The sequence below is a fragment of the Bos taurus genome, chromosome 8, assembly GCF_002263795.3.
Source record: "Bos taurus isolate L1 Dominette 01449 registration number 42190680 breed Hereford chromosome 8, ARS-UCD2.0, whole genome shotgun sequence".
Taxonomy (NCBI): domain Eukaryota; kingdom Metazoa; phylum Chordata; class Mammalia; order Artiodactyla; family Bovidae; genus Bos; species Bos taurus.
The window spans coordinates 51,119,076-51,263,254 of NC_037335.1; the positions used below are offsets into that span (position 1 = coordinate 51,119,076).

Consider the following 144,179-nt stretch of genomic DNA (forward strand, 5'->3'; position numbering starts at 1 on the left):
ATTCACATCACTAGTGAACAAATTTAATTTTCTTCACAATCAGCAGTTGTTCTCAATTAGGGGTAATTTCTCCTTCCAGGGGATGTTTAGCAATGTCTGAAAGAAGCCTGGTGGGCTGTATAGTCCATGGGGTCACAAAGAGTTGGACATGACCAAGCAACTGAGCATGCATGCATGCAAAGACATTTTTGGTTGTTATAGCTAGGTGTGTGTGTGTGTGTGTGGCATCCAGTGGGGAGCGAGCAGGGATGGTCTTAAACATCCTTCAATGCACAGGACAGCCCCCAACAAAAAAGAAATATCTGGCCCCCAATGCCAAAGGTGCTGAGGTTGAGAAATATTGTCTATCAATTTCTACAAGTTAACATCTACTCTTCTGAAGTTTATCAATAAAATGTCCTAATCAAGAGAAAATAGCAAGTCAAACAAAGATACACACTCCTGGAAACTAGCTAACCCTTGGTGGCTGGGTGGGTTGGCTAGAAAATGCTGAGATAACTCTGAAAGGATATGCAGGAGCCCTTTGGCCTATTTCTTAGTTTTGGAAAATTTTCTTAACAATAATTGACATCATACCTAAAACATGGTAGGTACTAAGTGAAGGTTAGTTATTTCTATAAATTTATAGGCCATTAGATAGAAGTCCGAACACCCATACAGTAAAATAAATACCATACTTTTACATAAGCATTGTCACTGTTAAATATTTTTTTCCTGTTTAGATTGTTTCATCATGGTCACTTTGAAGTTTTAAGAAAGTCCTCCAATACAACCTTCGGACTTACGATGATAGATCTATTAAAAAAGACAAGTTATATTTAAAAAATTTTCCTGAAAGTCTGATTCAAAAAACTGAGCCTCTCCTCCTGCATGGAAAACTTTACTGTCACATTGAGAATATCCAAGATATCCTTAGGGAATCCATTTAAAGTCTGTTACAGAAAGGATGGTAAGGTACAGATCATAAGATTGCAGGCTGTGGCCCTTTTTACTGGTCAAAGTGTGGGGGTTTTTGACATTTACAAATTGAAGTATAATTGACATACAATATTAGATTTAGGTGTATGACACAGTGATTCAATATTTATATACATTGCAAAAATGATAACCATAATAAACCTAGTTACTGTCACCATACGAATTTATTATAATATTACTGACTATATTCCCTATGCTTTACATTACAAAGGCAAAAAAAGGAAAAAAAGCAGCCCCACAGTTGCCCAAATTCATCTTGTATAAGTCAGTTGAATAGTATTAATATATCCACTGGTTGTATCTATCCACTGGGTCCAATAAGGGAAGAAAAACCAGACTAATATGAACAAGAAAAGTTTGATATAAAGAATTTTATAAATTCTTTACATAAAAATCAATGTAATTATTTTAAAAATAATTTATAGAAATTTAATAAAGAATAAATAGAAAATGTACCAAAATGGCTGTAAATAAGTATATAACATATATTTAAATATATATTTATATAAAGCATATGTTTAAAGTATGTAAAATAAAAATGTGTAAGATAAATATATAACACATATAAACAAATTATAATTAAACAATTAATGATAATATTTTATAAATAAAACACCAGCAAGAGATAACATTTTATAAATAAAACACAAGGAAGGCTGCTAAGGAGTAAACAGAACTTTGAAGAAGATAGAGGTAAGGAACACCTAAAACCACTAGGGCTGAGAAGGAACACCAAAGGAAGAGACTTTACCATACGCACTCCCACCCCACCCCACCGCACCCCCCCACCCCACCGCACCCCCCCACCTCCACCCCCACCCCCACCCATCTCCATTACTAATGAGAGCCAGACCTTGCTGGCGAAGGTATTGCCAAGGCTCAGAGTGTCAGGGAAGTAGCTGTGGTGCAATGTTGGCTAAATTTGCTGGCAATCCATTCAATGGCATTTGGGGTAAATCCGCCTCTAGGATGCCATGGAAAAACTGTTCCTCAGGAGATGTCTCAGCAGAGGCACTCATGGACGGAGGAGCCTGGTAGGCTGTAGTCCATGGCGTTGCTAGGAGTCGGACACGACTGAGCGACTTCCCTTTCACTTTCATGCATTGGAGAAGGAAATGGCGACCCACTCCAGTGTTCTTGCCTGGAGAATCCCAGAGACGGGGGAGCCTGGTGGGCTGTCGTCTATGGGGTTGCACAGAGTCGGACACGACTGACGTAACTTAGCAGTAGCAGAGTCACTGCTTAGAGGCTCAGTCGGGTCCGACTCTTTGCGATCCCATGGGCTGTAGCCCACCAGGCTCCTCTGTCCATGGGGATTCACAGGCAAGAATACTGGAGTGGGTTGCCATGCCCGCCTCCAGGGGATCTTTCCAACCCAGGGATCGAACTAACATCGCCCGCATTGCGGATTCTTAACCGTCTGAGCCACCAAGGAAGCCTAATTCAGCGGAAGCTAAAAGCAAAATCTTTCTCCTGCAACGGCTCTCCAGCGCCCCCTATTGACAAAGCTTAACATTGTTCCACTTGACAAGAGAAAATTATTTAGAGGGCCCAGATTCATTTTCACAGAAGAAGCAAAAAAGAGATAATTTGGAGCTAAGAGTGAGTAAAACCAGTAACTGACACAAGAGTTATTCTGTAATACTTTTAAGGGCTGATAGTAGTGATAATTTCAGGTTGATGGTGTCTGAATAACAGCCAGTGTGGGTCCTCCTGGGCCTGCCCGCTGCTATTTGTCAGCTATAGAGCAGTAACTCCACATGATCCCTGGGTCAGCAATATCAACATCATGTGGGAACTTGTTAGAAATGCAGATTTTAGTACACTACCCCTAACCAATGGAACCAGAAACTCTGGGGTTGGGGACCAGCAATCTGGGCTTTTCATAAGCCCTCCAAAGAATTCTGGTACACACTAAGGTTTAAGAACCATTGTTAACAACAGTAAGTTCTAGAAACTTGCTGTTCAGGCACGAAGAAGAGTCAATAAGGATTTATTTGTATGAGTTTAAATCTCAATCTTTATTTTATTTATTTACTTATCTGGCTGTACTGCCCCTCATGTGAGATCTTAGTTCCCTGATCAGGGATCAAACTCAGCACCCCTTGCAGTAGAAGCATGCAGTCTTAATCACTGGACCACCAAGGAAGCCCTAGTCTCATTTTTTAATTTTGAAGAAGACAACCTAACTTCTTTAGGATCTGGAAGCTACCAGGGAGCATGTGATTTTAACCTCTGCTTTCACATTGATGATGTGTTTCTGGACATGTCGGCATGAATGCATCAACTATGCTCACTTTGGTAAGAAATTGTGTTTTTGATGTGCTCTTATATACAGGTCATGCTACCTTGATGAGGGCCCCAAAGTTGCTATTGCAATTTTCATCTGCTTCTATGGGTGCACAGATGTGGAGTGTAATACCTATTCTGCCTTTCCTATATCTGTGCTTTTTCCTAGGTCTCCACCATGGCTTCAGTTGTTGAAGAACAGCTGGAGCCACAAACCTAAGATCAGCAACAGCAGACAGCACCATGGAGCTCACATAAGCTCTCCACTGCACCTTGCCCCTCAGATAACCTCATGAGTTGGCTTGCCTCCTTGACAAGGCTCCAACTGTCCAGAACAGAAAGTTTCCCTTTCCCCTGACACAGCCTTTGCCTTTCCAAGCTCCTTAATTTTCACCTTCCAAAGGAAAGATGGAGAGATGATATACTCTAGCAAGAGATTTTCTGCCATTTTTTGCTTTAAAATGGAAAGTGTGTGTGTGTGTGTGTGTGTGTGTGTGCATGTTTGTATGTTGTAGGAATTATGGCCTGGCCCTGGTTCTGCTAGTAACTAGCTGCATGGGGTTGGGCAGGTCACCAGCTCTGGTTCTAATTTCTACACTCAAATACAGAGCATCAGACCAGCTGAGACTACTCCAACATCTTAAGATTCTATGTACTACACAAGTGTATCCTTAGAAGATAACTTGTTGGGCTTCAATGTCACCCTATAGTATAACAGTCTATGCACAAGGCCCTCTTCTAAACTCCTTCCTCTGGGCTTAACATTTAGCATAACAAAACCTTCCTACAGCAAATTCAACCTAAAGGGATTGAGGTTATTTATGCACAGAAAAGTGAAGTCTTCAGCAGATTTGCTCCTTTTAGCCTTTCTAAACAAATATCAGATCAGATCAGATCAGTCGCTCAGTCATGTCCGACTCTTTGCGACCCCATGAATCGCAGCACGCCAGGCCTCCCTGTCCATCACCAACTCCTGGAGTTCACTCAGACTCACGTCCATCGAATCAGTGATGCCATCCAGCCGTCTCATCCTCTGTCATCCCCTTCTCCTCCTGCCCCCAATCCCTCCCAGCATCAGAGTCTTTTCCAATGAGTCAACTCTTCGCATGAGGTGGCCAAAGTACTGGAGTTTCAGCTTTAGCATCATTCCTTCCAAAGAAATCCCAGGGCTGATCTCCTTCAGAATGGACTGGTTGGATCTCCTTGCAGTCCAAGGGACTCTCAAGAGTCTTCTCCAACACCACAGTTCAAAAGCATCAATTCTTCGGCGCTCAGCCTTCTTCACAGTCCAACTCTCACATCCATACATGACCACAGGAAAAACCATAGCCTTGACTAGACGGACCTTTGTTGGCAAAGTAATGTCTCTGCTTTTGAATATGCTATCTAGGTTGGTCATAACTTTCCTTCCAAGGAGTAAGCGTCTTTTAATTTCATGGCTGCAGTCACCATCTGCAGTAATTTTGGAGCCCAGAAAAATAAAGTCTGACACTGTTTCCACTGTTTCCCCATCTATTTCCCATGAAGTGATGGGACCGGATGCCATGATCTTCATTTTGTGAATGTTGAGCTTTATAGGTTTGGCCAAAAAGTTTGTTCAGATTTTTTTCCATAAGATCTGATGGAAAAACCTAGGGGAGCTTTTTGGCCAATCCAATCCAATACCTCATTAACTGCTTTGATGAGTAACTAAATGTGAAAGCACATAGTGGAAATGAAATACTAGTATTCTTCATTTCAAATTCCCAATTTGTTTCTCATTGAGAGAAGTAAACAAAAACATTTCATTCTTCCCAAAATGATTTGAATGTTTCCATTTTTAATGTCTGTTAGTGTTGCACTGCCCGCCCCCCCCCACCCACCCCGCCCCAGCACACACACCAAGATAAACAGTCTCTCTCTGATCTATTTTCACATGCTGAAATGGGTAAAGTCAAGTGTGATGCTTCTCAATCAACAGTGACAATATTCTCTGTGGGGAAGAGTATTTCAGAAATTTGAGGAAATAAAGTTTGAAAAGTCATATCTAGATTTTGATACTAAAAAAAAGAAAAATCTTGGGACTTCCCTGGTTGCCCAGTGGCTAAGACTCTGCACTCATAATATAGGGGGCCCAGGTTTTGAGCCCTGGTCTGGGAACTAGATCCCACATGTAACAACTAAAGACCCTGTGTGCTGCAATGACAATTTAAGATTCCACATGCTGGAACTAAGACCTGGCATAGTCAAATAAATAAATATTAAAAAAATTTTTGTAACTGTTTGGATAAAACAAATTACATTCATCTAAGCTTGAGAAAATTATAGCCAGAGAAGATAAGCAGAAAAAAAAATGTGGTAATACTTGCAAAATACTTGCAATTGCTTATCTGTTTCCTCCTCCTTCTTTAGTAAAAGTGTTCCGCATCCCCTACCTTTCCTCAACTTGGCAACATCCCCAGGCAGTGATTTGTAACTGGTTAGAATCTGTCCTAACAACTTCTTCCCAGCTTCTTTTGCAGTGAGAGTGGCCATGGGAGCCATGGCTGCTGGGGTCACTGTTGGGTAATTTGGGGAGCCCTATGGCTGTCTGCCTCCCGTACCCAGTTCCTTCCTTGATAGTTGACACTGTGCTGGGAGCTTCTGTGGGGCCTTCCTGTGACCTCCTGGTGATAGCTCCACAGGCCAAGGATGAAAGACTGTGGCTTTTCTATGACACTTTCGAGTTGTTGAATTTCCGAAGAACAAGTCTTAAATATGTAATAGTTAGGACTTGAAAGTTGTTTAGAGTTTATCTGAAATTCAAATTTAACTGTGTGCCTTCTAATTTTGTTTTTTTTTTTTTCCCCCTTAAATCTGACTCTATGTAAAAACCCTAGACTACATGTCTTAAACTTTTGTTATATAAAAAGGATTACCTCAGTAAGTTACTATTAGTCAAATTAACATACTGCTTGCATGTGAACTCATTCCTGATATAGTAGTAATTTATAAAGAGTACCCAGCATTTATTATTTCACTATGTGCTGGACACTGTGCTAGTTAACAGGGAGTATTTGTAATTGAGCCTCAGAGGTAGGTCTTGCCTTCAGGGAGCTTGCAGTCTAGCTGGAGAGACAGCCACTGAATGAGTGATTCTGTAAGTGGCAGAGTAATTACAACTGTGACCAGCACTTTGAAGGAAAAGTAGAGGAACCTTGAGAGCACCTATGAGGGCGGGGTAAGGAGAAGGGAAATCCTTGAGAAGTGGCATCACAAGAGTGAACTGAAGGCGGAGTAGGAGTTAGCGGGCCAGCTGGAGGGAGGGTTGCAGAAGTTTGCTTTAAGCCTCAGGAACAGCACGTGAGGCTGCTGTGACATGGGAAGAGTCCTGGTGAGTTTGAGGAGTGGAGGTTCCAGTGGCTGAGCAGCAGAGAGTTGAGTGATGGGAAATGCAGGCAGAGAGGCACTTAGAAGGTGGATCATGGATGCCATGGGGGCCATGTTAAGGATTTCAAAACTTACCTTACTCTCCACTATACCCACAGTAAGTACTGTTGTTATCCTCACCTTACAAAGAGAAACAAAGACTTAAAAGGGTTTGATCAAAAACATAAAAAGCTATTAAGTGAATGAACTATAATTTTAGCCCAGATTTTTTTTTTTATAGTGTATGTGAGCAAAAAACCCCTAATCATTACTGAGTGCAAGCTAGTTACAAACTTCTAAGTAATGGGAGCTGATTAGATGAGTCTGTAGAGATTATTTAAAGTTAATTTAAGAATATATTTTATAGTTATGTAAAAACTGTGAATGTGAGAAATCTATTATTAATAAATAAGAAGTTGATCAGTAATTTAAATTCCAGTATTGAATGGGGCATCAAGAAATTATACAATTTACAGATTACCTGTTTGTGCTTTCCAATGAAAGGTCCCCTATACTGCATACCACTTAAATCCCTGTGGCTTACTTATGCAATTTTAGACGATCGGTTTGACAAAAACAAAATAAAACATGCACACAAAAATCCTTATTTGTAACAAAGTCTCAATATAAGTGACACAAATGATTCAGCAGTTTTAGATACATATGAGAAACAATTACAGCAGTAACAAGGACAAAACATACAAAAATATACCATTGCAAATTGTTGATTTATTCAATATGATTGCTACTCCTGGTAATCCCATTATTTGCAGGAGGTGGGCATCAGTATGGGATGGTAACAAATATTTTTAAAAAATTAAAAATAGAAAAATATAAAGAGTAAACTGTATGTGAAGTAAATGTTATATGATAATTGATATGATGCATGCAACAAATACAGACACATATGCATACATATATAGACTCATCCACACACACATACACATCAATAGATTACATATATACTGGATTGTGATCTACATCTTATTTTTTACTTTGGGTCCCATTCATAAAAGTTTGAAAATCATTAGTGTAGTGAAATGACTCAGTCTTTGTGAGCTATGCTGTACCTGTGCACTTCTTGGTGTGAGAACAGCATTAGGGTAAATTTCTGTCCATTATCATGGATAGCCACTTACTGTTCCATGCGTTAAAGAAATCATGTGTGACAGAACAAACAAACAAAACAGCAGACTGTCACTGTACCAAAGCGCACAATGTGTCTTGGTTATGGCACTTGAGTAGATTCCTTTGAATTTCCCAGTTCACTCCAGGAAGGTTTCAGTCCCTTCCAACTTTATACTGTCACTTGCACACCTTGGGAACAATGACAAAAAGAAAAGACATTAATGAAGAATTCCAATTGTCATTTTATTACATCTTCACACTAACATTAAGGTGTGTTAAGATTACACAGATTCTGGGACCAGAAATGCTGGTTTTCTGTAAAGAACTAAATTGAGTCCAAATCTCATTCTTTTAATCCTTGTGCTAAATTTAAGCCTATTTTCAGATATCCAGTATTATTTGCAATTGCTATAACGATCCTTGACTCTAAGTAATAATTTGAGAACTAGAAGAATATCACAAAAGGTGGCTGATACAGTAATATTCTTGTTTTAGAATGATATCCTTAGTTTGAAGAAAGAAGTATTCTTACCTTTTTTAAAAGTAAGGACGTCGAGCTGAATATTTAGTGACTTTGGCTTAGAAAGTCAATGATCAGCCTGCCGCATTCTTATCACACATCTCATGCTAGAAAAGCACACATTTTTTTGTAATCTTTGAAGCATGCAAAATATAAAAATGATTATACTCTTTGACTCAGCAAGTGCTACTTCTGAAAATTTTAAATATCATTCAAGAAGAAGAAAACCAGCAACACACACAGATATTTTACAGTACATTATTTGCCAATGTAAAAATCTTTTTAACAATACTAAATATCTAACAGTAGGAAATGGTTCAATAATTTTATGGCAATTATAGTGTTACTTTATAATTGGAAATTATATTTTAAATTCAACATAGAAAAATATCCCCCCAAATTCATTTTATTAAATTTTTATTTTGCAATTTTTATCCCTCTGATTTGACATCTTTCTTCTGCAGGAAGATGTCAATGTCAGGTTTTATAATTTACTTTTACTGAGCAAAACAGAACTCAACCTTGAATCCTTTAACTGGAAGAGCTATTTAGTTTTATTGTTTCATTATATAATGGACTCTACAAAGCTTATTCAACATTAAATATTAATTTAAAAATAAAAGTAAACATGGCAATTAACCATGTAAACCATGTAAGAGAGATTTAAATTCAATCTTTGTTTCTGTTTCATTATTATTGCTGTATCACAATTATGATTCTATATGTTTAGAATAGAAAATTAGTTTATGAGATACTATAAGAAGCCTGAGGTATATTCAACTGAAATATTTGAAGGTGCCCAGAACAGCCTGGTTTAACCTCACTGAGGGTTAAACCAGGCTATGCTAAGGATCCCTCCAGGCTAGCTTTGCCAGGACACTGTGATTGGAAGAACTGGGAAAGGTGATGGGTTACTATAAATAACGCAGTAACTTATTTATACAACAGAAAAAAAAAGAAAAAAAAACGAACATAAATCTTGGAGGTAGGAAGAGCTGATATTCCTTGGATTTTATGTCTCATAATATTTCTATTATTTTTTTCTTTTAAGCTTTATCCAATATCTCAAACGAAGGCAAGATAGTCTTATGAAGGAATACTTCCTTACAAACCTCTAGGATGTAGGTAAGGAAAGAGGAGGGTGTTACAGACATGGAAATGTACTTTCCTGTGGGTTTTCAGCCCCCGTCAAAACATGCCAGCTTTTCTTGGGTCTTGGACCAGATGGCAAAAGCTGGCATTCTGTATGCAATCTGCCTGAGCTACATGATCAAGGCTTGTTTTTATCAGCAGATACAGCATAAGGCCAAACGTCAGCATGTGACTTGGTCATTAAAGGACAACTGGACCCAAGCCTAACCATTATTGAGAGAATGGAAAGGTATAGGTGTTCAACCACTGCAAGTATCAACACCCTGTAAGTACCCTATCAAGGTCAGCAAGGGAGCAAACAGCTCTCAGAGAAGTGGCTCTGGCTCAGGTGCTATCATTTACAAAGGCTGAGCCCCTCCCTTCACTCTACATTCTCTGTATCCACTGATGCTCAGTCTGAGCTTCGTGATGAGGGGCATGCCTTTCATCAGAGTAACAGATGGCAGGGGTGAGCAGGCAAAACTGGCAAGGATTTTAAGTTCCACTTACAGGAAGAAATTTTAGTATGGTCCTGACATTTCTTTAAATAGGTTCATGCCTACATGAAGGGCTGATTCTGAAACTAGGAGTGTGTTAGGATCAATGAGCTGCCTGGCTGGACTCAAACTTCTAGTCAGTTAGGAATTTACTGAGGACACAGGAAATCTAATTCTTTCTGAGAGATGATGACATTTGCACCAGAGGAGTTGCTTCTCACCAAAAGAGCATGTAATATTCTTCACTGCCAAAGTGACTCATACTGTCTTCTCCTGAGCCAGCTGATGACTGCATTTTGTATGTTAGCCATGAAAAGTGTTAGTTCAAACAGTGCCAGTGAAAGATCTACATCTATAGTTTTGTTTCCCCAGCACACTTTGTCATCCTTCTTCTGGTTTCTACCTCCTACTCTGCCTTCCCTTTGGGGGATTTCTCCCCTTAAATCAGGACGCCTTTCCTAAGGTACTCAATTACAAGATGAGTACCTGATCCACTTCTAGCCAACAAAAGTAAGCCATCTCTCAGGCACAGTGATTGGTTTAACCAAAGTCATGTGACCCAAATAGGACCAATCAAAATGTTTCCTGGGACTTTTCAGCTGGGATAATATGGAAAATTGATTTAAAAATGTTTAAAATAAAGAATTTTAAATATATGCAAAACTAGTGAGAATAACATATAGACCCTTCTGTATCCAATACTCAGCTTTATCAACTCATAGACAAGGATATGAGTTGATAAAGGATAAAACTGTCTTTTTACTGGGGCTATTGGATTTAGGAGGATAGTGTTGCCAAAATACTTCATGTCTGTTAGTGGAGAGAGACTGACCTCAAAATATACCCAAACAGAAAATGAGAAATTGAGGCAGAACCATGAGGACCCCATCGGCGCTCCTTAACTCAGTTGAGTCTGAAGCCACTGCCACTCCTGTATTTTTTTTTCTGCTTAAGCCAGATTTAGGAGGATTTCTGTCACTTGCAAAATGTATTGTCTGATATGAAAACCTTAAAGAAATACTCAATAAGTTATTTTTAAAATCTTGTGTTTATTTTGGGAAATAAGTATTTATGAAAAATCTTTGAGGAATAAAGGAGAAAGAGAACTCTATACCTATTAAAACAAGATTATCAGCATTTAATTTCACTCAATTATAACAATAATTTCAGTCCTATTGAAATAACAGCCATCTATTAAAAAATTTGAACTAAGTAACAGAAATATCATTAAGAGAGATAACAAAGGGTGAATATTTTCACCCTCAAAAGAACTCAGAAAAGTAATCAAGTCCCTAGACCCATTAAGAGTCTCTGATTCTGAACTGTCTTCAAAGCAACGAGTGAATGGATACGATCACTCTTACATTAGCATTCTGGTATACCATTCTTGGGGCTTCCCTGGTGGCTCAGTGGTGAAGAACCCGCCTGCCCATGCAGGAGACCTAGGTTCAATCCCTGGGTCAGGAAGATCCCCAGGAGATGGAAATGGCAACCCACTCCAATATTCTTGCTTGGGAAATCCCATGGACAGAGGAGTCTGGTGGGCTGCAGTCCATGGGGTCACAAAAGAGTCAGACATGATTTGGTGACTAAAATAACAACAACATTCACGGGTATGTAATGAAATATTTTTCCTGGTTGGTCCTTCACAATCCACTTTGATTGGACAATACTAACCCTTTTGTTTTGCTAGTTCTTGTATTAGATCTTCATATACTTGTGAAAAGAGGTCTTCCTCAGATTTTGTTCCATCTAGATAAACTGAGAAGGGGAAAAAAGAGTAGTTCAAATGCTAACAGGCTTATTAATATGGGATGCTTACTCTGGCATTTGGCATCTCTTGAGGACACCATTAGTTTAAAGAACCCAGGAACTTAATTTTAAAAGAAATTAATAGCCATTAAAAAGAAAAATATAAAGCCGGGTACAATAGGTAAGAGATTTGGGTTATTACAGAGAAATTCAAACTAGCTGATGTGAAAATTATAAAAACAAAAAAGACACAGAGTTAAGTGGCATTGTGCATACATCACTTTAGGAGCACCAAATAGGTGCTTTCTCAAAACAATCATTTAAGGGAATAGTTCTCAAACTTCTTTATCAGGATAACCTGTGAAGCTTCTTAAACCATGCCGTGTGTGTGTGTGTGTGTGTGTGTGTGTGTGTGTGTGTGTGCGCTGTTGTATGTGTGTGTGATTTCTGTCACGTATGTGCTGAATCTGCATTCTCCAGGCCATGAGATTTAAATTGCCATAGTCAGTTTGGTATAAGAAGTAAGTTATAAGAAAATTCTGTAGGTTAAAGGAAGGAAAGAGCCTTCTAGTCACAATACTCCAGAGGTAGGGGAGGTAGGAGAGAACTGTGCCTGTTAAGAAAAAGATGCTCAGTTTGGAAAGGCTAGAAGGTGGGGAGGCACGAACAGTATAGAAATTAGATTTAAGAGCAAGGCTCTGCCTTAGCCTTTGGAGACCTTGTGATCCTTCCTGGCTGTTTAGATTTTATCCCAAAGGGCTGGAGACTCTTTGGAACCGTTTAAGCAAGGTAGGAGCATGAGATGGCAGAGGCGGGGGGGACAGGCAGTAGTTAGAAGAAGACATCCCTGCAACCAATGGTCTAGGTTGGAAATAATGTGACCAAAAATGTCATGAGAGGCCCTGGGGATGTGGAAGAGGGGGTTGGACTGGACTGAAGAAGGGATCATAAGAGCCTCTAGACCATGGGGAGGTCCCGTGTGCCTTCCGTATTTACCAAACAGGCCATGAAGTCTCTCACAGTAGGGGCAACTCCCTTTATTCTGAAAAGATGTATCCGCTCTGGTTGCTCCGGCTCATCCAAAAGCCTCTGTCTCCAGCCTCCTGCATCTTCTCCATGTTGTACTCTGTATCCCAAGGATCTGTTCTCAGTCCAGCCCCATAGATCCAGGTATTTGTATCTAAATCACTGCTTTAAGTCTCTCAGGCATCTCAACTGCATTACTGGCATGCAAAGCAGACTTGCATTCCTCCTTGCAAATCTGTGAGTCCTTCACTTTTTTCTGTTCTCTGAAATAATACCTGACAATTCCTGAGCTGTTGTCCTTGACACCTCAACTACCTGCACCTTCCATATCTATTCTATCATTCAATTCCTCTGAATACATATGTCCCATTTCGCACCCTACACATCTACCCTTCACAAAGCCACATGGATCTGACTGAAACAAAAACTTTCTATCTACCATATCCTTGTAATAAACCTCTCTGTAGAGGCCTTCCCACTTTCCTTAGGACGATGACCTTTGGCCTTTTAAGGTCTGTACCCTTCCTGTACCACCAACATCACCTGTTGCTTTGTCTTTCTCTACCACAACCTTCTTGCCAGTGCCCGCTGGCCTTTCCATGCACCATACCCACTGTCTGGGGTGACCTTCTATCCCACCCCCACCTTTGTCCAGTTAAATCTATCATAAAGTGGTTTACATGTGGCTTCCTCAAGGAAGCCTTCCCCGGTTGCTAAGCCTGGGACAGTCCCCCTGAAGCTCAGTGTCACAGTACTCAGCATAGTTAGAAAGGACAGCTTGTGCAGCAAGTGTGTTTAACATCTGTTTCCCTGATAGAATGTTGGTGCATAAGACTGGAGACCAAGTCTGTCTTATTTCCCTTGATAACACCAGGGCAGTGCCTTGTTCAGGGAATGCATTCAATCAGTATTTGTTGAATGAATGACCATTTAGAAGTTGCTACACTTTGACAAGAGTCATAGAGAGAGAAACAGAAGCCAGGAGAGCCAATGTGGAAAAGGAGGGTTCTGGCTTAAAATGTCCTTTTACAATCTAATACATGAGAAATATGCCTTCTAAAATCTTGTGTACTCTTGTGTACTTTGAGGCAATGACAGTGAAAAGTCTTCCTTGAAGGGAAAAAGACACTCACCAATTTCCCATGAGACATTCTCCATTTCTTTTCTGTGTTTTAGGTACATGGGCCACACGTGGCCGTCAAAGTATCCTGGGGCGTCTGGAGGCTTGTACACCCTTGTACTGTCAAAATATGTAGGAAACTTCATGTTGACAGAAACACAAAACTGATAAAGTAAAATAATGGTCAGGACAATGGGGAAATTACTCAGAAATTGAGAAGGAATAAGACCATATTTTTTAGACTCAAGGCCAGTTACAAAGACAGCACAGGATAGACTCAGTGCTCTGATCTAAAAATGAACTTTGTAACTCGCTGACTATCATTCTTAATTATCTTTCTCCCCTCAAGTGATTTATAAAAGAATTAACAATATTAATATAAATAATGATAGCAATACTGTTATGTTGTAGTAAGCTTTAAACTAACCAGTGTCCTCAATGGCTATAGCAGAATAAAAGCCAATTAATTTAAAATCATAATCAAAATGAAATTGCTCCATATGAAGATTTAGGAAGGATAAGCCAAACAGCTTGTATTAATACAAGAGCCTTTTCTTAGAAAAGTAATTTGCATTACTCCATGTGGGTGGCCACTTATGGAAAAAGGTCTTGTTCTTTGGGAAGAGTTGAGGCTTCCCTTGCTTGAAAAATAACATATACACATTGTTCAATAATGCTGTTTCCTTGCTTTCCTTAAAGTTTGTCTTTTGGATTACAATCCACAAAGGCATTTTCAAAACTTACCTCCTCCTCCGCTTACATTCTTCATACGGAATTGTCAGAAAATAGCATCTATTCCATATAGTGTCAAGGGGCCTAAAATAACAGCATATTTAGTGCATATTTAGTTTTTTCCCCATTCATTCAGAGTCATTAATAGAGTGGGGAATGCTTACTTATAATGGAAGAGAAGGAAACCTTCAATAATTAAGATGGGAATTTCCTTAATGCTTTCCTCATGTGTTGATGCCAGAGAGTGTGTTGGGTTTTCCATCCAGCAGGAGATGGCGGACATCATTTCCTCCATGTTAAGTGCTTCGAGCACTTCAAACAAACAGACACAAATATGAAATAAATACAACAAAAGTTTTATGCTGTGGCTTTTTATGATGAGGATATCCAGTGACCTATAAACATATGAAATAACACTATTCTATTTTTCCTTCAAAACACCTAATTAACAAACATTTTAGACAAAAAATATAAACTCTAACATTGATAAGGTGGTATGCTTGATATATTTTCATTTTGGAAAAATTTAAACACATACAAAAGTAGAGCGTAGAGTGCAATGAACTCCCATGTCCCCACTTAACCAACTTTGACAATTATAAACTCATTGCTTTATTTATAACTTCTATTCCCCCTTGACTATGTAAGTGTGTAACATTTTTGGATGACAAAATATTTATAAAATAGTTAGAAAGACAGTGACACATTGGGGAAATTACCTGCAATATACTTGGCAAAGAATGGGTATCCTTAATACATAAAGAGCTCTTACAGATAAATAAGAGGAGGTAAATCATTAAAATAATTTACAAAGGATACAAATATATAATACTCAAAACTTAAAAATGTGCATACTTTCAGAGGTTACAGTTGTTAATTCTAGAAAAGTACCCTATAACAGAGATTCTCAAAGCGTGGTACTTCCAGGAGCAGCAGCTGAGAACTTATCAGAAATGCAAATTCTCACTCCTACTTCAGAATAACTGAATTGAACCATCTGTGTGTAGAGATATTTTAGTGGAAGGTTTTAAAATTATGAATTAATCCCTTTAATCGAAATAGAGCTATTAAGCTTTTCTCTTTGTTCTGTTATTTGTTTTGATTAAGTTGCATTTGGTAAGATGGTTAATTTAAGTTTTCAATTTGCATAAAATTGTTCATAATATCCTCATCTTTTTGATATTTGTGGAATTTGTAATGATGTTGACTTTGTTTTTCTCTATTTTTTTCTTGATTAGTTTTGATTAACTTTGAGGGTCACTCAGATTCATCAATCTGTAGGTTTACATCTTAGGCCAAATTTGAGATGTCTTAGACCATTACTAATTTGAATACTTTTCAGCACCACACTGTTTCTCCTCTCCTTCTGAGGCTCTGATGATATAAATGTTAGATCTTTTGTTATTGCCCCATGTTTCTGTTCATTTCTTTTCAGTCTATTTTCTCTCTGCTGTTCAGATTGAATATTAATAATTTCTATTGTTTTGTCTTCAAGTTCACTGATTCTTTCCTTTGTCGTATTTATACTATTATGCTCATCCAGTGATAAAATTTTAGTTATTATATCAGTTTTCAGTTCTAAGATTTCTATTTGGTACTTTTTCAAATGTCCTCTTTATTGAGGCTTTCTAATTTTTCACTTGATTCAAGAATGGTTACAGTTGTTCACTGAAGCCTTTTTATGGATGTCATTTAAAATCCTTGTCAGAATTCCAGCATCTGTGTCATCGTGATGTCGTTATCTGTCTTTTCTTATTCCAAATTGAAAGTTGCCTGGTTCTTAGCATGACAAGTGATTTTCAGTCTCATCCTGGAAATTCTGGGTATTATGTTATAAGGCTCTGGAGCCTATTTAATCTTGTTTTTGCAGGCAGTTACTCTGTTCAGGGGTAGTGTGCAGGTCCAGGTTGGGTGGATGTTCAGCTGTCTGCTGAGCATCACCATACTGAGGTGTGGGGATAGCTGTGGAAGGAGAAAGAGGCATGCAGTAGCATCCAGGTATTGCTTCATTACAGTTCAGTGAGGACAGAAGTTCAGCTCTCCAGTGGGTCCTGCACACAGTAGCTGACACAAGTTGGTTAGGAAAAGTGGAATGCCAACTCACACCACCTCACACTGCCTTATTCTTTTTTTTTTTTTGCTGCCAGTTAGGTGTAGAAGTTCAGCTTTCTTTTTAGCATTACTGATATGATTCCTATGCTAATATGGAAAGCCAATGGACCCTGCTGTGCTGGTGCTGCTGGTCCAAAAGTCTAGAAATGCACTGCGCCCTGTTAACACCATGAGGGGAAGTTGTTTTTCCTTTTGTTTGGCTACAGTAAAGTGGATATTGCCAAAGTAATTTTCTCTTCTGTTACGGCACTGTTTTCCTATTCCTTTGACTAAAGGGAACAGTTTTTTGGGCTCCAAAATCACTGCAGATGGTGACTGCAGCCATGAAATTAAAAGACACTTGCTCCTTGGAAGAAAAGTTATGACCAACCTAGACAGCATAAAAAGCAGAGACATTACTTTGCCAAAAAAGGTCTATCTACTCAAAGTGATGTTTTTTCCAGTGGTCATGTGTGGATGTGAGAGTTGGACTGTGAAGAAAGCTGAGTACCGAAGAAGTGATGCTTTTGAACTGTGGTGTTGGAGAAGACTCTTGAGAGTCCCTTGGACTGCAAGGAGATCCAACCAGTCCATCCTAAAGGAAATCAGTCCTGAATATTCATTGGAAGGACTGATACTGAAGCTGAAACTCCAATACGCTGGCCACCTGATGCAAAGAACTGACTCATTGGAAAAGACCCTGATGCTGAGAAAGATTTAAGGTGGGAGGAGAAGGGGATGACAGAGGATGACATGGTTGGATGGCATCACCAACTTAATGGACATGAGTGTGAGTAAGCTTTGGGAGTTGGTGATGGACAAGGAAGTCTGGTGTGCTGCAGCCCATGGGGTCGCAAAGAGTCAGACATGACTGAGCCACCAAACCGAACTGAACTGAAAGGGAACAGAGTTCTTGGGGGGTTTTAGTTATAGCTATTGATGGTTCCATGTAGCATACTTCTCTACCATCTTTTTCCAGATATATATGACAGGCAAAAAAAAAAAAAAGTGCCCAGGGAACTCACAGCAATGTCATTCCTCAAGATTCAAAGTCCCTAGTCAATATGTTCTCTTCATCTTTCAGAGTCTTTGCTTGTTGTATTCTATCCAGGGTTTTTAGTTTTAAGAGGGAGGAATAGCAAGTGATGCGGCCAAGCCATCTTGGGTAGAACAAGAAGTACCATTAGTTTTAATATATTTTCTTTACATTCAGTTAAAATATTTTCTAATTTTCATTGTGATTTGTTCTTTGACCCAAGGGATATAATGAGGAGTCTTGCTTCAGATAGAATATGATGATGTCTGGGATCTGCTTCAAAATAATACAGAAGGAGAAAGTGGGTGAGGGTACAGATGAAATATAATTGGCCAAGAGTTCATCATTTTAAAAGCAGAATGGTGAATTCATGAGAGTTCATTATACTTTTTTTGCCTCCTTTTGCATCTGCTTAAATTTTTCTATAACAAAAAGTTTTTAAAATCAGAAAAAAAACACTGATTAATTTTCAAACACTTTGGAATTTTCTACTTACTCTTTTGCTATTGATTTCTAATTCAGTTCTCTGTAATTAGAATATATCTCTATATTACTTCAAGACATTGAAATGTATTAAGACTTAAAAAAAATCCAAAGTCTGACAACCTGTTAACATGTTTAGTTGATTTAACTTAATATAGCTGATATATTTGATTTAAAGCTATCATTTTACACCATCTTCTATTTTTCCACCATCTTTTGATATTTTAGTTCTCTATTTTTTACTTCTTTTATATTTATCAGCTATATTATAATGATTCCATCTATTTATAAATGTGATAGCTATATACTTTAAAACTATTCTTTTGGTAGTTATAAAGATCATCATTACCTTGACTTACCTTAAACTTGTACATTTACCTAAAGAGCTCAGAATTCTGCTTAAGATAGATTCCTGGAGGTGGGACACTTGAACACATGGCATGAATATTTTAAGGTCTTTGGGACATATGCTCAACCTCCTTTTCAAAAAAGATTGTACCAATTAATATCCACCTCTAAGTTATTTTGGAGAAGGCAATGGCAACCCACTCCAGTACTCTTGCCTGGAAAATCCCATGGACAGAGAAGCCTGGTAGGCTGCAGTCCATGGGGTTGCACAGAGTCTGACACGACTGAGCAACTTCACTTTCACTTTTCACATTCATGCATTGGAGAAGGAAATGGCAACCCACTCCAGTGTTCTTGCCTGGAGAATCCCAGGGATGGGGGAGTCTGGTGGGCTGCCGTCTATGGGGTCGCACAGAGTCAGACACGACTGAAGAGACTTAGCAGCAGCAGCAGCAGCAGCATAAGTTATTTTAATGGGCCTATGCCATTATTAATTTATTAGTGCTTTAAAAATCTATTCATGAGGTAAGAGGGAAAAAATAAGCTTAATTCTTTAACTACTTTTGAGGTTGACTTTTTATTGTACATTCATTAATCAAGTAACCTTATGCGTCTATGAATAACTTATTCACATTATTGGACAATTTTCATTTGAGATATTAGTGGTTTTCTTATTAGTTTGTAAGAACTCATTTAAATTAGGAATAAATCTTTATCAATTATCAAAAATATTTTTTCCTTGGTTAACTCTTACTGTGTAATAATCTTTCTCACTAACCAATAGAAGGGAAGAGAAGAAAAAAATATACTGGCTCAAGACATAAGAGCAGATAGCCAGTCAAGGATTTTGCCTCTCTTAAAGCTATCATGTTTCTGTAAGAATTGACTACACACACACACACAAAAAGAATTGACTACATAATATTTTCCCTTCCAGGTTATCAAAGTTAAAAATAAGGAACATATCTCACGGCTCTTTAAGAGAGCTAGTTTGCATAAGTACTCAATTATCTTATTAAAAGTTGATAAGACCATTAAATATGGTTTCCTAGCACGATATTTCTTTACAGGTATCAGTTCAGTTCAGTTCAGTCGCTCAGTCATGTCCGACTCTTCGAGACCCCATGAATCACAGCACGCCAGGCCTCCCTGTCCATCACCAACTCCCGGAGTTCACTCGGACTCACATCCATCGAGTCAGTGATGCCATCCAGCCATCTCATCCTCTGTCGTCCCCTTCTCCTCCTGCCCCCAATCCCTCCCAGCATCAGAGTCTTTTCCAATGAGTCAACTCTTCGCATGAGGTGGCCCAAGTACTGGAGTTTCAGCTTCAGCATCATTCCTTCCAAAGAAATCCCAGGGCTGATCTTCTTCAGAATGGACTGGTTGGATCTCCTTGCAGTCCAAGGGACTCGCAAGAGTCTTCTCCAACACCACAGTTCAAAAGCATCAATTCTATGGCGCTCAGCCTTCTTCACAGTCCAACTCTCACATCCATACATGACCACAGGAAAAACCATAGCCTTGACTAGATGGACCTTTGTTGGCAAAGTAATGTCTCTGCTTTTCAATATACTATCTAGGTTGGTCATAACTTTCCTTCCAAGGAGTAAGCATCTTTTAATTTCATGGCTGCAGTCACCATCTGCAGTGATTTTGGAGCCCAAAACAATAAAATCTGACACTGTTTCCACTGTTTCCCCATCTATTTCCCATGAAGTGATGGGACTGGATGCCATGATCTTCATTTTCTGAATGTTGAGCTTTAAGCCAACTTTTTCACTCTCCACTTTCACTTTCATCAAGAGGCTTTTGAGTTCCTCTTCACTTTCTGCCATAAGGGTGGTGTCATCTGCATATCTGAGGTTATTGATATTTCTCCCGGAAATCTTGATTCCAGCTTGTGTTTCTTCCAGGCCAGCGTTTCTCATGATGTACTCTGCATAGAAGTTAAATAAGCAGGGTGATAATATACAGCCTTGACGCACTCCTTTTCCTATTCGGAACCAGTCTGCTGTTCCATGTCCAGTTCTAACTGTTGCTTCCTGACCTGCATACAGATTTCTCAAGAGGCAGGTCAGGTGGTCTGGTATTCCCATCTCTTTCAGAATTTTCCACAGTTGATTGTGATCCACGCAGTCAAAGGCTTTGGCTTTCTGGAACTCTCTTGCTTTTTCCATGATCCAGAAGGTGTTGGCAATTTGATCTGTGGTTCCTCTGCCTTTTCTAAAACCAGCTTGAACATCTGGAAGTTCATGGTTCACGTATTGCTGAAGCCTAGCTCGGAGAATTTTGAGCATTACTTTACTAGCATGTGACATGAGTGCAATTGTGCGGTAGTTTGAGCATTCTTTGGCATTGCCTTTCTTTGGGATTGGAATGAAAACTGACCTTTTCCAGTCCTGTGGCCACTGCTGAGGTTTCCAAATTTGCTGGTATATTGAGCGCAGCACTTTCACAGCATCATCTTTCAGGATTTAAGTAGATGCTTTTCTGATGGACTTTACCCTATTAGCTTCAACTCAGTGTTAGAGTGGGCAAGGGGGTGAAGTGAATCCATCTAAAAAATATTTACTAATCTTTTTTGAGCAGTGACAAGACCCAGTACTTAGGTCACTGGGAAAGTAAGGTCAGGAGGCACATAGTCCTAGAGTTTGACCGAGGCAAGATGGGACACAGATGATCGTCTAGGTAGCTGTGTGCGTGCTATGGAGGGATCAGAACAACAGAGACCTATCTTGCCCCACCTTCAAAAGAAAAATCTATTGTTCCAATGTTTTCAGTTTTAACCATGAAACAGGGGAAAGGGTTTCATTTATTTAAACAGCTAAACATGTATCAAAAACCCTTAAAAAAGCATGCTTAAAGTACAGCAACATATTTAAACTTATTCTTAGACTCTCTTCAGAGATAGCAAAGTTATTTGGGTTTGAAAAAGGAATGAACATTAGCACATGATGTTCTGTAAGCTCATCTACTTACCATCATACTGCAGAAATCCATTTTCATCTGTCTCTATCTCAGACTCTGGCTGGAAAAACAATAAAGTACCCAAAAGAACTTCAGTGCAGAAATAATACAGTCATAGAAGGAAGAGGTGACCAACCTTTAACAAATGCTTTGGTGATGAGGATAAATAAAATCAAAGATTAGCTCCCATAAGTGTGCCATCTGGTGGATAAGTAACACTATTGCATTGAGCCTGTCTTCACTACAAAAGCTCAATCACTTAGCAAAGGCTTTTGGATGTAATTCAAGTAACATTGCTATTATAACTGTTTCTATTTAAATAAATAATTTGAGAAGTTTCATAGATACCTTAAAAAAATCATCCTGAGATAGGACACTGCAGTTTGGAAGGTGTTTCTGCAAATTCTTAGCCAGTGTTGTCTTCCCACCATTTGTCACACTGAACCAAAAAAAAAAAAAAGAGAATACTGAGAAGGAAGATGCATTAAAAGAACATAAAACATTTTAAATTGACCTTACAAAAAGGATATTTCACACAATAGGTAATAACCAAGAAGAATTCTCTCCTTTATAGATAATATTTCTTTGTTTGGCAAAACTATAGGCCCAAGTAGGTCTTATGAAACAGACAGGATGGAGCAGAAAGGTAACTAACTGCTGCGAAAGTGAACTGGGTAATATTAAATACTAAGACTTAAATTACAGCTATTGTATTGGAAGTAAAACAAATTTTTGTCTATGCTGAAACATTTACAGGGTTCACATGGCACTCAGAGAAGGTGAGAAGCACATCTTAGTGCAAGTATATGAAACTGTACATGCTCACTATGATTCCGTCTCAATGTACAGTGAAGAAAAGTGGAGAATATTACAAGCCCACCTATCAAGACTTTTCATCTCCTTGGGGTGCCTCCTTTCCTTCTAATCTCTCTCCACTGGTTGGGCTGGTTGGGAGGTCCATTGTAGCTTATTGCATCCAGTCAGTTACTTGTCTCTTCTGGCTGGACTGTGACATTAAGGAGAATGGGGACCCTGACCACCTCCTCTGCGTATGTATCTAGTTTTCTGGTACTCAGAAATGTGCATAGTGGGTGGAAAGCACTTCTCGATTCAGTAACTCAAACAGATTTTTTTTAACCTGGGGTTGACATAACTCTAAAGAGTCTATGGACAGATTCGAGGTCTTTGTGAACTTGAAATAAATTTACATCTTTATTTTCACTAAATTCTAACAGATTTTAGGCATTTCCTTTCATTATAAATATAAATCAGAAACAACACTATTGTTAATTGTACCTGTGACTTTTTCACCAATAGAAATCACAAATAGATAGTTTCATAACATGTTGCACTTGGGACAGAAATCTTGTATTAATACCATTGATACTCATTATTACTTCAAATTTACTGTAGTTTTTAGACTTACCATTGGACAGTGCTATTTAGTGAGTTAACAAAGAAGCACGTATATCACAATGCTACAAATTTGCTTTTAAAAATATTTTTATAACTGTATTATTATCACAGTTGGTTTCCTTTGCATTCCTCTTTTATTTTGTGCACTTAAAACCACTATTGTAAGAAATCAAGACTTCACCATACCAACAAATGTCTATAGTACAAAAAACTCCTGACTGCACATGTATTTGTAAGAACCCAGTAAGATGAACTGTAATACGTTTATAATCTAGAAAGGGGAAAAGGATCTAATATTTTTTCATCAAAATTGTTTACTAGATATAATTCAGTTATTACCCAAATACCTTATACCTACAAAGTAAAAGAAACTTGATTCACAATTTTCTTGTTGTTGTTGTTTAACCTCAGTTCAGTTCAGTTGAGTCACTCAGTCGTGTCCGACTCTTTGCGACCCCATGAATCACAGCATGCCAGACCTCCCTGTCCATCACCAACTCCCAGAGTTCACTCAAACTCATGTCCATCGAGTTGGTGATGCCATCCAGCCATCTCATCCTCTGTCATCCCCTTCTCCTCCTGCCCCCAATCCCTCCCAGCATCAGGGTCTTTCCCAATGAGTCAACTCTTCACATGAGGTAGCCAAAGTACTGGAGTTTCAGTTTCAGCATCAGTCCTTCCAATGAACACCCAGGACTGATTTCCTTTAGGATGGACTGGTTGGATCTCCTTGCAGTCCAAGGGACTCGCAAGAGTCTTCTCCAACAACACAGTTCAAAAGCATCAATTCTTCAGCGCTCAGCCTTCTTCACAGTCCAACTCTCACATCCATACATGACCAATGGAAAAACCATAGCCTTGACTAGATGGACCTTTGTTGGCAAAGTAATATCTTTGCTTTTCAACATACTACCTAGGCTGGTCATAACTTTCCTGCCAAGGAGTAAGCATCTTTTAATTTCATGGCTGCAATCACCATCTGCAGTGATTTTGGAGCCCAGAAAAATAAAGTCTGACACTATTTCCACTGTTTCCCCATCTATTTCCCATGAAGTGATGGGACCAGATGCCATGATCTTCGTTTTCTGAGTGTTGAGCTTTAAACCAACTTTTTCACTCTCCTCTTTCACTTTCATCAAGAGGCTTTTCAGTTCTTCTTCACTTTCTGTCATAAGGGTGGTGTCATCTGCATATCTGAGGTTATTGATATTTCTCCCGGCAATCTTGATTCCAGCTTGTGTTTCTTCCAGGCCAGTGTTTCTCATGATGTACTCTGCATAGAAGTTAAATAAGCAGGGTGACAATATACACCTTGACGTATTCCTTTTCCTATTTGGAATCAGTCTGTTGTTTCATGTCCAGTTCTAACTGTTGCTTCCTGACCTGCATACAGATTTCTCAAGAGGCAGGTCAGGTGGTCTGGTATTCCCATCTCTTTCAGAATTTTCCACAGTTGATTGTGATCCACACAGTCAAAAGCTTTGGCATAGTCAATAAATCAGAAATAGATGTTTTTCTGGAACTCTCTTGCTTTTTCCATGATCCAGCGGATGTTGGCAATTTGATCTCTGGTTCCTCTGCCTTTCTTCACTGACTTAGCTGGAGCCAATGAAAAATAAGCACCCCATTTTTTTTAGACTCAGAGGAGACGGACCAGCTAGAAGGTAGTCTAGGTCAGAGAGATTTCGGGCAGGGGCAGAGGGGAGAATTTAACCTGTCTGAGCCTAGAACCTATTAGTCTGCAACCATCCTGGTGAGCTGACACCTTAAGACTCAACTCTTCTCCTTCAGTATGCTCATAACCACCTCGCACCAGGAGGCCCACAGCCTCCTGTATGTGCTCTCCAACCCCAGGGCCAGACTGTCCAGATGGAGCAGATTCCATCCTGGGATATGGGGAAGGAAATGGGTGTACTTTTGTTCACAAAACCCAAATAAATGCACAACTTCTAGTCCATTTTTCCAGTGTGACAAAAATTTTTAGTCTGTTTTTCGTGTGACAGGTAACAAGAGAGGTCACTGTATTTAGAACATGGTATCTGGCTAGGGAAATGGCAACCCTTTCTAGTATTCTTGCCTCAAAAATCCCATGGACAGAGGAGCCTGGTGGGCTACAGTCACTGGGGTTGCAAGAGTTGGAAATGACTTAGTGACCACCACCACCATCATCTGGCTAGGGAGGAGTTAAAAAAAGCTGTCTATAATTACTCCAACAAGTGGAGAATCCCTCCTGCAAGAGATAGATATTAAAATTCTCATTGTCCAGTTGAGGAACTAAGGGTTGAAAAGTTGTATGTTCATAAAAACTTGCCTAAGGTAACAACTGGAGATGAGATTAAAGTTCAACTCTAACACCCAGGGAGTTTACATTTTTTAACATCAAGGAACTTCGTGAGAATCTGATGAAAGTTATAAAACCTTTCCTTAGAAAAATGAATATCTTCACACAAGCATTCAGTTTCACAGGGTGCATGGATGCCCCTTGAATCCTTCAGAAATTTTTTTATTCCTTGCAGTCTCAAGTGAATACTTAGTTCAGTTCAGTTGCTCAGTCATGTCCGACTCTTTGTGACCCCATGAACTGCAGCACGCCAGGCCTCCCTGTCCATCACCAACTCCCAGAGTTTACCCAAACACATGTCCATTGAGTCAGTGATGCCATCCAGCCATCTCATCCTGTATTGTCCCCTTCTCCTCCTGCCTTCAATCTTTCTCAACATCAGGGTCTTTTCAAATGAGTCAGTTCTTTGCATCAGGTGGCCAAAATATTGGGAAGAAGGAAATCAGTCCTTCCAAAGAACACCCAGGACTGATTTCCTTTAGGATGGACTGGTTGGATCTCCTTGCTATCCAAGGGACTCTCAAGAGTCTTCTCCAACACCACAGTTCAAAAGCATCAATTCTTCAGCGCTCAGCTTTCTTCACAGTCCAACTCTCATATCCATACATGACTACTGGAAAAACCATAGCCTTGACTAGACGGACTTTTGTTGATAAAGTGATGTCTCTGCTTTTTAATATGCTGTCTAGGTTGGTCATAATTTTCCTTCCAAGGAGTAAGCGTATTTTAATTTCATGGCTGCAATCACCATCTGCAGTGATTTTAGAGCCCAGAAAAATAAAGTCAGCCACTGTTTCCCCAACTATTTGCATGAAGTGATGGGACCGGATGCCATGATCTTAGTATTCTGAATGTTGAGCTTTAAACCAACTTTTTCGCTCTTTCATTTTCATCAAGAGGCTCTTTAGTTCTTCACTTTCTGCCATAAGCGTAGTGTCATCTGCATATCTGAGGTTATTGATATTTCTCCCTGCAATCTTGATTCCAGCTTGTATTTCATCCAGCCCAGCATTTCTCATGATCTACTCTGCATATAAGTTAAATAAGCAGGGGGACAATATACAGCCTTGATGTACTCCTTTTCCTATTTGGAACCAGTCTGTTGTTCCATGTCCAGTTCTAATTGTTGCTTCCTGACCTGCATACAGATTTCTCAAGAGGCAGGTCAGGTGGTCTGGTAATTAGTTCACAGGGCAGCAAATTTTAAGTACAAGAATGGGAAAAACTAGAGATCTCTTCAAGAAAATTAGAGATACCAAGGGGACATTTCATGCAAAGATGGGCTCAATAAAGGACAGAAATGGTATGTACCTAACAGAAGCAGAAGATATTAAGAAGAGGTGGCAAGAATACAAAGAAGAACTGTACAAAAAAGAGCTTCACAACCCAGATAATCACGATGGTGTGATCACTCACCTAGAGCCAGACATCCTGCAATGTGAAGTCAAGTGGGCCTTAGAAAGCATCACTATGAACAAAGCTAGTGGAGGTGATGGAATTCCAGTTGAGCTCTTTCAAATCCTGAAAGATGATCCTGAGAAAGTGCTGCACTCAATATGCCAGCAAATTTGGAAAACTCAGCAGTGACCACAGGACTGGAAAAGGTCAGTTTTCACTCCAATCCCAAAGAAAGGCAATGCCAAAGAATGCTCAAACTACCGCACAATTGCACTCATCTCACATGCTAGTAAAGTAATACTCAAAATTCTCCAAGCCAGGCTTCAGCAATATGTGAGTCGTGAGCTTCCAGATGTTCAAGCTGGTTTTAGAAAAAGCAGAGGAACCACAGATCAAATTGCCAACACCTTCTGGATCATGGAAAAAGCAAGAGAGTTCCAGAAAAATATCTATTTCTGCTTTATTGACTATGCCAAAGCCTTTGACTGTGTGGATCACAATCAACTGTGGAAAATTCTGAAAGAGATGGGAATACCAGACCACCTGACCTGCCTCTTGAGAAATTTGTATGCAGGTCAGGAAGCAACAGTTAGAACTGGACATGGAACAACAGACTGGTTCCAAATAGGATAAGAAGTATGTCAAGGCTGTATGTTGTCACCCTGCTTATTTAACTTCTATGCAGAGTACATCATGAGAAACACTGGCCTGGAAGAAACACAAGCTAGAATCAAGATTGCTGGGAGAAATATCAATAACCTCAGATATGCAGATGACACCACCCTTATGGCAGAAAGTGAAGAAGAACTGAAAAGCCTCTTGATGAAAGTGAAAGTGGAGAGTGAAAAAGTTGGTTTAAAGCTCAACACTCAGAAAACTAAGATCATGGCATCTGGTCCCATCACTTCATGGCAAATAGATGGGGAGACAGTGTCAGACTTTATTTTTGGGGGCTCCAAAATCACTGCAGATGGTGACTGCAGCCATGAAATTAAAAGACGCTTACTCCTTGGAAGGAAAGTTATGACCAACCTAGATAGCATATTCAAAAGCAGAGACATTACTTTGCCAACAAAGGTCCGTCTAGTCAAGGCTATGGTTTTTCCTGTGGTCATGTATGGATGTGAGAGTTGGACTGTGAAGAAGGCTGAGCGCCATAGAATTGATGCTTTTGAACTGTGGTGTTGGAGAAGACTCTTGAGAGTCCCTTGGACTGCAAGGAGATCCAACCAGTCCATTCTGAAGGAGATCAGCCCTGGGATTTCTTTGGAGGGAATGATGCTGAAGCTGAAACTCCAGTACTTTGGTTGCCTCATGCAAAGAGCTGACTCATTGGAAAAGACTCTGATGCTGGGAGGGACTGGGGGCAGGAGGAGAAGGGGATGACAGAGGATGAGATGGCTGGATGGCATCACTGACTCGATGGACATGAATCTGAGTGAACTCCGGGAGTTGGTGATGGACAGGGAGGCCTGGCGTGCTGCGATTCATGAGGTCGCGAAGAGTCAGACACGACTGAGCGACTGAACTGAACTGAGATACAGCACAGTGCATTTGGAGGAAGGCAGGCAGGAACTATAGCTGAGTCTGGCAAGGGCTTTGCAGAAGCAGCAGCAGCAGTAAAACAAAATCCTCGCCCATGCTGAGGAAGAGACAGTGAAGAGAGGCTTTCTTAGGGAGTAATGCACATGACAAGAAAGCATGACCCAGATTTCCACATGGAGGGCTGGAATACTGAGATGAGGGGCGTTTACTCGAACGTATGCGGAATGAAGGTTGGACTGGATCCTGTAGTGGATCTGGTAGTGGCCTCCCCGGGCTCCCCCTCCTGCCACCCTGTTCCCAAGGTCTGGTTTGGAGTGACCCGCTCTCAACTTCAGAGCAGGGCCTCACTGGCCTAAACCAGTCAAGGTTGTCTCCTTGCTTTTGCCTTTGACTGTGACTGTGGGTATGTGACATAGCTGGTCAAGTCTAAGAGACCCTTGACCTAGGGGAAGCAAAGTCCCTGCCCTAGTGCTAGGCTCAGAAGTAGCACGAGGTCCCAGGAACTGCTGGTGGTCTCCTGTGACCAAATAATGCAACCAACTTTAGATGAATTCAAAAGGAGGAAGACACAGAGAGAAATGGAGTCTTTGGTGACACCCCTAAGCTCCTACATCAAATCTTTCCTGTACCCTGCCTGCCCCTGATGCTTATACATTTCATTATTTTGGATGGTCCTCATATATCCAGAAATTCAGACTGCATTTTAAATAATTGGGAACCACTGGATATCATTCATCAGGTGAGAAAATAATCTAAAAATTTTGTATAAAGATTAAACTGGTAGAGGTATGTAGGACAGATTAAGAGGAGGAGACTGGAATCAGGGAATATAAGGGCTTTAATTAGGATGGTGGCAATGAGCATGGAAAGCAAGGGATGGACAAGAGAAGCCAAGGCAGAGAAAAACTGAACTTCGTTCTAATTAGACGGGAGCAAGTCCAGGCAAAGTTCTGGCATTTAATTCACTCAATTTTACTTCTAACTGATGACTCACTATAGTAATGTAATACAATTATATGATGATCTCGCCCAAATCACAAACTTTTAATTTCAATAGTCTTAACTATTTTATTAACTAGACTATACATAATGTGAAAGTACTCAGAAGAAAGATGAATATAATGCACTAGCAAAACAAACAATGTCCTCTTGAGTTGCTGTAGTCTTATTTGAATGCCCACTTCTGGTTACATGGGTAGGGTGACCATATAATTTAGGATAATTTAGGACACTTCTAAGAGTGAGAGGGGTAAATGATTAATAATCATGCCACAGCAATAAGGACTACTTCAAGATAAAAAAGTATGTGGAAAAACGAGTAGAGGTGAAGTGGTTCCTCATTCCACATGTCCAAAACTGAGCATAACTGGAAAGAAACCATAGATTTTCTAAGTCACAGTGGAGGAGCTGTGTGGAGAATGATATATCACCCCAAACCAAAGTAGCATCTGATGAGGCCTTGCCGCTGGTGTCAGCTTCAGAAAATAAAGTCAAGCAGGTAGACTTTGTGTACTGACTCTCCTGTTTCTGTTTACAGGAAACTCTCCCATTTCTCGGCATCTACGTAGCCAATACTTAACTCTTTTAAATTCAATAGTGGCTTGTTCTCTTTTCTCTTTCCTTCTCACTGCTTCTCCTTCTCCTACCACATCCACATGGCAACACCCTTTGGACATCCTGAGTATCTTGACCAGCTATTGGTAGAAAAATTACTCACCCACTGATTCCAATGACAAATGTTTTCATAATTAGCTTTGAAAATCACGTCTTCCTAAAATTAAAAAAAAATCGAAGGCATATCACTTAGGTGTCCAAAGAGATAAAAGAGAGAGTCCTAACTTAGGAGGGCCAGCTGAAGGAGAAGATGCTACTGAACTCTGGGTTACCCTCCTTGGATTACCCACATTCCATAGGAGAGCTTCAAACAGTACCAGCTTCCCTCTGCCATACTCTCGTGCTAAGCGCCAACGGTGGGTAGTACTCAGGGCCCGAGAGCCAAGTCAAGGGAACTAAAAGGGCCCCTATGGCCAAGCACACATCCCTGAGGGTTTGTTTTCAAGGGCAGGGAAGAGCTGCAGAGCCCTGGGGCATATTACAGAGTTTCACGCTCCCCTCAGGCAGATGACTCTTCACCTACATGACTCAATCACCCAAGAATGACCCATTAACCCCAAGGCAAGGAGTTGGCTGAGATGGCCTCTTTCTCCTGAAATGGGGAGAAAGTCACTGCTGGCCAGAGGCTGGAGGGTGCTCCAGGCACTTAAAGGGTGCTCCCTTTAAGGGTGCTATTTCCTCACTCTAGGGCCAGGGTAGAAAAATTTTCAGTAATGGGCCAGCGAGTAAATCTTTGAGGCTTTGTGGGCCAGGAAGCAAAGTCAGGGTTATTATTTAAGAACTTACAAGAGAGAAACCATTTCCACAAACTTTTTGACAGAAGCCAAAACATAATAATAATTGAGTACTTTTTTTTTTTTTTGTAATGCATGTCTACAAATGAGAAGAATGGGATTCCTTTTCTATTGGGATAACATTTCCCTTACTGGATTTCAGAATGAGTGTTTCCTATTACAAAATGTTACAAGTGTTCAGGCAAAGGGCTGGGTTTTAGCTGCAGGCCACTGCTGGCTGACCCCTGGTCTGGGGGATGGAGGGCAGTTTAATACATGGCCCCCTAAGATTTACCAAAGTACTCTTGTGGATATTCCAAGGACCACTGTCATCTCTTTAAGTGAGAAGATGAAGCCCAGCAGCAGGGAACCTTAGCACAATGGTTCTAGAAGGTTGTCTCTGACTGATGCTGCTCTTTATTCCTGACTGTTCTAGCGGAATGATTAGGAATCTAAGCTGTGCCACCCTGGGTACATGGTGGCTAGTCTTGGCTGCCCTCCCAGTTCCTACCCCGACCTGTGTCCAGACTCCCTCTGTGGGGATAGTAGGGAGAGAAATCTGGTAGAGAGAGGGATGGCGTTCCTTGGCTTTTCTTCAGCTCTTCCAGAACACAGTTGGCCCTTGGTGTCTGAGGGCTCCACAGATGCAGATTCAACCAACACTGGTTTGAAAGTATTTTGGGGAAAAAAATTTAGGAAGTTCCAAAGAGCAAAACTTGAATTTGCTGCACCAGCAACTATTTACATAGCATTTGCATTGAATTTACAATTATTTCCACAGCATGTCCATTTTATTAGGGATTACATGTCTAGAAATGATTCAAAGCACGTGAGAGGATGTGCATAAGTTAAATGCAAATACTTTGCCATTTTATGTAAGGGACTTGGGCATCTGCAGATTTTGGCATTCCTGGGTTGGTGGGTATTGTTCTGGAACCAATCCCTACCACCCTTAATACTGGAAACAACGGGTATTTCAAATTGAGTGCAACTGGGTAAGGTGAGGTTCCAATTTCATTTACTAGCCTATGTGAGACAAGAATGTGACTGTGACAGAAATAAAATAATACATCAGGTTGGACATCTGAGTTTTACTGGGAGTTGCATAATATTGAATATATTTATCCCCATCCAAATTGCCAAAGTGTATCAAGGGAACAATTACATATAATGAGTATTATAAAATAAATTTTTACATTGTAATTTTTCTGCTTTTGAATTATATTTTACCCTATTCTTATTTTCAGTATGTCAGTGCAAGCCTGCCAACTATCCTTTTTTAGGATGGGAAAGGCTGCCCTTTATCCTGAGATAGTAGCTTTCTTACATCTTAACATCTTACACTTTTAAAACATGTCCTTTTTCCTACAAAATTATGTTGGCAGTAGGTAATAGTAGATTCATGTCCTTAATTAGCAAAATAAGAACAAAAAAATTCAGACTTTGTTGTTTCTTGCTTCCAGCTCACCTATTTTTGGATAATTTATCACAGCCTAAATTCTCAAGCCTGGAGAGATACAATCTTAAGAGATCACATGGTCCACACTCCTTCATTCTACACAAGTTGAAACTGGCCCAGGCAATGGAGTGACTTGCTCAAGAGCACACATACAGTACATGAAAAACCAGAGGGAATTCCCGGGTGCTCCATGGTTTAGAACTCAGCACTGTCACTGCTGGGGCCTGGGGTTGGATCCTGGTGGGAGAACTAAGATCCTGCAAGCCACACGGTGCAGCCAAAGAACAAAACAAAACTAGAAACAAAACTCAACCAAATGAGTTAACTTCTAATCATCTTTCAAAGCTGCTAAAAAGCACTTTACTACCAGGAGCAGAGAAAGGATGCTGTACGTGTGCTGCCTTAATTGTGAGGCTCTCCTGTATAACAGATGTTACTTTGATTGATTTATTATTGGTGGGGTATTTTCTGTGCCCCATCTGGAAAAATCATAGCTTTGACTAGACAGACCTTTGTTGGCAAAGTAATGTCTCTGCTTTTTAATATGCTGTTTGTCATATGCTTTTAATAGGTTTGTCATAGCTTTTCTTCCAAAGAACAAGCGTCTTTTAATTTCATGGCTGAAGTCATTATCTGATTTTAAAGCCCAAGAAAATAAAAAAATAGTCTGTCACGGTTTCCATTTTTTCCCATCTATTTGCCATTAAGTGATAGGACCGGATGCCTTGATCTGTTTTTTAAATACTGAGTTTTAAGTCAGCCTTTTCAGTCTCCTCTTTCACCTCCATCAAGAGGCTCTTTAGCTCCTCTTCATTTTCTATCATTAAAGGCAGTAGTTATTTCCCCTGGCAATCTTGATTCCAGCTTGTGAGTCATCTAGCCCAGCATTTCTTATGATGTACTCTGCATATAAGTTCCATAAGCAGGGTGGCAATATACAGCCTTCATGGACTCCTTTCCCAATTTGAACCAGTTGTTCCATGTCTGGTTCTAACTGTTGCTTCTTGACCTGCATATAGGTTTCTCAGAGGCAAGTAATGTGGTCTGGTATTTCCATCTCTATATTTAAATTATTTCACTACTAAACAGTGTACATTTTGTATACTAAACTGCAAAACAGTCAGAGGTGGCATGTGTAGAATCAGCAGATTATAAGAAAGCTAGCAACTCCGTAGTTGGAATGGATGATGACAAAACTAAAAAGGTTTTTCAATCAGTTAAAACAGCAGCCTGGTTTTTCTAGAAGAGTGAAATGTTCCAGGACTTCTCACTCAATTTATTTTCTTCAACATTTGATTATTTTCTATGTGACAGGGAAGTCTTTTTCTACTATTTTTTTTTTTTTTTAAACTTTGCTCCCTTTTGGTAAACACCAAGGCTTGCCTGTCCGAATACACAACCCTTGCCCCTTTGTCTTGGAATCACTGTTTCACTTAATTCCTAGTAGACTTCGAAGCTTCATTTTACATAGACTCGCATGCAAGGTTTTTTCTTCTCAATTTTTATTCCTCCCCCCAAATACAAGTGATTTATCATATTGCCTATGCTATTCTAAATTTTCGCCCACTGCGTTTCTTGTCTGTTCTAGCCCCTGCCTCCCAGTGGAGATTCAACCTGCTAGGTCTGGGGTGGGCAAACTTGCTCTGCTAAGTTCTAGACCGTAAATGTTTGGGGTTTCGTGGGCAGCTGCTCAACTCTGCCGTTAGGAAGTGAAAGTGGCCGCAGGCAATTCAGAAGCAAATGAGCGTGGCTGTGTTCTAATAAACTTTATGGACATTGAAATTTGAATTTCATATAATTTCCACGTACCACAAACTCTACTTCTTTTGACTTCTTTTAATCCATCTAAAAAAAAAATGTGAAAATCATTCTTAGGCTGTACAGTAACAGGCAACAACGAGGGGCTCTGTTAGTCACTCTCAACGCTAGAGGAGAAGACTGCCTCCTCCGGTAGGGATCAAGACCTCACCCCTACCCCAGTGACTTCTCCCCAAAACCTGTATGGTCTCCAGAAGACCGACTCCCATTTTAAGGATTATTAGGGGGCGTGAGAGTAGTACCCCATCAGGACAACACTTTCTCCTGGGCAGGCCACTTATCAGTCCATTTAGGGTGGTAGATAGCCTAACAGAGCTTGCAAGACACAGCCGGGCTCAGGCTCCAGCGCAGGAACACTCTGGAAACACCTCCAGGCCCCATCGAGTCTGTGTGGCGGGGAGCGGCGGAGTCAGGTAGGTACTCACCGGGCGCTAGTTCGTTCGACTGCTCCCGAGCAAAGTGGCACAGGCGATCGCTAAGCGCGCGCCTGTCACTAACCCGCCGCAACCCCCGAAGCTCGTTAACCAAGAGGGGCACAGCCTCTTTCCCCGCTCCCCTTCCGGGTCAGAGGCTGCCCAGGGTAGAGAAGGCCAACCTAGGTTCCGTACCACCTGGAGCGGACGCGGCAGCAGGCTCTGGCCGGCGTTGCTGGGGGCGGGCCTCCGGCGTGCGTGGCCCCGCGCCTACGCGCGCACGCGGTCCTACCCTGTCCGGCCCTTTCCCGATCAGGGCGCGCGAGGCCGGCGCGAGCCTGGGGCTTCCCCGTCCGGCTCCGCCTGGTTCTGCCTCCGGGCGCGCAGCCGTGCGCGCCGCCCGCGCTCCTGCTGCGGCGAAGCGGGCAGCCGGGGAGCCAATAAGCGCTCGGCTAGGCGGCGGCTACTTCCTCGTCTACGGGGCCGCGCGCTCCAGACAGCTCGGTCGGCCACGGGGCGGGGCGGGGCGGGGCACTTCGCTGAGCTGCCTTGCCTGCCTCGGCTTGTCCGGCTGCCGAGAGTAGACACAGGTCCCTGAAGGGGCACCGCGGCAAAGCAGACAAAAAGAAACTGAGGCGCTCAGAGTGTCGGCTGGAGGCGCGTTTGGCTGACTTTTCGTGCGTAGTCTTCAGAATCAGCCTCTCCAGGAAGAGAGATGTCGAAGCCGCCACCCAAACCAGTCAAACCAGGTAAGGGAGGTGTTCGGGGGATCCCGGGCCGGCCGCGGTGCCCCGCGCTCCCTCTGCCCCTTGGCAGGGCAGGTCAGGCACGTACCCCGCCCCGAGCCTCGCTTTCGCGACCGACGCACCAGGGTGGGAGTTGTTGCGTTCGCTCCAGGAGACAGATCGCAAGATTTTCGAGGAATTTAAAAATTTTCATTTTTAAAGAGAACTCACCCTCGGTTTTTCAGCGTTGTCATTCGCTGCAACTTTCCCATCGATGTGATGGCTACGTCCCATTGACGCTTTCCTGGAAGACAGGGCCATTGATCTCCCTTAGGGGGAAAAAAAAAAGTCTTGAAATGGTTTTTTCTTCAGCCACTTCCTCTTTTTTTTTTTTTCTTCACTGTGTGTCAGTGTCAAGTTTGAGTTCTTGACCGGCCAAAACGAACGGGAAGTGCGCTGCTTATAGGGTGGGGTGGGTGAGCGAGTCTCCTTTGGGACTTTACAGGGGAGCAGTAAATTGACCTTAAGATCTTGGGAAACGCCTTTAGGAAACTGTAGTTGAGCTCCTGACTAGAAGAATCTAGGCTGCGGCAGGGTAATCTCAGTTATTACTATTCGGAAGTGTCACTTTATAGTGCTATACAAGCCCTTTGCTTTACTCCCTCTGTGAGTTTGTCGAGTTAAACTGGAAAGCGTGAGATTTCCTCAAAGGAGCTCTTTTGGCGAATGTTCCTTGTTCATTTCTTCTTCGATCCCTAGAATATTTTCTGGGACACGGAGAAAGAAGTATTTAAAAGGGACTGACGTATTTCAGTTCGATACTGTAACAAATTCATGCCTTCATTGGGTAGGTGATTACAGAAAACGTAGGAAATGGACGAGAAATGGCTCAGACATACTCTCAGCTTTTTTCTTCCTGGTCTCAGGTAACTTCAGTATATTACAGACTGAAATGTATCTATTTACATCCAGTTTCAAAGTAACCTTGATTAGGAGAGAGTCGTTTCAGTGATTGATTTTTTTTCTTGATTTTTCTAAACTTTTGTCAAGCTGTTCAACTTTTCATCTCATCCAGTTTTCTTTCTTCACGACATCATGCAGTGGTAGTTTCAAGTCATTTTATTTGAAAATTCTGTACACACTCGCATATATGACATAGTCACCCGGGACTTGAATTTTGGTGGACTGGGTGTGACTTTGCTGGCACTTTGGCTCTGGTATGAGCAAAGGTGGGACATGGCTAGGATTGGGCTCTCTGTTTCTTTAGAAATGGAGTCTGATGAGGAATTTGCCTTCTAAGTGCGTTTGTGGGAAATGGCAGCTTTCTAAACTTATGTATAAATCAGGACCTCAAGTAATCAACACAGCAGAGTTATTCTTTGATAACTGAACAGAGTACTTTATTTCAAAGAAGGTCCTGAGAAGCCATTCATGAGGTTTTTCATCTCTAGACATTCAGTGACGTCTGTGCTACAGCTGGAGGGGCACGGACGTGATGTGTTTTTGTGTATTTGCCTGGGTGTGGTTTAGGGATCACTCTGTGACCAGTTGGAAATACACTTTCAGGAACCATTTTTGTTGTCTGACCTTACTGCTTTCTCCTGTTCAGTAAGTCAGAAAGCAAATTATTAAGAAATGACTACTATTCAGACTCCACACTGATTTGTAAATGAGATCCAAACTAAAATAAGATCACCCTAGAAATAATCTGTCAGTGACCTAATTTACAGTGAGAAATACTACTTTTAATCCAACTTGAAACTTTGTGTGGCCTGGCTTAGTTGAAAACAGAAGGGGCCTATTATAGTCCTGGCTCTCGTTTACAGTGTGCCAGGCACTGATCTAAGCACTTTCCGTGTATTATCTCATTTACGTCTCACAATAACCCTGTGAGGTCAGTACCTGCATTGTTCCCATTTCACAGATGCGGAAATGAAGCTAAGTCAAGAAAGGTCAAGTTAAGGAGCCCAAGATTAGCCACTGAGTGGAGAGGAGTGGGCAGAATTAGAACCCAGGTAGTTTGGCCCCAGAGTCTGAGCTCTTAACCTTGATGTTACTATGCTTTACATCAAAGCATACCATTAACTCCTGTCATCATGTGTATTTTAACTTTTTTTACCTTCCTGGTAGGCAGGAAGTGGGAAGGAAAGTGTCTCTGGTCCTCAGTCAGACTTTCTTGTCACAAACGCACCCCTTGGCTGTAGCAACAAGAAGGGTGGTGCTGACATTTACTTTCTTGTCCTGCAGGCAAGATAGATGGGTGAAAATGTCTAAAGCATACTTGGAATTGGACGACATGGTGTATTTAATTCTTAGCTTTTTGGTTTGTTTATACCCCTGCCTCATCCTGAATGAAACTTGAAAAAAAAAAAAAAAAAGATGCAGGAAGTGGGGTCCTATAGAGGGAGGAAAGAATAATAAGAGGAAACTGGAGAGAAAGTTATCTTACAGACATGTATGTTGTAAGGTCCTGCAAAGTTTCTAAAGAAGGCCTGTAGATTTGGCTCTTTGCTTCAAGCAGAGAGAGAGAACAGATCAATTACTAAAATTCGCAGTGTTCATAAAATTAAAATGTATTACTTGCTCTGAGAAGAGTTATTACAGTGGTAGTGAGATCTGAAATGAACTTCTCATGGGTGGGTTCTCTTTAAGTATTGCAGTGGACTGGACATCTCTACAAGAAACACAAGTGGGACATCATAATGCTAGTCTTTAGAGCTTCCTGCAGTGCAAGATCCGGGTGAAGCAGCATGGTTCAATTTCAGAGGCAGTGTGGAAATGAGGGGAGCTAGGTGAAGGAGGACAGAGGACTTACGGGAAGATTTTAGTAGCAGTGGACATGTAGCTATAATGTGGGCTGATGTATATCTGTCAGGGTGATTGGTGTATACTCAGTAGGGGTACCATTTTCCAAAGGAATGTTCTTTCAGAGTCCTGGTCAGCTGCTGGCAGGAGAGCCCTGCCACTTCATTTCCTTTTTTACCTTCCTGAGGTTATACCAGAGTTTGGGTTAGTGGCCATATCCAGAATTCGTTTGCTAAACACTTCTTAATACATGCAGCTTGTATTTTAGGCCCTGTGCCGGACCCTGGGGCTCCAAGGAACAATAAAATAAGATCTTGTCCCTGAAGCTTTTGAAACTAACGGGGGGGATTTAGGTATCTCCAGAAAATATCTTAGATTGTCGCCTATCTACAATTGGATGGCTGACTTATCCATTTTGCTTAAAAAAATCTTACAGCTAAAAAAGGAAGGAATATGTTTTTGTTATAGAAAATTTAGAAGCTATAGTACAGAGAACAATAAATAAATAAACGAAAGTATAAAAATCATCCCTAGCTGTCATCTAGTGATAGCTTTAACTGATTCATTTATTCAGAGAGGAAAAAATTATACAAAACTTCAGATCATTTTAGATGAAAACCTTTTCCCTCTCAAAGATGTTATATAAGCAGCATATGTGTGACATCTTTGAAGATTTGTGATGTTTTTACTGTAAATATGAAAGAACCTAAAACATTGACATTTGCTTCTTCAAAGCCCTTTGAATTTATTTTCCCAAGACAGTGAAATATTTAGACCGCTTTACTTCCATCGCGAAAATCAATAAGCCATTTAAAAGAATTGGTCAAGGTCAGACAGACATCAGGTTTCCAGCCACATGGGAAGGTTATCAGACCTACTTAGAATGAGAGGATTCTAGTCCAAATCTCATTCAACGTCCTTTGGCCTATTTTTACATCTTGGGATGACATTTTCTGATCCCCTTCATCTCATACCTCAAGTCCAGTGAAAACCATTGCCAAATTTGTCTTCACTTGCGTAACGGCCATGGGAAACAAAATACATGGGCTTGGGAAGAGGGAGAGAGACGGGGGACAGACACATCCTTTTAGTGGGCTGATTTGAACTGTTAAGTCAAATTCTCTATTCATTTGTCATTTCATTCATACTTAAATAAAGCTGGGGAACAAACATTATCAAACAAATTAAATGAGCTTGGGAAAATAGTTTCAGATACCAGTATATAGAGAGATTTTTGATTCTTTTGAACAGCTTTCTAGTACTCTGTTGTATTTATTTAACCATACCCATGAACCACGCTTCAGTCATTTCTTCTGTTATAGCAAATAGTGTTAAAACAGCCTTGTTGCTTACATGTGTGAGTATACACACAGGACAGAGTCCCAGCAGTGGGATTGTTGTGCCAGAGGGTATGTATTAATACATTGCCACATTCACACACACTTCCAAAACGCTCTCCCAAAGAGGTAGTTCTAATTTACTTTCCTACCCAAAATGTTTGAGCATGCCTTACACAGAAAAATTGCCACACATGTGATAGGAGGTATTATCAAAGTGTAGTTAGAGGGCTAGAAGTACAAGGCAAGGAGCTTGAAGACGCTGAGATGGTGTTGCTAAAGAGGGAAAATGTAAGCAGGGTCTCCAATGCTGAGTAAGAATTTAGTAGGCAGAAAAGAGGGAAGTCATTTGACATGTGGAGAAATGAAATAACTTGACACGATGGCCTGTCCATGTTTGCTTGACTGCACAGGGCCTGAGCTCCTCTCACAGAAGCCAGGGATATTTGGTGTGGAACTGTGAACTGGAGAAATTTGTCCCAAATTAAAGAGAAAGCCTTCTGCCTAGTGTCGCAGTTTGTGAAAAACATTATTGCTTCACACAGAAAGTGAGCATTTGAATGTCCACATGTGAACCATCTCTCCCGCGTTTATCAATTTGTCAGTTGTTAACAAGAGCTGTGGGTGATTAGTTTGCAGACGTGAGTTAAAGAGGGTCACAGCTTCAGCTCACTCACACAAGTCACTGGTGGGGCTGCTGAGGCCACGTCCTTTTTATTAATTCTTTCCAGTTGTTTCCCACTCAGTGTTTGAGTATCTGTAGAATTTTTAGAAAGTTACAAGGCAAATCCCTCAACTTACTCTTAGGGTAAGAGTTAGGGGAGAGTTCTGTATTTGTGCATTTTGATGAGCATTTTTAAACTTATTAGCTTCCTTAGAATTTGATAAATTGCTTTGGTTTTATATTCTTGGAATCAAAGAAGGTACTCATTCTCACCCCTGTCTCCACCTCCTGCCGCCCTTGTGTGATCTTGAATTTATTAGGGGCGCCAGGTCAGAGGGGTACAAGTTGCAGATTGGGAGAAAGGGGTAGTGGGCCTGGGCAGCCCTGTCAGCCACAGGCCAAGAAGACTGGAGGCCTGAGGGGCCACACCCAGTAGAGCACTGCATCAGCAGGCAAGCAGACAGACTGTTCTTCACTGTGCAAGTGTCAGGGCTGAGGGCATGACCGTAGCTTTGAGAGGAAGTGGAAGAGGTAGGTGCCTGGCTTCAGTGGCTGCTGGGAGGACAGAACAGTGAGGAAGCCCCCATTCAGGCACTTGTGTAAGACAAGCAAGGGGTGGGGATGGTGGCAGCAGCAGCAAGCCACAGAGGGGACCATGGAGTGGTGAGAGCTTGGGGTCCCTGGAGGGGAGGTATGTGGTGGTTCTTTCCTAGTCTAATGTTCCTGTTTCCCAGGGAGCCTTAAAGCCGTTTAAATTCAAATTAAGGGAGACCCTAGAAACTGACTCTAGGGTGTCTAGACCAGGTTTTTTCTCTTGCTGGAGGGTCTGCCTCCAGCCTCTTACAGTGATCTGAAAGCAGCCCTGAGAGCCTTTCTGACATCCCTGACTCAGGGATTTTGCTGGGTTCTGGGAAATTCAGGGCTTCTATGTCAGGATTCTCTTGTCTATGAGGACAGACTTGATTCAACCCACTGGTATGATACTTGTGTGACTTCCACTTGGAGAGTATTCTGGGATGGCTGTATCTTCTAGAAATGTCTTGATCCAATCCATGCTTATGGAGAGGATCCCTCCAAATTCTAGTTCTCTGAGCACGGATGAGAAATGCTAGGCTGAGAGAAGACCCTCCAGGTTTTTTGGGACAGTTGGCAGGTGTCTCCAGACTCCAGATTTGGAAGATTCCACAGAGTCTCATATTTCCTTTCTTGGAAATCAGACTCTCAGGACTTTCTCTAAGTTGTTGTCTATGCAGGTTTACAGGGTTTGGGAGCTGCTTTTGGGGCCTGTTGTTTTGATGAGTTTGTGAAAGTTTGTTGACAGTAGCCCTGTTGTTGTTCATTCGTTCAGTTGTGTCTGACTCTTTGTGACTCCATGGACTGCATCAAACCGGGCTCTTCTGTCCTCTGCTATCTCCTGGAGTTTGTTCAGATTCATGTCCATTGAGTTGGTGATGCCATCCAACCATCCCAGTGGCACCCTTCTCCTGCTGTCCTCAACTTTTCCCAGCATCAGGGTCTTTTCCAAAGAGTCGGTTCTTCACATCAGGTGTCCAAAGTATTGGAGCTTCAGCATCAGTCCTTCCAATGAACATTCAGGGTTGATTTCCCTTAGGATTGACTGGTTGTATCTCCTTGCAGTCCAAGGGACTCTCAAGAGTCTTCTCTGGCTCCACAATTCAAAAGCATCAGTTCTTCAGCATTCAGTCTTCTTTATGGTCCAGCTCTCACATCCATACATGACTATTGGAAAAACCATAGCTTTGACTATATGGGCCTTTGTCAGCAAAGTGATGTCTCTGTTTTTTAATACACTGTTTAGGTTTATCATAGCTTTTCTTCCAAGGAGTAAGTGTCTTTTAATTTCATGGCTGCAGTGATTTTGGAGCCCAAGAAAATAAAATCTGTCCCTGTTTCCAGTATTTACCATGAAGTGTTGGGACCGGCTGCCATGATCTTAGTTTTTTGAATGTTGAGTTTTAAGCCAGCTTTTTCATTCCTTTCACCCTCATCAAGAGGCTGTTTAGTTTCTCTTCATTTTCTACCATTAGAGTGGTATCATCTGCGTATCTGAGGTTGTTGATATTTCTTCTGGCAGTCTTGATTCTAGCTTGTGCTTCATCGGCCCGACATTTTGCATGATGTGCTCTGCATATAAGTTAAATAAGCAGGGTGACAATATACAGCCTTGACATCCTCCTTTCCCAATTGTTAATCAATCCGTTGTTCCATACCTGGTTCTAATGGTTGCTTCTTGACCTGAATACAGGTCAAATAGCCCTGGGAGGACCTAAACTGAAGGTATTCTTACTGGTGTTTCAGACCAGAAAACTGTCTGAGAAACATAGCAACAAACACCAGTCTTTGCAAAGTTAGTTTCTGAATAATATATCACACCCAAGATTGTTTTCAGCCTAGTTTTTCTGCTGAGGACTTTTGTTCCTCAGAACTCAGGTTATAAATCGAAGTCACCTAAGGAGCTGCTAATCACAACCTGGGTGTACATTAAGAAGAGCTGTTGAGTGGGAGTCAGTGCTTATGGTGACTGCCCACTTCCTCTTTCAGGGAGCCTGTCACATCAATAGAGCTGCTTCTAGTTCTTGCCTAATGTCTTCCTACTCAGGAGAGTCCAAGTTTATACCTAAATATTGAGTCTCTAAATGGTCCCTAGGACTTGACACTGACTTAGTAGGAGCTCTGTTCTCCACAGTGGGTTCCTGCTCATTTCCTGATTCTCGGTTGGCACGTATCTCTCTGAAGTTTTGACATCTAACCAGGCACTCTCTTGTTGACTGGCACTGGGATGTATACTGCTTGGTCTGCCCTGAACCCTTGTCTTTAGCTTGCTTGGACACATGTTTCCTGTTATATGGCCCTCTGGCTAACACACTGAGCCTTTCCAGCATGCTGTGACCTTAAGATTGGCGTGGGTCTATGTCTGATCTTAGACAGATTTCCCATTGGGTGTCCATCCTTCTTCAGACCTAACCTTTGGTAGACCTGAGTGCCATAGTCTGTTGTTGTTGGAGCTCTGATTTGGGGACCAAGGCCACGTGGCCAGAGAGCCTTACAGCAATATCTTGCCCAGGCGCATCCTGGTTTTCGTCACTGACATCACCTGGCACTTGTCTTCCTCTTTTCTCAGTTCCATGGGCCTCTGAGAATAAACTCATTGCTTCACATATGATGAGCAGATTTACCTGCGGTGTTAAACAAATCATTGATTTATCAGAATCATCTTCCCCAATGTGCTTACATTAAAAAATAAGCTAAAAAAAAGATTCCTGAGAAATTTCCTTTTTCGGATGAACTAGTTGTTACTGATAGGAATTTAGGCATAAAGATGGGCTAATTAGGGTATTCTAAGACCAAACTCTGATTTGGAGGGGAGAGAGGCAGAATATAGTAATGGGAAATGAATGTTAGCTTTGGAGTGAAATTCTGATCTCAATTTTTTTTTTTTTTTAATTAACTTATTAGGTCACTTTGATAAGTCAGTCCATAGACTACTCGGGACCTCAGTTTTTTTGTTTGATTCTAAATCTGATTCTGAATCTCTATTGCCTTAGACTGACTTTTCAAATAATTCCTCAGATTTCTACATAATTTCATCCTGTGCTTTTTATGAGCCCTGGGACATTTTTGATAGTCCCTTACCCATCTCCCTGCTACTCCCAGTGATCAGTACCATGGTAATGAAAACATGGAAGAGTTAAATACTTTTTAAGGGCAGTTCATAAATTCAGATTTCTATGAGAGAGAGAGGATGGCAAGTGGGCTAGGATGGGGACATAATATATTCTTAATTAGGTCTGGCGTGATTTCACTTAGGTTTCCGGCTACACAGGACAGTGGAGTGTGTTCTTTTTTCCTTGCACCTGCCTAGAAGGCAACATTGGGGTGGTTCTGCAGAAATGTGTCTGGGGTCTGCATGCATGGATGCCAATAAGATGCTCGCAAAATGTGGCCATTGTTGTTGCAGGAAGGGAGACTACTTCCAGGGCCCAAGAGTGGGCTTTTGTCTACACTCAGAAATTAATTGTCCAAGGAGACGCATGTGCTGACAAAGCAAGAGACATTATGGGGAAGGGATGCCAGGGCAGAGAGAGAAGGAAAGAGAGAAGGGCAGGGTAAGGGAATCCAGGAGAACTGCTCTGCCACGTGGCCTGCAGTCTCTGGTTTTATGGTAATGAGGTTAGTTTCCTGTTTGTCTCTGGCCAGTCATTCTAACTCAGATCAGATCAGATCAGTCGCTCAGTCGTGTCCGACTCTTTGCGACCCCATGAATTGCAGCACGCCAGGCCTCCCTGTCCATCACCAACTCCCGGAGTTCACTCAGGCTCATGTCCATCGAGTCGGTGATACCATCCAGCCATCTCATCCTCTGTCGTCCCCTTCTCCTCCTGCCCCCAATCCCTCCCAGCATCAGAGTCTTTTCCAATGAGTCAGCTCTTCACATGAGGTCCTTCCAAATGGCATGTGCATCTCTCAGCCAAGATGGGTTCCAGTGAGAAGGATTCTAGGAGTTTGGTAGGATGTACGGACTGGTGTCTTCTCTCTCCTTTTAACTTTTCCTAAATTATTCTAGTTGGTGATATCTTGTTACTTCTGCATTCCTTAACTAGGACCTCCTGTTGTAAGATAACTCATGCAAGTGGTTACTAGGTGCCTGGCTGGAGGGTGGTTTCAGTTAGTGCTTCCCCTAACAATTCCCCGCTGAGACTTTATACTCAATATACTTCCTGGGAGTTGAGGTAGAGGTCTCTTTTACAAATACTTCCTGTTGAGAGTGGGAATAGTCCTGCCTAGTAGAGTAGAAGTCTCTCACCACCTGGCTTAAATCGAGGTAGTCTTCACCCAAAACCAGCATTCTCCCTCAGAGTAGCATGAGTTTAGTCTGAAACTGTTGGATCCTGTCAGAGGTAAACCTTGTAAGCAGTTGACAAAAACAAGAGCCAAACAGGAGGCCCAACAGGATGGTCATCGCTGGGCCCTGAAAAGGAAGGCAAAATTTGGGGTGGGGGCTGCACGGTGTGTGGCTCTTTTAAGATTGGTTGGTAGTGAGGTAACAGGGCAGTTGCTCCAGGAATCTAGCACTCAGCCTGAAGTTACCATTCCCCACCTGCACGGGGGTCTTATTTCCTGCAGAAGAACTCAAAAGTACTGTTATTCATAGTCCTTGAAGAGGAACTAGGACCTTGCTCTGAGGCTGCACCACTACTTAACTGCTCCTCCCCTGTTTCTGTGTCCCTTCCCTTCCCTGGTTAGCAACTGTTTGAATCTTTCCTTTAGAACTCAGGGAAGGTCATAGAGGCTGAATAAGACTTGTATCCTACAAACAAGAATCGGGGGACACAGAAAGGATTTGTACCCTGGAGCCCCACAGAGCCTGCTCAGTTGCAATTCAAGGAACTGGACGACATTGGCTCTGGCCACTCCCTGCTAAAATTGGGCACAGTCCCTCAATTTGGAGAACAGGCACTGAATTGGACATATTTCTGAGTTCCAGGTCTTGGATCTGAACCTTGTATGATTAAAATCTCAATCCCTTGGCATTCTATTTTGGTGTAAAAGACCCAGTTAGAAGTAGTTGGAGGAGTGACACCTAGAATTTTAATAGACAAAATAAATCTCATTCCCTGAGGAATTTGGGAGTGTAAGCCTGAATGCCAGTCTGTGTACCTTGGGGAGACTTATATGTAGCCAGGTAGCCAATTGTTTGCTTTTATCTAAGTAGATTTTAACTTCAGATGTGCTATTAACATCTATATTACAGGAGCTATTGGTCACTTCAGTTCAGTTCAGTTGCTCAGTCATGTCCAACTCTTTGCGACCCCATGAATCTCAGCACGCCAGGCCTCCCTGTCCATCAGCAACTCCCGGAGTTCACTCAGACTCACGTCCATCGAGTCAGTGATGCCATCCAGCCATCTCATCCTCTGTCGTCCTCTTCTCCTCCTGCCCCGAATCCCTACCAGCATCAGAGTCTTTTCCAATGAGTCAACTCTTCACATGAGGTGGCCAAAGTACTGGAGTTTCAGCTTTAGCATCATTCCCTCCAAAGAAATCCCAGGGCTGATCTCCTTCAGAATGGACTGGTTGGATCTCCTTGCAGTCCAAGGGACTCTCAAGAGTCTTCAACACCACAGTTCAAAAGCATCAATTCTTCGGCGCCCAGCCTTCTTCACAGTCCAACTCTCACATCCATACATGACCACAGGAAAAACCAGCCTTGACTAGATGAACCTTTGTTGGCAAAGTAATGTCTCTGCTTTTGAATATGCTATCTAGGTTGGTCATAACTTTCCTTCCAAGGAGTAAGCGTCTTTTAATTTCATGGCTGCAGTCACCATCTGCAGTGATTTTGGAGCCCCCCCAAAATAAAGTCTGACACTGTTTCCACTGTTTCTCCATCTATTTCCCATGAAGTGATGGGACCGGATGCCATGATCTTTGTTTTCAGAATGTTGAGCTTTAAGCCAACTTTTTCATTCGCCACTTACACTTTCATCAGGAGGCTTTTTAGTTCCTCTTTACTTTCTGCCATAGGGGTGTGTCATCTGCATATCTGAGGTTATTGATATTTCTCCCGACAATCTTGGTTCCAGCTTGTGTTTCTTCCAGTCCAGCATTTCTCATGCTGTACTCTGCATATAAGTTAAATAAGCAGGGTGACAATATACAGCCTTGATGTACTCCTTTTCCTATTTGGAACCAGTCTGTTGTTCCATGTCCAGTTCTAACTGTTGCTTCCTGACCTGCATACAGATTTCTCAAGAGGCAGGTCAGATGGTCTGGTATTCCCATCTCTTTCAGAATTTTCCACAGTTGATTGTGATCCACGCAGTCAAAGGCTTTGGCATAGTCAATAAAGCAGAAATAGATGTTTTTCTGGAACTCTTCCTTTTTCGATGATCCAGTGGATGTTGGCAATTTGATCTCTGGTTCCTCTGCCTTTTCTAAAACCAGTTTGAACATCAGGAAGTTCATGGTTCACGTATTGCTGAAGCCTGGCTTGGAGAATTTTGAGCATTACTTTACTAGCATGTGAGATGAGCGTAATTGTGCGGTAGTTTGAGCATTCTTTGGCATTGCCTTTCTTTGGGATTGGAGTGAAAACTGACCTTTTCCAGTCCTGTGGCCATTGCTGAGTTTTCCAGATTTGCTGGCATATTGAGTGCAGCACTTTCACAGCATCATCTTTAAGTATTTGAAATAGCTCAACTGGAATTCCATCACCTCCACTAGCTTTGTTTGTAGTGATGCTTTCTAAGGCCCACTTGACTTCACATTGAAGGATGTCTGGCTCTAGATGAGTGATCACACCATCGTGATTTTCTGGGTCATGAAGATGTTTTTTGTACAGTTCCTCTGTGTATTCTTGCCACCTCTTCTTAATATCTTCTGCTTCTGTTAGGTCCATACCATTTCTGTCCTTTATCGAGCCCATCTTTGCATGAAACATTCCCTTGGTATCTCTAATTTTCTTGAAGAGATCTCTAGTCTTTCCCATTCTGTTATTTTCCTCTATTTCTTTGCATTGATCGCTGAGGAAGGCTTTCTTATCTCTTCTTGCTATTTTTGGAACTCTGCATTCAGACGCTTATATCTTTCCTTTTCTCCTTTGCTTTTCACTTCTCTTCTTTTCACAGCTATTTGTAAGGCCACCCCAGACAGCCATTTGGCTTTTTTGCATTGCTTTTCATGGGAATGGTCTTGATCCCTGTCTCCTGTACAATGCCACGAACCTCATTCCATAGTTGGTCACTACATGTCTCATTTTCTGCTAATATCTGATCTAATGCAATTTCATTTTCTAAAAATTTAATAGTTACAAGAGGATACCTTGAAACCATAATGGTGCACATACCAGCTATTAGCAGACATTGTTTTGAAAATAGCTGGTAGTGTCTCAAGTTTGACCCAGCTCAGAAGACTGAAATTCTTAGCAATACAAGGACTTGTCTGTAATCACATACATAATGTCACCTAGTATTACCTTGAATATTTGAACCACTGCTATTCCATTTTGACTTTCAATTACATTTCTGTCCTTAGTGGCCAAAGCAGTTGACACTGTTAATGATTTTAGTGCTTTTCTAGATATGAGAAGATGCAAGAATTGGGGCGCATAAAATCTCCTCCTGAAAGTATCTATCTGCAGGCCAGTTCTGCTGGTTTTTCCCAGTGCACAGTGTGTCGCAATTCTGATTTCCACCCTGAACTCCTTTCAGGGTGTGTTGAAGGTCAGTGGCTGCAGTGGCCGTTGACCTAGTCCTTGAAGAGGCATATTGCAAGTGCCAATTTGGCCCATTCAAAGTCATACATTTGACTATGGTTTGGGGGCATTTCATGACCATTTTGTCCCTTGGTACTGGGAGTGCTCATTCCTGGGTCTGGGAAAGATTTCACTGACAGGCCACTCTATCTGCTGTTACTAGTCTAGGCCTTACTCAGCAGTAGCCAAAAGTGTCTGGACCACCTGTCTTAATAGTCTTTTATGGTCCCGGAAAATATTCCCTGTTGTTTCTTCTTCCTATGATTAGAGTTACACTATTACCATTGTTGATCTTGGTATGCTATGGAACTTCATTTTTTCAGAGCCAGAGTCACACTTTTGGTAATGCAGAGAACAATTTAGCTAGCAGTATTAGTAAACTCCTAAGTACTTACTTCTTGGAAGGAAAGTTATGACCAACCTAGATAGCATATTCAAAAGCAGAGACATTACTTTGCCAACAAAGGTCCGTCTAGTCACGGCTATGGTTTTTCCAGTGGTCATGTATGGATGGGAGAGTTGGACTGTGAAGAAAGCTGGGCGCCGAAGAATTGATGCTTTTGAACTGTGGTGTTGGAGAAGACTCTTGAGAGTCCCTTGGACTGCAAGGAGATCCAACCAGTCCATTCTGAAGGAGATCAGCCCTGGGATTTCTTTGGAAGGAATGATGCTAAAGCTGAAACTCCAGTACTTTGGCCACCTCATGTGAAGAGTTGACTCATTGGAAAAGACCCTGATGCTGGGAGGGATTGGGGGCAGGAGGAAAAGGGGACGACAGAGGATGAGATGGCTGGATGGCATCACCGACTTGATGGACGTGAGTTTGAGTGAACTCCGGGAGTTGGTGATGGACAGGGATGCCTGGCGTGCTACAATTCATGGAGTCGCAAAGAGTTGGACACGACTGAGTGACTGAACTGAACTGAAGAATTTAAGTCAAGAACTTCCATTAGGTGTGACCCGTTATATCCCAGATCGTCTTAATCTGTTCTGTACCAATCCTTATCTTTAAGGGAAATTATGTATTGGCACTGTTCATAAGGCACCTAGCCCAGTTTCTTAGTGTTACTATGCTGGTTATCTCTGCTGCTGCTGCTGCTGCTAAGTCGCTTCAGTTGTGTCTGACTCTGTGCGACCCCATAGATGGCAGCCCACCAGGCTCCCCCGTCCCTGGGATTCTCCAGGCAAGAACACTGGAGTGGGTTGCCATTTCCTTCTCCAGTGCATGAAAGTGAAAAGTGAAAGTTAAGTCGCTCAGTTGTGTCTGACTCTTAGCGACCCCATGGACTGCAGCCACCAGGCTCCTCCATCCATGGGATTTTCCAGGCAAGAGTACTGGAGTGGGGTGTGCTGGTTATCTCTAGTATGGTTTAATTTTCCCCAGCATGAGGGGAGCCTTTATGTTTAAATGACAATACGCGGGTGTTAACCTCCCGGTTGCAGGTCATGGAGCACCTGATCTTCATCCAAAGATAGGTTACTCAGTTGAGCTTCAGAAACAAACTTAGAGTGCCTTTCTCATAATTCAGTTAAACTTTGCAACAATATAACATAACAGCAAGGAACTAAGAAATGAGTCTCAGGGGATACAGACCTCATTAAACAGAGTTAGATTTTGATATCCACTGAAACATCTCTTGTTCTCTAAAATTACCCTCATTTTTTAAAATGTAGTCTACTGCTTGGTCGCTCAGTCATGTCTGACTCTGCAATCCCATAGACTGTAGCCCACCCAGGCGCTTCTGTCCATGAGATTTTTCAGGCAAGCATATTGGAGTGGGCTGCTATTTCCTTCTTCAATATAGTCAAATCAAGGTTAATTTTTTCACAAATTAAGTGTGATCAATTGATGAAAGGTATCTCTGAGCCAGGAAAGCCAAGTCAATGACTTGTCACAGATTTCTGCTTAGGTAAATTCTTCTTATTGAGGCCTACAAAGTACCTTCAGACTCCTGCACCTGTCAGGAGGTGGCTTTTCTGTTTTATCTGATAAAGCTGCTGGCAGCCTAAGAGTTTCCAGTCCATGGAGGGGTCAGGTAGAGATAAAAGAAAAATATTTCAGTCCTGCTTACAGAGGTGTAATTATTAAATTGCTGGTACATCATAATTAGTTTGAGGGGAAGGGTTTTTTATATCTGGAAAACACAGATTAAAAGTAATGTTTCGGATAGAAAAATAAGCATTATAACTGTATTCACCAGTTCACTCAGTAACTAATCCTCTTGTTAAACTTTTGATGAAGTCATCAAGTTTCCTTAAGATTCTTTCTTAACCAGTTCCTCAGTATAATTTAAGATTTAGCAGAGTACAACTGTCTATAAATGACAGAAATATTTAAAGAGTCATGATTAAATATCCAATCATAATGTAGTTGATAAGAAATTTGCTATGACATGCAACATTTTGAAATAACTGCTGCTGCTGCTAAGTCGCTTCAGTCATGTCTGACTCTGTGCGACCCCATAGACAGTAGCCTACCAGGCTCCCCCGTCCCTGGGATTCTCCAGGCAAGAACACTGGAGTGGGTTGCCATTTCCTTCTCCAGTGCATGAAAGTGAAAAGTGAAAGTGAAGTCGCTCAGTCGTGTCCGACTCTTCAAGACCCCATGGACTGCAGCCTACCAGGCTCCTCCGTCCATGGGATTTTCCAGGCAAGAGTACTGGAGTGGGGTGCCATTGCCTTCTCCTTGAAATAACTAGAATAGAGCATACTAAATTTTTAGAAATTTCATGTAATTTCTAGAATAACCCCAGTTTTAGTCACTCAGTCATGTCCAACTCTTTGTGACCCCTTGGACTGTAGCCTGCCAGGCTCTTCTGTCCATGGGATTTTCCAGTCAAGAATACTGGAGTGGGTTGCCATTTCCTTCTCCAGGGGATCTTCCTGACCTAGAGGTTGAACCCTGGATTCGATTGCAGGCATATTCTTTACCATCTGAACCACCAGGAAGGCCTAGACTAGACTGTACTGTATTAATAATGTACTAATAATGTACATTATTAATGATAATAATGTACGAATCCATACTGTATTAATAATATCCATACATTATGGATATATATTTTTTAAAAGGTTATCACTCTTGTAATAATAATGTTCACTAAATAATTTAATGTACTAGTTAAATATTTCTCTCTGAGATGCATTATGGCCTTCTAAAATATCTCAAAGTTAGCTGGAGGTCAAAAGAATTACAATTAAAAATTGATATTTTGGAAGTTTGTCAGAAAAATATCAAAAGATTTTGAAGTTTGTCTGAAAGATATCAGTCCTATCTACTCAGTCAAATAGGATCATGGGTCGCTCTGAAACAGTAGTTATTCACTTAGCCCAAGTAACAGTACAGTCCACGGGATTGCAAAGAGTCAGACACGACTGAGCAACATCACCAAAAAAAAAACAAAAACAAACCCAAAAATAACAATAAAATATTTCAAAGGCAAATACAGAACAGATCACTTAAAAGGTAAAGAAACTTAAAATCTGTTATCAAAGGCAATCCAGTATTTTAAGAAAACTTGTCCTCATCAGAGAGAGAAGCTTAAGTTATAGACCAGTTTAGTTTTAAAATATACTCAATTTAATTTATTCTAAACTTAGCCAGTCCTGACTATGTACAAAGCTCTTTTTTCAAGGTCCGCTTCCCACAATCCTCCCCTCACTTTCTGTATCCATTACTTTTTCTTTTTCATCCAGAAATCATTAGCTCTCAGGCAGACTTCTTTTCTTTTTCCTAATAAAATGCAATTCTATTCCTCATATACCCTCTTTATTCCTCATATACCCTCATATAGCCGAAAACATATATCCGGCTTCCTACTGTATACAGAAATGCTTCCTTTATTATTTCTGTTAACCCTAATTACATGTTTGAATTAGACTCCTCAACTCTTGAAAACCTTAATTTCTAGTGAAAACTAAGAATGAAGCAATTATGAACTGTCTTACTTTAGCATTCTGTAGATTGGTCAAAATAAATGCCTGTGATAATTTTAAAAAGATTTGCTTTTTTATAGAGAACATCTCAGGGTAGCTCCAAGCATATTCATTAATAGTCCTAAATATCTTTAGTTTCTCTATTTAGTAATTGATGTCTCAGTATCTTATTTTATTTGGGAATGACCAAGCTATTCAACAGATTTTCATCATTTAAAGCTTAATTTAACACAGCTGTAAAATTTCACATTACCAAATATCTGAAGAGATCATGCTCAAGTAGACATTCCTAAAACATAATTATTCTTTAAAAGTTCATCCAAAGCATTTATTGCACTTACAAAAATTTCATCATACCAAATTATTTTTCTTGCTGACAAATTTGCAACAGATATAATAAGGCCTTGTTTGACTTCTATTAAACCGAGGCACAATAAAGATATTATGTTTAATGTTGGTGACTTTAAAGATGTGTCTGTGTTAATTAAATCAACAAGCTTAAACGTTAATACCAAGTATTAATGTAATATTGAATATTTCCCAGTTCATGTGAACTGAAATTAATTCTGGCCAGTTATCTTGTGTGTGTGTGTGTGTGTTGTTTTTTTTTTTTTTTGAGAATTTATATAAGCACTTAATTTCCTTTAATCTAATTAAGTAGTGCTCACTTGCAAATTAATTTTGATAATACCATCCAAAGGTAAAAACAAGGATAATGCACACATAAACGTATAGACAGGCACAACCAGAGATCCCATAGCCTCATTTTCTAAACTTAGTTATGAATCAGATATTACAATATGAAACTCATTAGCTTATAAATAACAGTTGGAATAGGTAAAGTTTAAAAGACTTCTTACCCATTCCCCGAGCCTGAGAGCTCTGATCAGGCACACAGAGAGAAAATCAAATTCTCTGCTCAGTCGTGTTCAACTCTTTGTGACCTTGTGGACTGTACCCGCCAGGCTCCTCTGTCCATGGCATTTTTCAGGCAGGAAATACTGGAGTAGGTTGCCTACTCTAGGGGATCTTCTTGCCCCAGGGGTCAAACCCTTGTCTCTTGTGTCTCCTGCATTGGCAGGCGGATTCTTTATCAGAAAGGAGGGTTTTCATTGCTTTTCTCTAAAAGTTAATTGATAGTCCTCCTCTAAGAGAGTGATTCTCAGCCCACCCTTTACACTGTCAGCTATGTAGATCTGACACAAGAAACCAATTTTTTCAAGAAAATAACATTTACATATTTACAGGGCTTCTGATATAATGGCAATATTAAGAACGTAGACTTGTACTAATGGGAATAAGTTTTATTGCTGTAACTTTAGACTCAAATACAAAAAATTTGGTTCACAGTTGAAAATTGTTATAGTGATCTTGAGTGTTAATTTTTCACTGAATGTCTTTATAGTTAAGGGACTGCAATTTGTTAGGACAGATGACAAGAAGGGAGGGCACTTCTGCATCTGGATGGTGGGACACATTCCTAGTAATTATTATGGAAGCCTGCAGTTTGGGTGACCACTGAATATTGGTGGAAAGCCAAACCCTAGAGAGTGCAGAGTTTCCCCTCTTCCGTCCCTGTGGGCAGAGCAGTTATTTTCACTGTCTACCCTTCCACATTATAAACAGCAGATAGTTTTGCAAGCTCAAGGGAGGGGACCAGAGGTTTTCCTAGAAGTTTAAGAACAAATTCCAAATTCCCTATGACCCCATGCCCATGTTTCTGAAAAAGAGAACTGATCTTCTGGGCATCCATTAATGAAAAAGAGTTAAAAAAAAAAATCCATAAGCAATTTGCCTTGGGTCTTAGAGTGCTGAGGTTAGTCCCTGAAAGTAAGTATGTAACCCTCAGGAATTTTATCACAGCTCCACCCAAGGCCTCGAGTAGAAGGAAGATTTTCCTAAGAATGGTCCTGTAATTATCCTGTTTTAATTATAGCTCCAGAAAACTACAGCTCTTTGTGTTTGTCTCTGTCTAGCCTTTGGGGAAATCCTCAGGACTTAATTCTCACTCCCTTGTCCTCCTAATAGCTAATCTGGTTTGGAAAAATACCTGAACGTTTGTTTGGGTTAAGATTCTCCCCTGACCTTTTCCAGGAGTCATTTGGACTCTTTGGGTCTTTCCAGACCTTCCAGTTGTAGCCCCTCCTTTCCGTAAACAGTGTTGACTTTCAGAACCAGGTTGAGTTGGGTGGAGGAGCTCACAACCGAGCACATCCCCTTTCTGGGGCTGAGTCTTCAGCAATGCCAGGTCTGGCCCTGGGATGGCCACTGGGTGTAGCTTCCAACAGAGGTGTTATGTCCAACTTTTCTGGGGCCACCAGGCAAGGTTCACCACTGTCGCACCAGGAACATGACCCTTGGGAGCACTTCATAAACCTTTTGAAGGAGCACTAGTATATGACTTGAGAAGGAATGTAATTGGGGAAACAGTTTCCAGTTTAAAGGCTGTTGTCTTAGTGAGTCAATGATCTTGGAATAGTTTAGACATCTTGTTGGTTTCCTATAGGTGACCTCTCTAAACTCACTTTCCTGTTTTTGGTTCTGTTATAATTTTGGATAGAAACTTGTTTAGAGTCTCTCATATGTGCTATAGAAGAAAATTTGAATTATTTTTTTCTGAACTGAGAGAGACTCAAAGTTTTTGCTTACTCTTTGCTTCCACTTATTACATTTTCCTGTTGTATTTGATAATATTTTTCACTCATCCAGAGTGTATTATATAAGAGTTCTAGGATTAACTAGAGGTAGTAAAATGCTCTCACTACAGATTTGACCCCTGTGTGTCTATTGGGTAAGTAGGAAGTGAGTCCTTTAACTCTGTTCTATGTCTCTAGAGATTCTCTAATCATTTTCTTAAATATAGTGTATATCTTTGTCCCTATATCAGATTTTAAGGGGTTCTGCTTTAAATAAAAGAAAACATTTTATCATCATGTTATGGTGCTAGCTTTTGTTTTTATAGAGGACTAAGACCATTTGTTTTGTTATTGTTGCAGAGTTTTATTTTCTATGTACAATTGTAATTTCCTAAGGAATTAGTCATTCATGAAAGTCATTCATGAAAGTCATTCTGTAAGCTTGTCCATATATTATTTGCTCAAATTTTTAAAAAATTTCTTGAAAAAATAGGATACTTTCCAAGGCCATTTTTAATATATTCTGAGAGTATTTTATTTTTACAAGGAGTACCAGATATCTAATCTGAAAAATTCCCATTTGATCTCTAGACACTGGTTATATACATTCATATATAAATGTAATGATAAGTATTTCTGAAAAATTTTTTTGTTTTTTGAGTGTGTGTTTCCTGGGTCCTGATATGCAAAATGTTTATTGTTATGGGTCTCAGAAAAATTTGAGAACTCTGTAGCCTGTCTGCACTCATGTCCCCAGCCTAATCTCTCACCGTTTCTCCTGCCAGGCTTCAGGCCTGTTGATATTCAAGACATTCCTAAGCCACCTTTCACCCTTTCTGGCCCCTCTGTCTACTTTCTGCTCTGTATTCTAGTCTGCCCTACACTGCCACCAGCCCCTCTTTTCAACTCCTGTTATTTTTCCAAAAACAAAGTAGGTGCCATCTCCCATATGACCAGCACTGACCTAAAAATCTACTCACTGTCTGTGTTACTTACATGATCCCTGTATTCTCACTTTTGTGAGCATACTTGGTATTACAGTTGCTTGTCTTTCCACCCATAATTTTTTTTTTTTTTTGGTAGTGAGATCAGAGAGTCCAAGAGGACAAAAGAGAACTCATATTAATAAATACTCTGCTGATAAATACAGTGCACATAAATTTTTGGTTGTCCTTCAATAGGACATTAAACTAGACCACCTTTTCCTGGTTATATATGGGATTTATATTCTTTTAGACAAGAAAATAGAGAAGAAAATAAATATGAATTATAGTTCCATCACCCAGAGATGAGTGTTAACATTGTAGTATTGTTTCCTTCCAGTTTTTCTTCTATGCATATCTTTATTTTACATAGCTGATTGTATATATAATATTACCACCTGTGACATTATGTTTATGTATCTGTAAAATGTAAGCATATCTTCCAAAAGCTTATTTATAAAGGTCATAATAAATCCTTTTTTAATTAATTACTGTGATAACCTATATTCCAATGTACGTATATTTTTATGTTCATGCATTTCTGTTTTTTTTTTCCCTATAATTCTGTATTCATTGCCATTATAGACTGTGTTTATGTTCCCCCCAAATTCATGTACTGAAGCCTTAAACCCAATGTGATAGGGATGGGGCCTTGGAGGAAGTAATTAGGGTTAGATTAGGTCATGAGATTGGGACCCACCTGGTGGGATTTGTGGTTTTTTAAAAGGAGTGAGAGAGAGATCTGTGTGTGTGCATACCAAGGAAGGGCCATGTGAGCACGCGGTGAGAAAGTAGCTATCTGCAAGCCAGGAAGAGCCCTCTCACTAGAAACCAAATTTGCCAGCACCTTGATCTTGGACTTCCCAGCCTCTATCTAGAACTGTGAGAAGTAAATGTCTGTTGTTCAGGTGCCCAGTTCATGGTATTTTGTTGAGGCAGCCTGAGCTGACTGAGGACACTGGCTATAGGTTTCAAAATGACAGTGAGGTTTAAAACTCTCACTGAATTCTTTAATAGCCACTAAAGAATATAATATTCTTCCCTGGTGGCTCAGATGGTGAAGAATCCGCCTGCAATGCAGGAGACCTGGGTTCGATCCCTGGGTTGGGAAGATGGAGCAGGGCATGGCAACCCACTCCAGTATCATTGCCTGGAGAATCCCATGGACGGAGGAGCTATGGGGTTGCAAAGAGTTGGACATGACTGAGCAACTAAACATAGCACATGCAAGGTCTATAATATTGGCTGTTAGGCTTTGTTTGCTTAACAGAAGCATTTCAGCTTCTCTGTGGGGGTATTATAAATGATAAACTAATATATAGGATATAAGGGTATATATATATAATATAAAGGATGTACATATAATATATAGGATTTTGATAAGGCTGTCTTGCCAGTGAAGATAAAAACACAAGGGATAAAGTACAAATTTATAGTAATTAATAAAAGCTAACATGGGTACATACAGTGTCTCAGGAATTGCACATAGTACTTTACATATATAAATTTGTTTAAATCCATTTAATCCCAGTGTGCCAGCAATAAAAGCTCAGATCTTTCTGAGCCATGTTCATAGTGTTCAGAGCATGAACCCTGAGCCAGACAGCCTGGGTTTAAACCTTATTTCTGGCACTTCCTAGCTGTGTGGACCTGGATTCCTTACCTACTCTAACCTGTTTCCTCAGCTGTAAAATAGTGTGAATAGGTAATTATGTTTCAGGATTGTTTTGATTAAAAGTTGCTACAAGTCAGCCCTTTGTATGGTATCTGGTCTGTGTTAAGTGTCCCATAAATGTGAGCTTTGATGGGTCATTCCCTTTTGGATTAGAGATATCAGTGTTAGGAAATTCTGTGTCAGTCTTGGATGTATGAATTCATTTGCCCAACAGGTCATTTCCCACAGGACAAGGCTGAGCCCCAGGCTGCTTGCAGGGCAGTCAGAGGCAGACCTACTGCCTCCTCAGGCTGTGACACGTGCTTCTTTGGTCTGACTTGTCCTTCACCAGATCAGGGGGCAGCAGACTTTTTCTGTAAAGGTACAGATTGTAAATATTTTAGGCGTTGTGAGCCACAGATGGTCTCTATTATAACCACTTGACCCTGCCATGGTAGTGGAAAAGCAGCCGTGGATGACATATAAATACTGACTCTGTTCCAGAAGAACTTTATTAATGAACACTATAGTTCGAATTTCAGGTAATTTTCATATGCCATGAAATGACATTCCCTCCCAGCCAATTTAAAATATAAAGCCATTCTTGGGACTTCCCCGGTGGCTCAAATTGTAAAATGTAAAGCCATTCTTAATTCTTAGCTCACAGATTGTACAAAACAGGCACTGCTATCACGAGTTGGTCCCCAGACTCACCTCGTCCCTTCGCAGAAGGTGCTGTGATCAGTGGAGCCTTTTTACTTTAAATTCCAAAAACTGAAATCAAGAATTTTTCTCCATTCTTCTCCGAGATCTCCCTGACTTTGGAAGCAAGGTGTCTTGAGATGAAGAGTTTTACGGACCATTGCTCTCTTTCCTCTAATTTTTAACCCATCAAAACATATTGGCAGTGAACTTGTCATTTGAAAAGTCCTGCTCTTAGGGACTTTTATGTTATACTGAGAAGAAATAAAAATAACCAGCGGATGTGAAAATAATGAAATTTGCTGAAAAGCACTGAAAAGTATAGGCAAAGGAAAAAATGGGTAAGAAAGGCACACTGTTAATAAACAGAATCCTTTTGTCAGAAAACACACTGGCTACTGTTTTTAATGAGTCTGCCATTCCTGCAGCTGAAATCAAGACACATTTCAAATTCTTTAGTTTTTTTTTTGAATTGCATAAGAGGGCAGCAGGAAAGAGATGGTGCTGGAGTAAGGAGAGATGAAAGCATTACGTTCATAGTCTTTTCTACTAATTATAATCTTTAAAGTTACATGTAAATAGAGTTCGTTGGATTTGATTTAACTCATCCAAGAATATAAGTATGAAGGGAGAAACTTATTGCTGTACTCACATAGTGATCTTCTTTGCAAGAAAACCATTTTATTTTCAAGAGCAGTGGACTTTTGTGGACTGACAAGAGATTTTCACCCAGAAGCCTGTTCTGAGCTGACCATCCTATTTATGGGCGTTGGAGCCCACAAAGCCCATGGGAGCCCATGTTGACCTAACAGAGCACAGCTGTTTCCTTTCACCCCAGCAATGGAAGTGATGGCCTTGACTCTTGAATGCTATCACATAGGCTCCTTCTGTTTTGTTTTTGAACAGAAAACATCCTGTTTCATCATGCTTGTTGAATAGAATAATTTAAACATGCCTTGTGGAAATAATATTAATACTTTTACTTAACCTAAGATTTTTTTTTTTTTTCATACCCACATGATGTAAAGTAAGAAGAGTAATACACCCTGCTTGTGCTTAGTTACTCAGTCGTGCCCGACTCTTTGCAGTCCTTTGGACTATAGCCCACCAGCCTCCTCTGTCCATAGGATTTTTCAGGGAAGAATACTGGAGTCTGTTGCCATTTCCTTCTCCAGGAGATCTTCCCGATCCAAGGACAAACCCAGATCTCCTGTGTCTCCTCCATTGCAAGCAGATTCTTTACCTGCCAAGCCACTGGGGAAGCCCAATACTCCCTGTATGCACTTAGATAAATGTGAGGAATATACATATAAAATAAGTTCTTATTTTTCTGTAATTTTCCCTTTTTGAAGTAATTTTCTTCCTATTTCTTTTTGGTTGGTTATAATTATTTAAAATGGTTAGAATATCTGCTTTGGGGGTGATGAGAGAATATTATATTTTATATGTTAGCTGAATTTTGAGATTCATGAAATAAAAGAATATTACCCATTCCTTAGAGTCCTGTAGCAAATCTCTAACTTGATCAGATAGTTTGGAGTAGTGGCTTTCACACTTTTTTTTTGACCTTGACCTCCAGTAAGAGATGTATCTTTTACTTAGTGACCTGGTACATTCAAAAATGCACGTGCATAGACACACACATATACACATGAGCATAGGAGTACACAGAAATTTACCTTTGCCTCAAATTTCTTCCAAAACCTGCCATTCAGCTTTGGGTCACTGACCATATGGTGAAATGCATACTTCAGTGTCATTTTTGGCACACCTTGTATTTTATCAAGGATTGTAGATTGCTTAGGTATTCCTCATGCCATGCCAGTGATGCAAATAAGGCATGTCATTTGGATTTATTGTTTTCTCATGTACTTGTGTCTTTCTTTGAAAGACAGGTATATAATACTCTAACTTTAATTTAGTTCCGATATCCTCTTTGTACTTTATATTTGAAAATTCTCTCAGTCAACTGAAAGTATAAGTGTACGTTTTTATTGGAGAATAAAATATTGTGGTAATTAACGATAATTGTGAGGCTATGGATTTTAAATGTCCAAATGTTATTATATAAATAGTTAAGATCATAGGTGTGAATTGACATTGTTGAGAGAATATGATCCCTAATAATTTGGGGGAAACCATTGTGTCTTTGTGGGATTGTTTTCAGTGAAATTGCATCACCAGCATTAGGCAAATCTTTTAGCCCAGGAGATGAAGAGGAGGTGAGTCTGGACCCCAGTCAGTTTCTATTAGGGAGGAAGGACCTTACAAACTGTGGCAGAATCATCACAGGCAAAAGCTACGCTGGCAGAACTAGCGCCATAATATCTTGATTTTACACAGACCTCATTTTATAGAGAATGTTTATTTAGTTTTGCAGAAGCTTCATTCAGGCTACAGTTAGCAATGTTGAGGAATTATAGTTCCTGCCCTTTTATATCAAGCTTTAAAAATGGGTCTACTAGAATTTTTAATAATAAAACTATAATCGTAATTAATTTTTGAATAAAATTTCAGATTTACATTTGTTTCCCAGCAGTTCATTCTGTAAAGGCAACATTTAGTTTTGGAAAATGTTGATTTTAATATTTGACCATTTGGTGTTATGTCAAAATGTGTATTTGGTAAATTTCTAAAATAAACACTCATGTCTCTACTCATTTGTCCAGTCCCAGTGAAACAAAAGTTTCACAAAATCATAATTGGTTCCATTATGTGCAGTGTACTCTGATGTTTTCTGTTTTATTTAGTATTTTTAAAAACCACTAAGTTAGTTTTACCATCTGCTAATATGTCATGATCTACAGTTTAAAAATGCTGAGACTCACTGTACTCTGGGGATAGTAATACCATCTGGGAAGGGTCATTTTTGTATGCAATATTAGGATGGTTTTCTTCCTCAGAATGCTTTTAGGATCTCAAAGACATGTTAAGACTTGTAAAAAAAAAAAAAGTTAATGCTACTTCCAAGTAATTTTCTGTAGTGGTTGTACCAGTTTACACACCCACTGGTAGTGTCTGAGAATTCCAGTTGTCCCATATCCTTCTTAACACTTGGCATTGTCAGTGTTTTTAGATTTAACTGTCATAGTCAGTGTGTGGTAGTTACCATAGCCATTTTAAATGAAGTCCATCTAAAATGTCTCATGCCTCCCAACATTTTTCAGCAGAATGTAAATGAAACAGTTGATCTGTTAGTTCTGGTATTTTGAATAGTCATTCTCTTGCTATTTATGGTATGTTTATCCATTGTAGTGAGCTGTCACCTTTTATTGCTGTCATAGTGGCTCAGACTAGCAGCTTCTTCACTCTTTCACCAACAGAGAATAAAGTAGATTAGAAATTTTGTGTTTGGGTTTATAAGCCCCCAGTCCTTCTAAGTGCTGCTTCAGAGCCTTAGTGGTGCAACAATACATATTCTTTTTGCAGACCTCAGAAACAGCACATTCTCTTATCTGTTGCCTGTTCAGGTCCCTGTCCCAGATCCCCTTCTACTCCATCAGCCTCAATTACTCTGGACAAAGATTAGTTTAGTGAAGTCCGAGAGTGTGGATGAGGGGAGCAGGGACAGTCAGCCTAACTCCAGAGGAAAACAGTGTTTGGCTGATGACTAGTAGATTCAGCTCTTCACTATGGGTCTGGGTGGGGTTTCAGAGAAAAGAGAAGGGAGTTCCTGGCAAGGTAAGGAGCCAGCCACTGTTGGTATCATGGGAATTTACTTATTTTGCTTATGTCAGGAGGCCAGCCCTACTGAAATCCTTAGTACCATTCACACGCTAGTTCATGTTTATGAGAGTCACATAAAGCATCAGGCAAAAGATTGGGCCCGTTTCCAGTCTTAATTCAGGGTGAATTCAATTCATGTTATCTTCTTGGCTCCACTTTCCCTTTGTGGCATGTGTAACCAGACTTCCTTGAGAAAATGATCAAGAGGGAGGGCACCTGAAGAAAGCATCTAATTTAGCCTCTTGGCAGTATACAAGAACACAACTATTTTGCATTGTGAATCCGCCTTCGTTAAATATGTTTGGAATTGATCAGCGCAATGATTTGTTAAGACTTTTTTTTCTTCAATGTCTGCAAAGACCGTACTGAGCTTCCCAGGTGGCACTAGTGGTAAAGAATCCACCTGCCAAGCCAGGAGATGCAGGAGATGTGGTTTTAATCCCTGGGTCAGGAAGATCCCATGGAGGAGGAAATGGCAACCCACTCCAGTATTCTTGCCTGGAAAGTTCCATGGACAGAGGAGCCTGACGGACTACAGTCCATGGGACTGCAAAGAATCAGACATGGCTAAGCAACTGAACACACACACACAAGGACAATACTATAGAAATACAGAGGACCCTGATTTTTTGCCCTTCATTGCTCTGCATAAACCTGTACACCTATAGACCATTGCACACAGTTGAGTTAAACATGATGTAAGAATGATCAGTGAGTTAAGTCTTATTAATTGGTATTTTCTTGAAAGGCTCTACCCACGGTTGGTAAACTGTAATCATGAAAGTCATCTGCTTTTCCTCTTTATGGTATTCTTTCATAACCTCTGCCTGTTCTTTGTATTGTTTTGTTTCAACTTGACTCAGCCTTGAGGATGGAATAAATTAAGGCCTCAGACTTTTATGATACATGGGTTCAAAGGGATTCTTAAAGGGCGAATTCTCAATATTAATTGATTAAAAGATTTGTATGTGAAAATGTTTTCTGCAACATTACATGAAGAGAACATTCCCTCATGTGATGGCCTGAAGAGTTGCCTGATGCTCTCTGCTTAGTATAAATAGAGATGAATAAATCTCCAACTTTCTTCTTAGTTGTATACATTTTATAGTAAGACAGTCACAAAAGATACAGTTACAAAGAATCAGCAGCTTAGTCCCACTCCATTTAATTTTTCTCCAGGTTTTAAAATTTAAGCTCATTAAGTTGACATTGGATATTGTTCCCAAAGTCAGCCATCACTTGTCTCATCACTGCCTTGCCCTCAAAGGAGCAAGAAAGTTCTGTCATTACTGATTTTGGTCACCAGTGTATGCTTCTTTGTGTAACTTCTCCTTGGAAAGTTTGACGTAATCAAGACAGTTAATCTCCCCTTAGACAGTTAGGTCAGCAGAAAATATTTCTCCTTCCATTTAATGTTTCCTTTCTTAGACCTAAGGATATGGGGGTGAAAAGCAAACTCCAAATGAAAAAGAGTTTTCACTTTTGCTTCTGGAAGTGGCACTAGAATTCAGATTGCAAAAATAATGTTTTTTTGCAGCCACACCAAGTAACGGGATTTGAGCAGCTCTTCTATATTAGGGTGTTTAAAAGAAAGTGATTTCCTGTACCTCTGTGCCTCCAGTGAAAATATCTTTTTTGTTTTCATTGATAATAAAAGTAGTACATGCTACTTTTATTAGTAATAATGAATTTAAACCATGTATGTAAAGTAGAATGTGAGGATTCCCATAATTGGTGTTTCCAATCAAGATGTGTGTGGTCAACATAAATGGATGGTACTTGGCATACTGTTCTATAACTTGTTTTTTCCCACTGAATATTTTACAGGCTCTTTGCCACATCAGTGTCTGTGAGTCTGTCTGCAGCATTCTTTTTAAATGACTCTATCATGTAGATGAATTGGAGTTGATTTATGTAGTTCCCTCCTGATGGACATAACATCACTTCTCATTTTCTCATGTTCTAAATTTGTGTTGTTCAAGATGCCAGCCACCAGCCACTTGTGGCAGCTTAACTTAATTCAAATTAAATGATGTGTAAAAATCAGTTCTTCAGTCACATTAGCCATATTTCATGTGCTCAGTAGCTCTGTGTAAGTAGCACAGATGGAGAGCTTTCCCATCATTATGTAAAAATGTATTGCTGCTGCTGCTGCTAAATCGCTTCAGTCATGTCCGACTCTGTGTGACCCCATAGACGGAAGCCCACCAGGCTCCCCCGTCCCTGGGATTCTCCAGGCAAGAACACTGGAGTGGGTTGCCATTTCCTTCTCCAGTGCATGAAAGTGAAAAGTGAAGGTGAAGTCGCTCAGTCGTGTCCGACTCTTAGCGACCCCATGGACTATAGCCTACCAGGCTCCTCCATCCATGGGATTTTCCAGGCAAGAGTACTGGAGTGGGGTGCCATTGCCTTCTCCGAAAAATGTATTAGACAGTGCTATTCTAATCTGGTTTTCAGACTGCTTTTTGAGTGCATGTTCCTTTCTTTTATTCATCCATTCTTCATCCCTTCAGTAAATAATTATTAAGTGCCTCCTATGTGCCAGGCATTGTGCTAGGTACTTCGATATACCACGCATAAAACACTTGCCCTCATAATTCTTAATATTGTATCAATGAAAGGTTTTAACTGCTTCCAATAATGTATTTTTGGTTTAGTCGTTAAGTCATGTCCAACTCTTGCGACCCCATGGACTGTATGGTTCCCCCTGCCTGCCAGGTTCCTCCGCACATGGGATTCTCCAGGCAAGAATACTGGAGTGGGTTGCCATTCCTTTCTCTAGGGGATCTTTCTGACCCAGGGGTTGAACCGGGTCTCCTGCACTGCAGGCAGATTCTTTATTGTCCGAGCCACCAGGGAAGCCCTATATGTATTCTATATCATGCTGTTATATTTTAAAACATGTTAAAATAGGAATGAAAACAAATAAGATAAAAATGTACAAAATTCCACTGTAAAAAATTTTTTATTGGGATATAGTTGATTTATGGGCTTCCCAGGTGGCTTAGTAGTAAAGAATCTGCCTATCAAGCAGGAGGCAAAGGTTTGATCCCTGGGTGGAGAAGATCCCCTGGAGAAGGAAATGGTAACCCACTGCATTATTCTTGCCTGGGAAATCCCATGGACAAAGGAGCCTGGCAGGTTACAGTCCATGAGGTCGAAAAGAATTGGATATGACTGAGTGACTAAAGAGCAGCAGCGGTTGATTTAAACGTCGTGTTGCTTTCAGGTGTACAGAAAGTGAATCTGTTATACGTGTATCCACTTGTTTTCGGATTCTTTTCCCATATAGCCCTATACAGAGTACTGGGTAGAGTTCCCTCTGCCACACCGTGGTCCTTATTAGTTATCTGTTTAAAATGTACATAATTTCTGAAGTAGTCTTCCCACCGTGGGAGCCACTGTTCCTAATGGTGCTCTTGGACTAGGCGGTTATCTCTAAAGGTTCTTCCAGTACTGAAATTGAACTGTTGTCACATTTTAAGTAGGTCTTTGATTTTGATATTTGTAGGCTTTTCCCTATACTATCTTTGTTCTTATCAATTTATTTAGCAAGAATTTATTAAGTTCGTACTATATGCCAGGTAGGTGCCAGGAGATTGAACAGGTCAGGGTTCCTGCCCTCACATGAGACAGGCTTGCACATCAGTTATTTCTGATACCAGGTATTCTGGAAATGCAGCGAAGGGACATATAAAAAGGGAGATGGCTTGGCAGAACAGAAGATGTGTGCTGTTTTGTTATGTACTCAGTTGCTCAGTTGTGTCCAACTCTTTGCGGCCCCCTGGACTGTAGCCCGCCAGGCTCCTCTGCCCGTGGAATACTGGCGTGGGTTGCCATGCGCTCCTCCAGGGGATCTTTCCCATCTAGGGACCAAACGCATGTCTCTTGCATCTCCTGCATTGGCAGGTGGGTTCATGGTTTGGTAGAACAGAGGATAGTTCTCATGAACATGACTCATTTGTGGATTGCACTCTGTTGTGGGACTTCATGGAATCATAGATTTTTCCAACAGGTAGTTTTTTTCTTTCTGGTATTTCCTTTCTCTTGGAAAATATAAAATCATGAGCCATTGATTTAAGAATATTTAATTACTGTTAATTTTCCCAGTAAGTATCTTTATGTTAAACTTAGATCTTTGGGTTGGAGAGGCTTTACATAGGACAGAAGCTGAGTACAAATAATTAGGTAGCTCCTGTTGTTTGAGAGAGGGAAGCAAAATCACCCCCCAGAGGTGTGTGTTTATTCATACTTTAATTTAACAAATATTTAAGAAAATACCTTCTATGTAGAAAAAACATTTAATTCCAAAATAATTTCTCAAGAGGCTTTTAGTTAGGGAATTCTGAAGAATATAAAGGATAATAAATACTATTTACCAAAAATTAAGAAACGAAAAAACTGATCATGTGTTTTTTGTTTCCTTTCTTTTAGGGCAAGTTAAAGTGTTCAGAGCTCTTTATACGTTTGAACCCAGAACTGTAAGTATATTGGTCCCAATACTGACGTAAAGGGACTTCCCTGGCAGTCCAGTGGTTAAGACTGTGTTTTCACTTCAGGGGACACAAGTTTGATCCCTAGTCAGGGAATCCTGCATGCCATAGGGTGTGTACTTCCTTTTGTCCTAAATGGCCATGACCTGCTGCAACCCTTGAATTGACTATGGACAGAGTCCCATGTGGTTCAGCCCCCTTCTAAGTCCTCCTGTCCTCTGCTCCTTCCTCTTGGTGGATTATTCCAGTCTAGATTTGGTGCGCAGTAGAACTCACCTATGACCTCTTTCTAGACTTATGGCTCTGCACCCCTCTAAACTCTGATTACACCCTTCTTCTTCCATAAAGACTTTCTGATCATCCCCCAGTGGAGTGAGATGTCTGTCCCTGCTCTGAATTCTACACTTGGCTTGAAATCCTGCTTACCAGCACAGTGTCTAGGGTGGAGAACACAGGGGTTTCAAGCTGCCAGTAGCTTTAGGACCCGCTCTGCCTCTTTTAACAGCTGTGTGACCTGTTAAATTCAGAAATTACCTAACCTCTGTGCTTCAGTATACTTTTCTGTGAAGTGAAAGTTATAATAATAATTTAATAGAATTTTAATGAGAATTAAGTGATATTATTGTGTAAAGCTGCTATTACTATTAAGGAGTCATTGTTACTGTTAGAAGGAGTGCTATGCTATGCTATGCTAAGTCACTTCAGTCGTGTCCGACTCTGTGCGACCCCATAGACAGAAGCCCACCAGGCTCCCCCGTCCCTGGGATTCTCCAGGCAAGAACAGTGGAGTGGGTTGCCATTTCCATCTCCAGTGCATGAAAGTGAAAAGTGAAAGTGAAGTCGCTCAGTCGTGTCTGACTCCTAGCGACCCCATGGACTGCAGCCTTCCAGGCTCCTCCGTCCATGGATTTTCCAGGCAAGAGTACTGGAGTGGGGTGCCATTGCCTGTGATTTCTATATTCATAGACTCTTGTTGTTCAGTCACTAAGTCGTGTCGGACTGCAGCACACTAGGCTTCTCTGTCCTTCAGTATTCCTGGAGTTTGCTCAGACTCATATCCATTGAGTCAGTGATGCCATCCAACCATCTCATTCTCTGTCTCCCCCTTCTTCTCTTGCCCTCAGTCTTTCCCAGCATCAGGGTCTTTTCCAATGAGTCAGCTCTTCACATCAGGTAACCAAAGTACTGGAGCTTCAGCTTCAGCATCAGTCCTTCTAATGAATATTCAGGGTTGATTTCCTTTAGGATGGACTGGTTTGATTTCCTTTCTGTCCAAGGGACACACAAGAGTTTTCTTCAGCACCACAGTTTGAAAAAAGCATCCATTCTTTGGCACTCAGCCTTCTTTATGATCCAGCTCTCCAGCTCTCTTAACACATATTTTTGATTGGTTGATACATTGATTACTTTAATTCAACTCCAGTTCTACTCCAAGATGGAATCTCTACTGCTTTTTAAAAGTCTTAGTTATTATCAAATGCACAGGAGGAAATATAATTCATTGCATGCTAAGTCGTGTCCAACTCTATGCAACCTTATGGACCAGAGCCTGCCAGGTTCCTCTGTCCATGGGGATTCTCCAGGCAAGAATATTAGAATGGGTTGCCATGCCCTCCTCCAGGGAATCTTCCCAACCCAGGGATTGAACTTGCATCTGTTATATCTTCTACATTGGCAAGTGGGTTCTTTACCACTAGTGCCACATGGGAAGCCCATTTAACTCATTCGGGTCTTTGTTTTTGACCACAGCACACAGCCTGCTGAACTTCCCCAACCAGGGATTGAACATATGCCCCCTACATTGGAAGTGTGGCATCTTAGCCACTGGACCACTAAGGAAGTCCCTACCTCATTAGGTTCTTTGAATATTCCCCATTTAAAATGCTATTTTTAATATCCATGGTCCTGAGGATCCTGGACTATAGAGCAGTGCTGCCAATTCATTCTGTATGTACTAGATGGTCATTAATGACTACCCCATGCCCTGCTGGCCCCACACTCTGCTCCTCTCCATCTCCCCTCAGTCCAGATGTTAATGGGGAGGCATCTGGCTGAGCAGGTAGCCCCTAGGTCTTAGAGGGTCTTCCTGACTGGTTAAGTGCCTGTGCTTTACCAGTTGTTCAGTATTTTAAACATCATCCCAGAACTAGGTTAGTCTTACATTTGTTTTCTGAATGAGAATTTCTGTTAGACAAACTCAGTTTGGTCTCTCCCCTGAGACCAAGTAGCTGTCTTCTCTAGTGGGATCAGTGTACTGCCAATACATCCTAAACTCACCTAAAAGTCACTGAGACAAAGCAAGTTGGAAGGGCTGAGCTGTGAGAATATCGCTGACATGTGCAGTACCCCAGGAAGACCTGGGTCCAGTTTTTTGCTATTGTACTACTCTCAGGAATAGGCACAGCAATGCCCAGCTTTCTTGGTGAGCCACTGAACAAGTAGGACACTGGAAGCTTGTCGCTCCTGGTTCTTCTGGCCAATCTATTTCTTCTCTGTCTTGCTCGAAGGTAAGGTAGTCCTGGCACTACCCAGCCTTGTTTGGTTCTCATTTCTTGCCCAACCCTCAGTCTAATAAACCACCATATAGAGGTCCTGCAAGACTGGATAGACCAGTGTACAGTTGCACTGATGCAGAGAGGGCAGCATTTCCTATGTGCTGGATTTATGTTGATTTCTGCAAGGAAACCAGTAGGACCCACCTCTATCATATAGTGCTTACTGGACTCCTCTAGGTTTGCAGCACTATCTGTAGTGGAAGGAGCCCTAGAATGGGATTCCAAAAGCTGTTAGGAGCCCAGCCCTACCACTCACAAACTGTGTGATTTGTGGCAAGTTCTTGAACCTCTCCAAGCCTGCTTGTGAGATGGAGATTATACCCATGACCCAGCCCTCCCTTAATGGATTGTTGTAAGGATCAAATGAGATTAAGTATGCTTTGCAGGTATAGGGTACTGCTGTTGATTTTGCTGTATTGCATTATGTTGGGCTAGGGTAGGGAGAAACAAGAGATAATTTCCACAGCCATTGCCTTTTATCCTGGTCATGACACCATGGCAACCAGTAATGGCTATGCAAGATGCTCCGGTATGACAGAAAGCAGAGGTGGCACTGAAGGACAGGGACCCCAGAATCTGCCTGTCATGGTTCAAGTTCAGTGTCTACTGTGTACCTGCTGTGTGGCCTTGGACAAGCTCCTCAGTTCTAATGTGATGATAAGAATAGCACCCACTTCACAGTGTTGCTGGTGAGATTATAAGTGTCCAGGTCAGTGCCTGGCACATGGTAGTACTATAAAGTGCTAATGAAAGCATCTGTAGTGAATTTGATCTTTTTTCTTTTATTAATTCTTGGGACTCCAGATTGACAAAAGTGAAAAATTTTAAAAGGATGTCACAGTCTTTCCAAAAATTTTCATAAAATATATATTTGCATAAACCAAGAAAATTAATGCCTTGAGAATTATATGTTACCAAGAATATATGGAATAGGAACAAGGATATACATTACCAAGTTTGTACTCATCGCCATAACATCCCAGTGGCCAACAAGTAGGAGACAGGAAAAAAAATATGGTTAAAAACCAAAGAACAAACTGGAAATAGAGAAGTGCTTACTTGATTGTGTCACTCTTTTCCCATCATATTCCGTGAATATGATGCCAGGAATTTAAAAGTGGATCCTCATTGAACAGTTTACATTAAGTGTCCCACAAGTGGTTTCTTAATGGAAAATATGAATATTGGAGATAAAAATCTAACTTTTAAAACCATGAAATTGCCTTGTTGTCTATACTGCCAGCAGTCTGAAGAATTTGATGGAGCACCTCCTTAGCTCAGTTAGGGAAAACTGCTCCTAGTTTCTTTGCAAGAAGATATTTTACTCTTACTAGAGAGTAGCATTGTGTGCTGGGAGCTATTGATTAAAAAGAAAGTAAACCATCCATTCTCTTTTCTCTGGCTGAAAAATAGCAACACTTTTTCTACCTGACTGAAATCGACTGCCTATTGTTGCTGCCTTAGTTGAAAAATAAGTCTGATCTAATACATGGCTGAGGCAGACACCGCTACTGAACAGCATTCATTAATTTAAAATCTGAAATAGCGCTGAGAAGTTTTGAAATGACTGTACTTGGTGACATTTTACAAATCATGCATTTTACCAAACCATGAATGACAATAATTATTTGAGACCATACAATTTAAAATATTGAGGTAAAATTCACATAAAACTAACCACTTTAAAATAAACAGTTCAGTGACATTAGTACAGTCACAATGTTGGGGAGCTGTCACCTCTGTCTATTTCCAAAATATTTTTATTATCCCCAAGGAAAACCCTGTACCCATTAAATGCTTACCTCCCACTCTTCCAGGCTTTATTCCTTTTTATGATGAAGACTAATAACAGGGACTCGCGCGTGTGTGTATATGTGTGTGTGTGTGTGTGTGTGTCTGTGTGACTCTGTGTTCTTTGTTTCTTTTTAAGTCATTTGTTTGGTTCTTTGTTAAAATGTACCTTTTTTTCAAGGGTGAATGATCTTTGTGGAAATTTAGGCAAACTTGACCTTTGTGATTTTAGAAGGTCAGAACTGTCGGTAGAGATGACTGTGTCACTTACACATAAGCACTGATTGAGGAGGATTCATTATTAGACATAAGTGGGCAAGGTTAACTTCTATTCAAGACATTGAAGTCTTTCAGAACTCTTAGAAACTCAGTTACTCCAAAAAAATGCGAAGTTTTCACATATACCCTGTTTTCTTTACTTCCTTACATTCTGCTTTTTGCTCTCCTCCCATTCTTTACTGTCATCTAAAGGAGAGAGAGTCTATTCAGATTGCCAACGAAGGCCAATCTTACTGTTGTAGGGGTGGCCGCTGTGTCCTGCCGGGGATACTGTGGTGGAAAGTGAGTTCCCTTTCTGGCCTCTGACAAGTAAGCCAGTTTGCAGAAGGGAACTCCTAAAGTAAATAGTTTGTTTCTCTAATTATTATTTCCATCACACATTGGTTGTAATATTGAGCATAGATCATCAGAGCATTTTAGAGAAAGATTAGAGAAAATCTTAGAAGGCTTTACTCTCTTTCTTCTAAATGCCTATTTGCAGTAATTTTAAAATGTATGCCATTAATCTATATAGGTTCAGCTGATTTTGCATAGATATACTATGTGTAAGTCTAGTGTCTGCAGATCGAAGTGTAAATTCAACAGATGTTTCAGGAAGTGCTTTCTAGAAGAACTCAAACATTTTTTGGTTTCCTTAATCGTTTGCTATTTTATATATGAATGCATATTGCATCTAAATATTTATGAATTGTGGTTGCTTAAAGCATGATATACTATTCATTTATATTCAAGGAAAATAAAATAATAATAGAGATTATCTCTGAAACTAAATAAACTACTGGTACAGAGTCACATTTACTGCCCAAGTCTGCAGCTGAGAGAGCTCAACAAAAGGAAAATGAAAGAGTGAAGTAAAATTTGTTTCACTAGCATAATTGTTATTTGTATGGAATAGTAACCATAATCAAAAATATCAAAGCCTTTAAAAAATATTTTTCACACTAAAATTATGAAAGTAGTCCATGCTCATTATAGAATTTTATTCATAATTTTGATCTTATCCAGTGTGAAATTTTGTGCCCTACACTTTTCACTCAATATGGTAATGTAAACATTTCCCAATATATGAAACTTGCTCTCAATAGATATTATATATATATATGTCTGTGTATAATTTTTTTTTTTTTTTTTTTGGTTGCGTGGCTTGCATGATCTTAGTTCCCTGACCAGGGATTGAACCTGGGCCATGGCAGTGAAAGCACTGAGTCCTAACTACTGGACGACCCGGGAACTCCCTAGACATCATTTAATTTAATAAAGTTATGCTGATAAATGTTATCTACTGATGGGAAAAAGAAGATGTTTAATCAAAGTGCCTGGCTTTATTCAAAGAGTTTGGTTGGTCCAAAAGCACATATTGTCCATGTAATCAATTAACCCTTTAGAACTGCTTGTGGTCCAGACTGAGTTACTGCTTTATATCTTTCAGCTCTTTAGCTTTATTAATGGTTGAATTATTTATTAACTGTTTTCATATATGAGATGTTCATTCTCTCCGAGCATGAAGAGATAAGGTAATGGTTTTCTCAAAATAAGTAGATAGTGATGTTGATATGAAAATGTTTAGATTTGAAGCCTAATCATTTTGGAGAGAGCCAAACTTCTAGCTGTTTTTTCATGGTTTTAATTGTAGACATTGATCCTTTTATGAAAATATATATATCACCATTTGAAATTTTATAGTAAGAAACTTTTATTAATAATCCTGTTTTGGCATAAAAGTGCCTTTCTTTTATTGTGCAGGAAAATAAGATGTGTGTATGTGTGTTTGTGGAGCTGGGAATTCTTATTTGTTATGTTAAATCTTTGAAGCTTCTCATGGGAAGATTCACCTTATACGTATGTTAATTTGTCAATAATGTTTTGTTATGTGGTTATGTGCAGATTTAAGTATGTAAAAATCTATGCTGCCTATAAGGACATTTTAGAATTTGGAATTTATGTAATTATTTTCATGATTGTGTTCTAATTCATGAAAAAAATCGCATAGAGTAAAACTTAAAGTTTTTTTTCCTTCAGCCAGATGAATTGTACTTTGAAGAAGGTGATATTATCTACATTACTGACATGGTAAGCCCAGTTAATATTTTTTCATACCAGGCATGAATTAAAGATATATAAGACTATTTTTCAGTACATTATTTACATGTACAGCTTTATAGAAATACATACACCCAAGTCGATTCACTTAACACAATTTGTAATAGCATAAGATCGGAAGTAACCCTTATGTCCATCAGTAGGAAAATAGTTGAATGAACTTTGCTGTATATACAAAGAAAGTATTATTCAGCCATAAAAAGGAGTGAGGAATATCTCTATATAATATTACAGGGTAATTTAAGTGAAAAACAGCAAGGTGAAAAAATTGCAGATAGTGTGCCTTTTCTTATCTAAAAAAGGATGAGAGGATATACGTATACTTATTTTCCTCAATTTAAAATAAAAAGTCAACGGAAGAGTTACACATTTTTAAAAAGTAGTTTCCTCTCTGAAAGGAAAGGGAAATAGAATGGAGGAAATATATAGACGGAATAGAGACTTGCAAAAAAATTACATCTTGTTTTGGAGAGCACACTTTGTAATCCTGTAAAACTTTTGTGTAGTTATAAAATTGAATGATAAAAAAGCAGTACCTGAAAATGAAAAGCAGAATGAATCAAATGAACTTAGTTGTATCCCAGAGAGGTAGAACACACAGAAAGGAACTATTTCAATTGACTTTAAAACTCGGCATTTTGACTGAATATCTCTAGTCAAATAATATAAGGAACAGAAAGAACTGCCGCCCCCACATTATAGACTGTTTTTAATTATGATGTTGTTGGAGAAATGTTGGTATTGTTATTCTGAGATTGCTGCAAGCATGTTGCAGTTTAGAGCAAATGAGTCATTAGGTCAATGATGTAGAAAACTGGGAGTTTCAGTCTGCAAGAAAGGGTATATAGATAGATATAAGATCAATGAACTTAAGTAGCTTTACATTTGAATTCAAAGTGTGTTGTTTTTTACCTAAAAGAAACAAAAATATTTCTTAATCTGTCCTTTGAATAGGTGAAAAAAAAAAAAAAAAAAGACCATCCTGATAATAATATATTTCCCATTAAAAGAAAAAAAGTTCTTTTGAAAAATGTCTGGTACTAGGTTGAGAGCAGCAGAGGTATAAGATAAGCCCAGGACATCTTCCTATTAGAAAGCAAGGAAGCCAGCAAAGACTATGAGGGTCACACTGGAAAAACACTGGAACTAAATAGAAGAGGCTGCCACTAGTCAAAGATAGGACAATTTTAGCAATCAGTTAGGGCGACAATCCCAAGGATTGAAATACATCTACTCTGTTTAAATTCATGAGCTCCTAATGGTACTTAAAAACAAAACTAAACATCATTGGTCAACCTGAGAGAATGCTAGGGAACCAACTTTTTATTCTGGCAACTGTTAAGGAAAAGAATCAATATTTGTTCTGCCTTTTCTTTATGAACTTTATCTCCGGGTCACGTGAGAGTTGATGAGGAAAAGTTTGTCTTTAAAGTAATATTCTAGTTATTTAAGGGCTTTCCTGGTGGCTCAGCAGTAAAAAAATCCACCTGCAATGCAGGAGACACGGGTTCAATTCCTGGGTCGGGAAGATCCCCTGGAGGAGGAAATGGCAATCTCATGAACAGGAGAGCCTGCTGGGCTACAGTCCACGGGTTTCCGAAGAGTCAGACACAGCTTAGGCACTGAGCATGCAAGTGCATACTAGTTATTTAAATGAAGAAGGAATGATAGAATTAGAATGTCACCATTTGCAAGCCTTATGAAATAATGGATCCAGATGCTCATCATTGGTTACTAATGCTACAAATAGAGAGACCTAGACACTGAATGTCTCCTGATGGAAGAATCAATGCTACAGATGAAATAATCTTGCTGAAGTTGAATCTGAATCTAATTAAGCCTTTAGAACTAATCAACACTTTTTAAACAATACAAGGTGCAAAGGAGCACATTTTTTTTTATAACAAGGGATGCAACATGCAAAATCCAGACTATTTGAAACTCTTCAGAACAAACTATTTTCTTCAACAAGCATATTGTGAAGGAGTGAAAAAAAAAATAAGTGAAGGGGGAAAATATAGACTAAAAGAGACGTAAGAGACAAATCATCCAGTCATAGTGTTTGGCCTTATTATGAGACATATCAGAAAATTTGAATATTGTACATATTTGATGATATTAAGGAATTGTGGAAAAAACTCTAAGCTGTGATAATGGTATTATCATTATGTCTTTGAGAAAGTCCTTATCTTTTAGAGAATCATATTGAAATATTTACAGATAAAGAAGATGATGTCTAGAATTTATTTCAGAATAATCTGAAGGGGAGGGGAGTTGTAAGTGAGGTAATACATTAAACAGTATTGGCTATGAGTAAATAATTCATGCAGTTAAGAAATGGCTATGTGTAGGTTCCGTACAGGTTTGCATTTTTTTTATGATTAAAAAGTTACCAAAAAAACCAAAAGTGAAATAAAGAGATCTTTAGAAAATCAAATATATGTATATCTTGAGACTAAGAAATTAGACTTTGGGCAAAAAAAATCCTATAGATAGTCTGAACTAAACATAATTGTTTTACTTCTCTTTCATATTATCTTTGTGTGATTTGTTTGAACATTGGAACTCTTCGATTGAAGTGTATTTGATTTGTTACAGGCAGATGTGTGTATATTTGTAATTTAATGATAAAGGGAATGGATAACCATAAGTAAGGAAACAAGAAGCTTGATCAATGTGACCAGGGCCGATGGAATTACTGTTCAAAGCAGTAACTCCACATTTGAATTGGAAGCGTGTATTTTATCTAAAAGAAGACAAAAATATCTCTTGCTCTAGCCTTTGAAAAGGCTAAAATGAGGCCAGCATGAGCCACATGGTTTTAATAGTGATTGAATGTAAACTGGATTTGGTGCCACTTAATTTAACTCTTCTTTCACCAGAGTGATACCAATTGGTGGAAAGGTACCTGCAAAGGCAGGACTGGACTGATCCCAAGCAACTATGGTAAGATGGCTGCAGTGGCTTTCTTGGGCTATATTCTGTGCATTCTCGATTATCTGGTTCCTGAGACCTTTCTGCTTTCTCCTATGGCTGAGAAATTGATGGAGTCATTGCTAGTCTGAGACATTTTCTACTCTGAGCCTTCTCTTAATAGAGTGGTCATGGACCCTGGAGGTGCTTGAACTTGACTCTTTGGCTTAAGAAAATGCCCATTGTAACATTCTTGAAAGAACTTAAGGTTTCCAGGGAAATGCTTTTGGCTTTACTTTATTCAAGGTTAGAACATTTTTCTTTTTTTTTACTTTCTCTTTTGTTTTTTAGACTAGCCCTTTCTTTAGTAAGTTACTTTGCCTTGTTATGTTAATTAATGTCTGGGGCAGTGATGTTCATTAAATGAATAATAGCACAGTGAGACGTGAGCCCTTGCCATGAAGCCACTTCTAGTTGCAAGGAGGACAAAGCAGACTTTGATAGAAATCTGCAAAGTAAAAAGTGTACACAAATTGATAAACCAAGGGTCCTGGTTTTTAATTCTTCTTCTACTCCTAACAATGAGGGACCTTACTTAAGGGACTTATCTGGTGCCCGTGGGACCATTTCTCCATCTGTATCATGAGAAGTTTGATTCAAATCACTTCCAAGGTTCCTTTGGACATTTTAATTAGATATATCCTTGGACCAATAGTGCTTGCATCAGGCACTAGTTCCAAACACTGTAAGGTGACTTACGAAATTTCTAGGAAGCACTTCACAGTTCCTAGGGGAGGAGAGGGGAAAGGAGGAGAGGGGAAGGTTGCAAAGGAGAGGAGGGGAGGGGAGGAGACAGAGGAAAGGAGTGGAGGGGAGCAAAGGGGAGGGAGAAGGGAAATGAGTAAGGCTAAGCCCTTCACACAGGGGCCTCACTTACCTGGTCTAAGGGCCATATCATTCTGGATTTTAAAAGGCTTTAAACATTTCTACACTCCTCTTTGAAATCCCAAATAAACAACTTCTGTGCACTCCCTTCCCAGCTGCTCAGAGACACCGAGGGTGCAATATGTTCCTCAGTTGCTAGATCCCTGGTAGCCAAGGGAGTGTCCAGTTACAGCCCTCTGGTGGGAGGGGTGCATCTGAAGTCTCATTTGAGCAACAGTCTTCATGTGGTCACTCCTGCTGATTCTGTGACAGCAGTGAACACACCTTTCTTAGAGGCAGGTAGGCGTGCTGATTGTGCTGATTGCCCTTTCTGAATACAGAAAGCAAAATATTCCTGCTTTGCCCCACCCCTCTTATGCATGCATACAAGGGAAACAATTATTTTCAGCCATCTTCAAAGCAGGGTGTTTTTAAAGAATGTAAAAATGAATCTCGAATGCTTTTGCAGTTTCCTGACTAAATTTCTTGTTGAAATATTTGAGCAAGCTAGTATGCAGGCCTTGGATCTGTGTGTTTTTATTTATTGTTGTTCAGTTGTCCAGTAGTGTCCAACTACTGCGACCCCATGGACTGCAGCCCACCAGGCCTCCCTGTCCCTCACCATCTCCCGGAGTTTGCCCAAGTTCATGTCCGTTGTTTTTATTTATACTTCGAATTAATTACTGCACTTATTTCTGTTTATACTCCCAGTTAATTGTGTTATTGTCTTAACTTGGTTTCTTTTGACACATTTAGCTTCTTTCAAAGCATAAAACATCACTTTGATTTTCTGCCATTTTTAAAATCCACAGTAAGTCAGGGTAGCTGTATGGTGGAAAGATCCTGGCATTTCTGAAGCTTGGGTACTAAGCTGGTTTCACGGAATCCTTTGAGTGGCCTTCTCAGCATTGATTTGCACTTTTTCTTTTCAATCTAGTGGCCGAGCAGGCAGAATCCATTGACAACCCATTGCATGAAGCTGCAAAAAGAGGTAGGTATGATTCTTTTTGATTGAGATAAACAGTACTGTTAAACACACAGATAATAATTATATAGTTTGATGACTTTTGACAAATGTATACACCCGTGTAACCAACACCCAGGTCAAGATCCAGAACATTTGCATTATCCCAGAAAGTTCCTTTCCTAGTTAAATCCTTGCCTCCCACAAAGACAGGCTCCATTCTGCCTTCTTTCACTTTACAGAAATGTGTGATTTTAATTTTTAAAATGTCAACAAATACTTTTGAGCCCCTTACCTGCCTTGTGCTTAGTGGCAAGTGGAAAGGCATGGTCTGTGACTTTCAGAGCTTAGAATCTAGCAGGCAGAGATGTGTGTAGCACATCTTTACAAGACGTGATAAGGACCGTTGTTGAAGTGTGGGTCAGTTAAACAGGCTCTAGAGGCCAGAGTGAGTAACTGGCCTCATTCTGGGCAGAGGGTTGGGGCTTCTCAGGGGTCTAGGCTCTGGGAGAGTGTTGGTATAGGGCTGGTATGTATGGGAGGATGGACTTGGGGAGGAAGGGAGCCACCGGAGATGGGATTTGAATTGGGCTGGCCAAAAAGGGTTTGGATTTTTTCTGTAAGATGTTATAGAGTACATGGGACTTGATCCTATTGATCAGTGGTTCTCCACTGAAGGGTAATTCCTCTCTTCAGACTTTGGGCCATTTGGCAGTATCTCGAGGGATGCTGGCACCTTTTGGGTACAGGCTGGGGGTGTCACTCAACACCCTGCAGTGCACGGCACTGCTCCCATAACAGAGAATCCTCCAATGCCAAGTGTCAGTTTGGGCCACTGTTGAGAACCCTGCCCTAAGATAATGGGGGTTTTTGTCAGGCTACAGTAAGCTCCCATTTAATTTTAGATTTTCTTGAAATCTGAGTATATAAAAGGAAATTATTGGTTTAGGATTATGTGTAAATATAACTACTAAATCGACATTTTTAAATTTCTAGATATTTAAAAAAATTTTTTTTAAGTAAATATTTAGGGCATTTAGCCAGAGGATTTTAAATTAATAGCTATACTTTAACATAAAGAACAGCACTTAGAGTAGGTTATTTAGTTTTTATGTCCTTGTAGGAACTGAAAGTGTGTTTTAAATATGAATATGAGTAGTGTCTGCTTGTTCTTAGGTTTGATTGTTTTTTTTTCCTCCCCAAAGTTTTAGGAGTTCACAAAGGAAAAACAGTTTTTTCCACAGTGTAAAAATACCTTAAATAGACCCATTTTAGCAACTGTTCCCATTAACCTACCATTAAAAATTGATGTGAGTGCTTTCCATTAATAAACTGGAAGTCAAGATGCACCATAGAGAATGCATTACAAGGGCAGGTTTTAATTTCAGACTTGCTGACTAATCCTTTGCAAATACAAATTTAGGCAGGATGAAATTGATTTAAAAGCAAAACAAAAAAATGAGAATATTTTTCATGTGTTTTTATAATTATAAAACGTTTTCAGGCAACTTGAGCTGGTTGAGAGAGTGTCTGGACAACCGAGTGGGTGTTAACGGTCTGGACAAAGCTGGAAGCACTGCCCTCTACTGGGCTTGTCACGGGGGTCACAGAGGTATTGCGTTTTGTTTGTTACCGTGAATGTCTTTGCCACTGAAAATGTGCTTCATCCAGGGGAGCCAGCGTTACAGAAATGAAAAAGAAAACTTGCTTATTCTTTTTAAATTCTTCCGAACATCAGCCTTTTAAAAGCCCAGTTCCTGAAAGTTCTGTAAAACTGTAGGTGGAATGTGACTGGTCAGCCTCACTGTGGGCACCTTTCCACTTAAAAGAGTGAAAGCTTCCTTTCCTCTCTCAGGCTTGGAAGAGCAACAGGAAAACAACAGTAATAGAAAAACACACCCCACTGTCTAACCTCACTGAAACAAGGGCCACAATTGACTCCTCTGGCTTAGTTTATCCCCCAAAGCTTTTACGATTTACATTCTAAGTTTAAGGTTTAGGAGAAAGACAGCATTTGCTTGAGTTGGTGATTCAGTTGATAACTTTCTCTCTTACAGTAAATAATAATGACAGATGGAATTTCTGGATGTATTTCAGCCTGGTGGAGAATCTACCGCAACCTACTCTCTTGCTCCCTCTCCCTACAACACACAGAAAATAATCCCAATAGTATTGGGAAACAAAGAATCCAAAAAGTTAAATAGCATGGCCAAAGGAAAATTTAAGCACAAATTAGTGATATGAATTTTAGGTACCCCAGCAAGTGTAAAAATATTCCTATCACAGATGTCATGTGACAATGCAAAAGCCAAAATATTTGAAAAAAATTATCCCTAAATAATTCTGTTTTTTAGAGTCTTAAGTCTTCTATTTACATAAAGGTTGAAAAATTTGTGATAAGGAGTTTTTTGAAGATTCTTCTAAAAAGAATCCTTTTAAAATTATTATACAGAGTCTTATCAGGCTTTTATTCCCATTCTTTAAAAAAGATTGTTTCTATTTGAATTTCAGATATAGTGGAAATGCTGTTTACTCAACCAAACATTGAACTGAACCAACAGGTGAGTTTGCTTACATAGAAATCGTTTAACCCGCTTGCCTTGCTCTCATAGTACAGCTTATAGGTGTGTAAAATCCTGTCGACGTCTTGAAACTCAATTTTTCCCATTTATTATCTTTCATAAAACTTTTAATCTAAATACTTCAAGCACATAGTTAAAAATTATTTTTGCATTAAAGTGCAAACTGTATAAAGCTCAGAATGCCTGCCACACTTCTCCTAGTATATCACTTTAAGCTTTTGGTGCTTTCCTCTTAATCTTCACATTACTGAGAAATATGTTTGTGGAGCTGTCTCACAATTCACCATCTTCATAAGTGTTTTGGGATCCTATCTGGTAGGTAGAGCGATCCATACTTGTCAACAGCCTGTCATCTTCCACCACCCAACTTCCAATCTCTCCTCCTTTGGTTCTCCTAATATATCATAATTTTTGGTTATATTACTATATGATGCTCATGGTATTGTGGCTGTTTCAATATTGTTCGCTGTTTATATAATTTCTTTTGTTTCTGTATTTATAGCCTTTTATTTAGTACTTTTTTTTTGTATCCAACAAAGACCTCTACACTGTTTTGTACTCTTTTGATATACTTTTCTAAAATGTATATGATAGTTGCTTTCTTGTTTTTCTTTCTGGAATCATACTGAAGGCCTCCATCTTCATCCTCTGATTGGAGCAACTTGATCTCTACTACTCTTTGATGTCTTCCTGGGAAACCCTTCACTGCCCTCCTGTGTTGTGTCCTCACTTTTCTAAACCCTGTGTCTTCCATTAGTTAAAGAACACCTTCAATAGCTTCCTGAGAAAGGGGAGCTTGGGCTTGATTATTTGGCTGATAGAATTCTGGGTTGAATCACTTGTATTTTTGAGCATGAACAGTAATAATTCAGCACTCTTTTTCGACCACCGACTGCCTCACTGTTTGGCCTGAGCACACCTACCAACTCCACCGTGGTGACGACAGAATGGCACAGGTTGCTTCTGGAAAGCAACATTTTTTTGTAAAGCAACATTCTTCTGTAAAGCAATATTCTTCTGGAAAGCAACATTCTTCACCTGTTAGGTGGCTTTTTGGATATGCATGCCCTTAGTGGCCTGGGCAGTTTCATGAGTGTTCTGAAAGTGAACATGAGGATTTGAACCTCTTGATTTGCATGATTTCTGGGTTTTTCCAGGTTTTTCCGGGGTTTTCTGGGTCAGGTGAATAGCGAACCATTTTTAGAGGTCACTGCAGGCCGCTTACCAGTAAAGCAATTATATACATATTTAAAAACATTTCCTGCTATTCACTGTACTGTATCTTTTCCCTCTGAGATCTGTTAGTTTGGTTTTGATCTTTCTTCAAATCAGTTCAGTTCAATTGCTCAGTCATGTCCGACTCTTTGCAACCCCATGAATCACAGCACGCTAGGCCTCCCTGTCCATCACCAACTCCTGGAGTTCACTCAGACTCACGTCCATCGAGTCAGTGATGCCATCCAGCCATCTCATCCTCTATCATCCCCTTCTCCTCCTGCCCCCAATCCCTCCCAGCATCACGGTCTTTTCCAGTGAGTCAACTCTTCGCATGAGGTGGCCAAAGTACTGGAGTTTCAGCTTTAGCATCATTCCTTCCAAAGAAATCCCTGGGCTGATCTCCTTCAGAATGGACTAGTTAGATCTCCTTGCAGCCCAAGGGACTCTCAAGAGTCTTCTCCAACACCACAGTTCAAAAGCATCAATTCTTCGGCACTCAGTTTTCTTCACAGTCCAACTCTCACATCCATACATGACCACAGGAAAAACCATAGCCTTGACTAGATGGACCTTTGTTGGCAAAGTAATGTCTCTGCTTTTCAATATACTATCTAGGTTGGCCATAACTTTCGTTCCAAGGAGTAAGTGTCTTTTAATTTCATGGCTGCAGTCACCATCTTCAGTGATTTTGGAGCCCAAAAAATAAAGTCTGACACTGTTTCCACTGTTTCCCCATCTATTTCCCATGAAGTGGTGGGACCAGATGCCATGATCTTCGTTTTCTGAATGTTGAACTTTAAGCCAGCTTTTTCACTCTCCACTTTCACTTTCATCAAGAGGCTTTTGAGTTCCTCTTCACTTTCTGCCATAAGGGTGGTATCATCTGCATATCTGAGGTTATTGATATTTCTCCTGGCAATCTTGATTCCAACTTCTGCTTCTTCCAGCCCAGTGTTTCTCATGATGTACTCTGCATAAAAATTAAATAAGCAGGGTCACAGTATACAGCCTTGACGTACTCCTTTTCCTATTTGGAACCTGTCTGTTGTTCCATGTCCAGTTCTAACTGTTGCTTCCTGACCTGCATATAGGTTTCTCAAGAGGCAGGTCAGGTGGTCTGGTATTCCCATCTCTTTCAGAATTTTCCACAGTTTGTTGTGATCCACAGAGTCAAAGGCTTTGGCATAGTCAATAAAGCAGAAATAGATGTTTTTCTGGAACTCTCTTGCTTTTTCCATGATCCAGCGGATGTTGGCAATTTGGTCTCTGGTTCCTCTGCCTTTTCTAAAACCAGCTTGAATGAACATCGGGAAATTCATGGTTCACGTATTGCTGAAGCCTGGCTTGGAGAATTTTGAGCATTACTTTACTAGCGTGTGAGATGAGTGCAATTGTGCGGTAGTTTGAGCATTCTTTGGCATTGCCTTTCTTTGGGATTGGAATGAAAACTGACCTTTTCCAATCCACAGTGCCTCAAATACATACTGCCTTTGTTCATTCATGTTTGAGTGTGTCTAGAAGCTCTGTGTGCTTGTGGGGCTTACTGACTGGTAGGTTTCTCTGTAGGGTGAGATGGTGAGGTCCTCAATGTTTTTCTGGCTTATATCCAGATGCCAGTTAAAATAGTCACTTCTTCCTCTCTGTTGGGGCTGTTCAGCTCTATCAGAGCAGCATTCTCCAGCCTCCTTCTTGGGGTAGATGCTAGACTATACACACTGGGGCTGTGTTTGTGTGTGTGTGTGTGTGTGTACACTGGGGCAGTGGGGTGTGTGTATGTGTGTGTATATATGTGTATGTACAAGCTGGGGCAGTGGGGTGAGGGTATGGGGGTTAGGGAAAGGCAGCTAGGAGAGGGGTCTTACTGCTCAGTGTGTAGGTTTTTCAGCTAGCCCCCTGCTTTTAATTCCTGGCCTCATTACCACCTTCTCTTATGCCTCCAAGTTCCATAACCTTGGAAACTGTCTGGGTAATTTCAAAGTATGATAATTCTACCATCTGTACTGGGTCATCTGGCAGCCAGGAGAGAGAAAGGTGATCTGGGGTTTGGGGGTTCTAATTACTCAGTAGAAACACTTTCACCCAGTACTCTTGGTTTCACTCCATGCCTCCTTCCTGCTCCAGAGTCTCCAGTGTCTCCAATTCCTCATTCATGCTAATTTCTACAGGGACAGATCTGCTTGCTTCCTCCTAGTATCTCCGTCTGTGAGCATCTGCATTTCCACATGTGCTCTGCCAAGTCAGTTGCTCCTCCGCCATTGCATTCCCTCTCCTCATATGACTCATCGCTCATCTCTTGAGTCTCTTTTCCCTCTTTGGAATTTTATATGGTTTTTTCACTTTATTCTCATTTTAGATTTACTTAGGCTAGAGTAAACCTAAATTTGTGTATATTTTCAATCCTCACTCTCTTTTTAAAAAATGCTACTCTCTCTTGTTATCACCATAGAACAAGCTGGGAGACACAGCTTTGCATGCTGCTGCCTGGAAGGGTTATGCAGATATTGTACAGTTGCTTCTGGAAAAAGGTAAAGTGTTTAGTTTTTCTGGTTTTGCATCACTCTGAAAATCAAACTCCATCCAATTACACCATTTAAAAATAGCAGGGAAAATAATGGGCTTCTTATTTTATAACCGGGATTTTGATCTCTGTCTGCATCATGGTGTTTTTCTGATAAGATAAAATTATTGAGGTGGTTTCTGTTTTTCATTTTAAATTAAAAGTTTGGTAAGCTTTAGCATTATATATGTTACTTTTAGTAAGAATTTATTTTTCTGCAGGATTTAATCCTACATTTCTTCAGGATTAAAGGGACCTAGATGGAAGGTATGTGTGTGTGTTTGCATACATGTGTGTGCACACATACAGAGGAGATCTCTCTAAGAAAGCTGTGTGGGTAAAGTTGCTGAGGCCCCGGGTTCTCACAGGCAAGTCTTGATTAGATAAGAAAGGATGCTGTGGCACAGTGTCCTGCTTTGAGCTGAGCAGGTGCTCAGTGTACAGCAAATGAGAAGATGCCTTGATTCCACATTTTTACACAAGTCAGAAGGAACACTGAAATAATGGACTCAACCATCTATTCATCTGTCTGTCCCACAAGCTTTAGTTAACCCTTATAGGGGGCCAGGGATATCACCACACACTGCACCCTGGTCTAAGGCTATAATATAGGATACTTGAGTTCCCAGCCTGCATGTCATGTGGAGGTACTGTCATTAGGGATCCTTGGAGCAATGTTGTGAGTTTTCGATTTAAAGTTTGTTGATGATGTGAACTCTAGGAATAAGAGATCAGACACCTTGATGACCTCTATAGTACCCCTCACAAGTATACCAAGAGCTGTGTTGTCTGCTATGGCAGTCACTAACCACACAGGTTGCTGAGCACTTGAGATGAGGCCAGTCTGAATTGAGATGTGCTAGAAGTGGAAAATGAACATCAGGTTTTGAAAACCTAGTGGGGAAAAAAAAGTGATGTATCAATAATTTTTATATTGATTACATGATGAAGTGATAACATTTTGGATATACTGGGTTAAGTAAAATATATTGTTTAAATGAGTTTTACATGTTGAAAATGCAGCCACTAGAAAAGTTTAAATTACATCTATGGCTCACATAATTTTCTGTTGGGCAGTACTGGTTGAAATGGTTTTCTTTTCTGGCATCCTGTCTCTGAACATTTCCTGTCCTGACAGAAATTATGTGTGTGAGTTCTCAAGTGTAAAATAAGATATGATTAATCACAGAACTGTGAACCCACAGAATGTTTGACCTGTAGCACAGCGAGAGAATGAGGTTTTGTATATAACCCCAGCTGTGGATAGATCTCAGGCTCTTGACGAGAGATTCTTCACACACAATCACCATATTCCTAATTAAATGTGCTTTCTCTCTCTTTTTCTCTTGGCTTTTTTTCCTTTTTTTTTTTTCTTTTCTTGGTGATATTTTTGTGCCTTTGAGTTTTAGGACATTTATTTTTTGTTTACCAAAGAGGATGTGTTTGTAGAGAAAATGGCACTCTCAAACACTGTGGCAGAAAGTGTAAATTGGTAAGCCTTCTTGGAAGACAATCTGACAATAGCTAACAGAATGAAGACATACATATCCTTATATTTCAACGCTACTTCTAGAAAAACATCCTTCAGAAATACATAAAAGATGTGTTTCAAGGAGGTTCATGACAGTATTATTGTGATAATGAATATTAAGAGTCTAAGTGCCTCTCAGAGAGGGGTGGTTAAATAAATCTTGGAACATCCACAAAATGGATTAATTATCAATGTTTAAATAGATTGAGTTATAAGTTCGTGTACTACTAAGGAACAAATAGCATGATATATTGTTAAGTTAAAAAAACCAAAACTAGTATGGCAGAAGCCAACACAATATTGTGAAGCAATATTCTCAAGTCAAAAAAATATCAAAACTATTGGTTATGAGTGAGGAGAGGGAAGGGGGAAGGATAAAATAGAGCTAGGGGATTAAAAGGCACAAAGTACTGTGTATAATAATAACTATAAATGGAATATAATCTTTAAAATTTGTGAATCACTGTTGTACAACTGAAACATATAGTATTATACATCAACCACACATCAGTTTTTTTAAAAAAGGAAAATACCACTGGCAAAAAAAAAAAAAAAAAACCACATCAAATTAGACCAATACCTGTAGTATGATTTTGTATATGTGTGCACAAGTGTCTGTGAATGCACTCTTGCATGTAAGGGAGATGGGAGCTGATGCCCACTTGTTGGGAATGGTCACCTATGTGGAAGATAGAAGATGGGGAAGGAAGGGGTTAGTTGAGAGCTGAAATGATACATAAGCTTTTGTTTAGCATATATCTATATTTTCAAATCTTTGACAATGAGAATATATTTATGAATTCTGATGTAATTTGTAATAAAGATGGGGAAAAGGTGAGTGGAAGATGGGCTATGCAAACAATAGATTGCCTCCAGATTTCAAGGTTTACTAATTCTGCTAATAATGTTTGAAAGTATACTTAAGATAAATATTAATCTCCTCAAGCTCAACTCACATCGTCTTTTCTAAAGACCTTCTTGAACGAAAGAGGCAAAGGGTGTATAGCAAGGCACGTTGACTCTAACTGAGCTAGTGTTGTACATGGAGACAGTAAACTTCTCAGGGAAAGTTTCACACGCAGGGACTTGAAAGGAAAGGCTGTATTTCAATTGTATATAATTATTACAGGTGCAGCAGTAAGCTCCCTGATTAAAGATGCCAAATATGCTGTTGCTGTTTTGTGAAAGTTTTACTGAAAGAGCTTACTTTAGGGTCAGATGATTCTGTCCTTAGTTTTGCCAAAAGCGATGTTTTGATGGAAAGAGGATTGGCTGCTCTATAACTAACATCATTACTGTTTGTTATGTAAGAAAGTTAAGAGAGTAAATCCTAAGAGTTCTCATTACAAGGAAAACATTTTTTAATATTCTTTTAATTTTGTATCTATATGGGATGATGGGTGTCCACTCAACTTGTGATAATCATTTCATGATGTTTCATTATGCTATGTACCATAAGCTTATAGTGTTGTGTGTCAATTATATCTCAGTATAACTTGAAGAAAAGAGAGGAAAAAGAAACTTAAAAAAGAAAAAAAAGATTGGCTGCTACTATAGAGTCTTCAAAACACCTAATTTCTTTTCTTGTGTTGGGGAAGGTGCTAGAACAGACTTAAGAAACAATGAGAAGAAGCTGGCCCTGGACATGGCTACTAATGCTGCCTGTGCATCTCTCCTGAAAAAGAAGCAGGGAACAGGTACTTGATTTTAATCCTTTTCCCTCATAAGGCCGTCACGACTTAAGATTTATCAATTCAATATTGGGGAAAGTTTTTTCTTGCTGAATTCTACAGGTGATTCTAGAGTTAGATTTTATATCCTTGGTCTGAATCAGAACCTCCAACATGGACAAATATATCTATAAAAATAAATTTGTAGAGACATTGATCTTTTGCTGTGATTAGTATGTTTCTTTTATTCCTTGCAATCAAGTTCTAATTACCTTGCTTTCTATTATATTATATATATAAAGAGAGATTTCTATTTCTTTTTATCAAAGAACCATTGTTTCCATACTTTTATTTTAGATTATATATATATTTTTAGATTTTTAATTGAAGGATAATTGCTTTACAGAATTTGTGGTTTTCTGTCATACATCAACAAGAATCAGCCATAGGTATACCCTTGTCCCCTTCCTCCCAGACCTCTCTCCCATCTCTCTCCCCACCCCACCCTTCAGCCTGTCGCAGAGTACCTGTTTGAGTTCCCTGAGTCATACAGCAAATTCCCATTGGCTATCTGTTTTACACATGATATTGTAAATTTCTGTTACTCTCTTCATACATCTCCCCTTGTCCCTCCTCCCCTCCCACCTTGTCCATAGGTCTGTTCTCGGTGTCTGTTTCTCCATTGCTGCCCTGAAACTAAAGCCATCAGTGCCATCTCTTCAGATTTCATATATATGTGTCAGTATATGATATTTATATTTCTATTTCTGACTCATTTCACTCTGTGTAATGGGCTCTAGTTTCGTCCACCTCATTAGAACAGATTCAAATGCATTCCTTTTTATGGCTAAGTAGTATTCCATTGTATATATGTACCACACCTTCTTTATCCATTTATCTGTTCCATGTGCTGGCTATTGTAAATAGTGCTGCAGTGAACATTGGGGTACTCGTGTCTTTTTCAGTTTTCATTTCTTCAGGGTATATGTCTAGGAGTGGGATTATTGTGTCATATGGTGGTTTTATTCTTCACTTTTTAAGGAGTCTCCATACTGTATTCCATAGTGGCTATATCAGTTTACAATCCAGAAATGCAAGTGTTCCCTTTTCTCCACACCCTCTCCAGCATTTATTGTTTGCAGACTTTTTGATGATGGCCATTCTGACTGGTGTGAGGTGGTATCTCATTGTAGTTTTGATTTGCATTTCTCTAATAACAAGTGATGTTGAGCATCTTTTCATGTGCATAGCCATCTGTAAATCTTCTTTGGAGAAATGTCTCTTCAGGTCCCTTTCCCTCTTTTTGATTGGGTTCTTTTCTTTTTTGGTATTGAGTTGTATAAACTGCTTATATATTTTGGAAATTAATTCTTTATCAATTGTTTCCCTTGCTATTATTTTCTCTCATTCTGAGGATTGTCTTTTCACCTTGTTTGTAGTTTCCTTTGCTGTGCAAAAGCATTTAAGCTTAATTAGATCCCACTTGTTTATTTTTGTTTTTTAATTTCCATTATCTAGGAGATGGGTCATAGAAGATCTTGCTTTGATTTATGTCATTGAGTGTTCTGCCTGTGTTCTCCTCTAAGAGTTTAATAGTTTCTGGTCTTACATTTAGGTCTTTAATCCATTTTGAGTTTATCTTTGTGTATAGCATTAGGTAGTGATCTAATTTCACTCTTTTGCATGTGGCTGTCCAGTTTTCCCAGTACCACTTATTGAGGAGGCTTTGTCCCATTGTATATTCTTGCCTCACCCCACTCCAATACTCTTGCCTGGAAAATCCCATGGATGGAGGAGCCTGGTAGGCTGCAGTCCATGGGGTCGCGAAGAGTCGGATATGACTGAGCAACTTCACTTTCACTTTTCACTTTCATGCATTGGAGAAGGAAATGGCAACCTACTCCAGTGTTCTTGCCCGGAGAATCCCAGAGACGGGGGAGCCTCGTGGGCTGCCGTCCATTGGGTCGCACAGAGTTGGACACGACTGAAGCGACTTAGTGGCAGCAGCAGCATATTCTTGCCTCCTTTGTTAAAAATAAGGTACCCATAGATACGTGGGTTAATCTCTGGGTTCTCTATCTTGTCCCATTGGTGGCCTAAGTATTGGAGTTTCAGCTTCAACATGAGTCCTTCCAATGAACACCCAGGACTGATCTCCTTTAGGATGGACTGGTTGTATCTCCTTGCAGTCCAAGGGACTCTCAAGAGTCTTCTCCAACACCACAGTTCAAAAGCATCAATTCTTCTGCACTCAGCTTTCTTTATAGTCCAACTCTCGCATCCATACATGACCACTGGAAAAACCATAGCCTAGACTAGATGGACCTTTGTTGACAAAGTAATGTCTCTCCTTTTTAATATGCTAGGTTGGTCTAGGTTGGTCATAACTTTCCTTCCAAGGAGTAAGGTTTTTTGAGTGGTTATTGCTAAATATTTTTTATTTATGTATTCAAGAGTTTTATGATTATAATTTTTGTTGTAAATGATGGTATCAATAAGCTGTGATCAAAATTATTCTAGACTTTGGAAACTTATCTGGTCACAGTTCTGTGGGTGGTTTTTAAAGATAGAGTGTATGCTCTCAAAGATAATATCTATTGATGTGGGAGAAGAGGTTTGAAAGGTTTACATGCACTTCTGAACAGTTTGGTGGTTTTGAAAGTGTGTTAAAGGAAAGAAAAGGTGTTAAACACATTTGTGCCATTCATGATACTATTCATAAACTGGCTGTTTATTTGACTTCTCAGTGTGTAGCCTATTGAATGTGCTCCTCCAGATTCATTCTGATATGGTGATTTTCCGAAAAGGAGTGCTGGGAGGAGTAGAAGGGTGTGCCTTGAACTTTTCTTCCCATCCATCTCTCCTTTGTCCCTCTTTCATTCTTCATTAGCCTCCTGGCCCATGAGAAACCCAGAGGGGTTTAAAAAAAGGATGCTTGGTTGGAGAGAACATTTGAATTCAGTCCCCCTGCATTGGGAGCATTGATTTTTAGCCACTGGACTACCAGGGAAGTCCCATGGATACATTTTTACTACTATTTTCTAGAAAGGAACTGTGCTTAGTCACTCAATTGTGTCTGACTCTTTGTGACCCCATGGAGTGCAGCCCACCAGGCTCCTCTGTCCATGGGGATTCTCCAGGCAAGAATACTAGAGTGGGTTGCCATGCCCTTCTCCAGGGAATCTTCCTAACTCAGGAATCAAACTGGGGTCTCCTGCACTGCAGGCGGTTTCTTTACCAGCTGATCTACCGGTGGTGAGGAGGTGGGGGCAGGGGCAAAAATGGAAGACTCACCTTTTGCATGCGTTCACATTGCTACTCATCATTCAGGACTTTTTTTTAGTATTGCTTTAGGGTCCAAAGTTTAGTTTGATCCCTGTTAGTGGAGAATCACCAAAACAACTTTTTAAGAAATTTCTATTATAGAGGGTAAGTGCATGTATTTTCATTTTATCCTTAGAATATTATCATTTTCAGAGTTCTCAAACTTGGGTCAATGAGATACTCATTTCTGTTTTAATCATTTGAATCAAATTCCAATTCATATTTGAATTCTTGGGAAACTTATTTCTCCTATCCCTTGATTTATGAGAAGAGTCAATATTATGCTGTCCCATAGTCCATTTCTAGCAGTAAAGTACAGTCAGTTGCCTGGTCTCCTGGCTTCACCAGTCAAAAAAAGCAAACATCCTGTCTCTCTTCTTGGCTTACCAGGGGCGCTTCCCAGAATCATCCTTCTTGTGTACATGTGTGCTAAGTTGCGTTAGTCATGTCTGAGTCTGTGCAACCCTTTGGACTATAGCCTGCCAGGCTCCTCTGTCCTTGGGATTCTCCAGGCAAGAATACTGGAGTGGGTTGCATGTCCTCCTCCAGGGGATCTTCCCACCCAGGGATCGAACCCACATCTCCAGTGTCTCCTGCATTGGCAGGCAGTTCTTTACCACTAGTGCCACCTGGGAAGCCCCATCATCTTCCTTACCTATCATCAAATTCTCATCATAGTTCTCCTCACAAATCCATTGCTCCTTTTGTTCCTTATTTCAGATGAGTGTTTATACCAGATTTTTATTTAACCTCAGTCCAGGTATAGTATAAACTACTAAGCAGTTAGGGATTTCTTAATTATTCAGTGCCATGAATGTTCACTGGCAGAGCAAGTTGTCCTTTAAAGGAATTACTCATGCATAGATTTATACAGGTTCTACTAACAAAGTAAGAAAGTTTTTACCAGCCGAGTGGTGCTCCCCAGCAACATTTTGACCGAGAAGCCATATTTGAAGCCGTGTGGGAGAAACCCTTTTATTTGAGGTAGATCTCCTACTCCCTGCTGCCTTGGTTGAGTCAGGAAGAAGGACTGTGACCTAGTTTCCTTTCTCTGCCTCTGACTTCCTATTGCTATATTAGTAGCTCCAAAGCATCCTGACTGAGGAGTACCAATCTCTTATGAGTTAAAGGTTATCAGTCTCATGCACATTGAGTGTGATTGTGATAGATAAGGAAAATATCACACCTGCTCAGACCCCAGAGAGCTACACCTAGAAGGCTCCAGATGAGCAGGAGGAAGCAGGTGACAAAACTTTTCTCTTTTTTCCCTTAGGTTTTTTTGTAGTCTTTGTAGAAAAGGGCTGGGAGGTGGAGGCCCTTTTTCTCTGTTTACTCCAAGTATCTTTAGTCTACCTCTCTAAATCTGTGCAATACTCAATTCAGTATTGAGGTATAATCTTGGGACTTGGCACACAGAACCAAGAAATGAATTTTCATATTTCAGTTTTCATATTACCTTTTTCTCTCCTTTTTTTCTTCTTTCATTCCCCCAGTCATCCAGTTAAAAATTTTTTAATTTGTATTTTGATCCTAGTTGGAATAAGAGCTTGAATTCTGGGTCATATAGCTAATTGCCACCATGAACTCTAAACTAGAAAAGGTATATTTTCATATTGTTGGCCACTTTTGAAAGTATCTCTTGAATTTCTTATAGGGACAAGGTAATTTACATGTTACACTAACATGAAGAGTAACTTTAGGATATAGGGGTAGGGTCAGGCCATGACTGAGGACTGAACCTTGAACCTTTAAGTTGTTCTTCCAGTTTTTAAAAGCTGGGGTATAATTTACACTAACTAAAATATGTAAATCCTAACTGAACATCTTGATGATTTTTTTTTTTTTTTACTGTGCTTTGCTTTTTTTTTTTTAATTCATTAACCTGGTTTAATTCACACTGAAATTTTGTTGTTCTTGTTGTTTTTTGGCTGCATCATGAGGCTTGTGGGGATCTTAGTTCCCCCATGAGGAATCAAACCTGGGTCCCTGAAGTCGAAGTGCAGAGTCCTAACCACTGGATGGTCAGGGAATTCCCACTGTGCTTACGCGTACTAACCACAACCCCGATCAAGATGGAGGACACTTCCCGCATCCCAGAAGCCTCCTTCAGCATCCCCGGCTTCTCTCACCATAGATTAGTTTTGCCTGTTTTCAAACTTGATATAAATGGAATCAAACAGTATGTGCTTTTTGGTGTCTAACTTTTTTCGTGTAACACGTCTGTGAGATTTATCCATGTTGTGTTTTTCCCGCCATCATTTATTTATTCATTTGTATGTCTGTCTTAAGTTCTGGTGCTTGACTTGGAATGTGTAATCCAGGGCAGTGAGACTGAGAAAAAAATGGAAGTGAGGTAGGAGAGGCTGAGAAACACCGTTGGGAGACAGAGTACCATGATGGTGATGCCCCAGGATGGGCTGTGAAGATACAGCTCATCATCAGCACTTGGCCGTATTGGAAGTTTCCAGAGAAAATGTGTCTCAGAGAGTCTATAGAAGTAAGGAAGGAAGGAGAAGGAGTTTATTAGCCTGCCTACCTCTCACTTTCTATTTGGTCAGCATTTGTACCATGGCAAGTTATCTTTCTCTTGCTTAAAGCAAAGTGCCAAAGTAACGATTGAAGGATAGAGAATATTTCTGATATAGCAAAACATAGGATTGTAGTAGCAAAGTACAAAAGAAAGGGGAAGAGTTTTGCTATATTTGTCTTTTTGTATTTAACTTAAAAAGCTACCAGTTCACAGCCAGTTGTGAAGTTCATGGGTGTGTGTGGGATAGAAGAAGATACCTTCCTCCCAGGTCTCCAGAGCTCCTTTAAAGGAGAATGGAGACAAGTACAATCAACCTGGAGACTTCTAGTAGTTTGGAAGCTGGTGTGAAATCGCTGAAGCACACTTCTGTTCTGCTTATACCTACTTGTTCTTTTCCCTTTCTTTTTGTTCCATGTATAAGATGTAAGATAAGTTGGTTTCTATATCCCTCATATTGACTCTCCCCTGCCCCTCCCTTTTTAAAAATAATTATTTTCCTAAACATATTCTTTAAAAAACTACAGTATCATCAAATATCTTGTTATAGTCTAGATTTACCATTTTCTTTTATATGTTTATTTATTCTTTGCTTACTTATCTATTTATAGTTTAAGTAGGGTCCAAAATGATAGCTATGTCTCTTATTTATCTGCTTTTTTCAATTAATGCTTCCTTCCCCTCTCATTTTCCTCTTTGTTTGGCCTTGCTTTTTATTTGTTAAAGAAATTGGGACAATTTCCCTGAATTTCCCAGTCTAGACATGGCAAGCATGCGTTTCCATGGTGTCGTTTGTCATGCTCCTCTGTCCTCATCTTTTTGTCAGTTGGTGTTATGTCCAGAAGCTTGGTTAGACTTAGATTTTTTAGGGGTAGAGGGAAGAATACTTAATAAAGAAAATTGTGTTCTTCTGTCAGAGGCACATAATATTAATATCTGTTTGTCACTTGTCCTGTGATGTTGGCATCCATGGATGATTATTGTCTAGATCCATTGTTTCACTGATGGTTACAAAATGGTGATATTTTAATTTCATTCCCTTCTCGGTTATTAGTTAGAACATCCTATAAAGAAAAATTTCCCCTTATCAACTGTTTGCTTACTTAGAGCAATAGTTTGTATAGCAGGGGCAGAGTAAGAGTTCTGCCCCTGAAAGCCCTTTAAGAGTTTTCAAAGTAACCTGCTGGTTCTCTGTTATTTTTTGAAGGGAACCACACACTCTTTGGTGTGTGTTGAAATATTTGCTGTGTTTTCATCCAGTATTGTTAATTACTGGTAGCCTACCTTTGGCTAGTGGAGACCCCTTCTGGTTGGATCCTGAGCCCTTTTAAAATGATGCTGTGTTTGCTAGAATCCTTGCTTTATAGCTTAAGAAGGGGTTTCAGGTCCATCTTTTACAGTTTCTGTCCCAGACTTGGAATCAATCATATCTCCAATGAGCAGGGGCTTATAGTGTTTAAAGACAATGTTCTGGGTGCTATAATACACATTTATTCAACTGTAACAATGTGTTTATACTTGCATTTCAGTTTTTCCCTTAAAACTATACCTTGTGTAAGCTGTTGCTGTAGGAATTTGACTAGACTATTTGAATTTGAATGGACAGGTGAACAGGTAAAAAGATCAGATACCTTCCTTTTGAACTCTGTTTAGGGTTGACAACATTTGATGGGATTCAGCTCTTTCTGTTTTAAAACATTATTTATTTTTCATTTCAGTTTCCTTTTCTTCTGCATATTCTTTATTAGTGTTTGCTAAAATGAAACTGAAGCTTCTGTGTTTTCATTCTCTTTCTTTTCCTTTTCCCCCCTCATTAGTTATCTTTCTACCCAGTGACCTTGCCTTCAGGTAAGGCTACAGGTTGTGGACTGGCTGAAGCCTCCTGTGCACTTGTCATTGGGAGAGGAGGTTTGGAAGCACAGCTGTCAGGGTGGACGGGCTTCTGGCGTGTCCCACGTTGGTCACGGTGCATGTGGCTGGTGGTGTTCCGTGGTGGGAGGCAGACTGACAGCTCCTCAGCACCACGTTTGTTGCTTTTTTGCGTGTCTAGGTAACGTGCAGACAAATGTAGCTGTCAGCCTCTGTGGCAGCAGAAGCTGATAATTAGACTGGAAAGCAAAAGTAGAGAAAGATCCTTGGGGGAAATACAACCCCTAGGAGCTTTGAAAGTGAAAAAGAATCCAAGCCATTTCTAATTTTTCTGTTTTGCTTTTCCCCCTATTCCTTTAGATGCAGTCCGATCATTAAGCAATGCTGAGGACTATCTTGATGATGAAGACTCAGATTAATTCCCTTCCGGAGCTTTGAGATCTAAAACTTCTGTTGCTTTTGCCATTCCAAAACCTTGTCTTTGTCAGAAGAGTGTTGATAACTGTAAAAAAAAAAAAGAAAAGTCTATATGAACGTGGCAGTATTGCACTGTGTTTGAATAAAACCTGTAAGTGACTAGTTCTCACCTTCAGTTTGCCAATAAGTGACTGGATATTTTGCTGTATAAAGTACATGTTTGCTCACCAGAGTAGAACAAGAAGAGATTATTTCTATTTATCAAGCTTAAAGGAATTTTAAGAATTTTTTTCTTTAAAAAAGTCAGGTTTGTTTTTTTTTTTAAAGTTCTTTACCTCAAGGATTGAGATATTTTGAATGGATTTTTCAAGGGAAGAATGCTTATTATAATAATAAACCAAAAGATTTAACAGAAAATTGTCGGCTATTCTGACAAAAATAAACATTTTAAGAGACTTTATTTCTTTTGTCTGTTTTATGGTATTACTCTTTGCTGATAAATAAAGCTTTTTATATTTAGGTAAAGCCTGATTTGATTTTTTTTAAATACATTTTGTATTATTAGCAGAGAAGAGTCATAGCAGCCAAATTTCTTTCTTTTTTTCTGGGTACAGTGTACTTTATTGTTGGTACAAGACAAGGTGGTGCTCCCTAAGCCCCTCCCCTTCTTCAGGGATGTGGGATGGAAACTGTGTGGACATTGGAGATTCTCAGTGCGTTAGGGGATCAAGTTTGGCATAGTAGTGGAATTTCTGTTCAGCCTTCTATTGATATATCTGCTTTGATTAAAGTCAAGGCAGCAATCATTGAGGAGATAGATTTCTAATAAAATATGTAAACTTAAAAAAAAAACTTTTTATATTATATTGGGATATAGCCAATTAACAATGTGATAATTTAAGGTGAACAGGGAAGGGACTCAGCCATATATATACATGTATCCATTCTTCCCCAAACTCCCCTCCCATCCAAGCTGCCACATACATTTAGTAGAGTTCCCAGTGCTATGCAGTAGGACCTTGTTTGTTATCCATTTTAAATACAGCAGTGTGTATGTGTCCATCCCAAACTTAAACATTGTGAGACTTTCGGTTTTTCTCTCCAATGTTATACTTAATGTGAAAAAATTTAGCAGCTCATTACAGTTTGCTTAAGATTTGAAAGATGAACAAAAAAATGATTTCCTTATTATGAAAGATGCTGTAGTTTTCCATAATGGAGGAGTCATGAGCCATGAAATTTTTTCCCCATTCAGTTTTTTACTTTGGTAAGTTATTTTCTCTAAACATGGCTCTAGTTCATAATGATCTGGCTTCTTTTGATAAAAAATCAGTGTAACATTACAGGGAGCCTTCTGTACTACCGAAGTGACACTTCATTTGAGATTCTAATTTTGATCACAATAGTGATGATACTAAAAAATGACATGGCCATTGGCATTTGCCTGGATTTTAGGCCTCAGATCCAGAAGTATGTTTTGCAAGAGTTTGATGATAATTTCAGAAAACACATTGGTGATGAGAAGGAAATGTTTGAAGAAGGAAGTGGGCTAACTCAGGAAATGAATAACTGCCTGTAGAGGAGTTTCCTCTGTCTGTGACTTTGGTTTTTCTCTCCATGGGTGCTTTGAGAAAGGATACCCTGAGAAGCCTGTTCAAGGTCAGTCAAATATCCCAAATAAATTTTAATAGACATCTGTATAAGTATTAACAGAGATGAGCACAAAATCTGAAATTAGTTAAAAAAAAGGATATTGTATTTTTAAAACAAACACCTAAATTTAAACATTTTTATTGCTTTATAAGCATAGTCTTGAATATATGAAATCCTTGCTGAAATTCTTTTCCCACAGAACCTTTTAAGTATTTGTTTTTTAAAATGGGAAATCTCTGACTTTTTATTCTTGTGTACTTTGGGCCTGGGACAGTCAGGATAGAGGCCAACTAAGCACTCAAATTTTTTTTTTTTTTTTTTAACATTGGTAGAGATAATAAAGTTTGTAGAAATATAGATAATTTTAATGAAAATACTGTGTACTTGATGTAAATGTATAATGCATTTGAGGAAAAGAGGCCTTACTGTCATTGCTTTAACATTAAGAGAATTCTAGAAAGTTGGCCAACTATATATAGTTTTTTTGGCAGTGAAGGGCAGACTTAGGTATATACTCAGTTTTTTCTGTTGGAACAGCCACAATACACAATTTGGCTGTGGTTGAAACTCCATGAGAAAATTTACTTTGCTTCTTGTTTATTCAGTCTAGCTTATCTGAGCTTTCTCAGAGATTGTTTAATGCTGAACTCAGCAACAAAATTCAGTTCCAGGAAATTGCCACCACTCAGACTCTGCAGAGGAGAGCTCTGATTATATTCTAGAAATGACATGGAGGTTTTACTGCAACCCGAGCTTTCTGATAGTCACTGTGGCCTGAACTCCTTCCCAGCCGTTGCATCCTTAACAAAGAAGATGGCCTTCCAGCCCCTCGGGCAGTGAGAGATTGGTCCAGCTATTGGCCCAGTGTATGTGCTTAGTCGCTGAGTCATGGCTGACCCTTTTTGACCCCATGAACTATAGACCGCCAGGCTCTTCTGTTCATGGAGATTCTTCAGGCAAGAATACTGGAGTGGGTTGCCATGCCCTCCTCCAGGGGATCTTCCCAACCCAGGGATCAAACCCAGGTCTCCTGCATTGCAGGCAGATTCTTTACCATCTGAACCACCAGGGAAGCCCGTAACCTCATGCAAAAAAAGCCCAGTTTTTATCGTAGGTTCCCATTTTAGTTTCTTTCCAGGACTGCTGTGGTGCAAATTATTTGTTGTTGAAGTGCCATGCATTACAGTTGTCAATTTCTGTGTTTCTTCACTGATCCCCCCTCACCCCTATTGGCTACTTTTAAAAATAGGATTGGCTATGTTGTTACCCAAAGGGAAATGTTGAGCAAAGCCATGGTGACCTTATTTTTTTTTCCCATCTTAAAAACCAAACTAGAAATGCTGAAAATGAAATCTAAGATAATTTTAGGCAGAAGAAAACAATGTTTCCATATAAGCTTTCTTCATAAATGTTTTTTGCTGTGTAGAATTTCTGATTCACTGGTATTTCTTCTTTTCTTATAAATGATGCTTTCTGATAGGCTACGAGAGTCTAACATTGACACTGATCATCTGCATTTCCCTGTTAACTTTGACTTTGTGCTTGTTCTCCTTAATTTTGTGTTGTAAATACATATGCAGCAGTAATACACAGACAACTATACGTTGTGGAGTCAAACTTCAAAGTGTCTGATTACTAAAAGTTGAGGTTTTGGTGGGAGAAGTATTGCAAAAGACCCTGCTCTTGCTATTTTAACTGAAAATATAGCTTTGGTGAACAGTTTTCTTAAGTGAAGGAAAAATTCCAGACCGCAAATGTATGGTTTCTGTCTCTTTATTTCTTAATAACAAGCCTGTACATCTTCTCCTCCCTTAAAATGATATAAAATTAAATAAAACAACCATTTATTAAGTGTCTATGCTGCCAGTTCTGTGGTAGGCACTTTCATAGACATGACATCACTTGATCTTTACAGCACAACCCCGGGCAGCAAACATTAATGCTCTTACCTTTTTACAGAGAAGACAAGGTTTGAAGAAGTTAAGTAACTGTCTCAAGGTTGCACTGCTTAAAGGTGGAAAAGCAGGTCTGGTTGACTCCTGAGCTCGTGCACCTGCTGCCTACTGCAACTGGCAGGTGACGGAAAAATTGACGCAGACCTGCTCATTTTCTAACTCAGGCTTTGGATGTAGCATCAAATAAACTGAGCTAACTTAATTAAATGTGTTATTTAACTAACCCTCAAAAAGAATTTTTTTAAAAAAAGATCTCCTTTTTTTACCCCAGAAAAATTTTGGCAACATTTTTGGGTCCTTCCCTGCTGGCTCAGACAGTAAAGAATCTGCCTGTAATGTGGGAGACCCAAGTTCCACTCCTGGGTTGGGAGATCCTCTGGAGAAGGGAATGGTAACCCACTCCAGTATTCTTGCCTGAAGAATCCCATTAACAGAGGAGTCTGGAAGGCTACAGTCCATGGGGTCGCAGAGTCAGACATGACTGAGCAACTAACAACACACACAGCCCTGGAGAAGTATGATCTAACGAAGCAGGTCATACCCTCAAGTTCCCCAAATTTCCAAGTTAATGCACAGTAGACTGAGTAAGTGTTAAAGAAGGAAAGTCAAGATTAGCAGCTATTCACCTTGCTCTGAGTTTGCACTGCTAACTTCACCATTTCCCTCGGATAGTCTGAGAGCTCCTCACATATTTACACCTCACCATGAAAATAAGTGCGTCTCTTCGAAAGGGTCAGGGAATGTCTCTTACACAAGTGTGCAAGCTCATCGTGGACACGGTTGTAACCTCACATTTCCCAGGCAGTTCTGCTATTCTGCCGGTGGCTTTCTGCTAATGGTTTCCATCTAAACTTGTGCTGTTGCCAGCTAGGAGCTGAGTGAGGCCAGGTTCCCTGGCTGTGGCTGGAAAACAAAATGGAGGAATCCAAAGGTGTGAGTTAGACTGAGAGGAAGCAGGAAGGGAAATGGAAGAAGAGACAAAAAGGAAAAGAGGCTAATCAGCAAAGGAGATAATGGTGACCTTCTCTACATCACCCATAGTTCTGATATAAAAGAAGAATGCTTCAAGAAGTGACTAAGAGTATGGGCTTTGGAGTGGAATTCTCTGATTCAAGTCTGGTTCTGTTGCCTGTTGCTGAGTCACATGGACAGGTTACCTAAACACTCAGATTCCTTAACTGTAAAATGGAAGAATAGTACCCATTGCCTAATGTTAAAAAGGATTAAATAAAATGATCTATGCTGATGACTTTGGGTAGTACCTGGCAGAGTAACTGCTAAATAAATGTTGGCTGTACTCATAAGCTTGAATGAGGAAGTTTTCATTAAAAACAAATTGATGTGTACAAATGAAGAATGTGTTGACAAACTTGTGTTTCAAAAGCACCATTATCTGTGAAGAGTGGATTCCCTAAAATACTTTTAAAATGGGAGGAAAGTGAAAGTGAAGTTGCTCAGTCGTGTCTGACTCTTTGCGACCCATGGACTGTAGTCCACCAAACTCCTCCGTCCATGGGATTCTCCAGGCAAGAATACTGGAGTGGGTTGCCATTTCCTTCTCCAGGGGATCTTCCCAACCCAGGGATTGAACCTAGGTCTCCCACATTGCAGGCAGACGCTTTAACCTCTGTATCACCAGGGACAATGGTATTTCCTTAATGGCCATTTAGGTTAGTGGTTTTCAAGATAAATATACTTTCTGTGAAGTATAGGGAAGAGGTGCATAACTTGACCTGGTTGTTACTATTATTATTAAAATAATTCAAAGATGAAGTGAGGAGATTATCCCTGCCACTGCTTCAGTTTTATTTTGTTGCTTTGGAGTGCTTTGATGGGCTTGAAAGACCATAGGTCCTGTATTTAGTATATGATGATTTCGAATTGAAAGGCTATTTGGTGTTACCATTTTGCTCTTATTTTGTTGTTCAGTTGCTCAGTTGTTTTCAACTCTTTGTGAGACCATGGACATCACTTTCACCATCTTCTGGACCTTGCTCAAACTCATGTCCATTGAGTCGGTGATGCCATCCAACCATTTCATCCTCTGTTGTCCCTTTCTCCTCCTGCCTTCAGTCTTCCCCAGCATGAGGGTCTTTTCCAATGAGTGGGCTCTTCCCATCAGGTGGCCAAAGTATTGGAGCTTCAGCTTCAGCCTCAGGCCTTCCAATGGATATTCAGGATTGATTTCTTTTAGGACTGACTGGTTTGATCTCCTTGCAGTCCAAGGGACTCTCAAGTATCTCTCCAACAGCACAGTTCAAAAGCATCGATTCTTCAGCGCTCAGCCTTCTTTATGGTCCAACTCTCACATCCATACATGACTACTGGAAAAACCATAGCTGACTATACAGACCTTTGTTGGCAAAGTAATGTTTCTGCTTTTTAATATGCTGTCTAGGTTTGTCATAGATTTTCTTCCAAGGAGCAAGCATCTTTTAATTTCATAGCTGCAGTCACCATCTGCAGTGATTTTGGAGTCTGAGAAAGGAAAGCCTGTCACTGTTTCCCCAACTATTTGCCATGTAGTGATGGGACTGGATGCCACGATCTTAGTTTTCTGAATGTTCAGTTTTGAGCCAGCTTTTTCACTCTCCTCTTTCACCTTCATCAAGAGGCTTTTTAGTTCCTCTTGGCTTTCAGCTGTAAGGGTGGTATCATTTGCATATCTAAGGTTATTGATATTTCTTCCTGCAATCTTGATTCCAGCTTGTGCTTCATCCAGCCAGGCATTTCTCATGATGTACTCTGCAGTTAAATAAGCAGGGTGACAGTATATAGCCTTGATGTAGTCCTTTCCCAATTTTGAACCAGTCTGTTGCTCCATGTCTGGTTCTGTTTTGCTCTTATATATTGCCAACAAAGGTCCGTCTAGTCAAGGCTATGGTTTTTCCAGTGGTCATGTATGGATGTGAGAGTTGGACTGTGAAGAAAGCTGAGCACCAAAGAATTGATGCTTTTGAACTGTGGTGTTGGAGAAGACTCTTGAGAGTCCCTTGGACTGCAAGGAGATCCAACCAGTCTATTCTGAAGGAGATCAGCCCTGGGATTTCTTTGGAAGGAATGATGCTAAAGCTAAAACTCCAGTACTTTGGCCACCTCATGCGAAGAGTTGACTCATTGGAAAAGACCCTGATGCTGGGAGGGATTGGGGGCAGGAGGAGAAAGGGACGACAGAGGATGAGATGGCTGGATGGCATCACTGACTCGGTGGACGTGAGTCTGAGTGAACTCCGGGAGTTGGTGACAGACAGGGAGGCCTAGCGTGCTGCGATTCATGGGGTCCCAAAGAGTCGTACGACTGAGCCACTGATCTGAACTGAACTGAACTGATGCCTTCAAAATGGAAACAGCCTATTTAAATAGTAAGTTTTGCAACATTGTATGTTTCCGCCATAAGGTCAGGGCTTAAAGAATTTGGTCTCCCAGTGTCAACAATATATGGTAAAGCAATGGTAAAGCAATGGTCCTCAACTTTTTTTGCACCAGGAACTAATTTTGTGGAAGATAGACTTTTCACAGATAGACAGGGTGGGAGGCAGATAGGATTCAAGCAGTAATGCCAGAGACCGGGAGTGATGAGGAGCTGCAGGTGAAGCTTTGCTACCTTGCCCACCCCCACCTCCTGCTGTGCTCTCTGGTTCCTAACCAGCAGAGGACCAGAGGACCAGTACTTAGTACTTGTCTAACAGCATTGTCATTATACCCACCAAGGAATCCTAAGAATGAAACTATGGTATGTTATGTTTCCTTTGAACCAAGAACCCAGTAAACTTGTATTGACTGCAAGTGAGTGAGAATAAAAGGTCAGTTTCACTTCTTCATTTTTTAATTGCTTATTGTAATGGCTTGCATATATTTTTATTGCTGTGTTAGTAATGATTTTACATAAATTCACACCATTAGGAAAAATCTCATTGTGTTCAAATTAGTTTGTGGGTCTCTTCTGCTGCATATAATTGTGGTTTAATACTAACAGTACACATCTAGTACTATCAAATTTTCCTTTTTCTGCAAGTTGTATAACAAGCTTTATTCTCTATATGTCATTTTTATTTCTCTTTCAACATAATTTCTTTATTGTGAGAAAAGCCACCAATACTCGTTTTTTAAGATTGTTTCAATTTATACTATTTTTTTGTTCCGTATTTTATAAAATCCATGAAAATTCTTTCCTCATCTCAGTACCAGTAAGGAGTTTTAAACTGTGATCTGTGTGTGCTCAGTTGCATCTGACTCTTTGTGACCCCATGGACTGTAGCCTGTCAGGCTCCTCTGTTCATGGGATTTTCCTGGAAAGGATACTAGATCAGGTTGTCCTTTCCTGCTCCAGGAGATCTTCCCAACCCAAGGGATCAAACCTTGTGTCTCCTGCACTGGCAGATGGATTCTTAACCACTGTGCCATCTGGGAAGCCCAAATATGATCTGAGAGATTGTTTATTATTTTGATCTTTTTGGGTTTCCTCATGCTGTTGCTTAAAATACTTTTAAGTTTTTAATTTGAAGTTGTGGTGGCCTGTTCCCAAACAGTTTTTATTGCCCTACATGTATTTTTTTTTAAGTAAAGAAAAATTGGTTTCACTTAAAAATATTGATTAAAGCAAACTAATATTTAAATGCAATTGTTGGATAATAATAAAATCATCACTATGTGTATTTCCTCCTTTTAGAACTTCGAAACCTGTATTTGTTCTTTCTTCCCTATTCCTTTATCCCTTACATCTAATTTACAACCCTTGTGAATCCTAACTCTAAAATGATGTCTCTCAAATCTGTGCTTTCCTTTCCATTTCCACTACTACTTCCTGGATTTTCAAGAAGGAGTTTGAGTCTCTGTTTTAGAGGTAGCATCTAAGTAGAGGTTGGTGGTAAAAAAAAAAAAAAAAAAAAGCTGGAAAGGGATATCCTTGAGGATTTGAGGACAAACTATAGGCAAAAGACACCATAATCATAATTAAGAAGAGCCTAATTTGCAGCAGCCCACTCCAGTGTTCTTGCCTGGAGAACCCCCAGAGGAGGCTGGCAGGTGATAGTCCATGGGGTCGCAGAGTCAGACACAACTGAGCGACTAAGCATGCAGGCAAGTTGCAGCAAGTAAGATGAAGATATATGCCACATTTGTAAATGAGGCAAAAAACTCTTGTGGGAATAAAATGAAGATGTGGACCAGGTGAACCTTCTACATGGTATCCAAGGTATCTTGCAAGGGTGGGTCCAGCTGCCTGGAAAGGCTTACTGTGCTAGATGGCCAGCATGCCAACTCAGGCTCTCCCCAAACTCCTTACCATCTAACCAGGCACACTTTTTGCCCTCAGGCACTTTCTGTTCTGTTCCTTCCTGCACACCAGTGATAAGATGATCTAGCTGACCATTTTCCACAGGGAATGATCATCTGTCTTCTCTTGCTCTTGAAACTGAAATTCAAGGCAATCTTGCCCTGAAGCATTTTCTGTTTAGTTAAGCTGGAAATGATCTCTTTCTCCTTTTATTTCTTGTAACATTTGCTGTTTTTACTTTTCAGTTATCATGTGTCAAATATTTTGTGCCATAGTTACTTTGTGTTTATCTTCACTCCTTATCTCATTGAGCAAATTGCTTTTGCTTCAGATAACATAGTGCCTGGCATAGAGTAAGTGCTTTAAAAAAGTTATGCAGTCAAGTTGACTCTTCCCCCTTTTCTATGTAGAGTCCTATGAATTTTAACAATGTGTATATTTGCATAACCACCACAATCAGGATATAGAATAGCTCCCTGCCTCAAATAACTTCATGGGCTGTCCTTTTATAGTCATACCCTCCTGCTACTTCACCGGCTGTCAATTACTCCAGTGACTGTCAATTACTGATCTGTTCCCCATCCCTGCTGTCTTCCAGAAAGGCATGTAAATGGAATCATTCAGCATATAATCTTTTGAGACAAATTTCTTTCATTCAGCATATCTCTGAGGTTATTCAAATTTGTTGCACGTATCCTTTTTTAAACTTCCATTTTATGAATGTAACACAGTTGTTGCTGAATGTTTGGGTTGTTTCCAGTTTTTGGCAATTATGAAAAGCCATAAACATTTAGGTACATGTTTAGTACTTTTTTGTAAGAATGGAAAACAAATCAGATTTCCCTGTATATCCATCTTTAGGAGCGGGTGAAGCTGCAGAAATGGAACAGGGGCTTGAATTCTAACCTCCCACAAGTGCTTGGACCTTTTCTTGCGCCCATAATTTCCTTCCCCGTCCCGTCCTTCAAATTGTTGTTGTTGCTAAGTCACTTTAGTCGTGTCCCCCTCTGTGCGACCCCATAGACAGCAGCCCACCAGGCTCCCCCATCCCTGGGATTCTCCAGGCAAGAACACTGGAGTGGGTTGCCATTTCCTTCTCCAATGCATGAAGTGAAAAGTGAAAGGGAAGTTGCTCAGTCGTGTCTGACTCTTAGCGACCCCATGGACTGCAGCCTACCAGGCTCCTCCGTCCATGGGGTTTTCCAGGCAAGAGTACTGGAGTGGGGTGCCATCACCTTCTCCAGTCCTTCAAATCTGTTTACTTTGAAAATCTACATTTCTTTGGCCACACACTCAAGGCTTGGTGCTCCGATGTGTGCTACCTTAACCAGGCTATACTTGTATATCAGATTTTCCTGATGCATTCAGCAGCTGGTCCAGGGGGGGTCTCCACAGGGTTCTCCCCTCCAGACTAGTATGGGGTCCGCGCGGGCCACTACTGACTACCTGTTGTTGAAGGGGACCGTGGGCAGAAGCACAACTAAGGAGGCTGGATTGAGGCAGCATGGGGCAGGTCTCTGGAGGACCCTCCCCACTGCCCTCACCTTGTTGGTCCGCCCCCTCCCACCTGACCTGGCTAGTCTCTTGAGGTCTGGGCGAGGAGGGTTCTCCCCACTACCTGCAGCCACAGGTTGGCGTTTTGGGGAGGCTGTGGCTTTGGCACCTGGAACAAAAGGCCTCTCGCCAATGTGTTTTGTGCTCTGCTGCACCCTCTGCCTCTGGGGCAGCCAGCATCCCTGCTGTTGCCACATTTCCGAGTGAGTTCCACAAAGGAAGGCTGCCGGCATCCTTGCATTCATATCCCCTGCCCTGGGGCACCGGAGCCCAGGCCTCCACTTCCAGCTCGGCGCCAGCCACCTCTTAAGCGCCTTTTCAGTGAGTAGATGACACATGGTCAACATTGTTTCAACTGCTGGCTCTTATGGACTGCTTTATGTTAGCAAAACTGGGGATAGGCCTCAGTGGAGGCCAAAAGAGAGAATCTGTTTACTGTTCACCTGTAATTCAGTCAGTTCTGACACTCAACCTCGGGTTAGCACTAATATCGCGCAAGTTAAGGGCTTAGTCCTACAAGACTGCCCCTGGCCACCCTTCAGAGGCCAGGCACAAGCCCAGTGTGCTTCTGACCTGCTAGTTATGATTCAGATATACTTATGACCTCCTGCCCCATCTTGAGTGTGATAATTTGCTAAAGTGGCTCATAGAACTCAGGAAAATAGTTTACAGCCAAGTGGAAGAGCTGCATAAGGCCAAGTGTGGGGGAAAGAATGAGGTGGCGGAGGCGGGGGGGTGTCCCTGCCTCTCTGAGTGTGGTGCTCTCCACATGTTCACTAACCCAAAAGTTCTCCAAACCCCTTCCCTTAGGGTTTCTTAATGGAGGCTTCATACACATACATGGTTGATTAAATCATTGGTCATAGGTGATTAACTCTACCTCCAGTCCCTCCTTCCTCCCAGGTGGGACTGAATGTTCCAACCCTCTAATCACAGGCTTGTTTCCCTGGATTAACAGCCTTCATCCTGAGGCTTTCCAAGATCCCCAGCTGTTAGTCATGTCGTTAGCATACAAAAAAGATACCACTTCAGAGGTTACAAGGGTTTTAAGGAACTGTGTGCCAGGAAAAGGAGTGGGAGATCAAATACACATTTCTTAATACATATTTTCTCTCTATATGTATAATTAATGTATATTTTATACATACATAAAAATTATACATACAAGTTACATTGTATGTGCATATATAATGAGTAGTTCTGAAATAGTCATACAATGGTCTTTCAGATTTCAGACAAAGAGAATTACTTCTGGCTAATTGTGGGTGTCACTGAGGTATGATCAATATTATTTGGATTCTGAAGTCAAATAGTTGCTTTCCAAACAGAGGCTTGACCTTGCAAATCAAGGAAATATAGGCACTTATATAAAGATTTATTTTGTGATTTATGTAGAACTGACCATTTCTGAAATGCTTGTTTATATCATTTGTATCAAACGATCTGAAATGTCAGTTTATATATCATTGATAGAATCATTCCCTATGATTCAGAAATACAGAATATTTTAAATATAGCTGTTTTTATTTTAAAAAGAAATTGTCACTGTAGACATTCTTAGAAATTTCAAATAGAGCAAGACATTCTCAGAAAAAAGTCAAAAGAGTACAAAACATTCTGACTTCTCCTTTTACTAACAGAGAGCCATATGTTTTACAAAATATGGCATAGAGAAAAAGGCATTCATTTTCAGGGAGAATTGTTTTAAGTCTTGGATTAGCTGCAAATTTCCTCATCTCTTAAATGAGAGTACTGTTGGCTACCAAGCAAAATGGGTTTGCAGATGTCGAGATAATATACAGAAAATACTAGTTGTATTATTCATTTAATAAGTACTAAGTTCTTGTCTTCTTCTCTGAAATTTAACTTCCTTATCTGTAAAATTTCATTTTAAATTGTCTACCATGAGTCAAACCTAGAGAATAAAAGAGAATGTAAAACATAATGGGCTTCCCTGGTGGCTCAATGATAAATAAAACCCCCCACCCCACCACCCACCCCCCGCCACTGCAGAAGACATGGTCTCCATCCCTGGAAGATCCCCTGGAGAAAGAAATGGCAGCCCACTCCAGTATTCTTGCCTGGGAGATCCCTTGGACAGAGGAGCCTGGCAGGCTGCAGTCCATGATGTCACAAAAGAGTCAGACATAACTTAACTGATCACCAACAACAAAGGACATAATAGTTAACTTGTTGATCTTGAAATATTGTGTCTGGAAGATACATCTGTTCGCAATTCAAGCAATCACAAAAAGTAAAAATAAAAAAATCCAGAGCTTTAAAAATTTTTATAAATCATTTGGTTTTAGTACTACACTTAAAGATAAGGAGGGCTTCCCTGGTAGTTCAGCTGGTAAAGAATCCTCCTGCAATGCAGGTTCGATCCCTGGTAAGTTGTTTTCTATTTAAAATTTCTTCAGAGGGTATGATGCAGGAGGTTATGCATTGTGATTCTATCTTTCAAATTAAGAACTATATAAATAAGGAATAATGACATTAAATGTTTAACCTTGAACTCAAAGATTCCCAAATGCTCTGTCAGTTCAGTTCAGTTGCTCAGTCATGTCCAATTCTTTGCGACCCCATGGCCTGCAGCATGCCAGGCCTCCATGTCTATCACCAACTCCAGGAGTCCACCCAAACCCATGTCCATTGAGTTGGTGATGCCATCCAACCATCTCATCCTCTGTCGTCCCCTTCTTCTCCTGCCCTCAATCTTTCCCAGCATCAGGGTCTTTTCAAATGAGTCAGCTGTTCACATCAGGTGGCCAAAGTATTGGAGATTCAGCTTCAATATCAGTCCTTCCAATGAATACTAAGGACTGATCTCCTTTGGGATGGACTGGTTGGATCTCCTTGTAGTCCAAGGGACTCTCAAGAGTCTTCTCCAGCACCACAGTTGAAAAGCATCAATTCTTTAGCACTCAGCTTTCTTTATAGTCCAACTCTCACATCTATACATGATTACTGGAAAAACCATAGTCTTGGCTAGATGGACGTTTGTTGGCAAAGTAACGTCTCTGCTTTTTAATATGCTGTCTAGTTTGGTCATAACTTTCCTTCCAAGGAGTAAGCATCTTTTAATTTTATGGCTACAGTCACCATCTGCAGTGATTTTGGAGCCCCCCAAAATGAAGTTTTGCACTGTTTCCCCATCTATTTGCCATGAAGTGATGGGACCAGATGCCATGTGTTAAGATTCTAATTATTCTTCTTATAAGATAAGGCAGTTTTCCTATAAGAATGCTCTTTATGGAGATGGGTACTTCAGTCTTATGATAGCCTTACGCTTAGTCACTTAAAATCCTTTCCCAGCCTAATGGTACAAGCACTCCCATTAATGTGCCAAGATTGGCTCTTACCTAAGACTGCATGCCCAAAGCAGGGTTTTGTAGATATTGCATGAGCTTGCATGCTCCATTCTGTCTGACACCTTGCGACCCCATGGACTATAACCCACCAGCCTCCTTTGTCCTTGGCATATTCCAGGAAGAATACTGGAGTGGGTTGCCATTTCCTCCTCTAGGGCATCTTCCTGAGTCAGGGATAGAACCTGCATCTCCTGCATCAGTAGGCAGATTCTTTACCACTGAGCCATCTAGGAAGCCAGATATTGCATAAGTGCCCCTAAGTTCAAGTTCCCTTCCAGACTCATCTACTTTTCTTGGCTTGGGACTTACCTGGTTCATTGGTTAAGAATCAGTGCAGGGGACATGGGTTCAACCCTGGTAAAGGAACTAAGATCTCACATGTCTCAGGGCAATTAAACCTGCATGCCCAAACTAGAGAAGCTACAATGAAGACCCAGCTAGCCAAAACAAAACTAAAATACTGTGGCTTGTACATCAACTTTCCTGTGCCCCTTAGCCAATTGATGTCATGTCTATTCATGATCAGTTTCTGTATATCTGTATTTGCATTTATTTGTATGGCACCTTTAGACTTTTCACCTTGACACAAACATGGAGGTTCTGTAGGATGGTTCTTCCAGTAACTACTCAGTGCTGCATACTGCAGTCACTGGCAAGAATTGCTTCTCTTCTAAATTCTGCTAGATGAGTTTGATGATCCTCTAACCCGCTTACCATCTGGGTATTAGCCTAAGATCCTAAAACAAGCCATGGAGATGGGAATTGAATCAAGATCTACCTGACTCCAGAGCTATGTTTTCAAGTTTTAAGCTAAATTGCTAATGCAGTCCCACTATTTGGGTCTCAGTTAACATGAAAAGGGCTTCCCTGGTGGCTCAGCTGGTAGGGAATCTGCCTGCAATGTGGGAGACCTGGGTTCGATCCCTGGGTTGGAAAGATCCCCTGGAGAAGGGAAAGGCTACCCACTCCAGTATTCTGGCCTGAAGAATTCCATGGACTGTATATAGTCCATGGGGTCACAAAGAGTCGCACACGACTGAGTGACTTTCACTTTAACATGAAAAAGGTAAATTTGTGTTAATTGCATCGAACATTTTAGTTTTTCAGATTTTAGTTTCCTCTAAGGATTATGATGGTTCATAAATAGATAAGGAATTTTGGAATCACCCAGAAAGTAGGCATACTCACTCTTCATTGATACTGTGCTCACTTATCCATATCAGCTCTCTAGATTGATCTGAGATCACTGAGGGAAGCACAAAGAGGTTCTGAGTAGTGAGAAATGACACAGAAACCACAGCTTGCAAAACTGTACCATAACTTGCAAAACAGAGAAACTTGTACCAAACCATGACTGCAAGGCAAACTAAGCTCTGATCCCTAACACCAGCTCATTCAGACTCCTACATTCAAGAGAAGTCACAAACTTGATTTAATGGTAACTGTATAAGGACTTGTATCTTTGAAAGATAAAAACCACTGATTGTACCAATAACTCACCTAGTTGGCAAATTTTTACTGATCCCCACCAAAGACCTTGCTCGTTATCTTCTGTCCTAAAACAACTGAATGACAAATTCCAGGCTCCCAAACCCTGTAAATACCTTTCTCTAAATATTCTAGTTTGAGATGTGTGTGCTCCCTCTTGCTACATGAAACTAATAAACTTAACCCTTTTTAAAAAAAAAAAATTTTTTTATTTTACATTCCATGAACTGAGGAGCCTTGTGGGCTACAGTCCATGGGGTCACAAAGAGTCAGACACGACTGAGCAACTAACGCTTTGATTTCATAGCCAATTAACAATAGTTTCAGGTGCTCAGCAGAGCGACTCAGCCATGCTTATACATGTATCCATTGTCCCCCAGACCCCTTTCTCATCCAGGCTGCCACGTGACATTGAATGGAGTTCCCTGTGCTATATACAGTGTGTCCTTGTAAAACTAACCTTCTTTTGATCAAGACTGTGTTTTGGTAATTTTTGGTGAATCAACTTTAATAGCAGAAGAAAGAGACTAGTGAAACAGAAAAAGAAGAATCAGATATTACATCTCGAGAAATATAGTACTGTGCGTGGCCGCTCCAACGAAAGATCACGGACTGGCTGGCTTAAAGAATAAAAATGTATTTCCTCAGTTCTGGAGGCTGGTGGATTGAGATCAGGATACCGGCAGGTTTGGTTCCTCCTGAGGCCTCTTTCCTCTCTCCTGAAGATGGCTATCTTCTTGCTGTGTCTTTCTTTCATGGGTGTATACCCCTGGTGTCTCTTTGTGTGACCACATTTCCTCTTCTTACAAAGACATCAGTCAGATTGGATAAGGGCTTACCTCAGTGGCTGCATTTTAACTTAGTCATCTCTTTAAAGAGATGTAACCACAAGCATAACACAGTGAGTAAAATCTTTTCCCCTCAGAATGGACACTTTTTTTAAAAAAAATTATTGTTTAATTGAAGGATAATTGATTTACAGAATTTTGTTTTCTGCCAAATATCAACATGAATCAGCCATAGGTACACATATGTCTCCTCCCTCTTGAACCATCCTCTCTTTTCCCTCCCCCTCTCACCCCTCTAGGTTGATACAGAACCTCTGTTTGATACAGAACCCCTGAGTCATATAGCAAATTCCCATTAGCTATCTACTTTACATGTAAGTTTCCATGTTATTCTCTCCATACATCTCATCCTCTCCTTCCTCCCTGCACACTCCCCCCACCCCACTGTGTTCTTAAGTCTGTTCTTGTCTGTTTCTCCATTGCTGCCCTGCAAATAAATTCATCAGTACCATCTTTCTTGACTCCATATATATGCATCAGTATACAATATTTATCTTTCTCTTTCTGACTTACTTCACTCTGTATAATAGCTCTAGGTTCATCCACCTCATTAGAACTGACTCAAATGTATTCTTTTTTATAGCTGAGTAATATTCCATTGTATATGTACCACAGTTTCTTTATCCATTCATCTTTTGATGGACATCTAGGTTGCTTCCATGTTCTAGCTATTGTAAGTAGTGCTGCAAGGAACAATGGGATACATGTGTCATTTTCATTTTTGTTTCCTCTGGGTATATGCCTAGGAGTGGGATTGCTGGGTCATATGATGGTTTTATTCCTAGATTTTTAGGAATCTCCATACCACCTTCCATAGTGGCTCTATCAATTTACATTCCCACCAACAGTGCAAGAGGATCCCTTTTCTCCACATTCTCTCCAGCATTTATTGTTTGTAGATTTTTTGATGATGGCCATTATGTCTGGTGTGAGGTGATATGTTGTAGTTTTGATTTGCATTTCTCTGATAATGAGTGATGTTGAGCATCTTTTCATGTACATCACACTTACGCAGATAGTGAAGAAGAACTAAAGAGCCTCTTGATGAAAGTGAAAAAGGAGAGTGAAAAAGTTGGCTTAGCTCAACATTCAGAAAACTAAGATCATCACATCCGGTCCCATCACTTCATGGCAAATAGATGGGGAAACAGTGGAAACAGTGGCTGACTTTATTTTGGGGGACTCCAAAATCACTGCAGAAGGTGATTGCAGCCATGAAATTAAAAGATGCTTACTCCTTGGAAGGAAAGTTATGGCCAACCTAGATAGCATATTCAAAAGCAGAGACATTACTTTGCCAACAAAGGTCTGTCTAGTCAAGGCTATGGTTTTTCCAGTGGTCATGTATGGATGTGAGAGTTGGACTGTGAAGAAAGCTGAGCGCCGAAGAATTGATGTTTTTGAACTGTGGTGTTGGAGAAGACTCTTGAGAGTCCCTTGGACTGCAAGGAGATCCAACCAGTCCATCCCAAAGGAGATCCATCCTGGGTGTTCATTGGAAGGACTGATGCTAAAGCTGAAACTCCAATACTTTGGCCTCCTGATGTGAAGAGCTGACTCATTTGAAAAACCGTGATGCTGGGAAAGATTGAGGGCAGGAGGAGAATGGGATGACAGAGGATGAGATGGTTGTATGGCATCACTCAGTGGACATGGGTTTGGGTGGACTCCAGGAGTTGGTGATGGACAGGGAGGCCTGACGTGCTGTGGTTTATGGGGTCACAAAGAGTCAGACATGACTGAGCAACTAAACTGAACTGAATTAGCCATCTGTATGTCTTCTTTGGAGAAATATCTGTTTAGGTCTTTTTCCCACTTTTTGGTTGAGTTGTTTTTCTGGTATTGACTTGAATGAGCTGCTTGTATGTTTTGGAAATTATTCCTTTTTCAGTTGCTTCATTTGCTATTATTTTCTCCCATTCTGAAGGCTGTCTTTTCATCTTATAGTTTCCTTTGCTGTGCAAAAGCTTTTAAGTTTAATTAGGTCCCACTTGTTTATTTTTGTTTTTATTTCCATTACTCTAGAAGGTGGGTCATAGAGGATCTTGCTTTGATTTATGTCATCGAGTATTCTGCCTATGTTTTCCTCTAAGAGTTTTATAGTTTCTGGTCTTACAATTAGGTCTTTAATCCATTTTGAGTTTATCTTTGTGTATGGTGTTAGGAAGTGTTCTAATTTCCTTCTTTTACACGTAGCCATCCAGTTTTACCAGCACCATTTATTGAAGAGACTGTCTTTGCCTCATTGTATATTCTTGTCTCCTTTGTCAAAAATAAGGTACCCTTAGATATGTGAGTTTATCTCTGGGCTCTCTATATTGTTCCATTGGTCTATATTTCTGTTTTTGTGCCAGTACCATTCTCAGAAAGGACACTTTGTATCTTGTGTTTTTCATGTCGGTGGCTCAGTCATGTCTGACTCTTTGTGACCCCATAGACTGCAGCATGCCAGGCTTCCCTGTCCATCACCAACTCCCAGATGTTACTCAAACTCATGTCCATCGAGTCGGTGATGCCATCCAACCATCTCACCTTCTGTTGTCACCTTCTCCTCCTGCCTTCAACCTTTCCCAGCATCAGGGTCTTTTCCAATGAGTCATTTCTTTGCCTCAGGTGGCCAAAGTATTGGAGCTTCAGCATCAGTTCTTCCAATGAATGTTCAGGACTGATTTCCTTTAGAATTGACTGGTTTGATCTCCTCGCAGTCCAAGGGACCCTCAAGAATATTTTCCAACACCACAGTTCAAAAGCATAAATTCTTCAGTGCTCAGCTTTCTTTGTAGTCCAACTCTCACACCCTTACATGACTACTGGAGAAATGATAGCTTTGACTAGATGGACCTTTGTTGGCAAAATAACATCTCTGCTCTTTAATATGCTATCTAGGTACATGTCTTTCATGGACCTAGTAAGAAACCTTTACATTAACATGATATTGAATCAATTCTTTACCTGCAGAGCCATGAACAGATACCTAGTTGCCTGATTAAAACATGGAGTTTCCCATGTTCAGTGCAGCTTTAAAAACTGCTGCTGCTGATCTTATATTTACTTTTTCAACAAGATCTCTTTGTACAGAATTCTTTCATTCTCTACTCTCCACCCTTGCCAGTAAGAATATCACTCTTGTTCTGGGATAAACACATTTTTAAATTCAGTCACATTCATAAGTATTGGGTGTTAGGCCTTGAACACCCAATGTGAATTTGAGGGGTATACAGCACAGCCTATAACAAGGAACATAGATGTTGGGGCTGTTTTGGATAAGCATACTGGTTTGGGTGTGAGGGTACTGAAGGAACAATCTTTTTTCCTTGGTTCTCTACTCTCATCATTCAGGGAAGTATGGGCCAACCCTTGGTTGAGCCTTCCTCAACCGGGGAGTTACCAACAACATATCAGGTGAATCATCAGGACAGGCTCCCTCAGTGAATTCCATGACATGAATCATCTCAAATTTTTTTCCTGCATTGAAACATGATGGATAATATTCCCCAGTACAACATAACCATGGTCATGTTCTTACTGCCCTCAAGCTAACACTTACTTTGCCTTTTTCAATCAGTTAAGTATGTTAAGTGCAAGTAAATAAGGGTGATACTATACAGAGAACAAGACCATTCTACTTTATTTTATTTTTAGAAAAACACACGAATAATTTGCAAACTTCAGCTCTTTGATACTCATCAATTTGTTGTCTGGTTGTCTTCATATCCTTGGAGATTATGTGATCCTAATATAATTATTTCAACATTAGTCTCACATGCTATTGGAAATCTGTGTTTTCCCCAGTATCTCCAGAGTTCTCCAGACATTTATGTTTCTTCAGGTCACCCCTGCTCTAATTTCTTGTTTCTTCTGAATCCTCCTAGTTTTTTCCTTGCTGTGATCTCATCTTCCCTATTAATTTCTTCTTCTTGTGAATACCAACACAGCCCTTGGAAAGCCCTATAGTAACCACAAGATCACATGCCTTACATGGATCTTCTATATACTTACCATGTATACATTTTGTCCGGAGAAGGCAATGGCACCCCACTCCAGTACTCTTGCCTGGAAAATCCCATGGGCAGAGGAGCCTGGTAGGCTGCAGTCCATGGGGTCGTGAATAATCGGACATGACTGAGAGACTTCACTTTCACTTTTCACTTTCATGCATTGGAGAAGGAAATGGCAACCCACTCCAGTGTTCTTGCCTGGAGAATCCCAGGGACGGGGGAGCCTAGTGGGCTGTCGTCTATGGGGTCGCACAGAGTCGGACACAACTGAAGCGACTTAGCAGCAGCAGCAGCATACATTTTGTCAAAATTAAATTTTCTTTTGGTCTGCTGTCACCTTTCTCATCTTTCAACACTCTACAGAGTTATTCTCATGTTTATATTTTTAAAATTATTTATATTTGAGTGTGATTGGGAAGAAGAGAGAGGGAAATGTGTATGCTTGGCTAGTTATCTTGAAAACTAGCCATCACTGCTAGTTTTTAAAGGGAAAAAAGGTAAGTGATTATATCATAGGTAAAAGAAAGTCAAAGAGTTAAAAATTTCCATATCAACATTCATGATTCATTAAATCACACCCAAGATTTCTGGTTTGTGTTGCAATTACTTACTGAAATAAATTTCTACACCCAAGATGGAGCTGCAGCTGCCTGGGGTGCCAAATAAGCAAACTGAAACGTGGATTTTTGTGTCCCTGTAAATGCTTTGCTTGATCAGAAGTGCAGTATGTCCAGTCAGCTAACCCCAATACCAAGACAACTTTGGGAAAAAAGCTGAACAACTGGAGGTCAGGATATGTAGTTTATTCGTCTAGGTATCTCACATAGATATCTACAGTATCTGATATACATTAGATGCTCAATATATGTTTAATCAAGTGAGCAAGTAAAAGGCTTTAGTTTTTATTATCAGTTCTGATATTGGCCACTAGAGGGCACTAGTTGCAATGATTAAAAATTAGTATTCCTAAACAGTTATATTCAGAATTTGGTACCTGTAGTAGGAAATGGCAACCCACTCCAGTACTCTTGCCTGGAAAATCCTATGGATGGAGAAGCATAGTAGGCTACGGTCCATGGGGTCGCAAAGAGTTGGACACGACTGAGCGACTTCACTTCAGTATTAATTCTGAAATAAACTTTGATCACACTTTATGTGCAATGTGATTTCTGGTGTTTCCTTTGAAAAAGGCAGCTTTATCTGAGGGCTGCCCTGCATTTTCTGCTAAATTCTGTGAAGTCTGCAGTATGAATAATATTATAATGAAAAGAATTCAGGAATAATGGAAAGATCTTTTTTCTCAGGGAATGTGAGGAAATAGAAATAAGTTAAATAATGGAAAATAAATAGAAAAACTTAACAAATAGATAAATGAAGAGATAGGATTGAACAAGACTATACAGAGGAGAAAAGGAGAGTGGAGGGTTCATGTGTATTAAAGGGAGTATCTTTTGATGTGGTATTTCTTCATTCATTTTCCCTTTACCAGTGCTTCTCAAACTTGAGTGTTGAAGTGGGCTGAATGGAGATCCCCTTAAAGGATTTGTCTCCAGAACCGGTGAATGTGATAGGAATGGATGTCTTTGCAGGTGTGCTTAAGTTAAAGATCTCCAGTTCAGTTCAGTTCAGTTCAGTCACTCAGTCGTGTCCGACTCTTTGCAACCCCATGAATCACAGCACGCCAGGCCTCCCTGTCCATCACCAACTCCCGGAGTTCACTCAGACTCACGTCCATCGAGTCAGTGATGCCATCCAGCCATCTCATCCTCTGTCATCCCCTTCTCCTCCTGCCTCCAATCCCGCCCAGCATCAGGGTCTTTTCCAATGACTCAACTCTTCGCATGAGGTGGCCAAAGTACTGGAGTTTCAGCTTTAGCATCATTCCCTCCAAAGAAATCCCAGGGCTGATCTCCTTCAGAATGGACTGGTTGGATCTCCAGGTGAACCCTAAATCCAGTGATGGGAGTCCTCATAAGAGATAGAGAAGAGAAGGCCGTGTGGGGACGGCAGCAGGTTTGGAGTGAGGCAGCCACAAGGAATGTCAACAGCCATCAGATCCTGGAAAAGGCCAGGAAGAGAAGGAGCCTTCAGAGGGAGGCCAGCCCTGCTGACGCCTCCAGAACTGTGGGAAAATAAATTTCTGTTGCTTCAAGGTACTGGTTTCCAGTAATTTCGCCATGGCAGCCCCAGGAAATGAACACGGGTGTGCACCAGGCTCACCTGGAGGATGAGTGAAGCACAGACTGCGGTTCTCCAGTTCCACAGTGTCTGAGTCAGTAGGTGTGAGTCAGGGGCGAGAGGTCACATTTCTGACAAGTTTCCAGGAGATGGTGCTGCTAATCTGGGAACATTTTGAGAATCATAGATCTAGACTTAACAGGTTTTCAGTACTGGCTTTACATTACAAATTTTCCAGGGATGCTCTTAGAACACTCAGAGATTCTGATTTTTAATCAGTCTCTAGTGGGACTTAGGAATCAGTAGTTTAAAAAACTCAGCAGGTGATTCTGATTATAGCTGGCAAAGAACTACTTTAGACTTGCCATTTACTTTAAAATTCCTCCAAAGTAGCCTGATGATATGAAAAGTGATGTATTTATGAGACTTTAAAAGCAATTGATTGAATCATTAATATAAAATTAACAGTGATTGGTTTTTTCTTCCTCCCACCCCCTACCCTGACAGTGATTATTTTTAAGAAGTCAGGAATGAGAATATATTTAAATTTTTTTTATATTGGAGCATAGTTGATTAATAGTGTTGTGTTAGTTTCAGGTGTGCAGTAAAGTGATTCAGTTGTATATATAAATATTTCTATTCTTTTTCAAATTCTTTTCCCATTTAGGTTACTATCGTGTTTTGAGCAGTGTTCCTTGTGCTACACAATAGGTCTTCACTGGTTATCTATTTTAAATATAACAGTGTGAACATGTTAAACCCAAACTCCCAATCTATCCTTCCCCTCTATCGTTTTTCCCTTGTAACTGTAAATTTGCTTTTAAGTCTTGAGGCTGTTTCTATTTTGTAAATAAGTTCATTTGTATCATTTTTTTAGATTCCTCATATAAGTGATATCATATGATATTTATCTTCCTCTGTTTTTTAAGTGTTTTTATTAATTAAATAATTTATTTTGGCTGGGCTGGGTCTTTGTTGCTGTATGCAACCTTTCTCTAGTTGGGGTGAGGGGGGCTACACTCCAGTTGCAACCCATGGGCTTCTTATTGTGGTGGCTTCTCTTGTCGTGGGCGTGGGCTGTAGGGTGCTCCGGCTTCCACCTAGGCTCAGTAGTTGTGGCTCGTGGGCTTAACTGATCTGTGGCATGTGGAGCTTTTTGGACCAGGAACTCATGTTCCTTGCATTGGCAGGCAGATTCTTAACCACTGGACCACCAGGGAAGCCCTTTCTCTGTTTACTAAGTATGATCATCTCCAAGTCCACCAATGCTTCTGCAAATGGCCTTACTTCATTCTTTTTAATAGTCGAATAATATTCCATTGTATACATGTATCACATCTTTATCCATTCATCTGATGATGGACATTTAGGTTGCTTCTATGTCTTGGCTGTTGTAAATAGTGCTACAGTGAACACTGGGGTGCATGTATCCTTTTGAATCATGTTTTTCTCCAGATATGTGTCCAGTAATGGGATTGTTGGATCATATGGTAGCTTTTTAGTTTCTTAAGGAACCTCCAAACTATCCAATGAGAATCTGTTTTAAAATGATTTCCTAAAACCATAAGGTCTTAATGTTACAGTTAATTCTCAGATAATGGGGTCCAAAGGAAGTGCTACATTTTTGTTAGCATGTTACACTGACAAATGGTTTGGTACATTTCTTCTCTGCAATTAATTTCTGAGTAATGTCCTTAATATGGTATTTGGGACTTTGTGGTGTTAGAAATGCACATCTTGTAGAGTAGAATTTAGAACTCAAACACTAGAGATTTAAAAGATGACTGATTACTGGCTAGATTGGGCTCTCCTCTTTTGACTTCCTCTCTTCTCCTCCTAGTCACATCTGTCTCCCTCCTCCCTCTTCTCCTCTTCTCCATGTAACTCTGTGCACCTCTCTTGGTATCCCTCACTGTGGAGAATTTTTTCACCATTAACCTTAATGTTTTATCATCTGTGCTGTATGGATGGAGAAGTCTTGAGGCTACTGTAAGAATAAGACTGAAAGCCAGAGGCAGGAGGCTTAAATCCAAAACTTGAGAATACCAGAGAACTCCTGATTCCAGGGAACATCAATAGACAAGAGCTCATCCAAAAGTTTCCATACCTACACTGAAACCAACTCCACCCAAGAGCCAAGAAGTTCCAGAGCAAGACGTATCATGTGAATTCTCCAGCAATGCAGGAACACAGCCCTGAGCATTAAAATACAGCCTGCCCCAATCCATGCCCAACCCATAGACACCCCAAAACTCCCTACTGGACACTTCATTGCACTCCAGAGAGAAGAGATCCAGCTCCACCCACCAGAACACAGACACAAGCTCTCCCCTAACCAGGAAATCTTGACAAGCCACTAGTCCAACCCCACCCACAGGGAGCAAGCTCCATGATAAAGAGGAACCACAAACTTCCAGCCTACAGAAAGTCCACCCCAAACACAGCAATCTAAACAAAATGAAAAGGCAGAGAAATATTCATCAGGTAAAGGAACATGATAAATGCCCACCAAACAAAAAAAAAGAGGAGGAAATAGGGAGTCTCCCTGAAAAAGAATTCAGAATAATGATACTAAAGATGATCCAAAATCTGGAAAACAAAATGGAGTTACAGAAAAATAGAGTAGAGACAAGGATTGAGAAGATGCAAGAAATGTTTAACAAGGATCTAGAAGAAATAAAATAGAGTCAATTAATAATGAATGATGCAATAACTGAGGTCAAAAGCACTCTGGAAGGAACCAACAGTAGAATAACTGAGGCAGAAGACAGGATAAGTAAGGCAGAAGATAGAATGGTGGAAATAAATGAAGCAGAGAGGAAAAAAGAAAAAATAATTAAATGAAGACAACCTCAAAAACCTCTGCAACAATGTTAAATGCCCCAACATTTGAATCATAGGAGTCCCAGAGGAAGAAGACAAAAAGAAAGGGCATGAAAAAATACTTGAGGAGATACTAGTTGAAAACCTTCCTAAAATGGGAAAGGAAATAGCCACCTAGGTCCAAGAAACCCAGAGAGTCCCAAGCAGGATAAACCCAAGGCACAACACCCAAGTTCAGTGCAGTGCAGTTGCTCAGTCGTGTCCGACTCTTTGTGACCCCATGAATTGCAGCAATAACCACTCCTGGAGTTCACTCAAACTCATGTCCATTGAGGGGGTGATGCCATCCAGCCATCTCATCCTCTGTCGTCCCCTTCTCCTCCTGCCCCCAATCCCTCCCAGCATCAGAGTCTTTTCCAATGAGTCAACTCTTCGCATGAGGTGGCCAAAATACTGGAGTTTCAGCTTTAGCATCATTCCTTCCAAAGAACACCCAGGGCTTATCTCCTTCAGAATGGACTGGTTGGATCTCCTTGCAGTCCAAGGGACTCTCAAGAGTCTTCTACAGCACCACAGTTCAAAAGCATCAATTCTTTGGCGCTCAGCTTTCTTCACAGTCCAACTCTCACATCCATACATGACCACTGGAAAAACCATAGCCTTGACTAGACGGACCTTTGTTGGCAAAGTAATGTCTCTGCTTTTGAATATGCTATCTAGGTTGGTCATAACTTTCGTTCCAAGGAGTAAGCGTCTTTTAATTTCAAGGCTGCAATCACCATCTGCAGTGATTTTGGAGCCCCAAAAAATAAAGTCTGACACTGTTTCCACTGCTACCCCATCTATTTTCCATGAAGTGATGGGACCAGATGCCATGATCTTCATTTTCTGAATGTTGAGCTTTAAGCCAACCTTTTGACTCTCCTCTTTCACTTTCATCAACAGGCTCTTTAGTTCCTCTTCACTTTTTGCCATAAGGGTGGTGTCATCCGCATATCTGAGGTTATTGATATTTCTTCTGGCAATCTTGATTCCAGCTGTGCTTCGTCCAGCCCAGCATTTCTCATGATGTACTCTGCATAGAAGTTAAATAAGCAAGGTGACAATATACAGCCTTGATGTACTCCTTTTCCTATTTGGAACCAGTCTGTTGTTCCATGTCCAGTTCTAACTGTTACTTCCTCACCTGCATATAGGTTTCTCAAGAGGCAGGTCAGGTGGTCTGTTATTCCCATCTCTTTCAGAATTTTCCACAGTTGATTGTGATCCACACAGTCAAAGGCTTTGGCATAGTCAATAAAGCAGAAATAGTTGTTTTTCTGGAACTCTCTTGCTTTTTCGATGATCCAGTGGATGTTGGCAATTTGATCTCTGGTCCCTCTGACTTTTCTAAAATGGCAAGACACATAATAATCAAATTAATGAAGATCAAACACAAAGAGCAAATATTAAAAGCAGCAAGGGAAAAGCAATAAAATAACACACAAGCGAATCCCCATAAGGATAACAGCTGATCTTTCAAAAGAAACTCTTCAGGCTAGAAGGGAATGGCAGGACATACTTAAAGTGATGAAAGAGAAAAACCTATAACCTAGATTACTATCCCAACAAGGATCTCATTCAAATAAGGAAGGAAAAATCAAAAGCTTTACAGACAAGCAAAAGCTGAGAGAATTCAGCACCACCAAACCAGCTCTTCAACAAATGCCTAAAGGATTTTCTGTAGACAGGAAACACAGAAAAGGTTTATAAACTCGAACCCAAAACAACAAAGTAAATGGCAATGGGATCATCAGTCAGTTCAGTTCAGTCGCTCAGTCGTGTCTGACTCTTTGCGACCCATGAATCGCAGCACGCCAGGCCTTCCTGTCCATCACCAACTCCTGGAGTTCACTCAAACTCATGTCCATCGAAGCGGTGATGCCATCCAGACATCTCATCCTCTGTCGTCCCCTTCTCCCCCTGCCCCCAATCCCTCCCAGCATCAGGATCTTTTCCAATGAGTCAACTCTTCACATGAGGTGGCCAAAGTACTGGAGTTTCAGCTTTAGCATCATTCCTTCCAAAGAAATCCCAGGGCTGATCTCCTTCAGAATGGACTGGTTGGATCTCCTTGCAGTCCAAGGGACTCTCAAGAGTCTTCTTCAGCACCACAGTTCAAAAGCATCAATTTTTTGGCGCTCAGCTTTCTTCACACTCCAACTCTCACATCCATACATGACCACTGTAAAAACCATAGCCTTGACCATGTAAGTGCCCAATATGCTACTGGAGATCAGTGGGGAAATAACTCCAGAAAGAATGAAGGGATGGAGCCAAACCAAAAACAATACCCAGTTGTGGATGTGACTGGTGATAGAAGCAAGGTCTGATGCTGTAAAGAGTGATATTGCATAGGAACCTGGAATGTCAAGTCCATGAATCAAGGCAAACTGGAAGTGGTCAAACAGGAGATGGCAAGAGTGAAAGTCGACATTCTAGGAATTAGCAAACTAATATGGACTGGAATGGGTGAATTTAACTCAGATGACCATTATATGTACTACTGCAGGCAGGAATCCCTTAGAAGAAATGGAGTAGCCATTATGGTCCACAAAAAAGAGTCTGAAATGCAGTACTTGGATGCAATCTCAAAAATGACAGAATGATCTCTGTTTGTTTCCAAGGCAAACCATTCAATATCACAGTAATCCAAGTCTATGCCCCAACCAGTAACATTGAAGAAGCTGAAGTTGAACGGTTCTGTGAAGACCTACAAGACCTTTTAGAACTAACACCCAAAAAAGATGTCCTTTTCATTATAGGGGACTGGAATGCAAAAGTAGGAAGTCAAGAAACACCTGGAGTAACAGGCAAATTTGGCCTTGGAATACGGAATGAAGCAGGGCAAAGACTAATAGAGTTTTGCCAAGAAAATGCACTGGTCATAGCAAACACACTCTTCCAACAACACAAGAGAAGACTCTGCACATGGATATCACCAGATGGTCAACACTGAGATCAGATTGATTATATTCTTTGCAGCCAAAGATGGAGAAGCTCTATACAGTCAACAAAAACAAGACCAAGAGCTGACTGTGGCTCAGATCATGAACTCCTTGTTGCCAAAATCAGACTTATATTGAAGAAAGTAGGGAAAACCACTAGACTATTCAGGTATGACCTAAATCAAATCCCTTATGATTATACAGTGGAAGTGAGAAATAGATTTAAGGGCCTAGATCTGATAGATAGAGTGCCTGATGAACTATGGACTGAGGTTCATGACATTGTACAGGAGACAGGGATCAAGACCATCCCCATGGAAAAGAAATGCAAAAAAGAGAAATGGCTGTCTGAGGAGGCCTTACAAAGAGCTGTGAATAGAAGAGAAGTGAAAAGCAAAGGAGAAAAGGAAAGATATAAGCATCTCTATGCAGCATTCCAAAGAATAGCAAGAAGAGATAAGAAAGCCTTCCTCAGCAATCAATGCAAAGAAATAGAGGAAAACAACAGAATGGGAAAGACTAGAGATCTCTTCAAGCAAATTAGAGATACCAAGGGAACATTTCATGCAAAGATGGGCTCGATAAAGGACAGAAATGATAAGGACCTAACAGAAGCAGAAGATATTAAGAAGAGGTGGCAGGAATACACAGAAGAACTGTACAAAAACGATCTTCATGACCAAGATAATCACGATGGTGTGATCACTCACCTAGAGCCAGACATCCTGGAATGTGAAGTCAAGTAGGCCTTAGAAAGCATCACTATGAACAGGATCATACTTATCAATAATTACCTTAAATGTAAATGGGTTGAATGCCCCAACCAAAAGACATAGACTGGCTGAATGGAATAAAAAACAAGACCCCTATATATGCTGTCTACAAGAGACCCACCTCATACCAAGGAACGTATACAGACTGAAAGTGAAAGTCTGGAAAAAGATATTTCATTGAAATTGAGACCAAAAAAAAGTAGGAGTAGCAATACTCATATCAGATAATATAGACTTTGAAATAAAGATTGTGAAAAGAGACAAAGAAGGACACTATATAATGATCAAAGGATCAATCCAAGAAGAAGATATAACAATTATAATTACATATGCACCCAACATAGGAGCACTGCAATATGTAAGGCAAATGCTAACAAGTATGAAAGGGGAAATTAACGTAACACAATAATTGTGAGAGACTTTAATACCCCACTCACACCTATGGATAGATCAACCAAACAGAAAATTAGCAAGGAAATACAAACTTTAAATGACACAATAGACCAATTAGAGCTAATTGATATCTATAGGACATTTCACCCCCAAACAATGAATTTCACCTTTTTCTCAAGTGCACACACAACATTCTCCAGGATATATCACATCCTGGATCATAAATCTAGTCTTGGTAAATTCAAAAAAATTGAAATCATTTCAAGCATCTTTTCTGATCACAATGCAGTAAGATTAGATGTCAACTACAGGGGGGAAAAAAAACATTAAAAATAGAAACATATGGAGGCTAAACAACATGCTTTTGAGTAACCAACAAATCGCAGAAGAGATCAAAAAAGAAATCAGAATATGCATAGAAACAAATGTAAATGAAAAAACAACAACCCAAAACCTATGGGATTCAGTAAAAGCAGTGCTAAGGGGAAGGTTCACAGCAATGCAAGCTTACCTCAAGAAACAAGAGAAAAATCAAATAAATAACCTAACTTTACATCTAAAGCGACTAGAAAAAGAAGAAATTAAGAACCCCAGGTTAGTAGAAGGAAAGAAATCATAAAAATTAGGTCAGAAATAAATGAAAAAGAAAGGAGACTATAGGGAAAAAATCAACAAAACTAAAAGCTGGTTCTTTGAGAAGATAAATAAAACAGACAAACCATTAGCCAGACTCATGAAGAAAAAAAGGGAGAAAAATCAAATCAACAAAGTTAGAAATGAAAATGTAGAAACCACAACAGACAACACAGAAATACAAAGGAGCATAAGAGACTACTATCAGCACCTATAAGACAATAAAATGGACAATTTGGAAAAAAATGGACAAATTTTTAGAAAAGTATAACCTTCCAAAACTGAACCAGGAAGAAATAGAAAATCTCAACAGACCCATCACAAGCATGGAAATCGAAACTGTAATAAAAAATCTTCCAATAAACAAAAGCCCAAGACCAAATGGCTTCACAGGTGAATTCAATCAAAAATTTAGAGATGAGCTAACACCTATCCTACTCAAACTCTTCCATAAAATTGCAGAGGAAGGTAAACTTCCAAACTCATTCTATGAAGTCGCCATCACCCTAATACCAAAACCAGATAAAGATGCCACAGAAAAATAAAACTACAGGCCAGTATCACTGATGAACATAGATGCAAAAATCCTCAACAAAATTCTAGCAAACAATTCAACAACATAGTAAAAAGATCATACATCTTGACCACATGGGCTTTATCTCAGGGATGCAAGGATTCTTCAATATCTGCAAATCAATCAATGTGATACACCGCATTAACAAATTGAAAGATAAAAATCCTATGATTCTCTCAATAGATGCAGAGAAAGCCTTTGACAAAATTCAACAACTATTTATGATAAAAACCCTCCAGGAACAGGCATAGAAGGAACATACCTCAACATAATAAAAGCCATATATGATAAACCCACAGCAAACATTATCCTCAATGGTGAAAAATTGAAAGCATTTCCCCTAAAGTCAGGAACAAGACAAGGGTGCCCACTCTCACCACTGCTATTCAACATAGTTTTGGAAGTTTTATCCACAGCAATCAGAGCAGAAAAAGAAATAAAAGGAATCCAGATTGTAAAAGAAGTAAAACTCTTCACTGTTTGCAGATGACATGATCCTCTACATAGAAAACCCTAAAGACCCCACCAGAAAATTGCTAGAGCTAATCAATGAATATATAGTAAAGTTGCAGAATATAAAATCAATACACAGAAATCCCTTGCATTCCTATACACTAACAATGAGAAAACAGAGAACTTAAGGAAACAATTCCATTCACCATTATGTCGAAAAGAATAAAATACTTAGGAATAAATCTACCTAAAGAAACAAAAGACCTATATATAGAAAACTATAAAACACTGATGAAAGAAATCAAAGATGACAGAAATAGATGGAGAAATATACCACGTCCATGGATTGGAAGAATTAATATAGTGAAAATGAGTATACTACCCAAAGCAATCTATACATTCAATGCAGTCCCTATCAATCTACCAATGGTATTTTTCACAGAATTAGAACAAATAATTTCACAGTTTGTATGGAAATACAAAAAACCTTGAATAGCCAAAGCAATCTTGAGAAAGAAGAATGTTACTGGAGGAATCAACCTGCCTGACTTCAGACTACACTACAAAGCTACAGTCATCAAGACAGTTTGGTACTGGCACAAAGACAGAAATATAGATCAATGGAACAAAATAGAAAGCCCAGAGGTAAATCCATGCACCTATAGACACTTTATCTTTGACAAAGAAGGCAAGAATATACAATGGAGAAAAGACGATCTCTTTAACAAGTGGTGCTGGGAAAACTGGTCAACCACCTGTAAAAGAATGAAATTAGAACACTGTCTAACACCATACACCAAAATAAACTCAAAATGGATTAAAGATCTAAATGTAAGACCAGAAACTATAAAACTCCTAGAGGAAAACATAGGCAAAACATTCTCTGACATAAATCACAGCAGGATCCTCTATGACCCACCTCCCAGAGTAATGGAAATAAAAGCAAAAATAAACAAATAGGACCTAATTAATCTTAAAATCTTTTGCACAGTGAAGAAAACTACAAGCAAGGTGAAAAGACAGCCTTCAGAATGGGAGAAAATAATAGCAAATGAAGCAACTGACAAAGAATTAATCTCAAAAGTATACAAGCAGCTCACACAGCTCAATACCAGAAAAATAAACGACAGAATAAAAAATTGGGAAAAAGACCTAAACAGAAATTTCTCCAAAGAAGACATACAGATGGCTAACAAACACATGAAAAGGTGCTCAATATCACTCATTATCAGAGAAATGCAAATCAAAACCTCAATGAGGTACCATCTCATGCCACTCAGAATTGCTGCTATCAAAAAGTCTACAAACAATAAATGTTGGAGAGGGTGTGGAGAAGAGGGAACCCTCTTACACTGTTGGTTGGAATGCAAACTAGTACAGACACTATGGAGAACAGTGTGGAGATTCCTTAAAAAACTGGAAATAGAATTGCCATATGACCCAGAAATCTCCTGCTGGGTATACACACCAAGGAAACCAGAATTGAAAGAGACACATGTACCCCAATGTTCATCACAGCACTATTTACAATAGCTAGGACATGGAAACAACCTAGATGTCCATCAGCAGAATGGATAAGAAAGCTGTAGTACATATACACAATGAAATATTACTCAGCTATTAAAAAGAATGCATTTGAATCAGTTCTAATGAGGTGGATGAAACTGGAGCCTATTATACAGAGTGAAGTAAGTCAGAAAGAAAAACAGTATATTAACACATACATATGGAATTTAGAAAGATGATAATGATGACCCTATATGTGAGACAGCAAAAAAGACACAGATAAAGAACAGACTTTTGAACTCTGTGGGAGAAGGTGAGGGTGGAATGATTTGACAGAATAGCATTGAAATATGTGTATTACCATATGTGAAGTAGATCACCAGTCCAAATTTGATGCATGAAATAGGGCACTCAAAGCTGGGTGCATTGGGACCACCCTGAGGGGTGGGATGGGGCGGGTGGGAGGAGGGTTCAGGATGGGAGACACATGTACACCCATGGCTGATTCATGTCAATGTATGGCAAACACCACTACAATATTGTAAAATAATTAGCTTCCAATTAAAATAAATACATTTTTAAACAAAGGTTAAAAAAAATGATTTCCTAAAATTATAAGAAGGTCTTAATATTACAGTTAATTATCAGAGAATGGGGTCCCAAGGAAGTATTACTTTGTGTAATTAGCATATTATACTGACAAATGGTTTGGTACAGTACTTCTTTGCAATTAATTTCTGAATAATATCCCTATATGATATTTGGGACTTTGTGGTGTTAGAAATGCACATCTTGTAGAGTAGGGTTTAGACGGAAACACTAGAGATTTAAAAGATGACATTGCCCAAGAGGCAGAATCAGCACATAGAGCCATTAAAAGCACAGATCTTGCATAACAGACTTAGACTGCTATTCTACCACTGTTATTACTATGAGTAGAACCTGTGACAGGTTACAACTTAAAATGATTCATTTTATTATTGTTAAAATGGATCTTCATGCTTAACTGATATTCTGTATTCTGATTTTCAGTTTCATATATATTCTATTGATTTTCTACTAGAGAAGTTGAAGTTTTATCTCTCTTGTACACCCTCAACCCATGTTCCCATCAACCCTATCTAAGCTTTGCTCCCATCTTCTTATAGAGTCATATTATTCATTTTTGGTGAAATCATTATTTACTATTTACATTATTTTGATCATGTAAATATTCAGTTCAGTTCAGTTCAGTTGCTCACTCATATCCAATTCTTTGTGATCCCATGGACTGCAGCACACTAGGCCTCCCTGTCCATCACCAACTCCTGGAGTTTAGCCAAACTCATGTCCATTGAGTCGGTGATGCTATCCAACCATCTCATTCTCTATCGTGCCCTTCTCCTCCTACCCTCAATCTTTCCAAGCATCAGGGTCTTTTCCAATGAGTCAGATCTTCACAACAGGTAGTCAAAGTATTGGAGTTTCAGTTTCAATATCAGTCTTTCCAATGAACACCCAGGACTGATCTCCTTTAGGATGGACTGGTTGGATCTCCTTGCAGTCCAAGGGACTCTCAGGAGTCTTCTCCAACACCACAGTTCAAAAGCATCAATTCTTCAGCACTCAGCTTTCTTTATAGTCCAACTCTCACATCCATACATGACTACTGGAAAAACCATAACCTTGACTAGATGGACTTAGCTGGCAAAGTAATGTCTCTGCTTTTTAATATGCTGTCTAGGTTGGTCATAACTTTCCTTCCAAGGAGTAAGCATCTTTTAATTTCACGGCTACAGTCACCATCTATGGTGATTTTGGAGCCCAAAAAATCAGTCACTGTTTCCCCATATATACCATGAAGTGATTGGACCAGATACCATGATCTTAGTTTTCTGAATGTTGAGCTTTAAGCCAACTTTTTCACTGTCCTCTTTCACTTTCATCAAGAGGCTCTTTAGTTCCTCTTCACTTTCTGCCATAAGAGTGGTGTCATCTGCATATCTGAGGTTATTGATATTTCTCCTGGCAATCTTGATTCCAGCTTGTGTTTCTTCAGTCCAGCGTTTCTCATGATATACTCTGCATATAAGTTAAATAAGCAGGGTGACAATATACAGCCTTGATGTACTCCTTTTCCTATTTGGAACCAGTCTGTTGTTCCATGTCTGGTTCTAACTGTTGTTTCCTGACCTGCATACAGATTTCTCAAGAGGCAGGTCAGGTGGTCTGGTATTCCCATCTCTTTCAGAATTTTCCACAGTTGATTGTGATCCAGACAGTCAAAGGCTTTGGCATAGTCAATAAAGCAGAAATAGATGTTTTTCTGGAACTCTCTTGCTTTTTCGATGATACAGTGGATGTTGGCAATTTGATCTCTGGTTTCTCTGCCTTTTCTAAAACCAGCTTGAACATCCGGAAGTTCACGTATTGTTGAAGCCTGGCTTGGAGAATTTTGAGCATTACTTTACTAGCGTGTGAGATGATTGTTCATACATAAATTATCATAAAATGTAATGTGATTGTAGTTCTTTACATTTTCTTCCCCTGAAGTTTATGATGGCTATGTTTTTTCATATGTGCCTATTATTACTTCTTCCCCAAACATTTTTTTCAGAATGTACATGTCTCTCTTGCAGAGCCACACTCATCAGATAATCTACTAGATTTACCCCCACCATGGGCTTCCCTGATTGCTCGGCTGATAAAGAATCCAGCTGCAATGCAGAGACCTTGGTTTGATTCCTGGGTTGGGAAGATCCCCTGGAGAAGGGATAGGCTATCTACTCTGGTATTCATAGGTTTCCCTGGTGACTCAGAGGATAAAGAATCTGCTTGCAATGAGCGAGACCTGTTTCAATCCCTGGATTAGGAAGATCCCCTGGAGGAGGGCATGGCAACCCATTCCCGTATTCTTGCCTAGAGAATCCCCATGAGGAAAAGAACCTGGCAGCCTACAATCCATGGGGTGGCGAAGCGTTGGACACCACTGAGCGACTAAGCATAGCGCAGCACCACCATGCAGACAGCTCTTTTGGAGTCTTTCATCGCACTCCTCCAGCCTGGGCTGGTTGACTCTAGGCTGTTGAAGAACTGCTCACCAAGAAACCACTCCTTCCAAATTCCCTCACCTCTCTCATTGTTTAGCTTCTTCTTTTTTGTATCTTGTGACTTCTGTTGTTTAGATTTAATTTCTTAGTGTTGGCTGTGTTGAGTCTTCATTGCTGCGAACGGGGGCTCCTCTCCACTTGTGGTGCTCCAGCTTCTCATTCTGGTGGCTTCTCTTGCTGCAGAGCACAGGCCTAGGGTGCGCCAGCTTCAGTAGTTGTGGCACAACGACTGCATAGGGCACAGGCTCCGTAGTTCTGGTCCATAGTTGCTCCGCTATATGTAGGATCTTCCTGCATCAGCGATTGAACCTGGATCACCTCAGTGGATTCTTTACCGCTGAGCCCCCGGAGAAGCCCTCTTGTGGCTTCATGGTTTGCTCCTTTTTTTGGCTGGAATTTACACTCTAATAGCTTTCTGGGAAACAATTCTTGAGAGAGATGTTACCTGAAGAGTACCTTGTATTTTAAAAAGTCTTTATGCTTTGTTTGATCATGTAAATGGGAAAGAATTCTAAGTTGGAAAGTATTTCTTCCTCAGAATTTTGATGACATTTTCTATGCCTCTCCCCCTTATTTTTGCTTTTTAGATGTCTGATGACATTCTTATTCCTGAATCTTTATTGTGTCCTCTTTTTTTTTTTTTTTTTTCTATTTAAACTTTTATGATCTTTTTGTTTCTGGTATGCTAAATTGTATGATGAAGTTCTTAGCATTTTGGGGGTACTTCATGGGCCTTTTCAAATTATAGGTTTATTTTCTTCAATTCTGAGAAAATTTCTTCTATTATATCCTTTATAGCTCCCCTTCCACTATTTTTTGTTGATATTCTCTTTTTTTGAAATTCCTATTTCAGATGACAAACTCCTCAAAAATACACTCTGATTTTACTGTCTTTCCTCTACTTCCTATCAGTATTTAAAAAAGGAGGGGGGGATTTTTTGACTTAATCTTCCCAACCTTCTTATGAATTTTTAAAAACATTTTGTTTTTTTTCAAGAACTCTACCATTTTCTTTTTGAAATTCCCCTTATTTTAAGAGTGTCTTGTTGTATTGTATGAAGGTTATGCCTTCTCTAATTTATTTAAAGTTGTTAATTATTACTTTAATAATTGCTGTTTGGTTCCTATTCCCTGTATTATGTTTCCTCTGAATTCCTTAACTCTACTTTGTTTTTCTGCTTCTGTTTTTTTTTTTTTTTTTTTAATAAATATGGTACTTATTTATCTAAGCTGAATGCTTCATCATTCACACTTGGTCCTCTACTGCTGCATCTGGAAGTCTACAAACTACATTTCTCAGGCTCCTTTGCCAGCTGGTCTCCTCTTAGGTTCTGTCATTAAGAGGGATTTGTGAGATTTCAGAAGTGAGAGGAAATGATACATTTTCTGCTTTTGGCTTACATAGTAGCAGACATTATAGTTTCTGAAATTTACTAGTGATGTATGGGTTGTGGTATGGCAACTATATACTCTGCAGCTGCTGCTAAGTCACTTCAGTCGTGTCCAACTCTGTGCGACTCCAGAGACAGCAGCCCATCAGGCTCCCCTGTTCCTGGGATTCTCCAGGCAAGAACACTGGAGTGGGTTGCCATTTCCTTCTCCAGTGCATGAAAGTGAAAAGTCAAAGTGAAGTCGCTAAGTCATGTCCGACTCTTCGCGACCCCATGGACTGCAGCCTACCAGTTTCCTCCGTCCATGGGATTTTCCAGCAAAAGTACTAGAGTGGGGTGCCATTGCCTTCTCCGACTATATACTCTGCTGCTGCTGCTAAGTTGCCTCAGTCGTGTCTGACTCTGTGCGACCCCATAGACGGCAGCCCACTAGGCTCCTCTGTCCCTGGGATTCTCCAGGCAAGAACACTGGAGTGGGTTGCCATTTCCTTCTCCAATACGCTGCTGCTGCTGCTGCTGCTGCTAAGTCACTTCAGTCGTGTCTGACTCTGTGTGACCCCATAGACGGCAGCCCACCAGGCTCCCCCGTCCCTGGGATTCTCCAGGCAAGAACACTGGAGTGGGTTGCCATTTCCTTCTCCAATGCATGAAAGTGAAAAGTGAAAGGGAAGTTGCTCAGTCGTGTCCGACTCTAGTGACCCCATGGACTGCAGCCTACCAGGCTCCTCCGTCCATGCGATTTTCCAGGCAAAAGTTCTGCAGTGGCTTTAGTGGTTCCTTAATCAACAGTAGCTCCTCTGGCATTACCACTTCTCCATGGCTGGGGAGCCGTTCCATGCTTCACGCTGCCTCCTTATGAAGAGAATGAAGAAAAGTGAAATGGTCATTGATTTGCTATTCATGAAGGTTAAATCCAAACACATCTCATTTTCAAGGAAATCATCTCCAGAGACGGTAAATGGGAAATCAATTCACCTTACCAATTCTGTACTCTCTTGACAGAATTGATGTAAACCTTGCTCTATCCTTCTTGAACAAGATGGATAAATTACATTAATATGCTGTATATTTTATGTGAACTGCAAGAGAGAGAATCTAAGGGAATGTGTTGGATTTGAAATAGATTGGTAGCATCTATAGAAAACTTGTTTAAGACATAGCATTCTGCTTGGCAGCCTATGCTTGTCAGGAAAATGTTACATTTGAATTGGAAATAGGATTTGAGGCCATTTATTTCTCCTTATATGAAAACACATTCAGTGTTTTCTATTCATAGTAGATTGTAGGCCTTTCAAAGGTCACGAAATCTTGCTTCAGTTACATTTGTCATCAGGTTCATTTGTACTTCAGTGTGCAGTTACCCAGGTAACATATGCGTATGTGTGTGTGTGTGTATTTAAGATCGTTAGTGCTAAACACTGTTGCCATATGGTTCACCAGAGTTTTTCCATGTTAATTACCTTTATGAGTCAATAAAGAGACAAAGATAAAGGCAGAAAAATTAGAACTATGCATTTTTTTGGTGCATGAGCATAACACAGTTCCCCCTACCCCCCGCCCATTGGTTAAGTTACAAAAGTTGGAAAACTCTTTTTAAAAAATATTTACATTTTGATTTTTTTATTTTAAAAATATTTATTTGGCTGCACCAAGTCTTAGTTGCGACACACAGGATCTTTGATCTTTCTTATGATATACAGGCTGTTTAGTTGCAACATGTGGAGTCTAATTCCCTGATCAGGGATCGAACCTGGGTCCCCTGCATTGGGAGCACAGAGTCTTAGCCACTGGCCCACCAGAGAAATTACCTGGAAAACTTTTATTTATTTATTTTTTAAAATTTTATTTTATTTAACTTTACAATATTGTATTGGTTTTGCCATATATCAAAATGAATCTGCCACAGGTATACACATGTTCCCCATCCTGAACCCTCCTCCCTCCTCCCTCCCCATACCATCCCTCTGGGTCATCCCAGTGCACCAGCCCCAAGCATCCAGTATCGTGCATCGAACCTGGACTGGCAACTCGTTTCATATATGATATTATACATATTTCAATGCCATTCTTCCAAATCATCCCACCCTCTCCCTCTCCCACAGAGTCCAAAAGCCTGTTCTATACATCAGTGTCTCTTTTGCTGTCTCGTATACCGGGTTATTGTTACCATCTTTCTAAATTCCATATATATGCATTAGTTTACTGTATTGGTGTTTTTCTTTCTGGCTTACTTCACTCTGTATAATAGGCTCCAGTTTCATCCACCTCATTAGAACTGATTCAAATGTATTCTTTTTAATGGCTGAGTAATACTCCATTGTGTATATGTACCACAGCTTGCTTATCCATTCATCTGCTGATGGACATCTGGGCTGCTTCCGTGTCCTGGCTATTATAAACAGTGCTGCAATGAACATTGGGGTACACGTGTCTCTTTCAATTCTGGTTTCCTTGGTGTGTATGCCCAGCAGTGGGATTGCTGGATCATAAGGCAGTTCTATTTCCAGTTTTTAAAGGAATCTCCACACTGTTCTCCATAGTGGCTGTACTAGTTTGCATTCCCACCAACAGTGTAAGAGGGTTCCCTTTTCTCCACACCCTCTCCAGCATTTATTGCTTGTAGACTTTTGGATCACAGCCATTCTGACTGGTGTGAAATGGTACTTCATAGTGTTTTTGATTTGCATTTCTCTGATAATGAGTGATGTTGAGCATCTTTTCATGTGTTTGTTAGTCATCTCTATGTCTTCTTTGGAAAAATGTCTATTTAGTTCTTTGGCCCATTTTTTGATTGGGTCATTTATTTTTCTGGAGTTGAGCTGTAGGAGTTGCTTGTATATTTTTGAGATTAGTTGTTTGTCTGTTGCTTCCTGGAAAACTTTTAAAGAGACTCTGGCCCACAGATTTTGAGTCAGAAGAGATTCCTGATCCAAGTCATTAGGACCATGTAAGTTAGACAAGAACTTTATTTTTTCTTGACAGTATATCTCAAAAAGCATATTATTTAATAAACTGTCAGCCAGTTACTCTGGAGTGAGAATTGCACTTATTCGAGCTGGGCAATCAGTGGCAATCAATATAAATTTCTATGTATGTGTTTGTAGGAATTTTTGCATGTTCTTTTCTGTATTTGTGCAGACCTATGTATGGAAAATCTAATGTTCTGTATAAATCTCCCCCTTTGGCATAGAGAAAAAATATTAGCTTGGGATTCAGAAGAACTGGGATCTAGCTCCAGGTCAGAGATAATTCTTGTACATGAAAAACCTCCTAGGAGACTTAACCAGAAGAATGTTTATCCAATATATTATTTATAACAATGAAATTTGAAAAAAAAAATACACTGAGTTTCCAAGAGTTGGGAATTTTAAAACAGATTATGTTAAATTTACCTAATAGAATTTTTTCAGCCATATAAAATACTGCTGTAGACTAATATTTACTGGCATAAAATTATATCTTCACATATAGATTTACTTTATAAAATGTTAATTCTTTTTGCCTATTTAACAGCTTTTACATTTTTGTTTAACAAATTTCACATATTTAGCATTTTTCAGACAACTCTTTAAAAAAAAATATTGTTTTTCACCCAAGCAATACTAAATAAATATGCTTCTTCTCAACCCAGAGATTGAACCAAGTTCTCCTGCATTCCAGGCAGATTATTTACTGTCTGAGCCACCAGGGAAGCACACAAGGTGAAAAGTATGCTGGGATTGTTCCAACATGGAGGAGGTTCATGACACTGTACAGGAGGCAGGGATCAAGACCATCCCCGAGAAAAAGAAATGCAAAAAAGCAAAATGGCTGTCTGAGGAGGTCTTACAAATAGCTGTGAAAAGAAGGGAAGCAAAAAGCAAGGGAGAAAAGGAAAGATATACCCATTTGAATGCAGAGTTCCAAAGAATGGCAAGGAGAGATAAGAAAGCCTTCCTCAGCGATCAATGCAAAGAAATAGAGGAAAACAATTAAATGGGAAAGACTAGAGATCTCCTCAAGGAAATTAGAGATACCAAGGGAACATTTCATGCAAAGATGGGCTCAATAAAGGACAGAAATGGTAAGGACCTAACAGAAGCAGAAGATATTAAGAAGAGGTGGCAAGAATACACAGAAGAACTCTACAAAAAAGATCTTCATGACACAGATAATCACGATGGTGTGATCACTGACCTAGAGGCAGACATCCTGGGATGTGAAATCAAGTGGGCCTTAGGAAGCATCACTATGAACAAAGCTAGTGGAGGTGATGGAATTCCAGTGAAGCTATTTCAAAACCTGAAAGACAATGCTGTGAAAGTGCTGCACTCAATATGCCAGCAAATTAGGAAAACTCAGCAGTGGCCACAAGACTGGAAAAGGTCAGTTTTCATTCCAATCCCAAAGAAAGGCAATACCAAAGAATGCCCAAACTACCACACAATTGCACTCATTTCACACGCTAGTAAAGTAATGCTCAAAATTCTCCAAGCCAGGCTTCAGCAATACACGAACCGTGAACTTCCAGATGTTCAAGCTGGTTTTAGAAAAGGCAGAGGAACCAGAGATCAAATTGCCAACATCCGCTGGATCATCGAGAAAGCAAGAGAGTTCCAAAAAAAAAAAATCTACTTCTGCTTTATTGACTATGCCAAAGCCTTTGACTGTGTGGATCAGAATAAGCTGGAAAATTCTTAAAGAGATGGGCATACCAGACCACCTGACCTGCATGTTGAGAAACCTGTATGCAGGTCAGGAAGCAACAGTTAGAACTGAACATGGAACAACAGACTGGTTCCAAATAGGAAAAGGAGTACGTCAAGGCTGTATATTGTCACCCTGCTTATTTAACTTATATGCAGACAGAGTACATCATGAGAAACGCTGGGCTAGAGGAAGCACAAGCTGGAATCAAGATTTCCGGGAGAAATATCAATAACCTCAGATATGCAGATGACACCACCTTTATGGCAGAAAGTGAAGAAGAACTAAAGAGCCTCTTGAGGAAAGAAGAGTGAAAAAGTTGGCTTAAAGCTCAACATTCAGAAAACGAAGATCATGGCATCTGGTTCCATCACTTCATGGCAAATAGATGGGGAAACAGTGGAAATAGTGTCAGACTTTATTCTTCTGGGCTCCAAAATCATTGCAGATGATGATTGCAGCCGTGAAATTAAAAGATGCTTACTCCTTGGAAGGAAAGTTATGACCAACCTAGACAGCATATTAAAAAGCAGAGACATCACTTTGCCAACAAAGGTCCATCTAGTCAAGGCTGTGGTTTTTCCAGTGGTCATGTATGGATGTGAGAGTTGGACTACAAAGAAAGCTGAGCGGCGAAGAATTGATGCTTTTGAACTGTGGTGTTGGAGAAGACACTTGAGAGTCCCTTGGACTGCAAGGAGATCCAACCAGTCCATCCTAAAGGAGATCAGTCCTGGGTGTTCATTGGAAGGACTGATGTTGAAGCTGAAACTCCAATACTTTGGCCACCTGATGTGAAGAGCTGACTCATTTGATGCTGGAAGGGATTGGAGGCAGGAGGAGAAGGGGATGACAGAGGATGAGATGGTTGGATGACATCATCAACTCGATGGACATGGGTTTGGTTGGACTCTGGGAGTTGGTGATGGACAGGGAGGCCTGGTGTGCTGCGGTTCATAGGTTCACAAAGAGTCAGACACGACTGAGTGACTGAACTGAACTGAACTGATACCAAAATTGTCCCCAGTGATTATGGTGTTAGTTGGTGGATGCTTTTATTCTTATTATATCCAACTGCTTCTCCCTACCCATTCTTTCCTTCTTTCTTCTTTTATTTGCTTAAGTGAAGAGATTATATTTGGAAAGATAAATTAATGTTCTTCCCTGCCCTGCTCTTCCCCTGCCCCCATAGATTTTGTACCTCTGTGTCAGCTTGATGTGTTATGAAATTCACCTTCATGCCATGGGAATGAGTAGACACAGTGTTGATCTTAACTTTTATTTTTGAAATTAAGCCTCTGCAAAGACATAAGTCTCATGCATAAAGGCTGGGTAGCATCTGGCTAGACTTGGACAGGGCAGAAGAAAATCAGAAGGAAAGCATGAAGGTCTGAGATGGACCATGTTCTAGAATTTGGAGAGAGGAGGAGAGTGACAGAACCTTCATTTCATCTGGGGATTTGCAAGCAGGAAAGGACTTCTTTCAGAGGAATTAAAATGTGCAGGTAGACAGAGTCACCTCAAAATGACAGTAGCTGTGATGTTGCTAGCTGCTGATTTAGGATTGTTCACATTTGGATGAGGAACAAAAGGAGGGAGAAAATGAAAGAGAGGGATAGGGTTGGTTTCTTCCTAGACTCAGAGATTTCTGTCTTAACCATAGATTAGTCAGGTTCTGGGTCAATAAAATCCTTTGATTATGTGCAGAATATTATCATCTCCAAATAATAACGATAACCAGCATTATAATAACAGGGGTAGATTTTCTGGAATTTGCCTGGCTTCAGAATACATTTACTGGAGAAGGCAATGGCACCCCACTCCAGTATCTTGCCTGGAAAATCCCATGGACAGAGGAGCCTGGTATGCTGCAGTCAATGGGGTCGAAAAGAGTCGGACATGACTGAGCGACTTCACTTTCACGCATTGGAGAAGGAAATGGCAACCCACTCCAGTGTTCTTGCCTGGAGAATCCCAGGGACGGGGTAGCCTGGTGGACTGCCGTCTATGGGGTCGCATAGAGTCAGACACGACTGAAGCGACTTAGCAGCAGCAGCAGCAGCAGAATGCATTTATAGTTGCTCTCTAGCTACTTTACAAATAAATGAAAATCAATTTTGAAAGTTCAGAGATTCACAAGGCTTCATTTCTATTAAAACCTAATCTGAACAAAATATACCAGTGTAGTTTCACATGGGGTTGACATGTGACTTCATTTCTAACCTGCCAAGTTACTTAATTTAAAAAATAGCATTGCACAAACAAAGTATCTCTTTATGCCTGTAGTAATGAACTCTGTCCTACTATTTACATCTATTAAAAAAATTACAACTCAAGGGTAAAAAATTTGCAAATATGTATTGATTTCATTTCTCATGTTGTTTTACCTCCATTTTTCTTAGAGTTTATTCTGCATAAGTGAGTGAGTGAAAGTCGTTTAGTCATGTCAGACTCTTTGTGACCCCATGGACTATACAGTCTATGGAATTCTCCAGGCCAGAATACTGGAGTGGGTAGCCATTCCCTTCTTCAGGGGATCTTCCCATCCCAGGGATCGAACCCAGGTCTCCCACATTGCAGGCAGATTCCCTACCAGCTAAGCCACCAGGGAAGCCCTATTCTGCATATTCAACCCCTAACCCTGCACCCCAGGTGCTGACCCTCTTTTCCAGGTCATGAGCATCTACCTTGCTGCTTGATCCTTGGTTCCCTTCTTTGTCCCTGCCTAACTCTGCCTCTCATTAACATCTGGCCCTGTTACTCATGCCCTTCTCCTTGACCTCCCCCACCCTTTTACTTTCTCCACCATTCAGTTCAGTTCATTTGCTCAATCGTGTCTGACTCTTTGCAGCCCCATGGACTGCAGCACACCAGGCTTCCCTGTCCATCAACTCCCGGAGCCTGCTGAAATTTATGTCCATTGAGTTGGTGATGCCATCTAACCATCTCATCTTCTGTTGTCCCGTTCTCCTCTTGCCTTCAATTTTTCCCAGCATCAGGGTCTTTCCCAAGGAGTCAGTTCTTCGCATCAGGTGGCCAAAATGTTGGAGTTTCAGCTTCAGCATCAGTCCTTCCAATGAATATTCGGGACTGATTTCCTTTAGGATTGACTGATTTGATCTCCTTGCAGTCCAAAGAACTCTCAAGAGTTTTCTCCAACACCTCAGTTCAAAAGTATCAGTTCTTCGGCACTCAGCTTTCTTTATACTCCAACTCTCACTTCCACACATGATTACGGGAAAAATCACAGCTTTGACTAGACGGACCTTTGTTGGCAAAGTAATGTTTCTGCTTTTTAATATGCTGTCTAGGTTTGTCATAGCTTTTCTGCCAAGGAGTAAGCATATTTTAATTTCATGGCTGCATTTACCACCTGCAGTGATTTTGGAGTCCCCCCAAATAAAAGTCTCTCACTATTTCCATTGTTTCCCCATCTATTTGCCATGAAATGATGGGACCATATGCCATGATCTTAGTTTTCTGAATGTTGAGTTTTAAGCCAACTTTTTCACTCTGCTCTTTCACTTTCAACAAGAGGGTCTTTAATTCCTCTTCTCTTTCTGCCATAAAGGGTTGATGTTTCTCCTGGCAGTCTTGATTCCAGCTTGTGCTTCATCCAGCCTGGCATTTCACATGATGTACTCTGCATATAAGTTAAATAAGCCAAGTGACAATATACAGCCTTGACGTACTCCTTTCCCAGTTTGGAACAAGTCTGTTGTTCCATGTCTGGTTCTAACTGTTGCTTCTTGTCTTGCATAAAGACTTCTCAGGAGGCAGGTCAGGTGGTCTGGTATTCCTATCTCTTTAAGAATTTTCCATAGTTTGTTATGATTACACAGTCAAGGGCTTTGGTGTAATCAATAAAGCAGATTTCTGCAGTTCTCTTGCTTTTTCTATGATCCAATGAATTTTGGCAATTCAATCTCTTGTTCCTCTGCTTTTTCTCAATCCAGCTTGAACATCTGGAAGTTTACAGTTTATGTTGGAGAAGGCAATGGCACCCCACTCCAGTACTCTTGCCTGGAAAATCCCATGGATGGAGCATCCTGATAGGCTGCAGTCCATGGGATCGATAAGAGTCGGACACGACTGAGCGACTTCCCTTTCACTTTTCACTTTCATGCATTGGAGAAGGAAATGGCAACCCACTCCAGTGTTCTTGCCTGGAGAATCCCAGGGACGGGGGAGTCTGGTGGGCTGCCGTCTATAGGGTTACACAGAGTCAGACATGACTGAAGTGACTTAGCAGTAGCACAGTTTATGTACTGTTGAAGCCTGGCTTGGAGAATTTTGAGCGCTTTGTTGCTAACGTGTGAGATGAGATCGATTGTGCAGTAGTTTGAACATTCTTTGGCATTGCCTTTCTTTGGAATTGGAATGAAAACTGACTTTTTCCAATCCTGTGGCCACTGCTGAGTTTTCCAAATTTGCTGGCATATTGAGTGCAGCGCTTTCACAGCATCATCTTTCAGGATTTGAAATAGCTCCACTGGAATTCCATCACCTCCACTAGCTTTGTTTGTAGTGATGCTTTCTAAGGCCCACTTGACTTCACATTCCAGGATGTCTGGCTCTAGGTGAGTGATTACACCATCATGGTTATCTGGGCCATTAAGATCTTTTTTTGTATAGTTCTTCTGTGTATTCTTGCCATCTCTTAATATTTTCTGCTTCTGTTAGGTCCCTACCATTTCTGTCCTTTATTGTGCCCATCTTTGCATGAAATGTTCCCTGGATATCTATAATTTTCTTGATGAGATCTCTAGTCATTCTCATTCTATTCTCCACCATGGTTTCTTGGATTTTTTTCCTTTCTCTTTTAATCTTTCTTAAGAGGTCTTCTTTTTCCTTTTCCGACTCATTAAATAGTGGTAATCTTTTGTCCTATGTCATTAGTTTTTTTCCCCCTTGTCATTCATTCTCATATTCTTCCTGAGAGATCTCATTTATTTTTAAACCTTTGTTTGTTACTTCTATGCTGATTATTCTTGAATCTGCATCTTTGATATAACTTTTTCTTTTGAGCTCCACATCTATGTCTGACTGCTCATTGGACATCTCCACAAGCACATCCTGTAATCTCTCAAACTTGATCTGGACAGAACTGAGCCTCCTTCTCCATAAGCCTGTTTGTTGTATGCATCTCTGTCAGTGGCTGGTATCCAGACCAAGCTAGAGCCCTGGATGTTCCCTTTAACTCCTTCCCTTCCCTTCATCCCCATCTGTATTAGTCTGCTTAGGTTGCTGTACCAAAATACCACAGTAAGGTTCTGGGTGTTGTAAGTAAGCAACAGAGATTTATTCTCTCAAAATTTTTTAGGCTGGGAAGTCCAAGATCAAGGTGCTGCCAGATTTTGTTTCTGGTGAGAACACTCCTTCTGGCTTGCAGATGGCTGCCTTTCCACTGTGTGCTCATATGGGAGGGAGAGGGAGACAGAGAAACATACAGAGAGAGAGGCAGAGAAAGCTCTCTCTGGTATCTCTTCTTATAAAGACATTAATCTCATCAGATCAGGTCATCCTTATGACCCCATTTAACCTTAATTAGTTCCTTAGAGACTCTGTCTCCAAATCTAGGCATACTGGGAATTGGAGCTTCAACATATGAATTGTGGGGAAACACAAATATTTGGTCAGTAACACCGTCCAGGAAACTCCAGTACTTTGGCCACCTCATGCAAAGAGTTGACTCATTGGAAAAGACTCTGATGCTGGGAGGGATTGGGGGCAGGAGGAGAAGGGATTGACAGAGGATGAGATGGCTGGATGGCATCACTGACTTGATGGACGTGAGTCTGGGTGAACTCTGGGAGTTGGTGATGGACAGGGAGGCCTGGCGTGCTGCGATTCATGGGGTTGCAGAGAGTCGGACACGACTGAGCGACTGAACTGAACTGAACTGAACACCATCCATCGGTCACCAAGGTTTTTCCATTCTTCCTAATAAATAGTGTTTAAAACAACTACTTCTTAACTCCTGTGGTAATTAATTTAATTCTGGACACCATTTCCTTTCACCCTATTGACCTCCTTCTTACTTGTCTCCCTGCTTCTTGTCTACCTGGGTCCCATCCAGTCCCTATGCTGCAGCTTGGGTGCCCTTTCTCAGATGCAAACCTGATCATGTCACTCCTCTCTTGAATCTTTTCTGTGTCCCTCCATTACTGTCATGATGAAACTCAGATCTCTTAATTGCTTGCCAGGCCCTTTGTGAACTGGACCTTGCCTGCCACCCTAGTCTTACTACTTCCCACTTTGTATTTGATATTCCAGACTTAAAAAAAGTCACAGTCCCCCCAAAGGACCATGCTTCCCCATCTGCCCTCTTGTCTCTCCCTCCCCAGGCCTTTGCACTGTCATTCTTTCTGCTCTCCTCCTTTCCTTTCTCCTTCCTTGTCTCTTTCCCAGCAGTTCCAGAGTCCAATTAGTGTTTTTTCATCTCTCAGGTTTCAGCATTGACAGCACTTTCTCTGGAAGGCTTTTCCTATCCTCTGCAGCTGGGTTGGTGTCCTTTCATCCTTAGATACTTACCTGTCACTCAATAATATGTCCCCAGAGGCTAGCACAGTGTCTGGCACATAGCAAACCTTCAATAATTATATGTTTGAAAATGAACGACTACATCTTACCTAACCTTTTGATAAGTTAATCAGTCAATAGAGCTCTTATGTTCTGGTTACAGTCTCTTCCAGCTATGAAGGAAAATGCGAACTAGACACATGTTATATCAACATGTGACTTAGGGGAGTTGGCTGAAGGTATCACAGCACAGAGCTCAGTGGGGTAGGAGCTAAAGGTCATGGCTACACCCAGGTTGGGTCAGCCACTGTGTAGGAGGAAGGTTAATCTTTATATACCTTCATTCATTGCTCAGGCCCTCCTTGACAGCTCCCTGTCTCCATGGAAAAGAATGCCTGTAAACCTGAGTGATATTTGAAACAGTCAACAACTGCTATGCTTATATACATACACAAGTGAATAATAAAATGAGAAATGTATTTCTTATTCTCTAAACTAAATTTTATGTCATAAAATAAGTGCTATAAATTCTGGTGTAAATTGTTCATCTGGTTCAAATAATTACTAAATTGTTTGTTGATTTTAGAGAAATATTTTTTGTAGGTAT

At 40.2% G+C, this 144,179-nt stretch overlaps 2 protein-coding genes across 11 annotated transcripts; one reads left to right on the forward strand and one right to left on the reverse strand.

Moving 5' to 3' along the window:
- Window positions 1-5,639: 5,639 nt before the first annotated feature.
- On the reverse strand, window positions 5,640-35,319 carry NMRK1 (nicotinamide riboside kinase 1). Of its 9 annotated transcripts, none has more exons than XR_009495580.1 (11): window positions 34,278-34,482; window positions 33,844-33,879; window positions 29,906-29,959; window positions 21,837-21,927; window positions 21,501-21,549; window positions 14,725-14,872; window positions 14,573-14,644; window positions 13,842-13,948; window positions 11,608-11,691; window positions 7,861-7,971; window positions 5,640-6,795 (listed from the first exon to the last, which is right to left on the reverse strand). XR_009495580.1 is itself a non-coding variant. In XM_010807900.4 (10 exons), exons 3-10 carry the CDS (start codon window positions 29,932-29,934, stop codon window positions 7,952-7,954), a joined length of 600 nt encoding a protein of 199 aa, XP_010806202.2. In that variant the 5' UTR covers window positions 29,935-29,959; window positions 33,844-33,879; window positions 35,222-35,319; the 3' UTR covers window positions 7,259-7,951. The 9 variants fall into 9 exon arrangements, 6 of the variants coding, with proteins under 6 accessions (XP_010806202.2, XP_005210099.2, XP_002689700.3 ...); XR_009495581.1 differs by lacking the exon at window positions 5,640-6,795 and adding an exon at window positions 8,315-8,409 and having other exon boundaries at window positions 7,259-7,971; XR_009495582.1 differs by lacking the exons at window positions 5,640-6,795; window positions 11,608-11,691 and adding an exon at window positions 8,315-8,409 and having other exon boundaries at window positions 7,259-7,971.
- Window positions 34,826-95,941, forward strand: OSTF1 (osteoclast stimulating factor 1). Of its 2 annotated transcripts, XM_005210040.5 has the most exons (11): window positions 34,826-35,014; window positions 66,143-66,189; window positions 72,846-72,896; window positions 75,809-75,872; window positions 77,701-77,754; window positions 79,232-79,339; window positions 80,239-80,288; window positions 83,974-84,052; window positions 87,214-87,312; window positions 94,954-94,984; window positions 95,366-95,941. In XM_005210040.5, the coding sequence occupies exons 1-11, from the start codon at window positions 34,981-34,983 to the stop codon at window positions 95,391-95,393; spliced, it is 645 nt and encodes a 214-aa protein (XP_005210097.1). In that variant the 5' UTR covers window positions 34,826-34,980; the 3' UTR covers window positions 95,394-95,941.
- The last annotated feature ends 48,238 nt before the right edge of the window (window positions 95,942-144,179 follow it).

Coding starts and splice junctions, on each gene's coding strand:
- NMRK1 (XM_010807900.4), bottom strand. CDS start 29,934: ATGAAAACATTTGTCATTGGAATCAGTGG. Junction 21,928..29,905: donor TTTGTCATTGGAATCAGTGG/GTGAGTAATTTT, acceptor TTTTTGGTTCAG/TGTGACAAATGGTGGGAAGA. Junction 13,949..14,572: donor GAATGTAAGCGGAGGAGGAG/GTAAGTTTTGAA, acceptor ATATTTTGACAG/TACAAGGGTGTACAAGCCTC.
- OSTF1 (XM_005210040.5), top strand. CDS start 34,981: ATGTCGAAGCCGCCACCCAAACCAGTCAAACCAG. Junction 79,340..80,238: donor TTGTCACGGGGGTCACAGAG/GTATTGCGTTTT, acceptor TTTGAATTTCAG/ATATAGTGGAAATGCTGTTT. Junction 84,053..87,213: donor ACAGTTGCTTCTGGAAAAAG/GTAAAGTGTTTA, acceptor GTGTTGGGGAAG/GTGCTAGAACAGACTTAAGA.